Raw genomic sequence first — 121,896 nt, forward strand, 5'->3', positions numbered from 1 at the left:
ACAGCTCTCTAAACATTTAGTTGACACTCAGAGCTCTCTGTGTTGGCAGGTAAACTGAGAAAGTCATGAGTATAGGTTGCTTTTTGGTTGGTTGGTTGGTTGGTTAGTTGGTTGATTTGTTTTGTTTTGTTTTGTTTTGTTTTTGTTTTGTTTTGTTTTGTTTTTTTTTTACAATTCACCCATTTTCATTTGTGTGAGTGTTTTGCCTGCATGTATGTGTGATACTACATGTGTGCTTGGTGCCACTGAGGTCAGAACAGAACATCAGATCCTTTCGAACTGGAGACACGGAAAGTTGTGAGCCACCTGTAGGTGCTGGAAATCTAACCTGGATCCTCTGCAAGAGCAACAAATGCTGTTAACGACTGAGCCATCTTTCTAGCCCTGAACATAGATTCTTAATGAAGGCAGCAGGGGTGCAAATAACATTCATTTAAAAAGACGTGCTGGAGCATCATTTTCTGCCATAAGTGAATGGTGAAATGCTAGGGAGCTCTGAAATACCAGACAGCCTTTATAAATCCCTGCCTTCTGCACTGACCCATCACTTTCTGGTCACCCATCCCTCTTCACTGGGTTCTTACAAGGAACGTGTGACCGAGGAAACCCCCTGTTCACATTGGAAAGCTGGTGTACTATGTGAGGCATGATCACTAGTGTACAAGTGTGTGAGATCACAGGTAGAGCCCCACCCCATCCTGGTAAGGGAAATTTTCTGGTCTTTGTGTTCTACTGAGCTTCTTCCCTTCCATCAGGCCATATTTGCACAGGCCTCAACCAGCTTTGGATGAATACCACTTAGTCAAGAAGATGTGAAGAGAGAGGAAAGATGGCGGAGCTGGTGAAGGCAGGAGATATCAGGAGGGTGAGGCAGCTCAGCTGGACCAAGTCCATTATTCTATAGGTTCTCTCCTGAGCTGAAACGCCAGAAGATACAAGACTTCTTCCAAGATGTTCCAGTGCCACACACACACACACACACACACACACACACACACAAATTGTGGCTTTGCCACATCCTCATAAGACTGTAGTGTGACAGAGAAGACATAGACTCATATACCCTGTTTCTCTAGTGTCCCTTCCCTTCTGTGTAGGATGGTGTGATCATGTTTTCTGTGTGTGTGTGTGTGTGTGTGTGTGTGTGTAGACAGCAGAGGTTAATGTTCAGTGTCTTCAGACATTGTTTTCCATCCTTTATTTTCTTTTTTGAGACAAAGTCTCCCCTGAACCTGGAGCTCACTTGTTTTGCTAGACTGCCTATTCAGCAAATCCAGGGTTATCCTGTCTCTGCCTTCCCAGAACTGGCATTACAGATGTGTGCCATCAAGCCTGAATTGTTTTTACAAGAGTTCTGGTAATACAAAAAAAAAAAAAGGAAAATACTTCTGCAGTTACAGGTTTTTAGGTTGCAAGTCCAATCTATGCTTTTCCATGGTTGCTACTTTTCATTAAATTGCCATAAGCCTGAATTTCAGTATTGAGAATTTTTGCCCATTGTATCATGACTACTTTAGATTCCACTTGTATTCATATTTTCAATAACACTATTGATTTCAAATATAGGCTCGAATAAGAAAAAAAGATGGCGGAATAGAGCAGACTACATTGGTAGAAAGAAATGGAACTAAAGATTCAGTAGCCATTGTCAATAGGATAAAACGGCAACCAACAGCTTGGGAAAAGATCTTTACCAACCCTACATCCAATAGAGGGCTAATATCCAATAAATATAAAGAACTCAAGGAGTTAGAATCTAGAGAACCAAATAACACTATTAAAAATAGGCTTTGGAGCTAAACAAAGAATTCTCAACTGAAGAATACCCAATGGCAGAGGGGCACCTAAAGAAATGTTCAACATCCTCAGTCATCAGGGAAATACAAATCAAAACAACCCTGAAATTCCACATCAGACCAGTCAGAATGCCTAAGATCAAAAACTCAGGTGACAGCAGATGCTGGCAAGGATGTGGAGAAAGAGGAACACTCTTCCATTGCTGGTGGAATTGCAATCACTCTGGAAATCAGTCTAGTGGTTCCTCAGAAAATTGGACATAGTACTACCTGAGGACCCAGCTATACCACTCCTAGGCATATACCCAAAAGATGTTCCAACATATAACAAGGACACATGCTCCATTATGTTCATAGCAGCCTTATTTATAATAGCCAGAAGCTAGAAAGAACCCACATATCCTTCAACAGAGGAATTCATACAGAAAATGTGGTATATTTACACAATGGAGTACTACTTGGCTATTAAAAACAATGAATTCATGAAATTCTTAGGCAAATGGATGGAACTAGAAAATATCATCCTGAGCAAGGTAACACAGTCACAAAAGAACAACCATGGTATGCGCTCACTGACAAGTAGATATTAGCCTAAAAGCTCTGAATACCCAAGATACAACTCACAGACCACATGAAGTTCAAGAAGAAGGAAGACCACATTGTAGATGCTTCAGTCGGGAGGAAATACAGAGGCAAAGTGTGGAGCAGAGACTGAAGGAAAGGCCATCCAGAGACTCTTCCACCTGGGGATCCATCCCATTACAGACACCAAACCCAGACACTATTGTGGATGCTTGCTGAAAGGAGCCTGATACGGCTGTCTCCTGAGAGGCTCTGCCAGAACCTGGCAAATACAGAGGCTGATGCTTGCAACCAACCATTGAACTGAGGATCCTTAATGCAGGAGTTAAAAAAAAAAAAAAAAAAAAAAAAAAAAGGACTAAAGGAGCTGAAGGGGTTTGCAACCCATAGGAAGAAAAGTTCAACCAATCAGAACTCCCAGAGCTCCCAGGAACTAAACCACCAACCAAAGAGTACACATGGACGGACACATGTCTCCAGTCACATATGTGGCCAGAGACACCCAGAGGGTGGCCTTGTCGGGCATTAGTGAGAGGTAAGGCCCTTGGTCCTGAGAAAGCTTGATGCCCCAGCATAGGGGAATGCCAGGACAGGGAAGTGAGAGTGGGTGGGTTAATGAGCAGGGGGGGATGGGATGGATTGAGGGGAAATGAGGAAAGGGGAGAGAGCAATGCTGGTGTACTCATGTGTATTAAGCAGCTTCTTTTGCAGTGATAGCCATGACTACAGACTCATAACTGAGAAAGAGACACTGAGGGATTCTGTGCAATGCCCTCCCAATACTAAAAAGAAAAAAACAGTCCAGATATGAAGCTATTAATGAAAGTCTTTACATATTTTAATAATAATGCTGAAGTCTAGCTCTTCACAGTTGATGGTTTCTGGGATGGAGGGAGGAGGTTCAGTTATCTTTAAAGGGGGCTGGCCTCTGGGACCATGTTTGACCATGCTCCAATGAGTATATATGGATAATGCAAATTGGACTTGGTGGAGGACTGGGGAAGAGTGGCACCAGGGTGGGAAGGTAAACCTGGGAGAAATGGGAAGCAGTGTAACCATGCTACATTGAATGAAATTCCCAAATTTTTATTAAAATAGTTATGCTGGGGTGCAAAACAACAACAACAAAACTTCCAATAATATCAGCATAGTTTATTTCTTCATCAGATAGGTTGTTGTTTTAGGTTTTGGTTTCTTGTTTGGTTTGGTTTGGTTTTTATTTTAACAATGAGATTGATTTTCTATTTACATTAGTTTGCAAAAAATACATTATAAAATCTAGAAAAAAGTAGGCTCAGGCCTGGAAAGATGACTCAGCGGTTAAGAGCGCTTGTCGTTATTCCAGAGGACCCAGATTTGAGTCTCAGCACCCACATGTTGGCTCACAACCATTTATAACCCTATTTTTAAGGATCTGACACTCTTTTCTGACCTCCACAGGAACCAGGCACACATATACATGCAAGCATTCAAAGCACAAAAATAAAATAAATATAAACAAAGATGTAGATTCTTAAGGGGAAACAACTATTCTATAAGATATCTCTCTCTCTCTCTCTCTCTCTCTGTGTGTGTGTGTGTGTGTGTGTGTGTGTGCTGCTCCTAACCAGGTAGTCTTAGGTAGTATTAGAAAGGTAGCTGAAGGTACCATTGCTGAAGACAACACTTACACAACTCATCCAACATGGCGATGTAGAGCTGGTGCCTACACAGAGCCTTTGCCCCTGCTTTCCAGAATCATGGACTCATGAAGATACTCTGTACTCTTATCAAGGGAGACATGTAAACACCAAGCCAACCACAAACACTTTATCTACAGTAATGTAATGCCTATAAGATATGCTGGTGCAGCGGTGGCACAAAGCTTATGGGAGTAACCCACCAATAATGGATTTGACTTAGGACTCACTCCACAAGATGGAACCCATACTTGACACTGCTTGGGTGACCAAACACCTGAGACTAGATAGCCCAAGGACCTTAGGTAAACCCAAATAATATTGGTCTAAAAAAAAAGTCAAAAGCTATAGTAATGAAGTGACTCCTGATTACAATCTGTTATGCCCATAGACCAGTGCCCTGTTCAGCCATCATCACAGAAGCTTCCCCCTGAAGCTGATGGGAACAAATGCAGAAACCCATGGCCAGACATTATGTAGAGAGTGGGAGACCTTGGGACACTCAGCCTTACATGGGATGTCTGCAGGGAACTGTGGAAGAGGAAGCAGGAAGTCTAAGATCCAAGTGGGTAGAGAACACCAAGAAAGCAAGGCCCTCTGAATCAACATGAGCAAAGTTCACAGGACTCAGACTGAAGCTGCGTTCACAGGGCCTGCACAGGTCTGCACCAGCTCCTCTGCCTATATTATGGCTTCCAATTGTGTGTTTCTATGGGCTTCCTGGATGTGTGAACAAGTGGGTCTCTGATTCTTGTGCCTTCTCTTGGGCCCTTTTTCTTCTGTTGGCTTGTCTTGTCCATATCCCATGTGACAATTTTTGTTTTATCATATTTTATTTTGTTACATTTTTTAAGCGAATGAATGAATAAATGTAAACCTAGTCACTGGGGTAAAGATTAACAACTGAACTGTCACTCATATGGCCTGGGAGAGGGACAAACAATTTTCTCCAATAGAGAAACAGTGAGTGCATCCACCACTCCAGGTTAGACCTCATGTTCAGGGGTAGCTGACCAACATATAATGGACTCCACATAAAGAAAAATCTAAAAAGAAACTTTTGCTGTAGCAGATGAAGAACTGAAACCTCAAAACTCTCCTATACAATCCTACTTTTAATTAGACTAAGAATTGATGTTATAAATTTATTATTTTCAAGCATCATAAATTAAGATATTTTCTATACAAATCTTCAGAAAAACATTGTAAGAACTGCAATATTATATACTCCCCTTCTCTTGTATCACTCAAAAAATCAGGATATACTTTTCTGCCATGTCAGTGTGACACAGATCTTTTATATCAAGACAAACACCAAACTAAAAATCACCAACTTCTCTACGTTTTTGTCATATGCCCCAGAGCAAAGCACAACATGGGGTAAGTGAGATACCACTGGTAAAGACAGGTTGATATCAGGTGTGGCAGAGCTCCACACAGGGACAGACTGAAGGAATACTTAGAGCCTGGGAATGGTAATGGTTTAGACCTCTGATTGCTATGGTTTATTCTAACTCACAACAGACTTTGAGTGTGTCATGCTACACTTTCTTATCTACATATAAAGCAGCTTTTGAGGATATTCTGAGCAAGCATCTCTAGTTATCTTAATATTCCCAGAGAGAGGCTAGAGAGATGGTTCAGCAGTTAAGAGTACCAACTGCTCACCCAGAGGTTCTGAGTTCAAATCCCAGCAACCACATGGTGGCTCACAACCATGGGATCTGAATGCCCTCTTCTGGTGTGTCTGAAGACAGCAACAGTGTACTCACATACATAAAATAAATAAATAAATCTTTACTTTAGTAAAATAAATAAATGTTTACGTGCATTAGCAGAGTATAGAGGAAAGGCATGTGAGGGGCTGAGAGCCTGTTCAGCCCTTTTCCAGCAGGAGACTTGTAGAACCAGAACACCAAAGGCTCAGGAACTTATAGCTTTCTCACTCCCTCCTACTGGGCAACTTACCCATGTGGGCATAATGTTTTGTGCACACTGTAAAGTTTATCTTTGTGTATTCAAATGCTGATTTCTCTGTCCTCTATCTTGTTTCATTCTGGACTGGCTTTGTAATGCTTATGTCTAGAATCTCCTGTATTGTATAAATAACCCTTACCATTTATTCTCAGCTGTCACTGGTGATCACCCAATGGCTGGACAGAAGTGGGGGAGGGGAACTTCCACCAGCCATAGTGAAGAGAAAAAGAGAGGGGGATTCAGACTGATGCCTGGGAAGAGGACACTGTCTTAGTCAGGGTTTCTATTCCTGCACAAACATCATGACCAAGAAGCAAGTTGTGGAGGGAAAGGTTTATTCAGCTTACACTTCTGCATTGCTGTTCATCACAAAAGGAAGTCAGGACTGGAACTTAAGCAGGTTAGGAAGCAGGAGCTGATGCAGAGGCCATAGAGAGATGTTCCTTACTGGCTTTCTACCCCTGGCTTGCTCAGCCTGCTCTCTTATAGAACCCAAGAACACCAGCCCAGGGATGGCACCACCCACAAGGGGCCCTCCCCACTTGATCACTAATTGAGAAAATGCCCCACAGCTGGATCTCATAGAGGCACTTCCCCAACTGACGCTCCTTTCTCTGTGATAACTCCAGCCTGAGTCAAGTTGACACACAAAACCAGCCAGTACAATTGACCCCTTGTCAACTTGACATACAAACACATCACTAATAAGCCTCAACCCTTACTTTCTTATTCATCCCCAAGATCTAAATTACTTTAAAAGTCCCACAGTCTTTACATATTAAAAGTTCAATCACTTTAAAACGTCCAATATCTTTAAAATTCAAAGTCTTTTAAAAATTCAAACTCTCTTAACTGTGGGCTCCACTAAAATACTTTCTTCCTTCAAGAGGGAAACATATCAGGGCACAGTCACAATCAAAAGCAAAACTTAAACTCCAGTGGTTCAATGTCTGGGATCCAACTCACAATCTTCAGGGCTCCTCCAAGGGCTTGGGTCATTTCTTCAGTCCTGCCCTTTGTAGCACACAGCTTGTCTTCTAGGCTCCAGCTGCCTGTACTCCACTGCTGCTGCTGTTCTTGGTGGTCATCGCATGGTACTGGCATCTCCAAAACACTGCTATCTTCCACTGCAATTAGGCTTCACCAATAGCCTCTCATAGGCTCTCTTCATGGTGATAAGCCTCTGCTCCTATGCATGACCCCTTCAAGTCCTGGGCCATCCATCAATTGCAACTGAGGCTGCACCTTCACCAATGGCCTTCCGTGGCCTCTCACTGTGCCAAGAGCCTCAGCTGCTCTTCATGACCCCTTCATGCCTTCAAAACCAGTACCACCTGGGTGACTCCTACACAGTACTAAGTTCAGCCACAGCACAAAATACAACTGTGGCTATCTCTGGAACACAGCCTCTTGTGCTTTCAGAAAACACTTCCCAGAAGATTTCAACTCAGTGATGCTGGTTTCTTCTTAATCACCACTATTTTTTTTAGCTCCAGCTAACCAGCATCAAACCAGTAACACAAAGGTTTGCTTTAATGGTTCTGGTATCTTGTTAATCACAGCTGATTCTTCAGCCCCAGCTAACCAAAACCACAGAATCTTCACAATCGAAATATGGCCCTGATAAGAGTCTTTAATCTTCCCTCTGAAATTTCACAAGTCAGGCCTCCATCTTCTGCAATGTTCTCAACATTATCTTCCAAGCTCCTACAGAACATTCCACAGAGCTCTTTACACCGAATGGATCATCTAGCCCAAAGTTCCAAAGTCCTTCCACAGTCCTCCCCAAAACATGGTCAGGTTGTCACAGGAATACCCCACTACACTGGTACCAATTTGTCTTAGTCGGGGTTTCTATTCCTGCACAAACATCATGACCAAGAAGCAAGTTGGGGAGGAAAGGGTTTATTCAGCTTACACTTCTGCATTGCTGTTCATCACAAAAGGAAGTTAGGACTGGAACTCAAGCAAGTTAGGAAGCAGGAGCTGATGAAGAGACCATAGAGAGATGTTCCTTACTGGCTTGCTTCCCCTGGCTTGCTCAGCCTGCTCTCTTATAGAACCCAAGAAAACTAGCCCAGGGATGGCACCACCCACAAGGGGCCCTCCCCACTTGATCACTAATTGAGAAAATGCCCCACAGCTGGATCTCATAGAGGCACTTCCCCAACTGAAGCTCCTTTTTCTGTGATAACTTCAGCCTGTGTCAAGTTGACACACAAAACCAGTCAGTACAGACACCATGGGAACAAATCTCTAAAGCAGAGAGAGCTAGAACAATACTGAACTACAAGCATCGTGGGGATGAGGCTGGAAGGATTGTTACATCAATAACTGCCCAGATATTGAGATGCAGCTTGAAAAAAAGTCTTAGTTTCTCTTTGTGGTTGTTGGGGACTAGCAAAAGCAAAGAAATATAGCTGCAGGAGTAATTCACTGGTTTGTATTTATATTAAAAATAATTCATTTACAAACCCATTAGCCTTTTCAGATATACCACAGTCTTCTGGGAGTATTTTCTCAGAATCAGCACCAATGCACTGTGGTCCAGAAGGGAGCAAGGCTGCATCTCAAATGGCAGCTGAACTGGGTAAGAGTATCCCCTGTGTTACTGGTTTTGGTGGCAGACATATAATTAAAATAAAAAATGTTATATATATGAGAGAGCTATTTTTTATCTTTGAGTTAAGGAGTCCTATTTATTTTTATTCCATTTTTATAAACATGATTTTCTTTTTAAAAGCATTTCTCATCCTTTTTTCTCTTTCTGAAATAGCATTCTCTTTACATGCTTAATTTTTATAATAAAATTTTCTAAGAAATATATTTATATAAAATGTAGCTTTTAGGCAAAAAATTCCCAGTTTTGTACCTCTACCTCTGGTGAGGTTCTTTTGGTTATAGTATTTGATTAATTCTGATAACTCCATCATAAACGTTGTTGCTATTAGAAGTTAGTCATTTTCATACAATCTGTTTTAAAAAAGTCAATTCATGCAGATGCAAGAACTGAAATGATACAGTCCAAACTGAGAAAGGCCTGGTACCACAGAAGCTGAGACAGGCTCTTGGAGCATATTGTCTCCTCCAGAAGCCAACCTGGTGATAACTTGATTTCAGACTCTGGCCTCCAGAACTTCAAAGAAATAAGTATGGAGAGATGGGAGGGAGACGGGGAGTGTGAATAGGAAGAGAAGAGAAGAGGGGAGGGGAAGGGAGGGGAGGGGAAAGGAGGGGAGGGGAGGTCAAGATCTTTGGAGATCCTATGTTAATATTACCAGGAGTTGTCATGCTCAGCATTCAGAAGCTAGGAAAGTTTAGCACCAATAACACCAGCTTGGTAAAGTTTCTTACTAAACTTTGCATCTTAATAGGCTTGTGTACAGAGGACTAAACACATTTAAACAGAAGACGATGCAGAAGCCTTCTAAATAGGAAGTAAAGGGATTTGCTGCACCTATGTCCTATCCCCAGAACCCAGGTAAGGGGGGAAGAAAGAACCAACTCCACAAAACTATCCTCCAACCTTCATATGCACCCTTGTCACATGAGTGCACATGATGCCCACACGTGCACACACACCACCACCACCACTAAACTCAGCTTCTACTTTTTAAAATGTGTGTGTGTGTGTGTGTGTGTGTGTGTGTGAAGGTGTCCATAGATGACAGAAAAGGGCGTCCGACCCCCCAGACCTAGAATTAGACAGTTTTGAGTGTCCCAAAGTGGGTGCTGGGAACCAAAGTCGGGTCCTCTGGAAGAGCAGCAAACACTCTTAACCACTGAGCAACCTCTCCACTCCTCAGCTTCAATTTTGAACCTCTGGTTCAATAGGAATAGCTACCATAGAGACACAACAATAAGGGCACAGCAAATTACATAATACATTTGTACTTTGTTCTGTAAGAAGGAATCTATGTGTACACTCTGCTAATGGTTTGTTTGCTCTGCCTTAACCTTTCGTCTAAATGCCATCCAAATGCCTGGCTCAAGAGGAATTCAAGATTCAATGGCCTTGGTGTTTGTGAACCTTTCCCTGCTCCAGGAAGATGATAAGAAAAACATCAACACCACAGAGTCTCAGTGACAAGACTGACGACCTGACCACCTAAGGTGACCAAACAGTGGAATGATTGGTTGCTTCTGTTCCCCCTCTCTATAATGTCTGCTGACTAAGATGAGATGGGAGATCTGTGGGGCACTAACCCATTACCTTCTCAGATTCTTGGCTCTCTGGATAAAATGTTGCTTAAAGATTCCATTTCTGGTTTGTACGTGTGATGAGCAGAATGAGCTGCCACTTATAGGCCTACAGCACTGACAATCATGAGGTTAGATTTCTTACAAGTTCAAGGAATAGAACACGCAACCACAGATAGACTCATTTTCTGATATGCAAGCATATCGCACATATACAATATCAAAATATTTATTTTGTCAAGGAAAAATGATATAGATCATGGTTTTAAAGAGTGAGGCTGCATAAACAGCAGGTTTTCAGCTGAGGAGGATGGATTACAAAGAAGAAATGTCAAAAGAATTTCAACTGTCATTTTAGATGCTAACAGACAAGATACAATAAGTAAAACAGCATTTGTTGACCATTGTACATGTATTGATTACATGTCTTTAACTGTAAACTCTATAATACACAAAATTCAGGCAGACAACTACCCACCTTCCTAGTCATGAGTACATAGGGTATTGATTTTACTAAAATCACTCTAAATGCCTTCTTATAAAATTGTCATTTAAAAGATAGCATAAACTTAATAGAACTTTGACATTGCTGAAATAGAGTCATAAATAGCCAAAATCCCAGAAAAATGCCTAAAACATAAGCAATTATCTTAATAAGATGTAAAACCTAGATAATTTTAATGTACATAGCACCAAAATAGATATTAAAATATCATCCAAGTTCATCATTTATAACAAAATATATTTTCCATTAGAAATAAATTATTGTTCAGTGAAATTTTTATTTTTCCACTAGCATAATTATATCATCTCAACATTAATTTTATATATATATATATATATGTATGTATATAATTTTAGAGCAAAACCCAGAAATCATGTAACTATCTCTATACACAGGCTAAATGTAAAATCTTTATTGTTTATATTTTAAGCTAGCTTAGTAAAACAGTTTAGAAAATTTCAATATTTAACAAAAGTGTATTTTAATAATATAATTATTTTATAATGTAAGATATTAGTTATCTCTCTTGCAAATTCTGTAACAAGGTTTTTTTTCTCCACCTCAGCACACTGCCCCCTTTCTGTTTTTTTCATAGGCTCCCTTCCTACTGATAGTTTATATGTAGTAACTGAAGGAAAATCGAAAGGCGATTTGATTGGTTTCTTTTGGTATGCCCAATTACAATCAGTGGTGAGACGTCTTCTCTCCTTGTGTTGAGGCCATGGGAGTTTTCACCGTTGTTTTGCTATTTCAGACCTACATGTCTTAGACCACTTCTTCATGTGCACTTATGTCTCCTACTGGGCCCATGCTAACCTAACTATGCGTTTAGTCCAAAAGGAATAACCTTTGCTTAATGTGATAAGGTCAATGCATTTCCAAGATTCGATTAAGGAGGTATATCAGACCTCCATAGTGGGTTCTTTAGTTTTCGAGTCACTATTTTACAACCTCTATCTACTGGGTTCTAAGGGGGACTTATATTTTCCCCACCTATGTGTTTCCTGCATTAACCCTACACCAAGGGATCTAACACTCTGAGATGGCTCGACCTTAGAGACTCACACAAATTCAAGGGAGTACAGGGCCAAGTTGTAGGGAAGCACAGATTCCTATTGGGACCTGGGCAGCAAAGTTCTGGATGTTGAACAAGCGGTAACCAACAGGAAGGTGACAATAACAGGGACGAACAGGGAAGGGGAAAGCCTTTCATATATTTTGTCCCAGCTGAGCCCAGTATGAACTGAAATCAAGCAGATCTGTGAGCTTCTGTGTTGACATTCAAGATCCTTAGAAAACAACTTATTAAAATTAACTCTCAGTTAATTCTGAGGCCGGAGAGATAGCTCAGCAGTCAAGAACACTTAATGCTCTTACAGAAGACTCAGATTGGGTTCCCAAACCCACAAGGCAGTATATAACTGCCTGTAATGCAGATCTAGGGGATCTGTCATCCTCTTCTGACCTCTACAGGCTCCTCCATGCATGTCACACACACACACACACATACACACACACACACAAATAAAACATAATTAATTAATGATAAATAAAAAATGATTTGTTAGCCACATGGTAATGCACACCTTTAATCCCAGCACTCAGGAAGCAGAGGCAGGTGGATCTCTGCGTTCAAGGCCAGCCTGGTCTACATAATGAATTTCATGACAGTCAGGGCTACACAGAGCAACCCTCCCTTGAAAAACCAAACCAAAAAATAAATAAATAAATAAATAAATTTCCATAAAATATTTTTCAAGTAGTTAATCCTGGTTTAATACTTCAGCAGCCTACAGTGCTCCCACAGAGAAAAGCAACTGCCAAGGGCCCACGTGTTTTAAAGCAGTGCCAGGACCCTCCGCTTTATCCAGAGGCACAGAGGTCTAAGCATTCCTGGCCACTCTATTTGTTCTCCTTTCTTCTCCAAAACTTGATCAGAGGTCTCTCCGGCTGTGACAACATAGTGGTGAAAGAGACAAGAGGAAATCCTATGCTCAGATAGGGGGAGATTAAAGGCAGCACCATTCACCTCTTACCCCATGGCCATCTGCCTCAGACAGAGAAAAGCAATCCTTAAAAGAAAAGGCGTTACAGGCTGGATCCACATCGCTCCACATCCGGTCCTTAGCCTCACAGAAAGAGTTCCCCAGGGAGGAAGAAAGTGAAGACCTTTTGTACCAAACAAGGAACTTTCAGGCTGTGACAAGACAAAACGCTGTTTTCTGGACATGGTACAGCCATTAAACTCGTGAACTCACAACAGCTTTAATACCCATCCCATGAACAAGCAGTCAGTATCTCAAAATAGATGGCATAGGTGCTCATGAGGTCCCGCCCTTAGGTGAGGAGCTATTGACAGTCTGTGGCTGCCTGGGGAAGCCAATTTTCTTCAAGGATGTGGCTTCTGATATGTTACCCGTGTTTCATTCAATGGTCCCCACCACACCCATAAGCGTGTGAGTATTACTAACTGTAAAAGAGGAGGAGAGCAGGAGGAGGATGGGGGGGGAGGGGAGGGGAAGGGGAGGAGACGGAGGAGGATATGAAAGTGAAAGAGAGGTATGGGAAGACCTGGGGAAGAGGGAGGGGAGTAGATATATACTAAGATATATAACTAAGTGTATATAACTAAGATACACTATATACACATATGAAATTGTCAGTGAATAAAAATTTAAAGTTGTAATGACAAGACATAATATCATCATCATTTATAGTTTCATGAAAATTCACAGTATCTGCAGTATTTGCATCTGGGGTGAGATGGCTGATGGGAAGCTTCCTGCATGCACCTCGCTGATGAGAAGTCAGGGTAGATAATGAGGGTTCATAGTCCAAGGAAAGGAAGAAAAGGCCATTATCTGCTGCGGGTAATGGTGAACTTTTCTCCATTCTCTCATCATCTGGTAGTGTTTACTGACTTTGCACTCACCAGAAGAATAATCCACTGCGTTACATAAGCCATAGGCAACTGTGAGAGTGTCTGTTACTGTAAGTTAGCAGGGAGATCTGGTGCAATAGGAGCTCCACCCACACAGCAGGAGAGCACTGGAGGAGAAATCCACCAAAACACTTCTTATAGTTTAGAATCTATAGCCAGGTACAGCCTTCTGAAGGAGCCTATTGTTTAAGACGGAGTCTTGAAAACAAAACAAAAACAGAAGCCAGGAATCCTAAGGACACTGTGCCAATATGTGAGTGGGAGTTAGCCACAGGGGCAGTTATGAAGGGAGGAAGAATCAGATGTGGAATTTGAGCACGGGCAGTAAAGATCTGGCAATCTGTATGTCCGCCTCTGGGGGTTGGGGGCGGCTCCAAGCCAATGGCTGACACACTGCTCAGTTCTCAGAGCAGATGCCAGGCAGGATAGAAGCACAGAGCCACAGATTCAGCAAAACACACTCAGGGTCCAAAGTCTTTCTCCTCCACCTTCTCCTCAGCAAAGTAGTTACTGATTGATACAGACTGAATCAATCACCTAGACTGACAAGCAGAGTGCTCAGTTCTCCTGCTCAGATACAGAATTCAGTGTTCCGTCAGTTTCCCCCTCTTCCTCACACACATAGGAGATCCCTCTCAGCTTTGGGCTGTACACAAGCTAGAGATCATCTGGGGTGGTCAACAGCAGCCAGAAGAGGTTCATATTATACAACGAAGGAGGCGATTAAAACAAATGCAGCTCTGATGCTGACAACATAGTCTTGACCTACCCAGTTTTTATCCTCCACATAGCAACAATCTGTATAGTAGGAACAGAGAGAAACTATAACAGACAACAGCTATAACTCACTGCCCTCTCCAGACCTAGAAGACTCCAATATTAGAGAACCTTCTAGTTTTGCTAGTTTTGTGTGTTGGTTTTGGTTTGAGGGTGCTGTGTGTGTGTGTGTGTGTGTGTGTGTGTGTGTGTGTGTGTGTGTATGTGTGTCTGTGTCTGTGTCTCATGTGTGTGTGTCTGTGTGTGTCTCTGTGTGTCTGTGTCTCTGTCTCATGTGTGTATGTCTGTGTGTGTCTCTGTCTGTCTATGTCTCCTGTATGTTTGTGTCTGTGTCTCGTGTGTCTGTGTCTATGTCTCGTGTGTGTGTGTGTGTGTGTGTGTGTGTGTGTGTGTGTGTGGTATGTGTGTGTCTGTCTGTCTATGTCTTGTGTATACATGTGTATCTATTTGTGTGTCTGTGTCTGTGTCTGTCTGTGTCTCATGTATGTTTGTGTCTGTGTCTCATGTGTGTCTGTTGACTATGTCTCTTAACAGAAGAGTGTAGTTGAACTAATAGTTTCAGAGAGATAAGGTCCACTGTGGTGGGGCAGCATGGCCGCAAGCAGCAGGTATGGCAGCAGGAATAGAAAGCTGAGAACATGGAGCAGAGAAGGCAAATTAAAATTAAGGCAAGTATGTATATTCTCAAACACTGACCTCATGGCCTACTTCCTCCACTTAGACAACATCTTCTTAAACCCTCCCCCGCCCCCAAGCAGCATTAGGCCCCTGAACCAAGTGTTCAAACACATGAACATTTCTCATTCAGACCACCGCATAGGCTCATGGCCATGTCATAATGCAAATGCATGTCAAATGTATAGTGCATCTACACCTACTTCACAGATCTCTTAGTGTTTAGCATCTTAGCACTAGTTTTTAATAATCAAAACTTTTCTATAAAGGACTTGCAAATTAAAACACATTATGTAGCAAGATTAGCCAGACTCAAAGTCTATAAATCTCAGTGAATTTCTGTATGGTTAGAATATCCATTCTGGTGCTAAAGCTGTAGAGTGCCACATTAGAATTGACACTTTTGCTGTCAATTATATTTTATGCACTTACACCCACATACACATACCAAATAGAAAAAGGAAATATCACTGGGCGGTGGTGGCGCACGCCTGTCATCCCAGCACTTGGGAGGCAGAGGCAGGCAGATTTCTGAGTTCGAGGCCAGCCTGGTCTACAAAGTGAGTTCAGGACAGCCAGGGCTACACAGAGAAGCCCTGACTCGAAAAAAAACAAAAAGAAAAAAGAAAAAGAAAATATCAATAACAGAACTATAATTAAAAAGCAATTAGTTTATATCCTCTTTAATGACTGATGTTTCTATTTCATGAATTTCATCCCTTCTCATTAACTGATATTTATCCTTTACTCTCCTTTGTAAATATTGTACTACTCCCTCATACCCTCATATTTATTTTTTCATGTACACAATACACACACATGCATGCACACACATATTTACACAAATGCACATTGTGGTGGTTTGAAAGAAAATGTCCTCCACAGGCTCATAGAGAGTGGCACTATTAGGAGCCTTGTTGAGATAGATGTGGTGTCATTAGAGGAAGTGTGTCACTGGGAGCTGGCTTCGAGGTTTCAGACACTCAAGCTAGGCCCAGTGTGGCATTTGCTTCCTGCTGTCCATCAATATGGATATAGAGCTCCCAGCTCCTTCTCCACCACCGTGCCTGCCTGCACACTGCCATGCTTTCTGACATGACCATAATGGACTGAACCTCTGAAACTGTAAGCCAGCCCCAATTAAATGTCATCCTTTATAAGAGTTGGGGTAGTCATGGTGTCTCTGCACAGAAAAAGAAACATTAACACACACACACACACACAGACTCGGGGGGTGGGGGGAAAGAGATAGGAAATGTATATAACATAGGAGGAGAAGGAGAGGAGAAGAGAGGAGAGAAAAAGAGAGAGAGAGAGAAAGAGAGAGAGAGGTGACCTCATGACCTCAGCTTAACAGTATGTATTCTAAGTCCATTTATTTTCTTGCAAATTTTGTGATTTAATTTTTCTTTAGGTCTGAATAGTATTTCATTTTTAAATGCAGCAATAAACATGTGGATCCAAATATGTCTGTGACGGGGTATGAAGATCTCTGTGTATATGTCCTGAAGTAAAGTATTTGGGCCATATGGAAATTTGATTTTTAAATTATTAGGAAACTGAATTCCGTCATGGCTATATTAACTTACATCCCCACCAAGAAGGAATAAGGATTTCCCTTTCTCCACACCCTCTGTAACATTTGCTCTAAATCTTCTGTTTTGAAAAACCTAAAGTCCAGAGTCCCTCAGGCATTCTCTTAACAGTTGTACAGTCAAAATGGCAAATTATATACTTCAAATATGTAATGACACATAATATGTATTACTATCCCATTGGGAGGAATGGAGGTATAGTGAGGAAATACTGGTCCAAGGCATGACTAAAAGCCAGCAGGAAAACACTAAATAAATCCTGCAGCTCCATGGTGGTGTCAAAGGGCATAGATGATTCTGCCCCCTAACTCACTGCCTGCATCATTCCCCCCCCCTCCTTCCCTCCTTCCCTCCCTCTTTCCCTTCTTCCCTCCCTCCCACCCTCTAAAGGTTTGACTCCTCCTGTTAGTTTCTTGGCAGGTGTCTCATGCCTCCAGCATCTCACTTGCAGCCCAGGTTCCCCTCCCACAGACTGTGCAATGTGGTGTCTCTCAGACTCTTGCCTTTCATGTCCTTCATATAAGGATTTCCCTGCCACACATTGCCTTGCCTCATTTTGAATTTTATAGTTTGTTATATCACCATTTTCATTGTTATTAGTAGTGTGGTAGTTAGTTGTCTTTACTTTGTTTTCATTGTTTCTTTTTTTAGATATATTCTTTATTTACATTTCAAATGAGTTCCCCTTTCCTGGTTCCCCCCCCCCCAAAAAAATCCCATAAGCCATTTCCCCTCCCCCTGTTCCCCAATCAACCCTCTCCTGCTTCCCTGTCCTGGCATTCCCCTATACTGCTGCATCAAGCCTTTCCAGGACCAAAAGCCTCTCCTCCCTTTGATGTTCAACAAGGCCATCCTCTGCTGCCTATGCTTCTGAAGCAATGGGTCCCTCCATGTGTACTCTTTGGTTGATGTTTTTGTCTATGGGAGCTCTGGGAGTACTGGGTGGCTCATATCATTGTTCCTCCTATGGCGCTGCAAACCCCTTCAGCTCCTTGGGTCCTTTCTCTAGCTCCCTAACTGGGGACCCTGTGCTCAGTTCAATGGCTGGCTGAGAGTGTGTCCCTCTGTATTTGTCATGCACTAGCAGAGCCTTCCAAGTGACAGCTATATCCAGCTCTGGTCAGCAAGTTCTTGTGGACATCAATAATAGTGTCTGGGTTTTGTAACTGTATATGGGATGGATCACTAGGTAGGGTAGTCTCTGCATGGTCTTTCCCTCAGACTCTACTCCACACTTTGTTTCTGTATCTCCTCCTGTGGGTATTTTGTTCCCCCTTCTAAGAAGCACCAGAGTATCAATACTTTGTTCTTCCTTCTTCTTGGGCATCAATTGTTATGTGAATTATGTCACCTCACACCAATCAGAATGACTAAGATCAAAAACTCAGGAGACAGCAAGTACTGGCAAGGATATGGAGAAAGAGGAACTCTCCACTAGTGGTGGGACTGTAAGCTGGTATAACCACTCTGGAAATCAGTCTGGCGGTTCCTCAGAAAACTGGGCATGATACTACCAGAGGACCCTGTTATACCACTCCTGGTCATATACCCAGATTCTCCAGCATGTAATAAAGACACATGCTCCACTATGCTTATAGCAGCCTTATTTATAATAGCCAGAATCTGGAAAGAACACAGATGTCCCTCAACGGAGGAATGGATACAGAAAATTTGGTACATTTATACAATGGAATACTACTCAGCTGTTAAAAACAATGGATTCATGAAATTCTTAGGCAAATGGGTGGAACTGAAAAATATCATCCTAAGTGAGGTAACCCAATCACAAAAGAACACACATGGTATGTACTCACTGATAAGTGGATATTAGCCCAGAAGCTTAGAATACCCAAGTCTTCCTTGTTTCTATTACTAGTTTGTTTTGCTGCTATGGTAGTTTTCCACCTTTTAAGGGGTATTGGGATCTGAGCTCTGGGGAAAGGCTGATGATCACTAGGAAGAATCTATATAAAAGAGAAGAGGTATACATCCCAAGAGGTACACAGATTGCTGCACAGAAACAAGGAAGAATCCGGGCTGGTGGCATGTGCATGTGATGCCAGCATTTATGAAGTTAGCCTTTTTAAGTTCGACAAATCATGAGTTTGGGGCCAGTCTAAGCTATATTATAAAAGTATATCTCAAAACAAATAAGTAAAATATGTAAGGAATGTAAAAAAGCAAGGAGACATGGATTCTCCAAAAATTTATAACTTTCCAATAGCTAACTATAAAGACATCAAAATGATCGCCATGCCAGATAAAGAATTAACAAGTCTATGTTAAAATAATTAATAGTATCAAAGAGTATCCACATAAACATGTGAATTAAAAAAGTCAGGTGAAAGTTAGGATAAGAAACTTAACAACTTACAGGAGACATTAGGCAAAAGGATAGAGATTCTGAGAAAAAAAAAAAAAAACCTAAAATGTAGAAGTCTAAAAGGGAGTAGAGCTGCCATTAACTTCCTGGTCATTCATTGCTAATGTTCTGTAGCATGGAACTTAAATTGGCATATTGCATTGTTCCTTGAGATCAAATCAACCTCCTGCTATTTAAGCTTTGGGGATTAATTGAGTCACATTTATGAAAGATGCATTTACAAGAGCATTACCCCTCCAGAAGGAAAAGCCTCCATGCGCTCACTTGCTCATCTGCCCTTCAGCTCTACAGCCTCCACCACACCTCGCTTCTACAGGCTGACTCAGCTCTGAGCCTGCAGCCTGACTCTGAGAGGCAGCAGCAGCATCTCCACCATCAGCTCCATCCCACATAGGCTCTCCTTGCATTCCTATCAGTATCTTGAAAACTAAATATCCACGTGGTAGATGATCCTCGAATTCCTGGGGACTCTTGTAGCTCCTCCCTCTAATCCCTTCCAGCTCTCTCATTAGGAAAGCTGCCCAATGTGCCTGGCTGGAGCTTAGATTAAGAGTGCCACACTGGCCAACAGCTGGCTCTTGTAGTAGATAGATTCTGATCTTTCTGCGGAACTGCTATGCTGATTTCCATGGTGGCTGTACAAGACTGCACTCTCACCAACAATGGATGTGTTTTCCGCTTACTCCACATTCTCGTCAGCATGAGCTGTGACTTGTTTCAGATCTTAGCCATTCTGATGGGAATACGATTAAAATCTCAAAGTAGTTTTGATTTGCATTTATCTGATGACCGTGGATGTTGAACATGTCTTAAAGCATTTCTCAGACATTTGAGTTACCTCTTCTGAGAATTCTCTGTCTAGATTTATATCCCATTTTTAAATTGGATTATTAGTTTTCTTGACATCTAGTTTGTTGATATATATACTATATATGTATATATATGTAATATATGTAATCTATTATATACAGTGTAATATATAATATATTATATATAATAGATATTAGTCCTCTGTTGGATATATAATTGATAAAAAATATTTTCCCATTCTGTAGGCAGTTACTTTGTCTGAATGATGTTGTCCTGTGCTGTTCAGAAGGTTCTTAGCTTCATGAGGTCCCATTTATTGATTCTTCATTCTAATGCTTGTGCTAATGGTATTCTGTTCAGAAAGTTTTCTACCGTGTCAATGTGCTCAAGGCTATCCCTCACGTTCTCTTCTAAAAGGTTCTGTGTGTCTGGTCTTATGCTCATATTTTTGATCCATTTGGAGTTGAGTTTTGTGCAGGGTAATAAATGTGGATCTATTTAGATTCTTCTACATGTATTATTGTAGTGAGAATTTTAGTTTCTTTAAAAACCCAATTATGTTACGTGAATATGTTTTTGTTTTAATCCCAGGTGTGAAATGCAGGGCTGCTTCAATTTGTCCACAACTACTGTTATGGTCTTGTGCTTTATGAGTGTTTTTTGTTTTTTTGTTTTTTGTTTTGTTTTGTTTTGTTTTTTGCCAGCTGCAGACAGTTTGCATTTGGGACTCTGGGGAGGGTGTAAATGGGAGAACCCCAAGAGGGCCTGTGGCAGTTGCTGCTCTCCCTGCTGGCTACCCATGCTGCTGGGCTGTTTCCTGCTTCTGCTGCGTTTGCGTTTGCTAGATTGCTGGATTCCTAGATTCCTGAATATTATGATGGCAAATATTGGGCTTGCCCCAGGGAACTCAATGCCCCTAATCAGTAGTAAGTATCCTATAGAGATCTATACCCCATTTCCCCTCTAACTTTCTTTCTCTCCTACTTAGCACTGGGGGATTGAAAGGGATAAGAATGGAATAAGGGTTGGAAGGGTAGAAGATATAAGGACCCAATAAAGTAGCCAAAAAAGTACACCTACACAGTATTATGTAAAATCGAAAGGAAAATAAAACAGGAAATGTGTTAGCAAAAGGGGTAACCCATCTCTAATGAATTTTCATCTCAGGGATAAAAGCCAGAAAAACTAGTTGGTCTGAACATATCAAAATTGCAACACATCTGCACGAAATTGTAAACTCTGGAAAGCATTTCCACAGCACATGCCCTGTGGATTCTCACAAAATGGTGTTTGCTTCTTAAAACAGGAAACCTAGTCCTCATCTCCACAGACACAGGGGTGCAAAGAGATGACCACATGCAGAAACGTGACAATCCATGAGGGGTCGACTTGGTGTCACAAAGACAGCACATAATCTACCATTTCAACTCCATCCCAATAGGAATGGATCTCTATGAGTCAATCTCCAACCCTTATAGAAGAGTCAAGGACTAATTATAGCCAAAGAGTTTTGTTTTGTTTTGTTTTTAAAGAAAAATGGACTGGTTCCCATGGAGATATCAAGATTTATTTTAAAACTACAATAATGTATTAAAACCTAGTAAATGACAAATCATAACGGAAAACCACTGATGGCATTAAAGCTTCATAGCATTGTCAATAACTACATATAACTCAATATCTATTAATTGTCCACATAAAAACACTAGATCTCTGTCTCATTTATATACAAAACACAAATGGACTTTTACATCTTTAAAACTTGTAGAAGAATGTGATACCATGAAGAAAAAAATGGATATATTTGATCATATTAAGAATTGCTTAGCCCCTGGTTCTGGAAAGACTCAGTGCAACAGTATAGGGGAATACCAGAACAGGGAAGTGGGAAGGGGTAGATGGAGGAACAGGGGGAAGGAAGAGGGCTTATGGGACTTGCGGGGAGTAGGGACCCAGAAAAGGAGAAATCATTTGAAATGTAAATAAAAAATATATCAATAAAGAAAAAATTAAAAAAAAAAAAAAGAATTGCTTAGTCGGGCAGTGGTGGCGCACACCTTTAATCCCAGCACTTGGGAGGCGGATTTCTGAGTTGAGGCCAGCCTGGTCTACAGAGTGAGTTCCAGGACAGCCAGGGCTACACAGAAAAATCCTGTCTCAAAAAATAAAAAATAAATTAAAAAATTAAAAAAGAATTGCTTAGAAGCACTGAAGCATCCACACTTTGGTCTTCCTTCTTCTTGGGCTTCATATGGTCTATGAATTAAGCTTTGGGTATTCCAAACTTTTGGACTAATATCCACTTATCAGTGAGTGCATACAGTGTGTGTTCTATTAAAAAAAAGATTCATGTAGGTAAGTATGTATGTATGTATTTTATGTATATGAGTGCACTGTAGCTGTACAAATGGTTATGAGCCATCATGTGGTTGCTGGGAATTGAATTCAGGACCTCTGCTCACTCTGGTCCTGCTTGGATATATGTTTTGGATATATGCCCAGGAGTGGTATAGCTAGGTCCTCAGGTAGTACTATGTCTAATTTTCTGAGGAACAGCCAGACTGATTTCCAGAGTGGTTGTGCCAACTTGCAATCCTACCAGCAATGGAGGAGTGTTTCTCTTTCTCCACATCCTTGCTAGCATCTGTTGTCACCTGCGTTTTTTATTTTAGCCATTCTGACTGCTGTGAGATGGAATCTGCCCTCCATTTTGATTTACATTTCCTGATGACTAAGGATGATCTTGTCTTTAGGTGCTTCTCAGCCATTGGGTATTTCTCAGTTGAGAACTCTTTGTTTAGCCATGAATCCCATTTTTTAACAGGGTTATTTGGTTCTCTGGAGTCTACCTTCTTGAGTTCTTTGTATATGTTGGACTTTAGCCCTCTATCAGATGTAGGACTGGTAAAGATCTTTTCTCAAATCTGTTGGGATCTGCCATTTTGTCCTATTGACAGTGTCCTTTGCCTTACAAAGCTTTGCAATTTTATGAGGTCTCGTTTGTTGATTCTTTTGTTTGTTTGTTTGTTTGTTTTTTGGATTTGGGGTTTTTTGTTTTTTTGTTTGTTTGTTTGTTTGTTTGTTTGTTTTGGAGACAGGGTTTCTCTGTATAGCCCTGGCTGTCCTGGAGCTCACTCTGTAGACCAGGCTGGCCTCGAACTCAGAAATCCGCCTGCCTCTGCCTCCCAGGGTGCTGGGATTACAGGCGTGAGCCACCACCACCTGGCTTAATTTTTTTTTTAAAGGCAAGATCCCATGTCTGTTGATTCTTGATCTTAGAGCATAATCCATTGGTGTTCTGTTCACGAACTTTTCCCCTGTGCCCATGTGTTTGAGGCTTTTCCCCACTTTCTCTTCTATTAGATTCAGTGTATCTGGTTTTATGTGGAGACCCTTGATCCACTTGGACTTAGCTTTGTACAGGGAGATAAGAATGGATCAGTTGGCACTCTTCTACATGTTGACCACCAGTTTAACCAGCACCATTTGCCGAAAATGTTGTCTTTTTTTTTCACTGGATGATTTTAGCTCCTTTGTCAAAGGTCAAATGACCTTAGGTGTTTGGGTTCATTTCTAGGTCAGACCAAAGTGTGGATGCTTCAGTGCTTCTTAAAAGGGGGAACAAAATACTCACAGGAGGAAATATGGAGACAAAGTGTGGAACAGAGACTGAAAGAAAAACTATCCAGAGACTGCCCCACCTGGGGATCCATCCCATAAACAGGCACCAAACCCAGACACTATTGTGGACTCTAGGAAGTACTTGCTGACAGCCTGATATAGCTGTCTTCTGAGAGGCTCTGCCAGAGCCTGAAAAATACAGAGGCAAATGCTCGCAGCCAACCATTGGACTGAGCGCAGGATCCCCAGTGGAGGAGTTGGAGAAGGGACTGAAGGAGCTGAGGGAGTTTGTAGCCCCATGGGGAGAGCAACAGTGTCAACTTGCCAGACCCCCCCCCAGAGCTCCCAGGGCCTGGGCCACCAACCAAAGAGTACACAGGGATGGACCCATGGCTCCAAAGCATATGTGGCAGAGGATGGCCTTGTTGGACATCAGTAGAAGAGCAGCCCTTGGGCCTGAGGGTGTTCAGTGCCCGAGTGTAGGGGAATGCCAGGGAGGAAGCACAGGAGTGGGTGGGTGGGTGGGTGGGTGCAGGAGCACCCTCATAGAGGCAGGAAGAGAGGGGATGGGATGGGGAGTTTCCAAAGGGGAGACCTGGAAAGAGGAAAACAATTGAAATATAAATAAAGAAGATATCCAATTTAAAAAGAAAGAGAAAAAAAGAAAGAAAAAGAAAAAGAATTGCTTAGCAGGGCACAGTGATGTACACCTTTAATCCCAGCACTCAGGAGACAAGCCAGTGGATCTCTGTAAATTCAAGGCTTGCCTGGCATACATAGTGAGTTCCAGGACAGCCAGAGCTACATAGTGAGATTTTGCCTTTTTTTTTTTAATTAAAAAAAAAGTTCATTTCAGGTATATTACTAGTAAAACTCTTTCCCATGCTTTTGTTTCTTTGAGGTTCATACACTGACTCAGAAGAGTCCCCTCAACCTCAATATTAGTTCAAGAAACCTGGCAGTGGTGGCACACGCCTTTAATCCCAGCACTTGGGAGGCAGAGGCCGGTGGGTTTCTGAGTTCAAGGCCAGCCTTGTCTACAGAGTGAGTTCCAGGACAGCCAGAGCTACACAGAGAAACTCTGTCTTGAAAAACCAGAAAAAAAAATTAGCATGTAGTTAAGTATTGTGCTGGTTTAGTAAATCAGTAGTTGTGGTTTCTCCTTCAAGATCCATGACCTCATGAGTCCTGAATAGTTAGCTATGTTTCCAGTATCAGGCATAATTTCCCTCATGTGCAGTGGGCCCTAAAGCCAACTAGGGAGCTTTGGGGTTCTGCCAAGCCATGCATGCCAATACTGCACCCTTAAGGTTATCACGGCATCAATTGGTTATCCAATACCATTATCCCTGAAAGCATATATATGCAAATGTCATTATATAGGGTAAACATGGTATATTTATGTATTTAGGAACACACACATATACACACGTCACAACAATTAATGAAATAGAAGCCATAAATTTGACAGAGATCAGGGAGGGGCATAAAGGAGTGTTTGAAGGAAAGAAAGGGGGGGGAATGATGCAATCGTATTATAATCTCAAAATATAAAAAATAAATTGTCAATCTTGGAAAGCATAGTGTCAGTGGAGCACTTGATCCAAGTAGAGGATAAAAGATAAGTCAGATTATAGAAAACACCTTTAAGACCTGCAGATAAATAAAATGCTGAACTGTGGCGTAGAGGGGATGTGGTGTCAGGCAAGGGTGTTTAGGGACTTGGAAGAGACTTGGACAAGAGTATAGGCTGGAGAGAAGTTTTTTTTTAAAAAATGAAGGATAGAATGGACAACTTATGACACAATTTAAGAAATGGAGGAGAGATGGAGCCTATAACCCATGTGAAAAATGTGTCTCAAATAGGAGTGAGGACACCTTAATCTGAAACTGAGGGAAAATGCTTAGATGGATATAGACACTCACAGGCTGTAATAAAGGACTTTCAGAAGGCCCATACTAGTTATTAGGAAAAGGGAAACTGTTGGTTTTAACAATAAACTAAAAAAAAAAAAACAATAAACTAGAAGCAAAATACAAGAAAGGGAAACGAATTAAGGGTATTTTCAAAATTAATTTGAGGGCTAGGCAAGGAGCAAATGTGTCTCTATGAATTTCAGACCAGTTTGTTCCAGCCAGGTCTACAAAGGTAGACCCTGCCTCAAAATAAAAGTATTAACTAAAGCACCTGAGATTATGGTGTTCCCTGAGAGAGAAAGAGAAAACCAAAGTGAGGCAAGTTTGGTGGGGGGAGGCAAAAGATGCAAAAATGTAAGATCAGCATTAACTGCAATAAGCAATGAGTGCCCAGAGGCCATCCAAGTAGAGATGTAGAGATGTAGAGATTGCTCAAGTCTTAAACACAGAAGAGAGAGAGACTAGAGCAGTGCCATCAATCAAAACGTCAAGGTAGCGCTGGAAATCCAGGCAGTCTTAGTCATCCTCTTTACAACCCACTGCCAGGTAAATCATCTCAGAATTCAGGTTCCAAAGCATGCCCCTGACTAGTGGGACAGCCTGCACATAGCATGACTTCACCCAGGGAAGGTGAGCACATTGTGAATAACTTGCTTTTCATTGTACCAAGATTACATCCAGGCAGTGAAGGAAACAGATACCTAGAAAGCTGGGAGACAAGGAAGAAAAGAAACAGGGATGTCTCTTTCAAGGATCATCAGCCTGTGTAGGACTAAAGCCATGGAAATGGAGAGAACCTCTAGGATTACAAGTGGCAAAATAAATAAATAAATAAAAATAAAAGGGGGGGGGGCAAGGGAGAAGGAGGATTTCCCCAGTGACATCCCATATACTCCCAAGAGTCACGGCCATCAGAATTCTCTCAGTTGCAGTGCCAAAGGGGAATGACTCGGTGGTCTTTTCCTCCCCAACCCCCTCCAAGAGCTAAAGAGAACACTGAAATGCACAGCTGTAGCTTCTTCCTCATAAAATCTCATTTCCATCCATCATTTTGCAACTCAAAATATTCTTCTATGAAGTTCCTCCCCAGGCCAGGGAAGAAAATGATTTTGTCCATTTTCCAAAAGGCCAGATGCCTTTCTACTTCTGGCAACAAACGAGCATCCCAGGGGACACAGAGTTCCCTTTAGGCGCTCCCTCCCATTCCGGGATCGACCCGCACACCCGTGTATCCAATCTTCAGATCACTGAAACCACGTAGCTTAGTCCTCCATCACACTTAGGGAAGACGGCACATCAGCTTGAGGAAGGCATGTCCCTGACAGCCAGCACTTTTTGAAGGGATAAATTACCCAGTCTAGATCTCAAGAGAGGGGTAAGGAGATTCAGTGGGAGACAGAACGCCTTTGTTTCTTGGCCCTTGTCTGCTGTTATTCACCTCCTCTTTGATGCTCTCAGGTATTTCCCAAGATTAACAAATGAACTTGGAGTTTCCACACACCCAACACACCTTGCACCTCTCTGAGCTCAAGCAGGACCTACCGGGCAGCTAAACTGCTCTGTGTGCAATTACCTATGGGTCCTGACCCCGCCCTCTGGCTGCTGAGTGAATGAGCAATACTTAGGCTTAGCACAGTTTTCAAAACTTCAAGAGCTGTGTGAGTCCCTGTGTCTCCCTTGTTTCATCTATAGCCCTGTCCTAGGGAAAGCCACTAAGATCTAGTGAATCTTTTAAAAAGTAAAAGATGACAAACAAAATCTGGGGCTGGAGAGATGAACCAGCGGTATGGGCATTTGTCGTTCTTGCGGAGGACCTGGGTTTAGTTCCCAGCACCCACCTGGCAGCTCACAACCACCTGTAACTGCAACTTTAGGGACTCTGGAGCCTCTTTTGATCTCACCCTGGTGCACATATACACACACATAAATAAAATACAGATTTTAAATAATAATTGCAACAGCAATAGTAATAAGTAAAACCCTGGAAAGAGCAAGTTTTGCGGAGCAAAGTGGGGGATTAGACGAAAAGGACTGTAACATGTGAGCAACAGTGCAATACTGGCTATGTCTAAGTGAAGTAAGGGTGTGAGGGCTGAGCAGAGAGAAAAGCATGTTCTGAGGAGACCAGGGAGGACACCGGATACTTCTCTGAGAAGATGACAGGCTGTGGGAGGTGGGGAGGCTGTCCTGATGAGAGAAGTGGGAAAAGGTGGGCAGCCTTGAAGCGTGGATGACAGGAAGCAAAGAGGAGGTGAGACCGCAGTACTGAGCAGATAGAAGGCACCTGGGGAGAGGGAGCGGAGCCTCTGGGCTCTGCAGCAAGCCCTGGGGCCTTCATGCCCACAGTTCCACCCTGTCAGAGTCCCTGTCAGAGAGAGCGTCTACACCCTCTAAAGCCTGGCCTGGGAAGCCTTCTCAGTCCTCCCCTACCTCAAGCAGAAACACATCCCTCCATTTCTCTTTCTGACTGCAATCCATACCGTGACTTCTGGGCTTCTTCAGCTGTGTTATTTTCACTTAACCTTTATAAATACCTTCCACCATCTAGAATTACCGTCTTCATATGCCAAAGGTGAAACTGAAGCTCAGAGAGGTAGAGACAGCATCCGAAGGTGAGTCAACACCTTGGAGAGCACAAAACCTTCCGTTCCCCTTTGTTAGGACCATCTGTGTGTACATCAACCATCTATATATGAACGAGTGAGCCATTTTAGTGTGTATGCATTCCTTCTGGACTGCCTGCTCTGTATTCACAAGCAGTGTCAGCCTCAATTATATACCAGGCACAGCAGATCTAGCTGGGTACCCATGGAAAATCAAGGCTCAAAGGAGACGGGCAGCTTGCCTAGACCACACAGCAAATCAGGATTGGTGCTGGGTTACGATCCAGGTCATTTGACTCTGGGACAGAACCTAGGCCTTTAGAAACTAGAATGAAGCTTATGTCCCTCCCAGAGTCTACTCCTTCGCTTGTAACTGTCTAATTATATGCCTACTAATCCTATTACATTCTGCATGTCCTGAGCCTTCAATTGGAAATCCACTTCAGGGCCCAGGGACTGCCAGCTCCACCCACCTGCTCACAGCAAACAAACTAAGTTGCTACTCAGCCACCAGCCCTGACAGATTTGGTGTAGGGACTACACCTGCAATTCAAAGGTCACCCTGGGGACAGTAGAGAGGACACAAACATGCAGGGAAACACACTCACAAAAAAGAATGTTGTGGTTTACCTGTAGATGTGATTTGGGGAAAGAGCTACAGAGTCAAGACCTGCAAGACAGTGAGAGACAGCCTAGGGGGACAGGGAAAAGAAAGACCTTCCCTCTGACGACTAAAGGTCCAGAGGTGGAAGAGAGAAGGAACTGTTCAGAAGCCTGAAAGTTTGGGGTGATTGTGGTGGAGGCACAGAGCATACCCGAGTAGAGGGAGAGAGGACCGCGTGTTAACTGAGGAAAGCCAGGAGTCCATGCCACACAAAGAAGAAAAGTCGGCACTTCGACTCGACTCAGGGGAGAGGAGTGAGCGTCTTTTCTCACTCTACAAATCCTTCTCATCTGGAGAAGGCCCAGGACAGCCTGTCCCTAGAATGTTCTCCCAGCTAAGACAACAGCCCCATCGAGAAGCCTTCTGCAGCCAATGCTTGTAACCACTCTCTCTGTCGTCGCTAGTCTAACATTCCTAAGGGCTGGCGCACACCATAGCTCTGATTACACAGCTCGGTAAATACAAAACAGAATGAGGAAGAATGTTATTTCAATCTGCAATCCTTCCAATTGGCCTAGGAAGAGGACGGACTTGTTCCTAAGATGAGAACATTCTTTCAGTTGGAGAAAGAAATAAGAGGAAGAATTCCGAGATGAAATTACCCCGTCCGTAGATTAGCTGTGGACAGAGCAAACAATGGACTGTGACGTCTGCTTCCGTCTTCCCCACCACGTCTCTCCCCATCCGCTAGTCCTACATGTCTTTTTAATCAAAGTGAAGTTCTTGATTTGAGGATTCAAAAGCCTAAGCCTGAAGATTTGAAGCATAATCTCAAATATCAGATTTGGAGAAATACATGCTACCTCGGCGCCACTTTCCCACAGTTAAGATCAAAGCTGAACTTAATGCACAGCAGAGGAGAGAAGACAAGATGAAAACCAGTGTGTGTGTGTGTGTGTGTGTGTGTGTGTGTGTGTGTGTGTGTGTGTGTACAGCAATCCCAGGTCATAGACATATGTCAGTCAGATAGTGGCTGAGAATAGAGTTCCCTGGAAGGCTTGCTCATACACCACAGCACACACCTCCCTGAGGTACCTGACTTTTCTGTTTGAGCTAGCCTTCCTCATCACATGGCAGTTAGACTACAAAAACAAGCATCCAATGAGATAGAGCCTAACAGAGACCTACTTCCCTTCATGACAGCATAGTCTCAGAAGCAAGCAGCACCACCTGTGCCTCCTTGTGTTTGTTAGATGCAAGCCTCACAGAGCATCTCATACCAAAAGAGGGACGGGACTGAACTCAGCCTTGTTTAAGATTTATTTTGTGGTAAGAGTTTTGCCTTTGTGGATATGCCTAATATATGGATGCTCATTCACTGTGTGAACGCCTGGCACCCATGACAGTCAGAAGATGGTGTCAGATCCTCTGGAACTGAAGTTCCAGATGACTTGGGGCATGGTGTGAATGCTGGGAACTGAAGCCCGGTCCTCTGGAAGCTCAGCCAGTGTTCTGAACCTCTGAGCCATTGCTCTAGCCCAAACCACAACTCTTGGTAGGAAGAGGCCAAAAAAGACAGAGGAGAGGGGAGAGGGTAGTGCTGGTTTTCTCCAACCACACACTGAAACAGATCCCAGATGTTTGGCTTTGAGAACCAAAGGACACAGTGACCTCAGAGCAAGAAGACTTGAGGAAACCTTGCCAGGAATGTTGGTTTGCTTGACTGATGCCACTTAGACAATGACCTCCTGCCCTGGTGCCATGACTGACCATCCCAGAGCATCCAGCTCTGCAGCCTTTGGTTTCCACTGGTGCATACACATTTGCTTTAAATCTGCAAACAGGTACGATGCTCCAGAGTTCATCCCTGCAGGACGGACTTGCAGACTTGGGATGTTCTTTAGAACTAACTTAGAAAGTGGCTGAAGCTCTGCCAGACACACTCGGGGTGAGTAAGAGTTTCCCAGTGATCAAAATCCTAAGCTGAACATCTGTCAGAAACACATGGAAGTGGATAATGAAAAGCAAACTTTGCACTTTCTATAAGAATTGCACGGCACAGAAGAAGCTGCCAGTTTTGTGTGTGGCGAGTAACAGGGTTGTATGGTCTGAATCAATGGGAAGGACATGCAAGTGTTTCCCATGAAGCACAGGTGTCTTCATGCACAGCAGAGGGTGTCTGCTTATAGTAAAGAAAATTGTCACTGTAGAACAATGAGAGTTGGAGAAAGGATGCACAAGTCTATTGGTAGATGCCAAACTGAATGTTTTCAACTTGGGGTGTGTGTGTGTGTGTGTGTGTGTGTGTGTGTGTGTGTGTGTATGAAAGAACATTATATTCCATGGACTAGCAGATACTGCTGTATCTCAGCAGCTGGAGATAAGAGGAACTAGCAAAGTCCAAAATCTTTTCAATCTCTATAGAAGATGATGCCCAACAATATGTATTCAATAAGGCCTTAAATAAGAAAGATTTAAAAAAATAAAACCATAGACCAAAGCACCCAAGATTCAGAATATCCTTCAACACAAACACTGATGTGTTTCTCTAAAGAAATGTGCATTAAGAAGCCAGGTGGTAATGGTCCATACCTTTAACCCCAGTACTCAGGAGGCAGAGGCTAGCGGATCTCTTTGAGCTTCTAGGCCAGCTTGTTCTACAAAGTGAGTTCCAGGGTAGACAGGGCTATGCAACAAAATCCTTACAACAACAACAAAAATGAAAGAAAGAGAGAGACAGAGAGACACAGGGAGACAGAGAGACACAAAGAGAGACACACAGAGAGAGACAGAGAGAGATGCACTAAGACACACAAGGGGGAAACTTCAGAATACGTTAAACTCTTGCTCAAGAAAATGAAGGAAGCCAGAGAAAACTACAGGAATAGACTGTGAGGAGACGTAGGCTGTCCTCCTTGAGAGCTTCCACTTCTAAGTCTGATTCCTGTCAAGACTAAGTCTCTAAGAGTGACAGACTTTGGAGCACTCACGTAAACAGGATGTCTTCATCAAATGCTTCTTTAAGGGCTCAGTAGCCTATGCAGAAAAAGAGGTGGAAAGATGGTAAGACCCAGAGATAGGGGGTGACTGCAGGAAACAGCATCTTCCAGACATAGCACAATTGACACAGATGTGAACTCAGATGCCGTGGCAGCCGGCCCAGTGCCTGCCTGTAAAAGTTCAAGGCAAGCGGGGTCCCAGCACTGAGAGAGGGGAACAGATTAGGATCCCACACCTGATCCAGAAGATTATCTGCAACTGATACTTGATGACAAAGGGAAAAAATCAGTTTTCCCAGGTGGAGTCTCACTGGTTACAGTAACCACACTTCAGAGTAAGCCCTTTGCCCATAGTAGACAGCAACACTGAGCAAACTCAAAGTATCTTTGTAGACTTTTTGTCTCATTTTGCTTTGCTTGGATATTTTTTAACTTATTGGCCTATGGCTTGTGCATTTTGGTTTTCATTTCTATGTTTTTGTGGTGAGGGTGTAGGTTGTGTTTCTTGTTTTTCTTATTTTGGCATTGTTGGTTTTGTTTGTTTTAAAGAGAAAGAGGGGGGAGATGGGGAGGATCTGGGAGGAGTTAGAGGAAGAAAAAGTGTGATTGAAATATGTTGCATAAATTTTTTCAATAAAAATAACAAATGTTTAAAAGTAACAAATAAATTATAAGATCTAAAAGCAAAGACAAAACAAAATTCCTGAACTATGAGGTTATAAATCCGGTCAAAAGGCCTTGGCTGCAGAAGTCACATGACCTATCAGGACAGCAGCTGCTGCTGTTTTGCTAAACAGATCTGCTTCTCCATAACTACGTTGATGCCTGTGGAGGAATGCCGCTGTCAGCAGATAACAAGCTACTATTGAATGATATTATCCAGCCAAGAGTGAGACGTGGGTATCAATCCCACCCACCCAAGGAGCAATGCAGAAGGAAAATGTAATAAGGATCCACGCGGAATGCTGAGTTCTGCTCATGACCGGACAGCAGCTGTGGTTGCCTGCACATCTGCATAGGATCAGGTCCTTCGACCCCTTGCCATAGCAGGGAGAAGGGCTCATGGAGCACTCTTCCTCTCTGAGGAGACTCTGTAGTCTCTGTTGATGAGGGGGGAGATATTTTTCTTCAGTGTCGGATAAGGTAGCCATGCTCCTGTAAGCCATCCTTCAGCCATCGGCGCTGATGAAACTCACTGGGTCATGAAAAGTTTAGAAAGTAAAGATATGAAAGACTTACAATTTCTGATGTAAAGCAGTGAAGGCTGCCGGTCTCAGGCTTCAGACAGACGCTGTGCCACTAAGTCACTAACATTTGTTCTGAGACTACTATGAGGAGGCAATAATCCTCCCTCCGAGAACCAGAAAACATGGCTCAAAGTTCCAGGCAAACCATACACCAGCTCGAAGGCCACCAGCAACTGACAATCTCTGAAACTGGTTTCTTCTGGAAAATGGGGATGGGGACCCCTGTCAGGCAAAGATGTTCAAGGTTAAAGCAATACATGTAGTTATGACTTGGACACACTGTGTTCAGTAAATGTTGTTTAGTATCTGCCTAAAACTCTGCAGAAGTTCTGATCTCAAGAGGAACCGAAACTAAGCAAAGCTAGATGGTTTTACACTTCAGTGCCTCCCTCTGCTGGCCAAAGGGAGTAACTCCACTGTGGAGGAGAGAGAGAGAGAGAGAGAAAGAGAGAGAGAGAGAGAGAGAGAGAGAGAGAGAGAGAGAGAGAGAGAGAGAGAGGATGCTAAAGTCAGACATCCCTCTGCTGGCTACCAAATCCCCCACGGAGGCAGAAGTGGCGCAGCACCAACCATCCCAGCTTCCCAGCAGCAGTGTGAGGTACACGCAGAATGGAGTGACATTCCAGTCGCTGTGAATCCCAAATTACCGTGCCTTTGGGACACCTTCCTAAGCTAACCTGAAGTTTGATGTTCGGCATCCAAAAACCCAATGAGGACCTGAGACTTCAGTAATCCTCTCCAGTGGAAGAGGAAAAATCTTTGCCTGTGCCTTTATCTTGGAGTATTTGCCCTATTCCTTTAACTGTTCCATAGTTTGGGGACTGATATTAAGCCATTTTGAATTAATTTTGGAGCAAGGTGAGAGGCAGCGATGCTTCATTTTCTGTGATTGAGCAGTGGTTTGAATGAGAACTTTCACTCATAGGCTCTCATATTTGAAAACTTGGTCCCTGCTATTTGGGGTATGGAATCTCTGGGACACGGAACTTTGCTGTGGGAAGTCAGCCATTGGGGTGGGCTTTCCAAGCTATGGCATCACCTTACTTACAGTTCTGCTTCCTATATATGGATAGAGACGGATATGATCTCTCAGCTCTCTGCTTTGGCCATGGCTCCCCTCTCTCCCCTCCTCCCTCCCCTCCCTCTCCCTCCCCTGCCTCCCCTCCCTCCCCTGCCTCCCCTTCCTCCTCTACCTCCCCTCCACTCCCTCCCCTCACTCACCTTCCTTCCTCCCTCCCCTTCCTCTCCCTCCCCTCCCTCCCTCTCCTCCCTCCTTTCCTCTCTTTCCCCTTCCCCTCCCTCGCCCCTCTCCTCCCTCCCCTCTCTCCCCTTCCCTCCCTCCCCTCCCTCCCCCTCCCCTCTTTCCCCTGCCCTTCCCTACGCCCTACCACTCCCTCCCTTCCCTTCCCTCCCCTCCCTCCATTCCCCTCCATCCCGTCCCTCCCCCTCCCCTTCTTCCACTCCCTCCCCTCCCTCCCCTTTCTCCCCTCCCTTCCCTTCCTCCCCTCCCTCCCCTCCCTCCCTCCCCTTCCTCCTCTCCCTCCCCTGCCTCTCCTGACTCCCCTGACTCCCCTCCCTCCCCTCCTCTCCCTCACCTCCCTCCCCCCTCCCCCCTCCCCTTACTCCTCTCCCTCCCCTGACTTATCTCCCTCCCTCTCCCTCCTCCCTCCTCCTCCCTCCTCCCTCCCCCTCCCTCCCCCTCTCCTTCTTCCTCTCCCTCCCCTCCCTCCCCTTACTCCCCTCCCTCCCCTGACTTATCTCCCTCCCCTCCCTCCTCTGCCTCCCCTCCCTCCCCTCCCTTCCCTGCCTCCCCTGACTCCCCTTCCTCCCTTCCCTCCCCTCCCTCCCCTGCCTTCTCTCCTTCCCCTGACTTCCCTCTCCCCTCCCTCCCCTGATTTCCTTCCCTCCCCAGACTCCCCTCCGTCCCCCTCCCTCCCCTTCCCCCCTTCCCTCCCCTTCCTCCCTTCCCTCCCCTTCCTCCCTTCCCTCCCCTCCCTCCCTTGCCATTATCAACTCTTCCTCTGGAACCAGAAGCTGGAATAAATTCTTTCTCCTTTAAGTAACTTCCAACCAAGAGAATTTTATCACAGCAACAAAAGTAACTAAAACACTTTGAATATTACATTTTTTTCAGCATTCCCAATACATTGAAGACACTATCTTCTCTTCAGTGTATGTTTCTGATGCCTTCATCAAAATTACATGGCTACAAACATCCAGAATGATGGGGGCAGGGAGGTCTCCAGACCACATCCTTGCTGAGGAGCACTTGACACTTGCTATGTCTGGGGAGAGAGAATCACTTTCATTCTTTTCCTTGTTTAAAATGTGTGCCACTAGCAGATTTCCCTGTTCCAGTGGATAGTCCCACACCCCAGCATCCAAACACAATATGCACAGCAGTAACTTGGGCTTAGTGGATTATTTAAAAGAAAAAGGAGGTTGGAAGGCAAGTGTGTTGGGGGATTTGAGGGAAGCTGGAAGTTGAAGTTTTGGGGTTTTCTATTCTCTTCCATTGATCCTGTTTTTTAACTACTACATGCTGTTCTTATAACCATGGCTCTGTAATATAGTTTAGAATCAGTTATGGTGATGGCTCCGGCCAGTGTTGTTCTTTTTGCTCACAGTTACTTGGGCTATTCAGAGTCTTTTGTGATTTTATATGAATCTTAGGAATTTTGTAAACAATGTTATTGGAACTTTGCCGAGGATTAAAAATTAATATCTAAAATATATAAAGAACTAAAAAAGAAGGAAAAAAAAAACACCAAAGCTCAAACAATCAAGTTGAGCTTTGAAATGAACAGACAGTTCTCCAAAGGATGAAGTGCTAATGGCCAATAGACACGAAAAAGGGTGTTCAATATTTTTAGCAATCAGGGAAAGGCAAATTAAAATTACATTAAAGTTCTTTCCCACCTTGGTCAGAACTATAATAAACAAACACTGGCAAGAAACGTGGGGGGAAAGCCAGCCTTCAGTGTGGCCAACAACACTAATGAAAAGGTTGTAAGTGCTCCAACCACTCTGGAAATCAAAACCTGAAAACAGAACTATATGACCTAGCTACACCACTACTCGGTCTAGACCCAAAGAACTATAAGGCAGCGCACTACAGAGACCCACTGAGCTATGTTTCTTGCAGCACTGTTCACAATAGCTAAGATGTCCATCAGCAAATGAATAGGATAAATGCTTTATAAATGTACAGTGGCATTTTATTCAGCCATGAAGAAGAATGAAAATTATGTCATTTGCTAAAACATGGATACACCTGGAGATCACCGTATTAAGCAAATTAAGTCCAATACAAAACACAGATATGTCTTTCTTATTTGTAGCTCATATACATATGTATGTATGTATGTATGTATGTATGTATGTATATGAGGGAGACTAAAGATATATGAGGGAGACTTGGAAGACTAAAAGGAAAGAATGGGAGAGGGGTGAATATAGTCAAAGCACATTATATACTTGGAAGAAATTATCTATATGGAACTCAACACTGAGTACAATAAAAATGCACTTATAAAATATTTTTTTAATTTAAAGCAGGGAGAGAATCAGGGAACAGTATTTAAAGATTCCAGCTATAACAGCAAGACCATTACTGTCTCTCCCCAGCTCACAAAGAGCTTACATCTCAACCAATAAAACTTTCACAGCTTAAAAAGTTTAAAATGCACAGTACAACTAATCTACTAAGTGTCCTCAGTAGAGGTTTAGCAATAAAGCACACTACAGACTACTGGCTCTTAATGCTTGTGATCCTATAGCTGACAGTGGTTGGAACTTATTGTCACTACCTGCTATCAAAAGAAAATATCATACCATATAACACAATCCCTCCTATGATTCACACTGGATTTAAATCACTCTCCCATCACTGAAAACTCAAAATCATCATTTGAACTATCCTAACCTGGCACCTGTCTATATAAAATAAGTAGACATAAATATAAAACGAGCTTGTGAAAGATCTATACACAAGTAATTACACTGCAGTACTAAGAGAAACTTTCTTAGTTAGCCAAGTCATCAAGGCTAGCATCACCAATAATTAGAAAAATATATGTTCACCCTTAGATAACATGTCATTGATTTAACATTCCTGCCTAAAAAGCTTAGCCTGAATCTGTCATGAGGATATAAATAATTGTTGACAGGATAGTAAATAGCCTGAACATCTTAAATCCAAATTGAAAGACTTGTTTTAAAAAACAGCCTGTACTTTCAAAGATATCAGCGTGGACTGGAGAGATTGGTCAGTGGTTAAGCGCATTGGCTGCTCTTCTGGAGGACTTAAGTTTGATTCCCAGAACTCACTGTGGCTCAAAACTACCTGTAAATCCAGTTCCAAGGGATCTTGTGCCCTCTTTTGGTCTGTAGACACCAGGCACAGAGGTGGTACATAGACATATGTATAAGCAAAATATCCATACACATAAAGTAAAATAAAAATAAAAATTTTAAAAATATATCTTCAAAGCCAAACCTTATATAGATCAATAACAGGCTGAGAAAGTGTTCCAGGTTAAAGAAGAAAAATAGAGAAAGCAACTGAATACAATGTGAGATCTTTGATTGGATCCTAAAAGACATTAATGGGACTTGGACGACATATTAAAGGATTGTAATGAATCAATGTTAAATTTCCTGAATGTAATAATTATGTTATTGTCATTCAGAAGAATGCCCTTCTATGCCCTTTATGTGGAAACCTCATAATTTGAGAGTTAGTCTCAAATAGTTCAGAATAAAATATTGATATTTATATACAAATAAGAGGGCTAAATAAAATGTTGCAAGAGTGTGTGTGTATTGATTTTTACTCTTGTAGACAAGCTATGGGCTGACATTTTTCAACAATAGACAATTGGAGGGGGGACTATACTGATAAATATTAAAGAATGATTACATGAATGAAGACATTTATCTCAGGTTCATAAATACTAATATATGTAAAAAAAATTACTCATTCTGAACAATAGAGAAATGAAAGTCAAGGACTCCAAAAGAACTCTAGTTGTCTTTATTCAGCTAATAAAGATTGAGAAGACTGGCAAATCTCGGTGTTAGAGACACTAAGTTGACCATTCTGTTCTACTATATATTATGTTGTATACTGATATAAACAATTTACTTTCCTATAAAGTTGAATTAGCATTATCTAAATATTGCAGACACTGTGAAAATAAGTGTGGAAGTCCTTCAAAAAGGTATTAATAGATCCACCCTATGGTCCAGCTATATCACTCCTGGGAATATACCCAAAAGACTATATTCTACTACAGTGATGAGTGTTCGTCATTCTTTATCACTGTCCTATCAACAACAGCTAGGAAGTAGAAATAGCCTAAATGGCTATCAACTGATGAATGGATAATGGAAGTGTATTGCTTATACAGAATAGAATTTTATTCAGCAGGGAAAAAAAATGAAAAATTGAGATGAATAGAGGGAACTAGAAAAATTATACTTAGTAAGGCGATCTAGACCCAGATAAACAAACACCCCATGTTCTCACCAATATGAAAATCCTAGGGTCAAATCTTTAGGGATGTGTGTGGTGTGGTGTGGTGTGGTGTGGTGTGGTGTGGTGTGGTGTGGTATGGTGTGGTGTGGTGTGGTGTGTGTGTGTCTGTGTGTGTGTCTATGTCTGTGTCTGTGTCTGTGTCTGTGTCTGTGTCTGCATGTGTGTCTGTGTCTGTGTCTGTGTCTGCATGTGTGTCTGTGTCTGTGTCTGTGTCTGTGTCTGTGTCTGTGTCTGTGTCTATGTCTGTGTGTCTGTGTCTGTGTGTGCATGCGCACACATTTAACTAGAAAGGAGCCATAAGGGGGATATCTTTTTTCTTGTTAGGTTTTGCATCTTCAGATCTTTTTTTTTTTAATTTGGATATTTTATTTGTTTACATTTCAAATGTTATTCCCTTTCCCAGTTTCCCCTCTGCCAAACCCCTATCCCATCCCCCTTTCCCTGCTTCTGTGAGGGTGCTCCCCCACCCACCCACTCCCGACTCACTGCCCTAGCATTCCTCCACACTGGGGCATCAAGCCTTCACAGGACCAAAGGCCTCCCCTCCCACTGATGCCAGGTAAGTCCCCTTCAGCTCCTTCAGTCCTTCCCCTAACTCCTCCATTGGGGTCCCTGTGCTTAGTCCGATGGTTGGCTGTGTGCATCCACATTTGTATTGGTCAGGATCTGGCAGAGCCTCTCAGGAGGCAGCTATATCAGGATCCTGTCAGCAAGCACTTCTTGGCATCTGCAATAGTGTCTGGGTTTGGTGTCTGCATCTGGGATGGACCCCCAGGTGGGCCAGTGTCTGGATGGCCTTTCCTTCAATCTCTGTTTTGCTTTTTGTCCATGAGGGGATATCTTAAGGAAGATGAAATAGAAAATGATGGGGAGGGAGGTTTAAATGGAGACAGAGAGAGAGAGAGAGAGAGAGAGAGAGAGAGAGAGAGAGAGAGAGAAATAGGAGAGCAAAGAACAGAGTTGGGCAGAGAAGGGATAATCAACATTAACGATGCTTGAAAACACCATATGGAAATCTGGCATTTTATAAACTTCATACACAGAGGTTTTGTTTTGTTTTTTATGAGTTTAATTGAAGTTACCCTGCATATGAGAATGGTCTTCCCATAAGCCATAGATTAATAATTGAAAAAGCCCAATGCCGGGTATAGGATAAATGCCCTTGAATTATTGGCCATGAATATCCTAGAGACACCTCCCCCAGAAGAATATAGGCTCCTGCTGTTGCTCTCAATTGCCCACCAGAACTAGAATAAAAACCTATTCCTGAAAACACCACACACTTTGAGCACAGAACATGGAGAAATCAAAGTAGCCCTGGTCAGGAAGTTTTCCCACCACTGGCTGACTTTCACAGTACCAGAAGATGCGATACAGGCGGATGGGAGAGAAAAGTCACCAAGAATCTTTCCCAGCCGTAAACCCTGTGAGCTACAATAACAATTGGCCTGGCAAGATGTACACGTGAGTGCCATAGTGGCACAAATGTTGTAGAGTAACCAACTAAATATGTTTGGATTTAAGGCCCACTCCGCAAAAGGGAAAGAATGCCTGGTCTGTAACTATGACCAAGAACACGTGCCTTGGGAGCCCATAGACACCACCACCCCCCATGAACCTGCTACCGTTAATTTGCTAAATGGACATTGTTTCAAATGTCCTCTAATTTGTATCTCTATACCCATAGTTTACTGCAGTTCTCAGACATCATGAGAGAAGCTTCTGTAGTGGATTCTGATTAATATAGGAATGCAAAAAGTTAAAATAAAAGGAGAGAAATGAGTACCTGGGGCATGCTCAGCCACGAGTAGGACAACTGTGTCACACTCTCGTTGCCAAGGCTCAGGAAACATCATCAAAGGAGGGGTAGGGATGGCAAAGGTCAAGAATAGCTAGGATGAAGCAGTAGTTAGGGGCAAGACAGGACCAATCCTCTTATGAACTCAGAGCAATCGTGGTTGCCTGTGTAAGCCCTGTACAAAATCAAACCAGTCAGCAATCCAGCACGGAGGTAAGAGAACTCATGAGCCTTCTAAGGAACTGTGGGTAGTTGATGGCTGCTAGGTGATGGGAAGCCTGGTTGCTTTTTTTTTTTTTTAATGAATGTGCTCCCTGGTGGGTGCTCCCTGGTGGATGCTCCCTGGTGGGTGCTCCAGTGGGCAACTGCACAGCCATGTATAGAACATGGGTAGAGCAATTCTTTTTTTTTTTAAAGTCATGAAGTGGAAAGGCAGGTGGATGGTAGAGATGGATCTAGGAGGAATCAGAGGAAGGAACTTGAAGTGAATGTGATCAAAATACATTGTATGTATAAAATTCTCAAGGAATTCATAAAACAATATACTTTAAGAAATCTGTATACTAGGGAATATGGACAATCATACATTAATTAGCAGGACTACTTAAAATAGAAAAATAATGGCAATGACATGTCACTGTCCATTGACATGAAAATAGATAGTGATGTACTTTCACAAAAGAATATTTTCATATCAGAAATAGTGAATGAACTATAGCCCACACAACAACTTCATAAATCTTGGCAATACTTTGAACTAAAAATGCAAGTCACAGAATAGTGCATACAACAAGGTACTCTTTTAATAACTTCAATAGCATCTAAAAATAAAAAATGCTATATATTATATAGCATATAATACATAATTATGTCTTCTTATATGTTTTATAATATATTTTATAACTACATATAATTTATACATATTTCTATACATAATATATTTCTAATACATAATATATATGAATATATAATACAATTTATTATCTATTTTATAATGTAATGTGTATTATATAATATACTTTATAATTATATGATTAATTTATATAATTAAATATAATTTCACTATATAATACATATACATATAATTTTTTAATGAAGAAAATTACAAGTGCAAACTTCAGGATAGTGTTTGCCATGGGGAAAGGTGTTAAATTCTCAGACATAAAACATGGCTGATAGTAGTTGTTGGGTTGGATAGAAGTGAGATATGTGTGAGAGGAAGAAATCTATGTAAGGACTAGCGAAGACAACTTCAGGAGCTAAGATTACAGATCAGCTAGCTTTGTTTGTGGTGTCAAACAAAAGAAGAAAACAAACCTCACCAACTTTGGAGGATCCCAGGAAGTACATCAAAATGGGTGTACTAGGTTTAGTCATAAAAGAGCATAAAGAGGCTTTTCGGGAAAAACTAACATACAATGACAAAATGTCAGCCTGAGCCAATGGGCGGCCAAGGATAGCTACTGAGTCAAATGGAACCTAAGCATCACGTGACCAAGACGAGTAGTTAGGCCAGCCCTGCATCACCTCTGACAGACAGCGTAAGCCTCAGTGACAGGTGGAGCCTTGGAAAGTGACTGTCCTCTGGTTCCTGTTCTCAGTCTCTCTGACTAGCTGGATTCCATCAAAACAACTATGACCTTGGAATGTACCTAGAAGCAAAGCCACTACAGGTACCCCAAGTCTCCAAACCATTTTACCAGGTCCTAAAGTCTCTGAGCAATGCCGGATTTGTTGATTCCTTGCCAGTCCTGAGATCTGGATGGGATTCCAGATTTGCCCTCAAGAGGTGGCGTTGGAACTTCCGCGTCAGCACCATGGACAGATCCCTCTGGCCCTAGGGAAAGCTCTACAGCAGAAACCCTTTTACCCTTTCCTAACCTAGTATACACTTCCTTCTTCCTAGACCATACCGCCTGTGTGCAGGCTATCCCTACTCCACTCTCTACCACACTCTGTGTTGCCAGAGCAACCTTCCTAAATTGTCCATCTGACCACAATTCCATCGTTAGAAACGTCCACAATGCCCTAGCTTGGTAGCCAAGGCCCATTAAGACATCCCCTCACTTATTTCCAGCATTATGGATAGCCTCTATTCCTATAGAGTTTTGTTCAGGGCAAAGTTTTACATTCTGCTTTCCTCTCCCTTCTCCCTTCTCCCTTCTCCCTTCTCCCTTCTCCCCTCTTCTCTCTCCCTCCCACCCTGGTTCCCAAGCTAACAATTGGAGTATTTCTGGGACTCCATTCTTAATATTCTTGCCCTTCTATTTTCCCCCATCCCTCCAGTTATATCATCTACTCCTGTGGATTTAAATGTATCTTCAACCTATATCTCTGCCCTGAACATCAGACTTGATAGATCCAGTTGGATTATCTGGATCTATAATAATAGTGACCTCAACAGTAATGTATCAGTAATAAATTGGTTTGGTTTGGAGTTTGGTTTGGTTTGTCTTGTCTTGTGGTAGTGATTAGGAACTTAATACAGTTTTGAATGGAGCCATAAGAACAGATATCTTTGGCTTCTTCCTAGTCTAAAAGAAAGCATTATTTCAGCATTCAGCTGTAGGCTTTGGGTACGCACATCCTTTACCACACTGTGGGACTTCTCTTCATCAAAGTTATCAACTGCTTTTTAAATTTTTTCTTTCTTTCTTTCTTTTTTTTTATACATATTTTGGAATAGTTACATTGTTTCCTACATGCAATATAATAATGAGTTCTTTTGGTTTTCAAATCTTAAGTCCTTTTATTTCTATTATTAGCCTCGTTTGATCCTGATATGTTCTTTTATATATTGTTTTGTGTCCTTTTCATAGGCCTCTAATTTTCAACATGGCCTCTAATTTTCTTCTCTTGGAATGTTTTTCTATGATTTTAATATCAGGTTAATACTGGCCTCAAAAACTTTGGGCTGAGAATTTAGCCCAGTGGCTGAGTGTTTACCTAGCACGTGTGGATGTGCTAGTGTCCATTTCATCACTAAGCTGTCAGATTTACTAGCATTAAATTTCCCAAGAATGTTTTACTGCCCTTTGCCTTTCTGAAGCCTCGGTTATAAATACATTAGGATGCTGTTGCTGTCCTGTGGGCTCTGAATCTCTGTTCTGCTGCTGGTGGTGCTGCCAGTGTCTCGGTGCTACAGGTTAGGTATTTTCTATCACTGTTTTCCAGCTTGCTGATCTCTTCTTCTCGGTGTCTAATCTCGACTGGATCTTTATTCAAATGTTACCTCAAGATTTGCACTCTTCGCAGCAGAACTCACTGCCCTTCTTTTCTGCTTGGTTTTTCTAATTCTCATCATCGATAACTTACATATTCATCCATCTTATTTAGTAATCACTTCTCTTTGTTGGAATGTACGTACCTCATAGGCAAGAATCTTATGTGGTTCTTCTGTCTTGTAGCTCCAGAACAAAGATTATATTAAGCTCAGAATATATTTTTAATCAGATATTTCTTTATTTACACTTCAAATGTTATCACCTTTCCTGTTCCCCACCCCGGAAACCCCCGGAAACCCCCTATCCCATCCCCCCCCCCCGCTTCTATGAGGGTGCTCCCCCACCCACCCACTCCCGCCTCCACACCCTCACATTCCCTTACACTGGGCCATCGAGCCTTCACAGAACCAAGGGCCTCTTCTCCCACTGATGCCCGACAAGGCCATCCTCTGCTACATATGTGTCTGCATATGTGGCTGGAGCCACGGGCCCCTCTGTGTGTACTCCTTGGTTGGTGGTTTAGTCCCTGGGAGCTCTGTGGGATCTTGTTGGTTCATATTGTTGTTCGTCCTGTGGGATCACAAACCCCTTCAGCTCCTTCAGTCCTTTCTCTTACTCCTCCAATGGGGATCCTGTGCTCAGTCCAATGGTTGGCTTTGAAGCTCAGAATATATTAAATGATGAATAATTAAGAATCAATGTTACCATTTGAAAACTTCCCTGACACCATTCCTATCTTTTCTGTATTTTATATCATAGTGTTGATCACATTTTTACTGTTGGTGAATATCCATCCCTCCCTTTCCTCTTCTTCCTTCTTCGTTCTCTCTCTCTCTCTCTCTCTCTCTCTCTCTCTCTCTCTCTCTCTCTCTTTCTCCATCCCTCTTGGTTTTGGCTATGTTGTGGGTTTTCCTTTCTTTCACCTTTCTCCACCCCTTTTCTTCCACCCTTTCAACCCCCTAACACTAGATGAAGATACAAAGGGATTGAGGGGAAAGGAAAGAGATCCCTGAATAAAGTCAGGAGTTAGTAAGGAGGCGACATTATTGTTAGAGTGCTTCCTGCTGGACAGGAGCATTGAGGCCCTTGGGGCAAGTTTGATCCTCGTCATCGGATGTCTGAATTATTCTTGTTCTTTCTTCATTATGCACAACTACTTAAGCCATGGCCAACAACAAATAACAATTAACCAACTGCCCTGCCCCTCTGTAAATGCACCCTAGCATTTATATGCCCTCTGAAAAGTCCCCAGAATTCCAGATGTCACACAATTGTAGAAACTATCTGTAGCTGGAAAAATCATGCCCCTGCTAGAGCACAAGGCAAATCATAGTCTGCTCTGCTGCTATAGACAATCTGAAGCAGCACCTGAATGAAATGAAATGAAAACATATTTCTTTGTTTTTCAAAGAAACCAAAATTCCAAAATTGTCACTAACCCTCCCAGCCTGCCCCCCACCACACACACACACACTCACATTTGTCCCCTGTGGTGGACCCACTGGGAGAATTATCTTTATATGTGAAATGAAATTCTTTCAGAGGCATGCAGTTGCCCAGAAAAGCAGCAGAGGGGAGCAGAGGGCTGCCTTTTCTGCCTTCCTGGCGCCAGTCTCAGGTCAAGAGAAGACATTATTTATAACAAGGAGCTGGAGCTTAGACCCACAAAGCCAGAATAGTGGTTCCCTAATAAAAAAAACTTGGGGAGCCCAGGAGGTCCCCCCAACATGGCATTATCAATTCAGTGTCTCCCACCACTCACTGTCACCCACAAACATCATCCAGGCCGCTCACAAGCGTGCGTGCACGCGCGCGCGCGCACACACACACACACACCACATACATACCACACCACAGAGACACACACATACACACACACACACCACACTATACACACACATATACATACCACACCACACACACACACCACACTACACACACACACATACACACACCACACACATACCACACCACAGAGACACACACATACACACACACACCACACTATACACACACATATACATACCACACCACACAGACACACACACACATCACACTACACATACACACACCACACTACACATACACACACCACACACATACCACACCACACAGACACACATACACACACACACACCACACTATACACACACATATACATACCACACCACACAGACACACACACACATCACACTACACACACACACATACACACACCACACACATACCACACCACACAGACACACACACACACCACAACACTACACACACATACATACACACACACACACACACACACACACACACACACGCACACAGTGCCAAGCCCTTACTCAGTTAAAAGAGATGTCCATTTCTAACCTATTCCCCTTTTCTCTAGCCTGTGCCACGTTCCCTGGTTCAAATGAGATTCTCCAGAAGTCTGCTTCCCTCCTTCCCAGCTCACTCTGCAACTAGCAAACTCCTTGGGGACCTTTAATGCCTACCATGTCTATTAAATTCTTGCCACAGACACTACCAGGAGAGGAACATTTCTAGTTCCAACTCACGGAGCAGGAAACAGGCTCCAAGAGGAAAGAAGACTGTACCTAAGGTCACTGAGATTAATGACCGGCGCTGTTCACCATCTGTAGTCCCAAGTCTCATTAGATAAGGCAGCTGTAAAGGCCAGACAGGTTGGTTATTCTCACCCTAAAATAGGCTGTCTCTCTCTCTCTCTCTCTCTCTCTCTCTCTCTCTCTCTCTCTCTCTCTCTCTCTCTGTCTCTCTCTGTCTCTCTCTCTCTCTTTCTCCCCCCTTCCCCCCCCCTCGCCTACTGTGGCATGTACCCAGAGGTTGCAAGGCTGGGCTATACCTGCTTCCTGAGAGCACATGCAGGCACAGCACAGCACACGCGACCTTACAAACAAGGAACAGCTCACTGGGAACAATGCGTGGCTACACAGGTGGATGGGATCTTAGGATCAGCCACACCCGGGCACCCTTCAGCCTCACCCAGTCCAACTGCTCACTCCAGCCCCTCAGATTCTCCCCTGGACTCTACCCTAGATGCCAAAGTCTCAGTTAACAGGTGGGAAGACACAGTAGATGCTAAGCTCAGAGGTGCAGAAGCACACAGCAATTCAGAGAAGACTGCTACAACAGGAGTCTCCTGCCTGCCGGGGCAGTCTTCATCCCTGCCCACAACAACGCTGGGAACCTGGGAATGCTGCGGCCTCCACCCGCGGGGGTCCATGGGAGAAGCTTCGTGTTTGGTCACTTTTCTATCACTCAGTCCTTCCCCTTCCCAGTGTCCTCAAGCACATCATCTGGGTAGAGCAAAAAGATGGAAGGGGCTTGGGGAAGCCAAGAGGCAATCCTAGGAAAGTAAGAGGTTTCAGCTGCTGGTATCTTTCCAAATGAGCTACAGATAAAGGTGCCAGACAGCGATCTCTGTTGTACCAGGTGCAAAAAGCCAGGGTTCAGAGGCAGCCAACCACTGATTTGCTGTGTGTCCCCAGTAAAGTCTTTTTCCATCTCTGAGCATTAATTTGTGTCATAATTAAGTCAAAGATAACATGCTTATTCGATGAAGAGTCACTTACTGTAGTGAGGCTTGACACAGAAATGTCTTAATACCTAAGTGTTTAAACACATTCATCTTTCTGGCTTCCTCCCATTTCTACCAACAGCAAAGAATCAACAAAGACAATGCCAAACAGAGCCTTTTACATCAAATGAAAGTTGCTCTTTCTGTTAGATAAACAGAGATGTAGCCCTGCATTGGAAGTGTCATCAAAATCACGTTTAATGAATGGACAATATATTTAATAATTTATAATCACATTAATGGAGCAGCTGATGTTTGTGGACATCTATAATGTAGCGAACACACGGCAATGGCACAGCCACCCTGTGAGCTAGGTACAGTCAAGACCAGCTTGAGCAGTGTGTAACCGGTCACAGGTACACAGAAGACCTTATACTCAGGGCTCACTGTTTCGTGGTGGCCACTCGAAATTCAGAGTCATTGTATCTATAGTGTGTTTCGTGTGTGAAAATAATGGAGCATGCACAGGGGTATTCAAGGCCTCACTTCACAGAGAAACCTGCTACCTCTAAACTTCCACCTCTCTGAGAAGGAAGCCTGCCTGCTCCCTGCTCCCCAGCTGCTCCCATCTTCCTGATTCTGTGGGGCCCCACTACAGGGACAAGGAGAGAAAGGGAGGGTGTGTCTGCCCAGTCATAGGACAGGGTCCCATACAGATCCACCCTCTATGTGCATTTCATATCACCAGGACAACATTAAACAGAGAACACTAAATGGTTTGACAGCCTGAGAAAAGTCTAGTAAGGCGAAAGCTCATCTCCCCGTTTTTTAAAATTAAGGCCTGCCTGAAGTGACAATGTATTATTCCTCACAAATTATGTACCTAATCATGAGTTCTGTTAATTAAAAGCACTTGACAGGAATAGATACTGAAGTTCAGAGAGGCTCAGTGATTTGTCTAAGATCACACAGCTAACAAGCAGCAGCATTCAGACAACAACATTGGTACTGGGAAGAGGATACTAAAGTCTTAAAGAGCTTCAGGCCAGGAATTAGAAGCCCTGCCTCCAACTGCGTGACCAGAATCCTGGACATGATGCCCAATCTCATCTTTCTGGAGTGAAAGTTCTCCAGGGAGACCTCCAAGGTGGCATAGTTCTCAGGGATGACTTTACCTTGTACAGGCTGTGATTCTGACCACAATGATCTTGCCCCTCCACCCACACCCCTGAGAACTGCCAGAAGCTTGCAGCAGATAACAGTCACCCACCCTATGATACATCATGGCATTTAAAGAATTTTCATGCTACTCCCTCATCAAGACAGTGTTGAGATGAGCGAGGAATATTAGCATTGCTTTTTCCAGACAAGAACCCTGAAGCATCAGAACAGCCTTGACACGTCCCCAATACAGAAGCAGCCGTCACAGCAAAAGTCCGAGTGAAGCAGGGCAGCATGCCCCACCCCCAGGAGTCCTGGCCTTGATGGCGTTGGCTTGATCCCTGGACTCGAGGGTCCCGTCTCTGAGAAAATAGATCAGTTCGACAGCCAAGTGCTCCTGAGAAAAACAACTACCAGGTATACAGTATTTAGAGGGTGACTCAGCATCCTGGGGGGATGTTTGCCCAACACTGAGGTGTGGTCTCCAGAACAGAGATAGACAGAAGACCAAACAGGCAGAGAAACCAAAAGCAGACTCAGCAGAAAGACCAGCTCCACCAGCAGCGAGGGTGGAGCGTGGTGCATCCTTGGCCCTGTCCCACTGAACTGAGATCCTCAGCTACTGCCTCCTTGGTAAGGATGTAGCATCTACAATAGAAAGACCTCCCACCCTGGATAGGTACCTTGTTACCTGTAGATTATAGACAAGATATGTCTATGAAATGGTTCGTGAATTCTGTAACCTCATCCATCCATTTCCAGCCCACCAGGAAAGCACCAGGGCAGATCTAACCAATAAAACTGTTTATGATGATAGAATGATAAGAAACTGCTTTTCTATAGCCACTAGCCACGTGTGTCTACTGGGTAAGGAGCCAGTGGTGCCAAGAGAAAAAATGGAATAAAGCTAAATGGGACATTTACCTGTGTGTTTGGCATATGTGGTTTGTACCTTCTGGCCTTGGTCAGAGCAACTCTAGAAACAAGAGGAGACAATGAAAACGGAGCATCTGCACCACAACTGCAGGTTTCAAGAGCATCAAGACAGTCACTGTTTCCTGCGAAGTAGATGTTTATTTCAGGGACAGAGTTGGGAAACAACCCCAGGAAAGTCAAACAGCTCTCTCTGGACAGAGCTGGAATTGCAGGCAGGATTAACTCTCATGAGTCCAAAGCTCTCCCCTACCTCTGCTCTACACGGTTCACGTATGTGAACATGCCATCACGTATCTATCAGGTGGTTGTAATTAGGTGCTTACCTCTGGGTTCAACACTTACAGACAAATCAAGACACACACCTGGGCTTTACGTGGGCGTCCTCAGGCAAAGGCAGTGCAGCTGCCACCTTGAGAAGATAGGGATTTAAATCACTTTGGTGTTCTTCCGGGTAGCTCAAAACATCATATTATAAATGCCATTGACGTCTGCTGAGTTTCCAGTTTATATTTTAGGCCATAGTTCCTGCCCAGAATTCCCTATGGAAATACCAAGCAGCCTACCGGATTCCAAATTTGGATATCAAATCGACTTCTTGACCTTGTCCCCAAATCCCCCCCCTCCACAAATGACAAAGATCTTCTCACTGCACCATTCCAAATTTCTGGGGTCATCCATGGTTTCTTTTTCATTTTTGAAAACTTCTTTCACAGCCGGGTGGTGGTGGTGCATGCCTGTAATCCCAGCACTCTGGGAGGCAGAGGCAGGCAGATTTCTGAGTTCGAGGCCAGCCTGGTCTACAGAGTAAGTTCCAGGACAGCTAGGACTACACAGAGAACACCTGTCTTGAAAAAAACCAAAAAAAAAAGAAAGAGAGAAAGAAAGAAAGAGAGAGAGAGAGAGAGAGAGAGAGAGAGAGAGAGAAAGAAAAAGAAAAAGAAAAAGAAAAAAAGAAAAAAGAAAACTTCTTTCACCTAATCCACCAATAAATATCTTTAGCTCTGTCTGCAAGGAGCATACAGAACACTAGCACCCCCACTGCTGCCTCTCCCACCTGCCCTCTTTATCTATCCAGACTGAAGACATTCTTGGTCCCTCTCTTTTTGTTGTTTATTTTTCCAAACAGTAGTCAGAGTCATCTTTTTTTTTAAAAATTTATTTTTAATCTTATGTGCATTGGTGTTTTTCCTGTATGTATGTCTGTGTGCGGGCATTGGGTCCCCTGGAACTGGAGTTATATATAGACAGTTGTAAGCTGCCATGAGGGTGCTAGGAATTAAACCCAGGTCCTTTGTAAAAGGAGTCCGTGCTCTCTTAATCGCTGGACCATCTCTCCAGTCCCTAGAGTCATCTTTTATAAAACTCAGAGTATGTTCCTCACTGGTTTCTCAAACTCCTTCTACAAACCCTGCGAGGTCTACTTCCTCACGCTTCTGTGACTTCATTCCCTATCACTCTTTTTCGCCAAGCCAGGTCTTCCAGAGCACTCCTTCCTGATACCACTGTTTTGCTTGCTCCCTGGCTTCCCGAGGACCTCTGTCCAAAAATCCCTTCATCAAAGACAACAGGCACTCCTCACTCTGTCTGATTTCGGATTTCCTCATAGTCTCCATCCACTTCTAAAGTGTGATATGTGTGCCTATTGCTGCTCATGCTTTAAACACAGCTGGAGTAGATGAGCGGATAAAGTAGAGGAAGCCCAACTGAATTTAAATTTCTGATAAACAAGGAATTATTTTTCAATATGAAGTCATAAGCATTGGAGGATTCTTATAATTTAAAAAATAGCCGCTGGGTGGTGGTGGCGCACGCCTTTAGTCCCAGCACTTGGGAGGCAGAGGCAGGCAGGTTTCTGAGTTCGAGGCCAGCCTGGTCTACAAAGTGAGTTCCAGGACAGCCAGGGCTACACAGAGAAACCCTGTCTCGAAAAACAAAACAGAACAAACAACAAAAAAAAAAAAGCTAAACCAGGTGTGATGATGCACGCCTTTAATTCCAGAACTTGAAATCGAGGCAGGCAGATCTCTGAGAGTTCAAAACCAGCCTGGTCTATATAGCTAGTTCTAGGCCGACCAGGACTTCATAGAAAAAAAAACAAAAAACAAACAAACAAACAAAAACACTGTTTATCTGGTATTTGAACTTTAAACTTTACTAGTGGTCTGTATTTTATTTGCTAAATCTGGCAACTATATACAGTGAGGCAAACACATTGGTTATTGTGTTTAAGGCAGCATCCCCAGAGCTAGAACAGTCTTGAAATGTATTTATTGGATGGATGGGTGAGTGGGTGGATGGGTGGATAGATGGATGGAGGGAGGGATGAAGGGATGGAAGGATGGATGAAAAATTCAACTGGGTCATTAAGAGTCTAAGAGTAAGAAGAACAGGAGTCTTTGAAGAACTTTTCAGAAGGTGGAGCCTCGGATGCCAGTCCCCGCCCCTGCTTCTCTGCAGGCAAAACTCCGCCTCCGCTCTAGGTTGCTGCAGTCAGCCGCGGTCCTACAGGGGGCGGGGCCTACTAACTGGGGCTCCAGACCCAGCCCAGGTCAGAGCCGCGGCCCCTTTAACTCTCCACCTCCCCAACACCACTCTCGCCCTCCTGCGTGACGTCACCGTGGGGCGCCCAATGGGGGCGCGGCTTACTGGCAAGCACTGCCCTGGGCCCGCTGCCAAAGGGGAAGTGAGCTAAGGCTGGAGCTATGGCCTGGGTTTGGAGCCTGCGGCCGCCGCCGCCGCCGCCAGCGCGTCCGGTGAAGCCGCGGCCGGAGCAGGGGCCGGAGACGCGGCTGGACTGGCCGCGGCGCGTGTGAGTTGAGGAAGTCGCCGGTGGCGGAACTCTTGACACTCGGAGCACTTCAGGCTGGCAGAGCGGTGGTCACCCCTCATCACTGCGCCCCCTCCAGGCCCTAGCAGCAGGGCTGGGGTTGCTCAAGGCTTCCGCTCCTCTCGCACCGGTTTCTACAAACTCAGGACTGAAGCCACGGGAAGGTGATCATCCCTAATCCCAGAGGGCGTCCTGGCCTGGGCGTTTTCTTGGAGCCCAGGCAGTGTGGGTGCTCTCCTGTCTCCACCTCTCCAGTTAAGGATTAGAGAGTTCCCATTGCCTGCTCTGCAACGTCTCCTCTCCTCCCATTCAAAAACAAGTTTATTTTCCTTCTGCATTGGGAATCTTGTCCCAGGCATCAAAAGTACTTTAGTTTTGTGTTCTTTTCCCAGCTTCTGGAGCACTCCTAGAAATATTGGCTGCCTAGACGACTTAGAATTTCTTGCTGACTTAGCGGGTTGTTTTGTTTTTTTGTTTTTTCCTTTTGACAGGTAATAGAATTTATCCATTTGGATCGCCAGTTCCTAGGCCATCTCTATGTAACTTCCTCCCCCCACCCCCATCCTCCTGAGTCCAATTTCCTCTGGGTTCCATTCTCCAGCCCTCAGTAGATCTGGTCAGTCCCACCTCTGGGTGGGAGTGATCAGGGGGCTCTGGCCCAGGATTTCCAACCCTGGAAGGCAGCTCCAAGTCAGCGAGAGAGTTGGGTGTTGGCTACGAACCTGGCAGCTCAGGCGTGGGCCCGCCACTCACCCCCCACAAAAAGATGAAAAAGCGCAAAGAGCTCAATGCTTTGATCGGCCTGGCTGGGGACAGTCGGAGAAAGAAGACCAAGCAAGGCCCAAGCAGCCACCGCCTGCTTCGCACTGAGCCCCCTGACTCAGACTCAGAGTCCAGCTCAGAGGAAGAGGAATTTGGAGCAATTGGAAATCGCTCTCGTTTTCTCAAGTGAGTGTAGCAGTGGAGAGGGCTGAAATGGGCAAAAGACATCTTGCACTACTACCAGCCAGGCAAACAAATGAGAAGGAGAAAGGAGTCCTTAGGAAGAAAAAAGGAAGCAGGCCTTGGGAAGACGGGGGAAAAGAATGTTGGAAAGAGCAAGTTCTAACCCTAATGAAAAGTATGCAGTCAGTCTATGTCCAGTAAGTGCTCCAGATCTAAGCTGGAAGTGTGAACTTGGAGAACGGGCCGTCGCCCAAGAAGGAATTAAAAGGTTACTAATGGAGACCGAGGAGCAGAGAGGCTTTTGGGGCTAAGCATTTTTTAAAAGTAGGTCAAGGGACCTTAAGACCAATACTTGTTTTGTGTTTTCTTAATGAGCTTGGATATTGGTGATGGGAGAATATGGTGAAGGGCTTACTGTCAAAAGTATGAACCTTGCAAATAGATACAGGGTGAGGGTACGGGGAAGCAGTGGGGTTTTTGTTTGTTTGTTTTCTTTTTCCCCCAAACCAGTTTCAGGTAGAGCAACCACTAAACAGGTGAGGGTTGAAGACTGGGGGATTAAGAGGTCAGTGTGTGAGGCAGCTGAAGGAAACCGCAGACATTGGAACTGTCAGAGCAAACTGAAAGCAAAGGAAGTCTGCTGGGGTGTCAAGACCAGCGTTAGGCAGAGGGCTTGGATGCTAAAAGAGTTGTGATCTTTGGGGGTTCAGAATCTGTGTCTTTTTGTTAAGACTTTGGTTAGTTAAGGACCTCGCCAAATTTGTGTTGCGAAGGTCATCTGATGAAGTATGAGTCTCCAAAGTTGCCCTGCTGCCTTAGTTTAGAACTGAAAGCTAGGTAAAGTTTGGTGTGAAATCCAGTGTGTTTCTGTTTCCATCCTCCCAAGGCAGTTAAGTTAAAGAATATCAGATGTCCACGTAAGCCAGCAGATCTTGTTTCTCTCATTCCTTTTGCAGTAAAACTTGGTCAAGAATGTGTGAAGTTTCAAGAAATGAGGCAAGGTCTCCTGGGCTAAGTGAGCATATATGGGTTGCAGGGGACAGTAAATCACAATGCAGAGATAGAATTCCATAGAACCACTCGTTTTTACCCTGAGTTCAAGCTCCAAAGACCACCTTCCTGAATTGACAACAGGGATCTAGAGCCTGCAAGCTCTTCCTATAACCCATGAGAACTCCCTGTTTCCTGTGCAGTTTGAAACCTTTGTACCCAATAGAACTTTTCACAGGTCATATTCAGTAATTTTCAACCTCCTCCTATTAGACGTTAAGTGTTATCCTTGGTAAATTCATTGGTCTTTCATTAGAGAAGATAATCGCATAGCAACATACTATTGCTAACAAAGCTGTTCTCACAGCTACCTTCTCACTCATAGGTGAATGTGTTCTTCCAACAGGGGAGACTATGTCCGATGCTGCAAGATCTGCTACCCCCTCTGTGTCTTTGTCATCCTCGCAGCCTGCGTGGTGGCCTCTGTGGGCTTGGTGTGGATGCAAATGGCTCTCAAGGAGGATCTGGATGTCCTCAAGGAAAAATTTCGAACAAGTAAGTAGTCAGGTTTTTTCAAGTTTTGGGAAAAACTGGCCCATGCTGAATTAGGAATTTGCCCATTTTGGTAAGCAGTTATGCATCTTGTCTGCACACTACTGTCAGCTTAAAAAGTGGTAGTAACACTTGTTTTTCAACCCATAAACACACTCAGTGGTTCTGTACCATCGGACAAGTAGCATCTGAAATCAGACACTACAGTTTATCTCCATGTGAGGGGGAGCAACTGTAAACCAGAAGCCTGATTATAATCAACCTGCAGCCGAGCCCCAGGTACAAAGTGGCTGTTGAAGCACTACAGTTTCCTTCTACCTCACAGAGCCAGCAATTAAAATGTGGAAGTATCTGTCAGGTGACTTCCTCTTTCGAAATACTGTAGGAACCTAGGAGTGGACTGCATTCATTCCAAGAGTCTCCATTTACCAACTGTCTGCTTGTCCCAACTGACAAAACTGTTCCCCAAACAGTCCTCTAACATGGAGGGCATTATTTTTGCTCTTCCCAATCCCCTGTGTGTATGTTTGTGTGCGTGCACATGCCTGTGCAGTGGTAAAGATGAAAATTACTATTTATATTCTCAGAAGAAACTGGGTGGGCCAGATGGTTCAACAGATATAGACACTTGCTACCAAACCTGAGTTCAATCTCAGAGATCCACCTGTGCTGGACAGAGAGCACTCACCCTTGCAAGTTGTCCTCTGACCCGACTTCCACAGACACATTGTGGCATCTGCACTCATGCACTCACTCTCTCTCTCTCTCTCTCTCTCTCTCTCTCTCTCTCTCTCTCTCTCTCTCGCACACACACACACACACACACACACTAATAAACGAATAAATGAATGAATGTTAAAAAAAATCAAGCTTAGAAAAGTTAAGTAGGTTGTTTAGCAGGTAAGTGTATAGAGCTGAGATTTATACCTGTTCCTCTTGCCCTTTGTCCCAAGTCCGTATTTATAGCCACTGCTATACCACATTACTGTTTCAGTGCCTATAAAAGTTTCACTAATGACTACAGGTGCCCTCAGATTACCCTGTATCAGCTTGGATTAGTAGTCTGAAAAGTTTAGTAGCTGTTGGAAGAGCTGGTTTTCTGCTTTTCTGCATGTGTTTGTTTTGGTGTTCAAGCATAGAGCAAGAACTAACAGGTAGCCAGGAGGCTACTCTCCACAGGACAATTGTTTGCGCTGTCTGTTCCAAAGAGGAAAGCTTCAAATACCATGAACATCACCATCTTAAAAGTTTTAGGGAGCATTTGATCCTTTGAAGCACAGTGCACAGTGCTGAATAGGTGTACTGATAACAGTTTTGACCTTGAGCCCAGCACAAACAATGGACAGATTTGTCTCACGAAGGAGTTTTGTGCTTTAAGAGACTTTTTTTACTTACAAAATGTCATATATTCTAATTACAATTTTATTTACAATTCTAATTACAAGTTTTATACATCCAAACTACTTTTTTTTTTTTCTGAAAGGCATGCTTGTATAGTAGTTTCAACCAGGTTTAACTAACAAATTTTGTTCTTTTTTAACAACAGTGTAATTTTTGGTTCTAGATTTAAAGAATTAATTTTTTAATTAATTTCAGTTTCAGTTTAACCACAGACCTCAATGGTAATAGCACACCAGGAAATTGACCACGGGCTTCCCAAAATGGTGTCTCCAAAACTGGAATTTGAGCTTTTACTTTTCCTCTTAAACCTAGAAAATCACAGCCTCCTGAGGCAGGAGGATCAGTCAGGACAGCTACTCCTCAGAGTATGTCTCTAGTGACAGTGCTTTAACAGTCTTTTAATATTCACTTGGGTTTTCTTCTGACATTCTGGTCCAGGGATGGGATTGGACCACAGTTGTTCATCAGAATCATCCTGATGTGTATAGTTGAATCAGAATGTACATCTTTGGGTTTCTCCCTGTGTAATTCTTGTTTGTACAATACTGCAAATATTTTTAAGCCTGTATTTTTTGTGTGTAAATAATAATCATAACGTGAAAACAGTGTTGAACTATATGTAACACTGAGTACACCTTTCTTTCCTATGAATTCTCCATAATTAGTTGAGCTTCTTAGGCTTGTGACATACCTTGTTTTGATCACATACAGCAAGTATATGTGTACACATTTCATACATTGCTCGGTTCTACCCTGCAGAGACTCCTTTGTGCAGCCATGCTGGGCCTGTGTTTACAGGATACCAAGTTAGGACCTTAGCTGGGCTTGCCATGGATTTCTTTGTCTGGAAAATGTAAGACATGTGGTAGGCCTGGCAGACAGTCGATAAATACTCGTTAAACATTTGTTAATGCCAGTTCCTAAAAATAGTATATTCAGGAGATGCCGCTCTATCCATACACCTGGGCTGTGGGGGCCAGCTTGCTATTGAGGAAGATTTTCCTGTAGCCAGAATTGCATTTGTCAGCCATCTGAGTAAAGCAGGTTTGGAATTGTCAATCTGACTGTGTTGTTGGCTTTGCTTTGCCACGATAGAAATGTCAGTGGCCACTGAGGTCATTCAGAGGGCAAGGGCTCTTACCACCACGCCTGATGACCTGTCCAGCCTCTGGAGTCCATGTGGTGGAAGGAGAGCCACTCTTGTGAGTCATACTCTTACCTCAGTCCATGTCACGGCACACAAACACCACCAGCACAACACGCACACATAAGCACACGCAAGAAAGAGGAAGAAAGAAAACAAAGACAATCAGGGCCTTCATGAGGGAAGGAGACTGTGCCCTGGCCTGCTTAAGCTATACTACTGTGAACTGATTACTCACTAGTTTTGGTTTCCAAAAAAAGGGGAATGAACAGTTATCTTGACTAAGTGGAGTAATTTTACTACATTTAAATAATCATATTTAAAAAACTATGCTTGCACTTTAAATATATCTCAGTAAGTTAATTTTTATTTCTTCTTAATCTGATAAAACAGTGGAACCTATCAGCTCAGATAAGACCACCTGCCGGTTTGACTTGACTGCCTTTTGAGATATCAGAGCCTCTTGTTCCTAGTTTCAATAATTTTTCCAAGGAACCCCTGAAGGATAGGAGAGCTGGGGACACCCCTGAAGGGTAGGAGAGCTGGGGACACCCCTGAAGGATAGGAGAGCTGGGGACACCCCTGAAGGATAGGAATGCTGGGGATACCCCTGAAGGATAGGAGAGCTGGGGACACCCCTGAAGGGTAGGAGAGCTGGGGACACCCCTGAAGGATAGGAGAGCTGGGGTCACCCCTGAAGGATAGGAGAGCTGGGGACACCCCTGAAGGATAGGAGAGCTGGGGTCACCCCTGAAGGGTAGGAGAGCTGGGGACACCCCTGAAGGATAGGAGAGCTGGGGACACCCCTGAAGGATAGCAGAGCTGGGGATACCCCTGAAGGATAGGAGAGCTGGGGACACCCCTGAAGGGTAGGAGAGCTGGGGACACCCCTGAAGGATAGGAGAGCTGGGGACACCCCTGAAGGGTAGGAGAGCTGGGGACACCCCTGAAGGATAGGAGAGCTGGGGTCACCCCTGAAGGGTAGGAGAACTGGGGACACCCCTGAAGGATAGGAGAGCTGGGGACACCCCTGAAGGATAGGAGAGCTGGGGTCACCCCTGAAGGGTAGGAGAACTGGGGACACCCCTGAAGGATAGGAGAGCTGGGGACACCCCTGAAGGATAGGAGAGCTGGGGACACCCCTGAAGGGTAGGAGAGCTGGGGACACCCCTGAAGGATAGGAGAGCTGGGGACACCCCTGAAGGGTAGGAGAGCTGGGGACACCCCTGAAGGATAGGAGAGCTGGGGACATGCCTGAAGGATAGGAGAGCTGGGGATACCCCTGAAGGATAGGAGAGCTGGGGACACGCCTGAAGGATAGGCGTGCTGGGGTCACCCCTGAAGGGTAGGAGAGCTGGGGACACCCCTGAAGGATAGGCGTGCTGGGGTCACCCCTGAAGGGTAGGAGAGCTGGGGACACCCCTGAAGGATAGGCGTGCTGGGGTCACCCCTGAAGGGTAGGAGAGCTGGGGACACCCCTGAAGGATAGGCGTGCTGGGGTCACCCCTGAAGTGGGCAGCAAGGCTTATGGCTTACATTTCTTTGCAGTGAGAAGTGACTTGATCCTTGAATTCGAAGACTGGCTAGCCTTCAAAACACTTTTTATAAAAATGCATTGCTTGCATGTTTGTGTGTGTGTGAGAAGATTGGGTCCCCCTGGAGGTAGAGCTACAGACTCTTGTAAGCTGCCATGTGGGTACTGAGAATTGAACCTGAGACATCTTCACTACAAAGCCATTTCTTCAGTAACCACAGACTTGTGAGCTTGCATGGAGATGCTAGGAACTAAACCCAGGTCTTCTGGAAGAGCACTTCTGGAAGAGCACTCTTAACCACTGAGCCCCTGGCCTTAGAACTTAATTCCATTATCCAGAATCAGGTATTTTAAAAGACTTCCACAGTTCTCCAAAGCAAAACTCTATCTCCAGTGTTCCTCTGTCAGTGATGAAGCAATAGAGAAAAGGGAAGAATTTAGAAGAGAAGGCAGGTCTTAACCAGTCGGGCATCTCCTTTCCTGGTCATCCAGGGAAAGTAGTGGTTTGATATTTTGTACAAAATGTTAGATGTTGTATGACTATGATACAAAAATGTGTCATTGACATCTTAAGCATCCTAAAGAGTGTTGGTCCTGTGAGCTTAGTTTGCCTGTTTGCTCTCATTTCTCACTATAAAATTAGAACAATCACATAATTCTTTCTGAGCCTATATTTTCTTACCCACACATGACACATGAAGATGTATTTTTGCCTCAAAGGCACTTTGGTCATTACTCTTTTAGGTTATAGTAATCCTCCCTTCACTTCTAGTCAAAGAACTTTAGAATCTTTCCTATACAGAGGTGTCAGACCAGAGGACTGGCACACAGTGGAGGCTCAGTAATATGTCATTTGGTGATAATTACATCAAAGTTGATTACAAATTACGGGGGCATTATATGAATACAAGACATAACTATTGACATGGGTATGTTGTGTTTGAAGACTGTATGTAGAAATTTTCATTCCCTAGTCATAAAGATGGAAAAAAAATGAGAATTAGGTAAATTCTTTTGAGATTCAACATATTAAATTTTAAATGAATTACTTTCCCTGGTGAAAGAACATGAATAAGTAATTGTGAGTTGTTTGTTTGCCGTACTTCCATTTATGTAACAAAAGTGCCTCTTGACTAGTCTCTCCTAAGAACCCACATCAGATAATGGCTACGATCCCCTCTTGGCTCATACACTCCTCAGCATCCAGTGTCCTCAGGGCCTGCTAGCATCATGTATGTATTAGGTAATAGTTGTAACTCAGGTTATTTATGTGTCTTACTTCTTTTCCACTTCTAAATCCTGTTTATCACATGTAGATTTCAGGAAAGAGAGACCCTCCCTGTTGATGGTGTCTGACCACCTGAGTATGGAAGGCATTCACGGGACAGGCTTTTCTTTACAACCTAGCTGAAACTCTAAGCAATTCAGTGACACAGAGCTGCATTCGTTAGAATGAGTAATAAAATGTCCTTACTGATGTTTTCTGCAAACCATGTGTAAATCAAATACTACACTAAATGCACTCAGGAAAGTCTGTTATTTAGAATGCAATTCTATGGCAGCAACTTTTGAAAAATAAATGGAAATACGTAATTTCATTATTGTGAATTGTTCCGTGGTGGGCTTGCTAAGAGGAATGTTGCCACCACCTCCTGTCTTCGTGAGGCCTTGTTATTGTTAAGTGTGCTTGCTTGTCTCACAATTTTACTTCCTGAATTCTCTTTGTTGGATTGAAGAGGAGAGTGATGTACTGAGACATATGTTTGCGAGGTCGGCAAAGACCAGGTTTATTTAGGTAACAAGTATTTACCAAGTGCTTAAAATGATATTCTAAGTGCAGACCATACAGAAATAGACAAAACCAAGTCATGGAGTTCACATTTTAGTAAATTATTTTATATTGACCCTGTATGCCAGTTTGGGGGCTCAAAACTGTGTGTGTGTTTGTGTGTGTGTGTGTGTGTGTGTGTGTGTGTGTGTGTGAGAGAGAGAGAGAGAGAGAGAGAGAGAGAGAGAGAGAGAGAGACAGACAGACACACACAGAGAGAGAGAAGACAGACAGAGAGAGGGAGAGAGAGAGAACAGTAACTAATCAGGAAGTCTGTGACCTGAAGAAAAATGACGTAGGTTTCATTCTGGAGGAACAGCCATTATCAATATTTTATTTTCCATTAAGAAGGAAAAAAAATGCTTTTTAAAGGAGGAGGGGGAGAGCACAGCCTCCGCCTCGGCCTCGGCCTCAGGCTTCAGATCTCTTACCCATGCAGGAATTGTTTCCACAGAGTCTAAATGTCCCCCTGTGCCTCACCTGACACGTTTATCTTCTGTTTCTTCTTAGCTTTTGAATTGGTTAAGAAAACACTATTTGTGAAATAATCTTATTCCTCATATTAGTATTTGAATACCCCCCTCTCAGTCAGCCAACTTGAAGTAGAAGAAAATAAGCATTTAGAGGTAGTTTGTAACAGCACTTTGTGCATTCGTGGGATAGGAGTTGTAAGTCTAACTGACTAATCTGAATGCTGGTCAGACATTTATTTATCACTGACTGCATGCCTGGTTAAAAGTGGTAAAGCTGCACATTTACATCACAGGGCCGCCCTGCCCCCACATTCCTCTTTTTCAGTGTAATTAGGTAATTGTGAATTAAGTCATCATCATCCCAAAATTAATTCACTTATTATTCATTAATCTCTCTTCTTCCCTTCTGTCCTACCTTGTGATTGCTTCCCCCGCTCCTCACCCTCCATTTTGGGATCAGAGGGAATGTGATCTTTATTTACAATTGTTTTTATTTTGCTTTCAGTGGAGTCTAATCAGAAAAGCTCATTCCAGGAAATCCCCAAACTTAATGAGGAACTTCTCAGCAAACAAAAACAACTTGAGAAGATTGAGTCTGGGGAGCTGGGCTTAAGCAGAGTCTGGATCAACATCACAGAAATGAATAAGCAGGTACTGAAAGTGTGACTTTATTCCTGTGTAAGCTGTGGAAATGAATTACATTAGTTGGTGAGGAGCATTTAGTATGAATTTATAATTCAAGTTTTGTCTTTTTAAGTTGGAGTTTACTGGGATCACAACATGTTAAAATAGTAAAATAGCCAAAAACAAAAACAAAAAAAGTAACCTATCATTTGCCAAAATTTTAAATGCATTTACCAAGTATTTAAAATGTTAACCCTTTCTGCACATGCAGACTTCCACATTATAAATAACTGAGTCAGCTTTTTCTACAGACTAATATAGTATCAAATAAGAAGGAATACCATCTAATGCCTGTTGCTATTAGATGAGTTTGTTTTGTTTATGAGAGTTTACAAACTTAGAGGGTTATACTGGAGTACAGTGCTATAGTGGGAAGCCAGGTCTGGAACAGCCAAATGGCTAATGGTCAGGTAGAATAGTTCAGGAGCAGGCAGAGAGTCACCTGACTCTTTGGCCAGACAAGCAAGTCTAGAGAAACCTGTTCAGCCTCAGAGTTGTTCAGAGCTCAGTAGGCATTGCTTCCAAAAGGACTGTCAGAGGAGCCATGTTTATTCTAAGGGTTTCTGACCGAGATTCTCACACATGTAAAGAGCCACAGTTAGTACTGGGATGCAGAGCCTGTGGTCATCGGCCTTGGGTTTTGAGTTGGTTTTGTTGTTGCTGTTACTGTTTTAGTTTGGCTTTGTTGTTGTTGTTGTTGTTGTCAGTTTACTTAGAAAAGATATGGTCATTGAAAAGACAACTCAAGTACCAAATAAATAATACACATGGAAAATACTTAAAATTGGGCTTGTCATCTTAGTTGGGATTAAGAGAACAATGTCTTCAGGATGGAGTCCAGAATGAGCCAGTAAGAGGGAGCAGTGTTGGAAGAACAGGCTTGTTAATACTTACAAAGTCACACCTTTCAGCCACATTTTGGGAGTAGGAGAGTAGGATAGTTCAGTGTTTAAGGCTGAAATTCAGTGGTCTAGGAAAATAAAATGTCTGCCTGGAACCCACAGTAAAAATATCTATAAAAATATCCCAGTAAGCAGTGTGTGACACTGTGCAGTGGTGTGACTGTGTCCCCCAGTTCAAGTGTCAAGTGTATGTGGAAGGGCGGCCTTCCGTGGGTAATTAGCGTTTACCCCAAAATGGTTCACGGGGAGAAAGGGAAGCCATCTGGCAGCGTGCGTGTTCTTATCACACACGTGGGGTACCCTCCACTTTATGATAAGCCAAAAAGTCCTCTTTAGATTCTTACGTGAGCTAAACGAGCCTATTTATAAGTCACCCACTCTATGGTATTTAGCTCTGGCTGCAGGAAGTAGACTAAGACACCGAAAGTAGCTAAAATGAAATTTCTGAAAGCAGTGGCTCACCCAGAAAGTGTTTAGTGCCGTATAACATTCCTAGTCTTTCCTTTTGGGGGCTTTGTTTTATTTTGGTTTTGGTTTTGAGACAGTTTCATTACGTAGCCCATGCTGGCCTGAACACTAAGATGATATAAGCCACCACACCTAGCTCTGTTTTGTTTTGTTCTATTTTATTTTATTTTATGTCTCAGAGGAAACAAGTGACAGATGATACCAACTAGTATTTACTAGTTATCATTTATTCTTAGGTTCTCGGTAATTAAAGAAAAGCAGATATTCATTTCTTTTGTGCACAGAGAATAGAATTACCTGTGGCCCTACGTGCACACAGCAAAGGAGCAGTGTGGACAGAGATGACATCACAGAGATGACATCAGGTGGGAATAGCACAGCTCTGGAAGAATGAACGTTTCTCTTGGACAGTCTGTGGATCCCAGTTGGCAGAACAGGGTCAACCATTCTCAGGCAAGGTTAAGAACATCAACTGTCCGTCTCCATCTCCTCCTTACACACTGGCATTCTAGGACTGCTCAAAGAGAACACTGGCCCTTGGTGTGCTCTAAGACGTCCTCCGACCTTGTGCATGAATCTGGAGAAGGTCAGACTAAAACTCTTTGTAGATTAGTAGCAGCAAACCTTATGAGATGCTAGATTGACTTATTAAAGCCAACGTACTACAGAAGAGTTCTCTGCTAACATTGCCCGGATGGATGGGATGCAATGAGGTAGAGCTGAGTGTTGTTCCCAAAGGGAGCTTGGCAGTCTCTGGGCTTCTCCAGTCAGTGCTACACCTCACCTCAGGTCTCCGTTCAAGTCAGTGGCCAAAGTGAGCCAAAATAGAAGAAAAGTAAAAATAATGTTCACAGCGGGCATGGTGGCGCACGCCTGTAATCCCAGAACTTGGGAGGCAGAGGCAGGCGGATTTCTGAGTTCGAGGCCAGCCTTGTCTACAGCGTGAGTTCCAGGATAGCCAGGGCTATACAGAGAAACCCCGTCTTAAAAAAAAAACAAAATCCAAAAATCCAAAAATCAAAAAAAAAAAAAAAAAATTAGAGTGCAACACCATTGCCCGGCCTGCCTGTTCCCTCTTGACGGTTATAGGACACCTCCCTTTTTGTGGAGACAAATATTTACCAAGCTCCTTTTATGGAGCTAAAGCCTTTGATTGTGCCTCAGTCCATTCAGACTGCTCTAACAGAAAGCCTTAGACTAGGTAACTTAGGAGTATGGAATCTATTACTTGCAGTTCTGGAGGCCCAGGACTCCAGGACCAGAATGCCATCAGATTTGGTTTCTGGTTGAAGGTGCATTGTCTGCTCCATGCATGTCCCTTTTTGTTATAGCTTCATTAGCAGAAGGGGTGAAATGGCTTTACTGGACTATCGGTGAAAGTAGAGCCCTCTCTTATCATGCCTGAAGGACCCCACATTTTACTGCCACCATATTGGAGATTTTGAACATGAAACTTTTAGGGGAGCACCAACATTCAGACTATAGTAGGTTTAGAGCCAAAAAAGATGCAATTACTTATCCCAATGGTCTTATGGACAAACAGAAAATAGGAAAGTAAGCAGCTTCACATGAAATAGGCCCATGAGGCTCAAATGCTGAGGCCATATTTAAATGAATATGCAACCCACGTTAGGACCAGCTTTCCCAGAAGTGTTGTGCTAAGTCTGAAAGGGAGATGGACCAGGTGGGCCATGGAGAAAGAGACGGTTACTCTGTAGGACACAGTACAGTTAATCCTTGTAATTTTATCTACCTGCTAAAATTTATTGGTAACCTCAGAATCTGTGAGTATGAAGCTTTTTAATCATCCATTGATACATGCACAGCAACAGTAGCTTTGTGTCACCCTACAGACACTGAAAGCTGGAACACTCTCCCTTGTTCTGCTGTCATGCAGTAAACAAGTGGGGTTCTGTGCTGTATCTCATGTCCCTTTTTACATTTTTATCCACTGTGTCTGATTTTACTGCAGGGGAGGTATTGGGGGGGGGTCTGTCAGACATCACTTTTTCCTGCTGCGGCTGTGAGGTCAGTCTCAGCAGTGTTGTTAAATATGATTAACCAAGAACACATGTAAAACAGGGCTATATATTAAATTGAGGTGTTACTGAAAATGTGGCCAAAGGGCTCACAGGAACCTAGCCCTCACCCCTAGGAACAGTGTTTAGCATTCACTAATCCATTGTTTGCTGTAGCTTTTCAGAAGATAACTACCTAATAACAAGAATGGAGTACCTTTGTAAAACAATAGACAAGTGAAAAGACTTTGGATTGAGGAAATTTTAGTCTTTCCTTATAGCCCTCTTTGGGCCCCGAAGAAGCCAGAGATAAAGTAAATCAACAAGCACTGTTATCAAAGACCTTAGGTGCCCTTCTGTAGTCCCCCCCCTTCTGAGCACTCCAGTGACAGTCATTTGCATATACATCTACTTGCACCAGGAGACTGTACAAGTGCTGGGCCTCAAGCTGGTGGTGAAAACCTGGGTAGTGGTGATAGATAACTGTTATACACTAAATGTTTCCTTTGTGCACACCACTCTGTTAGCTGAACAGCATGTATGATCTTTCTCTGTGTCCTTAAGTTACCTGAAGTAGTGAGTGGTACACCCAATGCAGATAAGAAAATTGACATTTGCCTGGTGGTGGTGGTACATGCCTTTAATCCCAGCATTTGGGAGGCAGAGGCAGGCAGAGCTCTGTGAGTTCAAGGCCAGCCTGGTCTACAGATCAAGTTCCAGGACAGCAAGGGCTGTACAGAGAAACCCTGTTTCAAAAAGCAAAGCAAAGCAGATAGACAAAACAAAACAAACAAACAAAAAAGAAAAAAAAGAAGAAAAGAAAACTGAGACTCAGAGGTAAAAGAGCTTACGCTATTGCCGCTGGGTGTAAATCTAGCATTGAAGGATTTAAATCTTGGGAACCTGTTTTCCTTCCATTTTTATAGGAGTACGTAGGGCCAGTTGCACCTTTAATTGCAGCACTTTGGAGACAGAGGCAGGAGAATCTCTTGAGTTTAAGGCCAGCCTAGTCTACATAGCAAGTTCCAGGACAGTCAGGACTGTGTAGGAAACCCCTACTCATAATAATTCATCATTTGTGATTTCCGTAACTTTTTCCTCACTATTTAAAGAACATTAAGTTCAACCCTGAAGAAAAAATAGCACTTCTGCTTTTGAAGTATAAAATTTTATATTAAGCAAATAGTCTACAATGGCTGTTTCTACTTTTGCTGAATAAAAAAAAAAAATCATAGACTAACATAGAAGTTATAACTTATCTTTGGCTAAATGTGATTTTTTTTTCCTTAGTACTTTCTATTTGACTCAGTTTTTAGTATCTTCAGATTGTAAAATGTGACATTTGTTGATAAGTTCTGATGTAATACATGAATCCGGTCTCACATTCTGGAATCTCTGAGACCAGTGACAAGGGGAGGGCATCCCTTGTCTCTCCGGTCCAACTGTGCATGTATATAGAGTAACTATATAAACTATATATGTAAACTAGAGTTTCCCACACAGTTTGCTCTGCTGAAGAGGGTGTAGGAGCACATAACTGAGCTGGGACCAGTCTGTGATCCAGCTGACTCTCCAGAGTCTAGAGTCCAGACCCACAGTGCTTGTGGCATGGAGAGAAGGCCTAACCTGCTCCTCCTGAGTTGGTTTTTATTACTTCTCTAGTTTTAGGTGAAATGGCAGCTTCCAGCAGCCACACTGGCCTTTTCTGAGACCATAATGTTCCTAAGATACTTCTGACTAGCTCTGCTAGAGCCTCAAGATATTGGAGTACCTGAAAGAATAGTTTCTACCCAGACCACTCAGAGCACAGTGTGTTATTATCCCTTTAGGATCCATTACCGGTTGTCAGTGAAAGGAGTTTATTCACTAGTGTGTATCGTGTCACATAATAGGGCATGTAGAATAATCAGAAAACATCGCTGGGAGGAATCTCATATTCCCATATAGTTGTCTCTTGTCAGTGACACACTCTGCACTGCATAGTTTATACTATGTGGTTTAAAGCTACAATAGCTTTAATATTATCAGCTTATCTGTTACACCAAGTGTATATGTAAATAAATGGAGACATTCAGTAGATGGTGTCCTCCAGCGTCCTTTGTTTACTGAATATATCTATGTATCTAGTGATAGGCATCTAGATTATTCTAGTGTTTTGCTGGTACAAATAAGAAAGGCCTGTTGTGCATATTTCCTTGTGCCTGTGAGCAAGCAGTCTTCAAGATAGGTTTCTGTAAATGAAGTTGCTGAACAAAGGATATAAACATTTGAGGGCTATTCTTTCAAAACAATCCTTTTTCAGTTTACATCCCCATGAACAATACATGAGAACGCCTGTTTCCTTATGTTCTTTGAAGCCTCAATATTATCCAGAGCTTCTTAAAGGAATGGAAAAAACAAAAAACAACAAAAACCACAGCCTCCCTGATATAATTGCTGCTATAAGAGGTTTATAGCTATCTAAAAGTATTTTTCAGTGTGGGCTGAGTGTCTCACCTTTTTGTTTTCAGATAGAGCTAGAACTCTGGTGAGTGGTCTGCATGTTTGAGAACGCTTAGGGAGGATGGCATGTATAAGTGCTCACTAAATCTCACTCCTAAGGAACTGCCACTGATTAATCGGTTGTACTCAGCAATGTGCTAAGAGCTTGGTCACGGGCCCTTTAATTCTTGTAACATATTAATCATCTGTTGCTGGGTTACATTTACTCTCTAAACTTACTGGCTTTAATACAACAAACCTTCATTATCTCTCACTTTCTGTATGCCAGAAATTGTGAGGCAGCTTAGCAGAATGTTAAGGCTAAAACCCTAAGGTTGCCGTTAACTAAGGTGCACAGAGAAAATGCCAAATGCCAAGATTCTGCTGTCTCACATCCTCTCATGCCTGCCACAGCTTGACCTGTAGCAAGTGCCCAGAAAGTTGGGTGTTTGGGATGCCACTTGTTTCAACTATTGATTAGGCCTTTGTTCTCATCCTAAAATTTAGAATAAGAAAACAGTCTGGTACTCAGACTCTTTGAAGAGTGTTTTGAGTCGCATTGCAAGATTTGTTAGAATGTGAACTTGAAGCCCGAAATTGCATGTTACTCAGGCTCTCCCAGCCCCCATTCAAGACAGGAATCCAGCTACTTAGAATCCTACCCCTAAGTAGCAGAAAGGAAGCCACATTTTATTTTTATTCAATTTGTTTTAATACATTCATTGCATCCTTCAGTGAGTCAGTGGGTATTTATTGAGCTCCTTCAGGGTACAGAGTAATGCTGTGGTTGAGCTATTGAGTTTGAAATATTAATCACATTATTAAACCAAAACCAAGTCCCCAAGTAGCTGAAAGTGCTGTTCAGGTTGTCAGGATACCATTCATGAGGACTATATTTTGTGGTGATGGGCTTTTACTTTATAATGTATGTTCCCACTTGGACAGGAACAAAAGTTCAGTGAAATAACTAAGGTGTTCTATTTTACCAAAGTGAAGTTTTGAAGTGGTCCTTGATCATCAGTCTTTTCTGTTCAACTGTTGAAGGATTGTGTGGTAGTCACTGCATCTTTTGAGTAATTGAAGGGTTTTACACTGTGACACTGCTAGGACTAAGGTGAAGAATGACACTTGCAAGCCTCTGCCCTCTGGCACCAGTTCAGACTGGGCAGAGAACTCGGGATTGTTGGTGCTTCCTGCCTGCATCTCCGCTCCTCCCACAGGATTGCTTTTTCTCCACTCTGGTGAGCTGACAGGTACTGACAGTGTGAACTAAAGAGTTTGCGAAGGAAGGATATACTCTACAAATTCTGTGTTCATTGTTTATTAATCTTTTTCAGATTTCTCTGTTGAGTTCTGCAGTAAACCACCTAAAAGCCAGTGTCAAGTCGGCCGCAGACTTGCTCAGCCTGCCTCGCACTGTAGAGGGACTGCAGAAGGTGAGTGCTGCATTTGGGCACTGTGCTCACCCTAGTGCTCGAATTCTTGCACCTTGACAATTCCCTTCCAAAACCTGGTATTTGAAATCAGCTGCTTCAAAAGAGCAGTGTAGTATATGATTGTATTCTATGGAGTACAAACTTTGGTAGTTAGGCCCTTAGTTTTCAACAGGTTACTTTATGGTTCATACAGTTTTTCATTTGTCTGTGTGGGTTTCAGAATTGCTCTTCTGGTACCATTGTGTTAACAGGTGGTAGTTTACATTTTAGTTTATCATTACACTTCATGACCAGCTGTGGATGAGAATTACTTTAAAACTCTGCTTTTCTATGATTGGAAAGGAGTTGAGTTGTTTTGTTTTGCTGCTTAAAGATGATCTAAAATGGATGCTGAAGTTAAAAATTAGGGAGCAGGTTTTGACAAGGGTACTTTTAAACACTCTGGGGTATAAATTGAAAAAACTTACTTTGGAAACAGTTGGGTATTTTCTAAAAGCATTTGTATAGATCCTAAACAATTACTTGTGTGTGCACTATAGAATCCAGGGCTGTGTGCAAAGATCAGTGCATAGTTTCTGTTTATATGTAGACATAGCAGACAAGTCCTAGCCAGAAGGACAAGGACAGGAATGCCTAGAACTGAATAGGGAGTGAAAAGAGGTAGGAGGGGAACAGGTTTCTCATTGATCACGGGGACCATCCCTCACAACAAGAAATGAAAGAAAAGTTGTTAGAAATAAGAGCCCCTGGCGCAGTGAATTTTAAATCTAGGATTCATGGCTTTTAAAAATTAGTCTGTGATGTTTGTTTGATTCAATTATATTCCAGACTCTGTTTATAAATGTCTAAATTGTTATACAAAGTGAGAAATTTCTAAACCACAAACAACAATAAAACTTGTTGTTGTACAACCACAGCACTACGTGGTTTGCTACTTGTCCAGCATGATCATCTGCTCTCAGGGTTTACATTAAAAAGCTCAAAGCAACTTTAATGAGGCAGATTCATGCCATTACTCCCAAGAATCAAGTAGAAAAAGACAGGCCTCTGTAGCTTTACAGAGGCAAACCTAGGCAGTCTTGCATTAGAAAAGGAAACTGCCTTGTTCTCTTCTCTTTAATTCAATAAACACTTGTGGAGCTTTCTCCCGAGTGTACCAGGCACTTTGCAGTTGGTAGAAATACTAGTTTCAGACTTTCATTCTAGGATTTACATGATCTGTCAGCTGCTTTCCTAAAAACAACCCCTAAACAAGAGCTCACTATCATCCTGTGCCCTGCCGGGCTCAGCCAGCCAGCCAGTGAGGATTCTCAAACAGTAGGTGCCTTTGAGTGTCTGTGGCTTTTTGTAACAACAGGGCTTACATAGCATAGTAACTTAGAGACTACCCCAAATGTCCTCTCTTTGCCATCCTGCTAGGCACTGCTTTTACTGCAAATGATGATGCACTTTTGAAATGGTAATTCATCTCCAAAACTTAGCTAGCTTGTATTTATGTCACATAGTTTTCTAAATATTGAAAGTGTTATCATCTCCTGTTCTAAGGTCTTGTTTCAGTGTAATTTTAAGAACTTGGGTTGGAGGCTGGGGATGTAGTTTTGTTGGTGGAGTGCTTACCTAGGATCCACAAAACCCTAGGTTTGATTCCCAGCACACATCAAAGCAGTGGTGTTGATGTAGGCCTATAATCCCTGCACATGGAAGGTAGAGGCAGGAAGATCAGAAGTTCAAAATCATCCTTGGGTTGGCAAGCCTGACTGCATGAGACCTCCTCAAAACAGTAAAATAACTCTGACTAAAAATCTATGTATTGTCAAATAAATAAATAAAATTAATGTTACAGTATAATTTGTCAGTATATAAAGATATAAAACCCACCAAATAATATTCTTTTGGATTTTTTTTTTTAAGTAACTAATAGAGACTGAAGAGATAGATTGTTGGTTAAGAACATATACTGCTCTTTCCTGGACTGGAGTTTGGTTCCTATAACTTTAGCTCCATGGGATGCAGTGACCTCTTCTGGCCTCCACAAGCACTTGCATTCACATGTGTGCACGCGCACGCACACACACACACACACACACACACACACACACACACACACACACGCACCAGACACTCATGCATAATTTCTTAATTTTTAAAAGATGACTTCTGAGTCATACCTGCTGTATACTTTGGTTCTTTAGGACTAATAAGAGCAAAAAAAGTAGTTGCTCTTACCTAACTACACTCAATTGCTGACACAATTCTACTGCCAGTTGGGTTTCCTAGAGCCAAAAATTATATCCACCCAATTTTGCTCAAAAGTCATGACTTAATCTTCCTGACTGCTGGCAGTCAGCAGCATTGACTCTGGCTATCTGTTTGCCTGCAGAGTATTTAGCACAGAGTTTAAGGGTGGGTATATCATCTGTGAGTCCAGGACTTTATTATCTTTTACTTTATTTTTTTTAGTATTTGAGTATTATAAGCAATTATTTTAGGAAAACATCTTTTATTTAAGAAAGACTGTTGTTTTCCTTAATTGGGAAACTAGCTTATATTTATATATGGGAAAATGTTCATATAAAGAATAAATGTTTATGGTTTTTGTTAATTGTTTCAGTATAAGTTACATGGAATTCATAGTTTGAATATAGTTGAAATAATTAAAATATTTATTTATATTCAGTTAGTGTTTTAGTGTAAATTAAAATCACAGCATGCCACTATACTGCCATTAGAATGGACAAAATTTTTAAGTTAACAGCACCTGTAGTTAGAATGTATAGAGTAATATGAACTCTCTTAAACCCTGCAAATGGGTCTGTAAAATGACACAGAAAGTCATATGTAAGTTATATGTAAGCTTTTTTAGTAAGTTAGGCATAGATCTGCCATATAGTCAGCTGTTCATCTATGTATTGTGGTAATGAGAAGCTGAAGGAAGATGAGGGACAAGACCACATGAAGGCCGCCTCACGAAGGCTTGTAGCAGCTCTGTTCAGTATCAGATACTGAAAACAGCCTAATGTCTACTGACCATTGTTTTGCAAACAAGTTGACGAAGCCATACCAATGGTGTGTGGCATTCCGACCAGCTTAGATGGTAAGTCTCAGTTGTACTTGGTGAAAGAAGACATACTGAACAACATCTTAGAAAGTATGTGCTCCTTGTTCCCTTTATGTAAAGTGCTAGAAAATGCCAACTGACACAGAGATAGAAAATGAATAAATGGTTGTCTTGGGTCGGAAAGGAGAAATTACAGAGAGGCATGAAGAAACTAGGGGTGGAAGGTAGTGTCTGTTGCTTCTATTATAGAAATAGTTTCACAGGCTTATTATGCATTTTGAATACCTGCATAGATTACATGTCAGTTATGCTTAATAAAGCTCTTCAAAGGGCTAATATTCCTACATTGTTTCCATACAGAGTGTAGCTTCCATTGGCAATACTTTAAACAGTGTCCACCTTGCTGTAGAGGCGATACAGAAGACTGTGGATGAACACAAGACAACCTTGGAGTTACTACAGGACAGTATGGTAAGATCTGTAAGCATTACGGAAAGTCAGCATGATCCTGTTCACCATTTCCTGTGTTAGTCGTGACATTAATTTCCCACTGAGCTGAGCAGATGCTACTCTACCTGCTTTAAAAGAAAAAAAAAAAGCAATGTGGACTCATTGGTCTGCAGTCTGAAAGTCAGTTAAGGCAGATGGGATGGAAAGCAAGGTGTTTTGCAAACATAGTACTGGAGGAGATGCTCATAATACATTTTCCAAAGATGGAACAGAAGGAATAGAAAGAGATCAGAAAGGTATCTGAAAGAAGGAGACAGAAATAGAAAACTGACTCATTGATCACTGCAAAGTAAACTACTCCAGCAAGTCGTTGTTTCTCACTCGGAGCATCGGAGATGTGAGCAGCGTGTTACACCCCAGTGCGGAGAGACCACCTAGAGCATCTAGAGGAAGAACAGTCATATTAGGTGGGCCATCTCCCTCCAGGTGTTAGTGGGATGCAGCTATATATATATGACCTAAACCATGTGGAATCCATCCTGTACCAGTCCCCAAGATGAACTCAGGGAACCCACAGAATAGTAATAAGTAAGACATTTTTGTTGTTTCGACCCCAAAATTTGAGGATGGTTTGTTGTGTAACATCAAATAGCTTCTGTGGAAGCTAATGCTTGCCATTTCCAGCCTCCCCAGTCTCCTCATGCAGCTCCACACACAAGCCCCCACAGTCATCCAGGCAATAGCCACTTTGTAACAGCTCCCTGAAGGATTTATGAAGGTAAGGAAAAGGGGCACAGGCCTTGCTGTCCTGATGGAGAAACAAGTTGACTTGAGACTCTAAACTTGGCAGTTTGTACCAAGGAACCAGAACTGCATCAGAGTTCCAGAACGGGTTTTCATGTCTTCAGAACCAGTGCTCACTGTTGTTAGCAAGTCGCTGTTGTTACTAGTGGGGCTAACCCAAAAGGAGACGTTTCAATGTAGGTATCCAGACACGTCCCTTCTGAGTCCGTCTGTCACTGCAGACCTCTGTAACCCATCATAACAAAGACCTCTCCTCTGTCTTATAATAACTTACCACTCCTCTGTCTTATGTATGCTCTCAAGCAATGAGCCATTTCCTAAAGTACTGTCTCCTAGCTGAATATTTTATGCTTCCTAGGACCATTGGGTGTTACACTTTTTTTTTTTATCTTCAATTTATATGAAGGCAAGGTTGATAAATGATAAATGTGATTTCAGGCTTTAAGGAAAACTGTTTTCCAATTGTACTGTTGTAATTGAATCAGTATCTTTTAACCTTTCACAATTTCCGGTAATAATTCTTCCTACTAGAGCACACTGTACTAACCTATGGCTGTGGGCTCCAAAGGAATCAGCTATGCAGCTCTTCTCATAAAGGGTGAAAATGTATCAAAGCATGATATACTTAGGTATCTACAAAGAGAGAGTAGAGCAGTGGGTAGGAAAGGGAAGAGTCATCCTCCAGTGTAGATATCAACATACCTGCAAGGGAAACCAATCATATGTGTATTCGCTGTGAATTAGATTAGATTATGCAGGTTCTCTGCATTGTAGAGAACAAAGGAGAGGAGAGAGGAGTTTCTGGGGAATTCATTCCATTAAGAAACTGAAAAGCAAAGAAGGAGGAGATCAGATTCCTGGGGTAATCCGGGTGCTGCAATCCAGCGTCTGCTTCAGGCTGGGCACCCTCAAAAGTCCATGATACCTTTGACACCTTTCAGATGGGTCATACTGTAAGTTTTGGGGAACCACTGTAAGTTATTCTGTAGCTATATCCTGGAAAGGCAAGTGTGTTCCAGGACCATCCAGATGGTTAAGTAGCCTGGTAGCTAATTGTTGCTTGTCTGCTAACTTCCATTTGTGCTGACATTTCTTAAAGGAGACCAATGGACGCAACCAAATCACGCCATCGCCCTCACCTCCATCAGAATATGACAATAAAACCCACAGTCAAAGTACAAAACAGGTACTTTTTGCTTGGGACTGTGGTGGGTCATGGAGATCATCTGAGGCTGTGGGCTTCACACAGAATGCCCCAGCGGGTACCTCCAGAGGTACCTCCTTCATCACCCTGCCCGAGAGTGGAGCAGAAATGGGCACATGCTGGTGCTTGGGAATTCTTTCTCTTCTCCACACTCTGCTTCCTTCTGTCAACCAACAGAGTAAATTCCTTTTCATATCCTTGAAAGATATAAAATGACCAGATTATCCTGAAACTATGATAAGTAGCAGCCAGGGCAAGGGAAGGGTGGGTGCAGAATCTAGATAGACAGCTGTTTTGAACCATAAAAAACTCTGATAAGACTGATGGGAAACATATTCTTGAAACTTGGTGTTTTTAAAGTCTGAAGACAAAAGGCAGAAGGAGGACGGGAGGGATACTGGGATCAGAACGTCATTAAAGAGAGTAAAGGAAATCTTCTCTAAGAATTTCTGCCCTGAGTTTAATGCTCTTTAAAGCCTATAGTCATCATTCCTCTTTAAGTAGTAATCAGTACTAGGAGATGTCAATAAAAATAATTGAGTCTTATACTAAATAATGCACTACTTGCTGTGCTTTTGTTACATGAGCCAATTTAGTAATTGGTATTGTTCCTAAGGTAGTTTTGTTCTGACGAATTAGGCTAATGGGCCTTCAGTTAATAACCTACCAGCAAGTGAGGTAAATATCGGAAAAATAGTTCCCAAACTCACCACTTTGAGGGACCAGAGTGGGAGCTTGCAGAGAGTTCTCCACCCTCCTATCTAGCTGAAGCCAAACAACCCAAGAGAGGGCACAATGTGGACAGTTTAGAGTAGGAAGAACAAAGCAGATCTAGGCAGTTGGTGGTCATGGCCAGGAGAAAGAAGCCCCTTGCCTCCTGTCCTGCTTGTCTAGTTGCAGTGTTAGGTGGATCTACAGTTCAGTTTATTTCCAATCTAGGATATCCTGTACCTGCACAACTCCCTAGAGGAAGTCAACAGTACTGTAATAGGATACCAGAGACAGAATGACCTTAAACTCAAGGGGATGAGCGAGACCCTCAGTAACCTGACACAGAGGCTCAGCCTGATAGAAAGTGACGTGGTTGCACTGAGCAAGGCAGAACAGAGAACAAATGTGAGCTCCAGCATGGTAAGCTTTTCAGATCTCTGTGACATGTTCTTTGTTGGTGTGTGTTGTTGTGTAGATGATCTTCCCCATCCTCATGTGAACAGTAGTGTGCCACACTTGAGAGACTGCATGTTTGTTTTGTCCTTAACTTACTTCTCCTTTAAACCATACAACAGCTCTCTGAAGAGAGTAGCACAGGGTTTACAGTGTGTGTTGGGAAGGGTGATATCAAGGGTCAATTTAAACACATCATCTCACAACGGCTTATTGACAGAAATGACAAATCTTTCACAGTGTTGCCAGTGGTCCATCAGGTAGAGACACATGGGCACATATTTCCTTTTCTTTTTTCTTTTCTTTTCTCTTAAGATATTAGTAGTGGTGAGAGTGACAGATACAGAAATCTTGTGCCATTTTGTTTTTAACCCTGAACTTGGCTTACAGATTCATCCTGCTTCTGTCAGCATAGAGGAAACCTTTTGCATATAATGTTAGGAAATCCATTTAAACAGATGAAGTTGCTTCTATAAACAAAGCCAACCAATTAGATCACACAGAAAAAAATATGAAAGGAGAGAAGGAATCAGTTGGGAAGGAGATTAGCAGGAGTGGGAGGCACACAGGGTTGATGGGGAGTGGATTGAGGTGATTATGATATATTCTATACATGGACGAAAATATAATGAAACCCATCATTATGTATAATTAATATATGCTGATAAAAACATTTTTAAACAGATAAAGTCAGAGCAGCTCAGCTTCCAAGGTCAGTGAGTTGTTTTCTGCGTTAGAGAACTGAGCGACCCACTAAATCACTGATGCTCGCTGTTGGTGAGGGTTTCTGGTTTCCACGATCCCGTGAACCGTGCTTGCTTTAATCACATTTCCTCCGTACACCATGCTGGGATGCATGGGGATCGTTTCATTAACAATGATAGGTCTCACTTTCAAAGGTTTCATACAGCAAAGACACGTGTACATTTTTTGATGGAAATTATACTCTAAATTCAAGAAACAGCCAAAGCTGGGAGCTAACCCACTCATGAGATAGAGCCTGGCACAGGATACGAAACACTTGAGCTGGCTCTGCCACAGTGAACTTGGCAAGCTGCCTGAAAATGGCTTTGAAGGGTTGGGTAGAAAGACCTGTCCCCTTCGGCCTGGCCCTCCTGCTTTACAAGAGTGTGTAATTTACTACAAAGCTGTGAAGATTAAAGGAGTCCTAGTTTTTAAAGCCTTTTTGAACTCAGCTAAGCTAAGTAGGGGCTAAGAACTTTGGGTGATTTGATGAATAGTGTGCCTTGAAGGTTTTTCAAGGCTTATTGTGAAAACTTACCACACTATACCCCTTGCTGTCTCTGCCCTCCCCTTTTTATTTTTATCCAGCAAAGAAAATCAGTAATAGTATCCATCTGTCCTACTATTTCTTCCAACAGCGTCAGACCAAGCCTGGATCTGGGTAGAAGTTACGTTGCCTTTTATTCTGCAGTTTTAAAGTTTGTGAATAAAACATTTAGAAGCCTTTATTCCACTTTGTCTCCTTGGCCCTTCCCCATCCTCTTCTCTTCTCCCATTCCTTTGCCATTTGTGTTTAAAGTGGTTCAGATCCCTCAAATAAATGTGAGCAGTTTGTTTAAGAAGTATTAAGTGCCAGGGTTGGAGTGATGGCTCAGCTGGTAAAGTGGATGCCACACAAGCATGGAGACCCAAGTTCAGAACCCCAGCACCCACATAAAAGCCCGACACAGTGGCATGAATCTGAAACCTGTTTGTTCTGGGGTTGGGCGGAAACAGGCTGGCCAGCCAGCCTAAACAAAATGGCTACTTCCCTATTCAGTAAGAGACCCTGTCTCAAAACACACACACACATGCACACGTACACAAGTGTTTGATGTCATTTAAGTTTTAATGTCTACCCTTAACCTTTTCTTCTTTTTTTTTGCCCTCTAAGATGGGGAATAGGGCTGCCACTCTGAAAAGAGAGTTTTCGGTGACCAACAGAACTGATACTGTAAAGGCCCAAAGCATAAAGGTAAGGAACAGGAAGCTTCTGTAAAGTAAAAACAAACACATCACCGTCTCTATGATACCTACATCCAGCCATCCCCTCTAAAAGGGGCACTTTGATCTCCTGTAATAAACTCGAACAATTACAGAGCAATTAGTAGGTTCAGGTATTGGTGAATGAATGACTATCACATCAGGCACATACCCTATACTAAACACTTTACTAGGAGCTGGGATGGCCACAGAGAATGAGACAGACCCCTATGGTGGCACAGCTCAAGACTAAACTAAACAGACAGTCACAAATCTGATGAGTATTGCAGTGGGAAAGCGTCCGGTATGATACAGGCATTGAGGATCAGGGTGGCCTTCCCAAGGAAACTGAGGCAGTTAGTGTCCTGGTTTGCTTTTGTCACTGTGACAAACACCATGACCAAAAGCAACATGGGGAGGAAGTGTATTATAGCCTCTGGGTTTGAGTCCATTATCAAGGGAACTCAGCCCCTGTTCATTATTTATTTATTTATTTTGGTTTGGAGGGTGGTTGGTTTTTCGAGACAGGTTTTTTCTGTGTAGCCCTGGCTGTCCTGGAACTCACTCTGTAGACCAGGCTGGCCTCGAACTCAGAAATCTGCCTGCCTCTGCCTCCCAGGTGCTGGGATTACAGGTGTGCCCCACCACGCCCAGCATCTTTCCACGTTTAAATTGCATTCTTAACACTTTGATAGACCTGTTAAGTCCTGCTAAGATAAGGGAGAGCTGGGAAGATTGAGTTAGCACAGAGCCATCTGAAATGCACACAGTGTCTGAGTTCAGAGGATAGGGGGTCCTAGGCCAGGAACTTAGCCTAAACCGTATCAGAGAAGGTCTGGATGTAAAGCCTTCTATCTTTTCTTTTTGATCCTTAGTAAATTCATATTGTCTGGATAAAGTCATGTATATTTAAGATTCTGATGCATTATACAGTGGACTTTTATTGAGCTTTTAAACTGTTTCTATACTTTTCTTAAACATCATTTAGGTAATGACAAGAACATTTTTAAAAAACAGATTTAAATGTTGAACACAAAAAAGTTAACAGATGGTTAATATTAGAAAGTAGTAGTGATTTCAACAGTAATTCCTGTCTTAAATCAGAACACAGCAACCACACTTGTGCCTAAATCTCTGGCTTTACTTTTAGATCCCTGTGTGTTATAACTCATGCCAGTCAGTCAGTCTCTCCCCATGTCATCAAAGCATCCCAACCAGATGCAATTTCTGCTGTCAGTAAGCATTTACTTTCTAGGTTTGTTCATATTGGGTCTCCCTAAATAAACCCAGAAGCCACTGTACAGTAACTCTTAGGATATACATAAAGATAGGACTTTATGCTCACTGTAAAGTGAGGCATGACATGCACCGGTACTCCTAAACACGGGGCCAGGCCGTCATATAGTAAACAGATGCCAGCCACAGGAGAACTAGGCTGCTCTCTTTACAATTGAGTCTATTGTTTTATATACCATCCTAGATAAAGCTGAAAAGAAGGCCATGTGTGGATGGGAAAACTTTAGACTCAAGTAACAGTTTGAATTAGAAATATTACAGATCCTACTTTGTGTCTCTGACAGTTCTTGCCACCAGTTCAATCATTATAGTGGACGATTAGGTGAATCAGGGAAGTACTTGTGGTTTGACTGAGTTCTGCTGGTTTTTGTTTTGTTTGTTTTGTTTTGTTTTTTAATTTTCCTTCAGATGACATAGTCACAAAGTGATGAGATATCCAAGGCAGTTTTTCAATTAATGTAAAATAGCTCCAGAAAATCATGTCTCCCATCATTTAGGAAGCAGGTGCTACACAGGCACCTGAGTAAGGGTACATTTTCTTTTCTGCTCACACATGCATACCTTCCTCCATCAATGGAATGTTCACAGTGAAACAGATCGTAGAGAATGTAATGTCCTCGTGGCCCCCTTTAAGCCCAGCTGAACTCTTATCAGCACTGAGCCCCAAAGACAGCCCTAGTGTTTGTCCATCCCTTCTTTGACCTTAGAGGGGACTGGGTGAAGGTCAGCCTTATGTGCAGAATGTGTTTTGGGAATACAGCAGAAGCTCCAGTGAGGTGTTATCCCCACCTTAAGCTTTATCTGATCTTTGTTGTGGGCAGAAAGAAGATAATTCAAATTCTCAGGTATCTAAGCTTCGAGAAAAACTGCAACTGATCAGTGCTCTCACAAACCAACCTGAAAGCAACAGGCCTCCAGAGACCACAGATGAAGAAGGTAAGCAGCTAGCTGGCTTCTGAATTTTTCACGCAGGCTTGGGCAGCCTGTCTCCCACACAGGGAGTAGGGACGGTGTCCGCCAGCACTGATGGAACCGAGTGAGTGATGCCTGAGCGCACCGAGCTGAGGCTGATGCACCTCGCTTTCATTTAGCAAAAGCCCATTTTGTACTTGATTTGTACTCTAGTCTATTAGGGGGAGAACGGGTAATGTTTAGCTGGAAATAGACTTTTCCATGCTTCCTGCATCCAATTATAGGCAAAAATGTTGCTGTCATAGCTTACATTAAACTAGTCCTAAATGTTATGTTTCTGTTACTGTGAGTGCATAAAATTTACTTAAATATTATTAGTCCTCCTCAAAGTCGTTAACAGGTAATGATGGAATTCTTCAATTTGCAGGCCACTTGGCTTTAGGTAAGGACACACCATATGCATATTATTAGATGCATTAATTAACATCTACTGATTTAAGACTTGTGAGGCTATAACAAGATACTAGACAGTATTGGCTTTGACCTCCCTGGCTCAAGCATTCTTCAGCTTTAGAGCTTTAGAATAGCTTCCCTCAGATTCTCCTCTGTGAGAAACAGAACTATGTTGAAGGTCTTCTAACACTGGCTTCATCTTACTATATAGCCTTCTTATGGTGTCATGGCTAGTGGCTCATTCCCCAGACCAGACTTAATAGCCTGTTTCCCAAGAAGTCAAAAGACATATCCAACTCAGGTCTTAGCATCTGTCTTAGTCAGGGTTTTTATTCCTGCATAAAACATCATGGCCAAGAAACAAGTAAAGGAGGAAAGGGTTTATTTAGCTTACACTGCCACATTGCTGTTCATAACCAAAGGAACTCAGGACAAGAACTCACACAGGGTAGGAGGCAGGAGCTGATGCAGAGGCCATGGAGGAATTCTGCTTAATGGCTTGTTTCCCCTGGCTTGCTCAGTCTGCTTTCTTATAGAACCCAGGTCCACCAGCCCAGGATAGCACCACCCACCATGACTGGACCCTCTCCCCCTTGATCACTAATTGAAAAAATGCCTTACAGCTGGATCTCATGGAGGCATTTCCTCAAGGGAGGCTCCTCTCTGTGATAACTCCAGCTTGTGTCAAGTTAACACAAAACCAGCCAGTACAGCAGCATCTAAGCATAGATGACAGTAAGACAGGTAGGGCCTAAAGTATGATCAATTTAATTTGGAGTTCTTTTTTTTTGAAATATTTTCAAGTTATCATTGAGTTGGTATTTGAATCTAAATACAAAAATTCATTCATGTTTCATATATACATTGTCCATATACATATGGCCTAGTGTTAATTTTATTTGGTATTTTTAGGTCACCTTTATTTGACTATGACCCATCACATGAAGTCATACATGGAATTTTCCACCTGCATCTATCCTCTGAAAGCTTTTGATTTGGGGCATTTCACATTTTCAGATTAGGGCTATTCACCCTGTGCCAGGTTCTGCTTCAGTCCTTAATGTAGTCCTGATCCCTCTTCATTTGTCCACACACATCCTTCAGTCTGTACCTTAACTTCATAGTTACACTGCTACTTTATTCTCAGTGACTTCTCTTAAATTAAATATACCTCCTATAGTACTAGTAGGTGAACTTTGATACTAATTTAATTTGATTTTTGAATTGATTGTAATAAAGGTGTATGTGTTTGCTACAGAGCAAGTACAGAACTTCACATCATATCCTTCAGCACTGCCAGAATTTCCACAGCTTCTTAGAGAGCAAATTGAGACCCAACTAAAACCTATCTCCCTGCCTGGGATTTCTAGCATCAAAGGTAATGTTAATGGTGGAAATGTTCAGTTGCAGCTCTTAACTTCTTAATCGTTTGTTTGTTTAAAAAATAAAAGCATATATAGTGGACAGAAGAGATGATTCAGGTGGTTAAGACTTGAGTTCAGTCCCCAGAACCCATGTGACAAAAGCCAGGTGTGATGGCACACACTCCTATAATTCCAGCGCTGGGAATATGAAAACAGGTGGATTCTTGGGGCTCAGTGTCCAGCTAGCCTAACTCACTTGTTGAGTTGCAAGCTAGTGAGAAACATTTTCTCAAAAACAAAAAGGTGAGCAGAGACCAGAGAGATAGCTCAGTACCTAAGAGCACTTGCAGCCTAATGGCTTAAGGTCAGTTCCCAGAAATAACATAAAGACAAAAAGCAGAGAGTATGAAGTTATCATGTGGCCTCAACATGTGGCATGTGTATACCCACACTCTCACACATCATACACAGATGTAATAATAGTCTATTTTAAAAGGTAGTACCTGAAGAGTGACAACTGAGATTGCTCTCTGGTCTCCACATGCCTGCAAACACACAGAGACACAGACACACAATTTACAGCTAACATTGTTAAGCCAGATATAGAAAACTACCTAAGTCGAAACAGCAGATAATTGGTTGAGACAGAATTCAAGCTGAGGCTGACTCTAAAGCTTCCATACTTTTTTTCTCATAAATGTTGTTTAAGGTCTTCAGTCATTCACTAAGTGTCCTCCAGACCCCATGTCAAAGGATAGAATACACTCATTATAAGATACAGTATCAGCCAGCCATAGTGGATAGGCCTATAATCCCAGCTGAGGCACAGAGATAAAGAAATTGAGGCCAGCCTGTGCTATATATATTAAGATCATGTCTCCAAAAATGTCCCTTTCTTTCCATAAGGATAGATTGTCTAAAGCAGAGGACAGAAAAAGCAAATACAATTCTGTTAGATTAGCAAATCAAGTCAAAGTTGACTGTTTGCCTGACAGGCCCTCTGGGATTCTGACAATGAGCAGAATAAATATTCATACAAAGGCTATATGTCATGGAGTGATGTTTGCCTGTTCCCAGTAGTGTCTTCTACTCTTCATTGTGATGTTGAGGCTTCCTGGTTGTCTCTTGCTCTCTGGAAAGTCACCCGGTTCTGACCACAAACCTTCTGCTGGTTCTTCACTCGGGTTCAGATGCCACTGTACACGATCTCCCAAGTCTGGAGCAGGTGCTTCCTGTACATTACAACAAGTTTTGTTTGTTCCTATTTAGCATATGCCAGTCTATTGTAATTCCCTAGGAAGAAACAGTTTAGCTTCCATGAGTAAAGTCTCCATCCTGTTCACTCCCTAGCCTGCAGCACAGAACCTGATAGGCGTGATTGTATATTGCTTATTCATCTTGCAATTAATGCTTAACTACCACTGCTTTTCTTCTTGTCTATGATGGCTTTCCTTTGTTTTCTAGGGGGAAGGAGAGTCATTGTATTTACTCTCTATTAAAAAGAATTTCCAAAAAAAAAAAAAAAAAAAGCTGGGTGGTGGTGGCGCATGCCTGTAATCCCCAGCACTCTGGGAGGCAGAGGCAGGCGGATTTCTGAGTTCAAGGCCAGCCTGGTCTACTGAGTGAGTTCCAGGACAGCCAGGGCTATATGGAGAAACCCTGTCTCAAAAAAAAACCAAATCAAAAAACAAACAAACAAACAAACAAACAAAAAACAAAAAAAAAAAAATTCCATCTAGCCATTTGGTGTTGGGAAGAAGTATCCCATCTGCTTTTCTGGCTCAGGGCACTTCTGAGGTCTCACCAGCTGCACTGCCAAGTCCGTGACAGGAGTGAGGAGGGCCTATCAGGAATTTATAAGAATTCCTCAGTGGAGTGGATCTTGCACATAAATGGTTTTTCCTCACTTCAGCACATTCATTCTTCCCAAGTACCAAACAGCAAGAGGTGTGTGGAGTCAAAGCATGATCTTGAATAAATGAAGAAAAATAATCAGGAAAGCTTTTAAAGAAACACAAACTAGTGACCTTTGTTTCTTCAGTATTATAAATCTTTTCAGTGAGCATAAGAACTCAATCAAGTCCTTTTTGTTTTTTATTTCTTCTATAATTCTTAATTGTGTGTGCACTCTCAAAGGCCAGAAGCATGAGCTCCTCCTGGAGCTGGAGCTGGAGCTGCAGCAGTTGTGAGCTACCTGACAAGGATGCTGGGAACGGAACTCTGGCCCTCTGGGAGAGTAGCACAAACTCCTGACCACTGATCATCTCTCTGAAACCCCCTGTAGGTTTTTTTTTTTTCTTTTGATTGTTTTAAGACAGCCTCAGATAGCCAGGTTGGCCTCAGTACTCTATCAATACTCTATATATCTGAGACTGGTCTTGAACTCTGGATTACAGGCATACACCACCACCCCTGGATCAAATACTTTTTAAATGTTAAAGACTTTTGTTGGAAATTTTCTAATGCCATTTCCTAAAATAGTATCTTAGTTATTTTTTAATACAGATTAACTGGTAGCATCGACCACCAAAAAATAAATACACAGACACAGAGAGTCCTATGATTCTTTTTTAATGGAGATAAAATTTATATTCCATGTCACCCTTTTAAACTGTATAATTGCATGGGACTTAGTATATCCTCAAGATTATGTAGCCATTGCCTTGACTTGATTCCAGAGCATTTTCATGACCCCCCGAGCGAAGCTTCCTGCTCCTTTAACAGCTTCCCCTGAGGCTGGCCAATGCCTCAGTGCTTGCCACGAAGCCTGTCACCCTGAGCAGGAGCCACAAGGTAGAGGAAGAAAGCCCACGCCCACGAGTTCTCTGCTCTCCACATGCACCTTGCTGTGTACACATGCACACACACATACACAATAAGTAAATAATAAAGAATAAGTAAATAAGTTGCACCCCAGTTACCCCTACTGTCACAGTAAACTTATGTATCTGGGATGTTTCATTCAATGGATCATGTAATCTGTGGCCTTGCATATACTTCTTTTTTTTAAAAAAAACATAAATATAATAAATTCATGTACAGATTATTATATGGCATATTACAACATTTTGAATATCATAAGCAAATCAACAGTGCTTTTTGTGCAGGTGGCTCCAAGATATCAGCAGATATGAACCCTCAATTTTTTTTTTTTTTAGCTGCAAAAGGGTTGATTGACTTTATTCTTTTTTTCATTCGATATATTTTTATTTACATTTCAAATGATTTCCCCTTTTCTGGCTCCCCACTTTCCAAAAGTCCCATAAGCCCCCTTCCCTTCCCCTGTTCTCCCATCCACCCCTTCCCACTTCCCTGTTCTGGTTTTGCCCTATACTGCTGCACTGAGTCTTTCCAGAACCAGGGGCCACTCCTCCATTCCGTTCTTCTTGGACATCATTGATATGTGGATTATGTTTTGTGTATTCCAATTTTGGCCTTGCATATACTTATCATAGTGCTTTTTTCACATGTGACATGAAACAGTACTTCATTTCTGTGGCTGAGTAATAGTCCATTGTATGCTATATTCACACTTGGTTTGTCCATCAGTTGATGCATATTTGGGTTGTTTCCAATTTTTTACAAATAATAATGCTGCTGTGAACATGAGAGCATAGATTTTTATAAACATGTTTTTTTCTTGACCTAGTGCCTAGGAATAAAATCGCCAGGTCATACATAAAGTTCCTGAATGGCCAAACCGTTGCTCAGAATGGGACTTCCAGTTAACATCCTCATTAGCCCTGTAAGGACTCATTGCTTTCCCCACGTCATCACTGCTCCTGGTGGTGGCCATCCTAGTGATCATAAAGTAATCTGTAATCCTGACTATTTTTCTTTATTTAATTTTAAGATTATATTATTACATCAACTCTCCCTTCCCTTTCTTTTCTCCAAACCCTCCCATATACATCTCCTTGCTCTTTCAACTCCATGGTCTCTTTTTCATTAATTGTTGTTGCGCGCGCGCGCGCACACACACACACACACACACACACACATATATTCCTAACTATAACCTGCTCAATCTGTATAATGTTTCAGGACTGACCGTTTGGTATTAGATAACCAATTAATGTGCTCTTCCCTGGAGAAACTATTTTCCTACTTTCAGCATCTTATGGTTGCCTAAATATAGTTTTTTGTGTAGGGTTGAAGCCTCATGGGGTTTAGCTCGTCTACTTTGGTGTGTCTATTGTGGTCGTCCTTGTTCAGTTCATATTTAGACAGTCATGTAGGTGAGGCTTTATCTTCTGACATTCCTAAGAGACAAAGTCTCAGGGTAGACTCCCCGATCCTCTGGCTCTCACAGTCTGTCCACCCTATCTTCTGCAGTGTCCCCTGAGCCATAGGTGTAAGAGCTGTTTTATAGGTGTGCCCATTGGAACTGGGCTCCATAGCTCTGCATTTTGGTTGGTTGTCATTTTCTGTAATGGTTTCCATCTGTTGCACGTATCCATGGTTGCAAGGACAAATATTTAAAATGTTGTTAGGAATTATTCTGGTGGGTTCTCCTCCAGGATCCATGACTTCACTAGGCCTGGATAGTTGACTAAATTTCCAGTCCTAGACACAATTTCCCTGTTAATTTAAGCAGGTCTTAAGTCCAGTGAGAGAGCCGATGTCTCTGCCAACAAATGCTGGCCACTGCTGCACCCTGGGGTTGTCATGCCATGCTGCCCATCACTGGGTTTCATAAGCACCATGTCTGCGTGGCACTCCTGGTTGCTTCCCTCCTTTGGAAGCTTGGTTGGCACCTCTGGTACCAAAAACCTAGTCCTTCGAGCAGAGGCATCCAGGTCAGTTCCAGCTCAGGGGCCTCTGACTCTGTCTGAAGTGCATGGCGTCTTCAGCAGTAGGAACTTAACCTTCCACTCTGGGAGGCAGCCAGTGGCAGTTTTGGAGAGTCTCTTGAGCAAACCTGACCAACAACAAAAAGAAGACTTCTTATGCCTAATGTTGAGGTTTTCTTAGGTGGTTTCTTGGAGGGAGCACTGTCAGCCTAGACAGCCTAGGAAATTTCATTTAAACTATATATGTATATTTACACACAGACTTAGTATATTATAGGTGGGTTTTTTTTTTTTAGGCCAATAGTTAATAATTTGATTCCTCTGACTTTTTCAGACATCCTTTATTTTACCTTCCTCTTTCCTTCTGTGTTTATCTCCCTCCCAATTTCTGATTCTTCAACTACTTAATTTTCTAGATCTAGAAAGACAATGCTACATAGTAGAAAGATCACTATGCTAGGTATTTGATACACTTCAGTGCTTTTCAAAGGTGGTTGAGCCTGGCGGTGGTGGTGGTGCACGCCTGTAATCCCAGCACTCTGGGAGGCAAAGGCAGGCAGATTTCTGAGTTCAAGGCCAGCCTGATCTACAAAGTGAGTTCCAGGACAGCTAGGGCTACACAGAGAAACCCTGTCTCAAAAAAAACCAAAATCCAAAACAAAAACAAAAAAAAAAGTTGGTTGATTACAAAAACACAGAAATATTATAAGAATATGTTTTTGTTTTAATTCCAGGTGTGGAATATGGGGCTGCTTCAAACTGTCCACAGCAGCTGACAGTGACTTGCCTCATGCTCTAACAGAGGTGTAGTTTTGCCAGCTACAGATAGTTTCTGTGATTATGTGACATTTGGGATTCTGGGGTCTCTTCAGAGGGTATATAATGCTAGACCCCCAGGGTACAGGCTGGGTTGGTGGTGGCTGGTGGCTGCAGTTGGGCTCCATTTGTTAATTAGCCAGACTCAAAGAAGAAAAAAGGAAAAAAATAGGTATCTTGACTGCAAAGATCAAACTTTTCCCAAAGAACTCTACACCCCTAATCAACAGGAAGTAGTCTATGGATAATGTTGCCCCCTCCCTCTCCCCTCTGTCCTTTTTTTCTCCCTGTCTAGTGTTAGGGGGTTGAAAGGGTAGAAGAAAAAAAGTAGCCACAAAGTAGCCAAATACTGGCTACAGTTGATTTGTATTTTATAATTGTCAGAACTGAGAAGCCATCTCACATATATATGTAGTACAAAATAGCAAAAGTACCTTTAGAACCATTTCAGAAATCGAATTCAACAACTCAAATAGCAGTTTTAAAAGTTAAATATTCTAACATTACAACCAAAAGATGCACTGGTTTGATACCTGCTAAAGAACAACGGCAAGAAAATATTTTAAGTCTTTGTTTTCTACAAACCATTTTGTTTCTGTAAGAAAACTTGGTATATATAATAAAAACACTGTAGCTCACAGCATAAGGCAGACTGAACTCCAAAGTCAAGTGCTTCCGGCAGCGTTTTGGTGTGGCAGTGTGGCACTGCCAAGTCTATGTTGTGTGTCAGCACACTGTGTACTGCAGCACAGGCTAACATCTTCCAGATGCTTCCAGAAACATCTCAGACTTGTTAAGAATATGATTCTTACTTAATGTTTGGCCACTAAATACTAAGAAATCTTTTACTGTTGCCAAATATGACCCCAGCATTGCAGGTATGTAACTCCCATATGGGTTTTCATCTCGCAGTGTTAAGAAACTATGCAATATAGTATTCCTCTCCTCCTTAAAGTATCAAAATTCATCCTTGTTTTTTCCTTATTTCATATCTGTATGTGTGTGTGTATTGCATGTATGTGTCTATGCATGTTTACATGTATGGGTTTTGTGCATGCACATCTTTACATGTGTATGTACTTGTAAACATGTATATGTGTGCACATATATTTGGCAGTCCCACACTGATGTGTCAGGAGTCATCCCCATTGCTAGTCCTGCCTCACCAAGTCAGTTTTCCAGGCAAGCCCAGAGCTTTCTGGTAGGGCTCATCTCAATAGCCAGCTTGCTTTAGGGATCCTGCCACCACTTTTTGAGGTTGGAATTACAGAAAGGCCATCATGCCCTCCTGGCATTCGCATGTATTATGGGGATCCAAACCCTGGTCCTCACTCGTACATAATCACAAGCACTTTAACCACTGGGCCATGGGGGGCAGGGAGGTGGGTTCGTGGAGGCTACAAGAGGAAATCTGATTTCCTGGACCTGAAGTTACAAGCGGCTGGGAACCAAACCCAAACTGCTAGAAGAGCAACAAGCTCTCTTAACCACTGAGCCATCTCTACCCCTTCCAGCAGGTTGGGAGAGTTGTTTTGTTTTGCAGGGGAAGGGTTTGAGATAAGGTCTCACCTTGGAGCCCTGAGTGGCCTGGAACTTAACTGTACAGATAAGGCTACTCTCAAATCTACAGAGATCTGCCTCACCCAATCCCAAATGCTGAGATTAAAGACACTCACCATTACTCCTGGCCAAGTAGCCTTTCTTTTAATGCTGGGAAGTCAGTTGAAGCTACTTTTAACCATATGCATAAACATACTGTCTCTTTTGCAATTCCCATTTAACAGATCTTCAGGATTTATTCCACAAGACTGGTCAAGATGAGGATGGGCTGCTGACCTACCAGGATCTCTGGAATTCCCTAGGTTCTGCCACGCCGAGACCAGAGAGCTTGAGAGCATTTGACTTGAATGGAGACGGGAGATACTCTTTCCTGGAGCTAAGAGCAGCTTTAGGGATCTAGTCTCATCAGGCATATTTGAAATGGATGTGTAGCCTGGACTACCTAAAATCTACTTACCTAAAAAGACAAAAAAAAAAAAAAAAAACACACTCTTGACTAACTCATCAGCCCTCCAGCCCTTCATACTACTGTAGCAAACACATTGTCACCTTTTAACTTGTTTGAAAACACTATTTAAAAAATTATTTTTTTAAAAAAAATTACTTAAAATATGATGTTTAGAAATCTATGATTTCATGAAGCCAGTGAGATCTTGTAACTTAAAGTTGCCAGGAAAAAAATAATAAAGCCCTCTTCTCTCTTTCCTGTTTTTGAGGGGAAGAGAATTTACCTTTTAAAGCTGGAAAGTGTGTGTATATAGAGATAAGTCACTGTTTATATTTCTTATGAATTTGCCTTAAATTAGCTGCACTTTATAGAGCCTCAGAATATGTCTTTTCTTTGAAAGATGAGTCTCTTCTGTTTGTAAATATATAAAATGAAAGATTGTGCATAATGTGTAGAAAGTCAGAAGATTGGCCTTGAACAGAATGAATGAATGACTTGTTAGGAGTAATTAACAGTCTGCTCTGGGTGGCAGCTGAAACTCTTCACATCTCCTTAGGGCCACCCTCAAATGCTTGTGCACCACCATAGGGTTTGAAGCTGGGGCATCAGTTCAGGTATGGATGCTGTGCAGGAAGTGCCAGCAGCTCCACGTGCAGGAAGGTCAGAATCTGGGCCATTGCTCCTGTTCCTAACCCAAGAACCAGAGAACTCTTACTGGGATTTTCCTCATTTTTAATTATCTTTCAAGGATTATGAGGATAGAAGTTACTCAGTGGGAAATTATGTTTCCCCCTCAAGTAAGCAAGATTGTCTTCCCTACCCACCCACTCCAGACTACCTTAAGGTTGTAACTGCCTACCATGTCCAATCTGGAATGGGAAGGCTCATGTCCTTGGTTGCTATCCCAAACTAGTTGCTCAGAGCACTAGAACAAAGCTATGAGTACCCTTTGGGATTTACCGTTAGGATAACCAAGAACTTGCTCTATTTCTTGCCAGGATGCCTAAAGCCAAAATGTGGTCAGATGAAACATGAAATCATATTCTTTCTTCATAATTGTTCACTCAGAGGGAGCTATGGGTTTTCTGTCCAGAGGATGCCACCTAGAGCAGGCCTGCTTGGAGTGGGAGCCTTCTGGCGATGGGGACCTATCCCAGGTCGAGAGAGCAGGTGTGGTGCTTCCCCTTTATGTGCTTTGTGGGCAAGTCAGGAAAATCACCGTTCACCAACACTTCCGTCATGAACATACCCAGTGTTCTTAGGAGTCTCTGGGCCACTCCAGTAGAAGAGCCAGTCAGGGAAACACTGGAGGAGCTGTTGTGATAGCAAGGCTTCTGTAATAAAGATCATTGCTATTTAATTTTGTTCAAGTTGCCCTGTCCGCTATAGGTACAGTCTGGTACCTTTAACCTTTAAAGACATTTGGTTTTTGCTTTGCTTTGTTTTGCTTTGCTTTGCCTTGCTTTTTGTATTTTGTTTCTTTTATATGACAGTGTAGTATTGGCTTTTTTTTTTTTTCCTAAACATTAAAACTCAGTGAAGGCAAGATAAGATTTTCCTTTGCATGAGTCTTTTTAGCTCATGTTTCTCTCTCTTTAAATATTTTGCCTTAATGTTTGCCTTGCTCATCTATGCTGTCACCTTCTTGGAAAGGTTAAAAATACAGTTCCAACATTATCCTGGCTCTTTAGGTAACTCTTGTTCTTCTGGATGCCTTCCATACTCTACTCCCCCTTTTTAATATATATATATATATATATATATACCCTTACAGATTTTGTAACAACCAAATAAAGTTCTAGCAATAAATTGAATTATTCTGCTATATTTGTATATATTGTACCATAAATAGTATGTCTGTACCTGGAAGGTATTTTTTTGAGAACTGATTTATATGAAATATACTGAGGGTAATGTAGCTTGTCCTTTTTAGTTTCAAGTTCTTATTTGTAGGAAGATACTTTGAAGACACCTTAACTCTTTGTGGTATATGCTTTTCAGTGAGGAAGCAGGATTTGTTTCTTGGTCTCTTCTGGTTTTTCCATATCAAGCTTGTCTGCCAGCGTCACCTCTGAGCTGTGTGATGTCTCCTACCAAACTGGCCAGAGGTAGCCATAACTGTCCTCTGACCTATACATACCCTTCTCTCCCTGCCTGTGGCATTCCCAGGTCTTCTGAGCAGAGGTTGGTATCTTATTCTCCTTTGCTAAAAATTGGACAGACTCACTGGCTGAGGAGCCCCAATAACCTATCAATCAGTGAAGACTGGGTCTTCCTTTGTTATTGTCTTAACTTGTGCATCCAGTGCCTTGTGTTAGTCAAGCTTCAGGAGCCACAGATCACCTCGAGGAGAACTCAGTGTAGTGGTGGTGAGTTTGGCTTTGGATTTCAGTCCTTTGGCCTTATCAGTCAGTAGCTCAGAGTACTTCCCACCTTAGTTTCTTAAAGTGTTACTCTCTGGTCCTTTGCTTTATTGCCATGTACTATCTACCATAATATTTACTGAAAGACCATCCACAAGCCAATCATGGTAGCATATACCTATAATCCCAGTCCTTGGGGGACTGAGGCAGGATAATGAATTCTAGTCCAGTCTGGGCTACATAGTGAGATCTTGTCTCCAAAAAGTACCTGGCTTAAATAGGACTGCAGTGACATTCAAGGGGGAGCAGAGCAATGGATGCTTGGCACTTAGGAACGGGTCTAATGCAGAAGAGCTGAGGTGGACAATCTCACTTGAGGACCAGCTCTTTTCCCTTCCATTGCAGTTTGCTCTTTACCGTTGCTGGACACAGCCCCATCAGCCCCCTCCCTGGTCCCAGTGTCACAGCTGAAGATTTTGACTATGATGTGCTCACACTCATAATGGCCTATTGAGTTGTTTTTAGTGACAGCTTTTGTTTGCTGCACACCTCATTGGCTTGCTTACCAACCATCTAGATGTGGTCCCTTTTCTCATATTCAAGCCAGAACACATTTGGGTATTCCTGAGACTTTAGAGAGCATGTATTGTTTGTTATATAAACCTAACCTACCTTGTTGTTTTCTCATATTAAGAACTGTAAATCTACTTTATATTAATGGAACTATTTTGATAATATAAAAGCAATTTTGGTTCTGTTTAGAGAGTGGATTCAAGGTTCCATGACTTCACTTGAGCTTTACTTATTTATCAATATAGCCATTTTAATTTATCTAAATAAAACATTTCCTTTCTCTCACTGTGTCTGACTAGACTCTTCCCTGCTCCCCTGATAAAGGGGCAAACCTGCTTTAATCTTTATTTTTGTGGACTGCTTGATACTTCCTCTTGAGAAGGGCTTTTAGTTGGTACAAAATATCAAGAATCTGCTTTAGGATTTTGCCAAGGAGGCTCTTAGACAACAACAACAAAAAGCAAGAATTGTCTCTGCTGCTGGTTGCCCACCAGACCCCTCTTGTAAGATCTTTGCTGAAGACACCTCATTCCTCTGTTCACCGGACAGAAATAAGCTGGAACTAGGCAGGGAGTTTCCTTCCTGATGGATAGCTATCATAATGCATGAAGGTACTCTGCAGGCCCCTCAGGGAGCCATCGACAGTCACCTGTGGACCCTGTGTGCAGTGCTACTGACCAGCCAGGCAAGATGTGCCCACTGGTACAATAGTAGCAGCTCCTACAGAAATAGCCAGCCAGTTTCTGTTTGAAGCCTACTCCACAACATGGAATTCATGACTAATATCATAATCCCGATCAAAAGCCTGTGGCTAGGAAGATCCTAGGCCACACTACAGAGATCCAGAATCAGTCAAAGTGAGGCTGAATGTCCATCCATAAGTGAGGCATTTACATCCCCCTTTCCCCCTCCCCCCCCTTCCCCCCCCCCCCCATTCTGGGAGCATCGTAGAAGAAAGGCAGGCAATAAAGGAGCTGCAGGAAGTCGGGGAGTGGTATACAAGTCTCACTTTGAGCTGGTGTGGCTCTTGAATTCTCAAACCCACTGTAGCTGTAAGTGCCAACCAATATTGTCGTTTTGTAGCCACCCGAAAGCAATCCTAATAAAATTCATTGTTTGAAAGCATTTCAATGTTTGCCCCGAAGCAAAGCCTGCAGGGCTCCGGCTTTAGGCTTATCAAAATGAGAGGAAGCAGCAGGAAAGGCTGAAGAATGAGCCTGCTCTGGTGTCCTCAGAAGCTCCATCTGGGCCCATTTCATGTTCAGATGGTTCAGTGGTTAAGAACACTGGCTGCTTTGCCAGGGGACTCAGGTTCAAATCCCAACACTCACATAGAAGGTCACAGTTGTCTAACTCCAGTTCCAAGGGATCTGATACCCTCTCCTGACGTCCACAAGCACAGACATAAATGAAACTAAAACATCCATACACATAAAATTAAAGAGAAAATTTAAAGATATAAGTAATAAAGCCAAGTATGGGGACACAAACCTGTAATACCAGCACTCAGAAGACTGAGGCATAGCTGGGTGGTGGTGGTGCATGCCTTTAATCCCTTTAATCCCAGCACTTGGAAGGCAGAGGCAGGCAGACTTCTGAGTTCGAGGCCAGCCTGGTCTACAGAGTGAGTTTCAGGACAACCCGGGCTACACAGAAACCCTGTCTCAAAAAAACAAAACAAAAGAAGACTGAGGCAGGAGGATCAGGAGTTTAAGGACAGCCTGATATAAGTTCCAAGCCAGCCTGAACTAAAATAGTGAACCCTCATCTCAAAAGAGAAGATGAGAGAAAAGGGATTAAGATACAAACTATAGGTATAATTCTAGAGATGCTCTTACCCATTTGCCAGTTAATGGCAACACTCACACACCAGTGCCAAACTGTTCTAACAAAACGATGCTAAACAAAGGGGGTATGGTAGAAATACTAAAAATAAGACACCAGGAAAATGTGAACTGGAGAGCTAGCTGTGGAACAACCAGGGTGTATGCCCTGGAAACCCAAGTCTGCATCCCAAGGGGGCGGGGGGGTGCGTCAGATCTGCCATAGCATTGTTCTTGGGAACACTAGAAATAAAGGACAAAGACAGCCAGCTAAGAAGCAATGCATGGCAAGCAGCAGTCCAGCTATACCATACTGGCATTTGTTAGGCCCGTGACACAGCCAGTGTGAGCCACTATCGCTGTCAACAACTGTCCTCTTGGGGCATCTGTGCTTCCCTCCTACTGAACAGCAGTGCCTGGAGACCTAGGTCAGAGCCTGGCGCTCATTCAGGCTAAATATTGGATGGAGGGATACTGAGTCCAGCCACAGGTCCCAAATGCTAACCTCAGGTTCCCATATGCAGTGGTGAAACTCATAACCAGCTTGATTTACAAAGCACCACGGTCACATTGGCTGTGACAAAAGGCATTGCCCTTCTAGGAGCAAATGAGACAGAGGAGAAACTTGGACTTTATTTTTTTTTAAGTCTGTGGCTTTAAACCTCTCACCAGGTGGCTCTGACCTCCTTGTCAATATCAACTCCTTGTGGTTATCTGTTTCCTACTGAAGGGAGCCTTTGGTGCTTGCAGCTCCCACTCTCAATAAGAGGAAACTACAGCTCGGAAGCAAAAGGCTTGGCATTAAAGCAGTTTGTTCCGTGAGCCAGTGTTGGGAGGGAACAGAAATGAACATTCCTTTCAGGGCTGTTGGGCAAAGGGTAGGAGACAGAGTGGTTTAACATGGGAGGCAGGTGACAGAGGGATAGGGCAAAAGGCACCTCCTGAAAGATGGGAAGTGGGAATGGGGAATCAGTCCGAGGCTGTGGCATTGCTGAAGACAGGGGCTGCTTTGGAATCCCCAAAACATGTTGCAAGAGATCAGAAGCTTCACCTCTGGGGCTGCTGTCTTGCACAACATAGTTCCTGCCTTCAGAGAGATCCAACTCCCACAGAGAATCTGGATTTTGAACTTCCGGCTCAGTCTTGGTGACCGCAGGGGGTGGGCCTGTGTTAATGGCTACATGCATGCCATGGTAACGCTGCTTGTTTATCCAGTACAGGAGTGGGCTGTAGGTGAATGTGGCAGCTCTCATCACTTCCACCCACTGCTGGGCACGCTCTTCTCTTTGCAAGTTCTTCTTCCAGTGCAGAAAGAGTATACAGCTTCCTATTAGCACAGAACACAGCCCCAGGAATCCAATGCACAAGGAGATCCACACTAAGGCAGCGAGAGAGAGAAAGGCTGGCTGGCTGACATGCCTCCTGTACAGCTGGTTTTCACTCCCCGCCTTGACCACCTCACTAGTCACTCTTCCTGTTCTCTCAACTCCTCTCCTCCCTCCTCATTCTCCAGCTCAACACTAGACTTCCAGGTTCCTTAAGGGATCTTTTTAACTATTTACAGACGAGAGACACAAGGTCTAAAAGGGGGTAAGGACTCAGCCTCCAGGAGTCCTTAGTTTCTAGAAAAGATAATATAGTTACTTAGCACTTCAAGGAGCCAGCACTCCTTCATCCATGCAAAAGATTTCCCCTAACTGTCCCCACGCCCAACACAACATGGGCAAGGGCACAACGTGTGGGGCAAGGACTAGAGGTGCTACACTTACCGCCAGAGAGGCTTGGGTCCTTTTGTGAATCCATAAAGGTTAGTCTTGGCCTCCAGCCTATCACTCTGGGGAGGAAATTCACACCACTCCACCAATAGGAGTCCTCAGAAGGCCTGGGCCTCATTGTTCTCTAAAGGAAAGGTCATCAGGTTCTGTCCAACTGGCATTCCAGGGACAATGTTTGTGGAGCCCATCCAGTGACATCTAGTAAACAATATCTACTGCTTCTACCAAAGACTGAGGCACCAGGAGAGTTGTCTGCCCAGTTCCTTACAGTGAACCCATAGAGCAGCCTCAGGACAGGGCCTGGGCATTCTCAGGGGCTAGATGTGTAGTTGGTGAGTAAGGAAACCCCATGGGTACCTTCCCTGGTGCCGACTGGGCTAGAGCACATAAAGCATTGGGCATGTCTGTCCCTAACAAACTTTGTCAGCTCGAGAGAACCAAGTGGTCAGTGCCTGCTTTGGCTCCTACGATCTCTTTTATTTCTGCTTTCCTTCCTTCAGCAGACACTGGCAAGTGATCTTGGGCCCTGTGGGAGCTCTCCTCTAACTGGTCCTGCATCCCTTTCTGGGCTAACTTACTTTCCTTTATCCCGCACAATCCATTCACACACTCCATTCCCTTCTGGCCAGGCAATCGGAATCCCCACCCCGCGCACGCAGACACACACATACACACACACCTCAGCCCTGCTGTGTAACAGTCGTTTCAGTTCTCCTCCCAGGAGAGACTTGAGTTATCTAGTCCAACTCCCTTCAGATGTCTGAGGTCTGTTGGGGCAGGACTCACTGGCAACAGATCACCAGGATTTATTGGCACCAGGGTCTGCTTGCTCATTACTTAAGGCAGCTTGATCCACTTATGGGCAGCTCAGTTAGAAAGCCTTTGCATGTTATGTCTCAGTCAGCTCTCAGGGAGACATACCAACCAGTCAGAACTTGAAATCTTACACTTTAGTTTTTTTCCTTTTTATATCACATTGTGACTCAGGACACTCTTGGCTACTTTTGTATCTCTGTGAGCCATCTACCAGACAGAAGTAATGTCAAGAGGAAAGGTTTGAGTTAGCTCCTGTTTCAGAGGGTTCGGAGTCGCTCTGTCCCATGTGAGTGGGCAGGCCATCATGGCTGTGGTGGAACATGTGGTAGAAGACAGTCATTCACATCACAGCAAACAGGAAGCAAGGATCAGGGCCAAAGTCAAGGTCTGAGCTATAGCCTTCACAGTCCTACCCCGTGTGACCTTCTTCTACCCAATCTCTTCAGTTTCCACAGCCTCCCAAAACAGTGCCACTAGCTGGGGACCAAGTGTTCAACACATGAGCTCACAGAATATTTCAGATTCAAACCAGAGCAGGCATTATTTACAGAGATCTTCCCAGAATGCCTTCCCCACCCCCCACCTTACTGCCCCCTGCTTTTCCTCTTCTTTATCTGGAAGCTAAAGATAGTGGAAGCACTATCTCCTGGTCTCTAAGTCTTGGCATGCTCCAGGGCTCCACCTTTTTTTTTTTTTTTTAAGATTTATTTATTATTACATGTAAGTACACTGTGGCTGTTTTCAGACACTCAAGAAGAGGGCATTAGATCCCATTACAGATGGTTGTGAGCCACCATATGGTTGCTGGGGTTTGAACTCAGGACCTTGGGAAGAGTAGTTGGTGCTCTTCACCACTGAGCCATCTCTTCAGCCCCAGAGTTCAGTCTTTAGCATTCTATCTATGTTCCCTTCTCAGTGGACTTATCCATACTTACAACATTAAAGAACACAAAAACACTGATGGTTCATAACTCTATACCTCCAGCCTAGAACATACCTCAGAACTTCAGATTCACATACCCAACAGTCTGGCTGCCATCCTTCCATGCCTATCTATTAAGTTATACTTAACCTTGGGCTTTAAGGTGGGACAAATTACTCACCCTTAGAGGTTTCCATATTTGCTCCACATACTCTGAGTTCCAGCAGTCAGAATGATCCTTTGAAGAGCAGACCATGTTACTTCTCTGCTTGAACATCCCATCTCAGATCAAAAGCCAGTTTTTAACAGTGACCTTCAAAGCCCTGAGCAATTTAGCCACTCAACTCTGTGACATCTCTACCTCTGTGCCCTCAGCCATGGGGATAATCTCTTGCTATTTACAACACTATAATCATGTTTTTGCATTTGATGTTCCCCCTTAGCTAGGCTGTCCCTGCAAGTATCAGTTCTAACCTGCTCTGCCAATACCCTATTTGTGTCTCTCTCATTTCTCTTTGCATTTCTACGTACAAGCATTTATCTGGCTCCACTATAATGTAAATCCCACGGGTTTGTGTAAACATGGTGCTTACATAAATTCTATGGGTTTATGTAAACTTTGCTGTTGCTGTGATAAAAATACCAGGAGTAAAGCAATTTGTAGACTAAGGCCTTGTTTTGTTTTGGTGGTGGTGGTGGTGGTATTTTTGTTTGTCTGTCTGATGGTTCCAGAAAAGGGGGAGGGGGTGTCCATAATGACAAAGGAGGGAGGCATGACAGCAGGTGGCTGGGGCAGGAAGCTGGGAGTTCACATCCTTATCCACTGCATAAAGCAAAAGTGTGCAAGCCTACAGCTCTCAAAGCCACGCAATACTTCCGCCTGCAAGGCTCCTACAGGTTCACACCCTCCCCAACAGGGAGTCTATGGGAGGCATTTCTACCTCGGACCACCACAGAGCTAGTTTTGGATAGTTGTATCTTCTATAAAAAAAATAGAGTGGGAAGGGGATTTAGCTTAGTAGAATGCTTGCACAAGACCCTGGGTTCAGTCCTCAGCTCCAGAAAAAAAGAAGAAAAGGGAGTAAAAATAGACTATAAAGGGGATGGGGGAGAGATGATGACTCAGCAGGTTAAAAGCACTTGCCATGTGAGCCTGTTGACCTGAGTTAGATCCCTGGAAAATGGAAAGGAAGAACTGCCTTCTGCCTTCTGCCTTCCACATGTGCCTCACCATGCTCCAACACAATAGTTATTTTTAAGGATGGGGAGGTTCCTCGAGAGATCTCTCTGAGGGGCTGAGAGAACTGAGTTGCAGATGAGGAGGAGGCAAAGCATGCCTGTTTGAGCAGAAGAACCAGCACGGGGAAGAATCCGGAGCCAGGTACAGGCCAGCAAAGTCAGACTTCCATACTCTCCCACTGCATTGTCCCAGCATGGAGAGTCTAATGTCTGAGCGCAGGCTGTATTGAACAGTTTGGAGTCTGTTCCTACCTCGAGAGGGGTTCCTATCAACTAAGGGTAGAGAAGGACTTCCACGTGACTGCTCTCACCTAAGGTCTGCTTTTTGCTACTAGCAGGTGAGATACCATTGTTCCTAAGCTCGAATTTGGTTCAGCAAGTGAAGAAGATGGTGACATTTTGGTTGAGAGGGAGAGAGCGGGAATAAAGACTTGTCAAGGACAATTCCTTGTGTCTCTGAGGAAAGTAGTTCAATTAAATGCCAGGAGGAACCCAGACTTCAGAGGCACTGCATTTTTAAAAAGCTTAGCTCTTAGGTGGAACTTATGACTTTAATGGTTCACAGCCGGTTTAGCTTCTCCATCTGTATGTAAAATGAGGTTAATATCTACCTCATAGGGTATAAGGCCAATGGAACCTTCTGCAAATAGAAACCGATAAAGAGAAGCGTCAGCTATGATGTTCAAACATCCTTTGCAGCAGAAGAAACTGTTACAGCTAGTGCCAAGTAAATTTAGAAAAGGGGCAAGCCCGGTGAGAACCCGAAGATGCAAGCCAGCTTTCCAGACGGAGCCTGGCGCGCAGAGGCTGCTGGTCGGGGGCAGGGGGGTGGGGTGAATCCCGGCAGACTCCCGGGAGGAGACGCGCCACTACACACACAGAGCGGGTGGGCAGAACCGAGAGCAGCCAGCCCGAACCGTCGCCGCCGTCCCTTCTCCACTCCAGCACCCGGAACCTTGAGCGCGCGGAACCTCGGTGGCGGAACACGGGCCTCGCGGACCTCGAGGGCGATGGAGCAGGCGCGCGGGCCGGGGGCCGAGGCTGACGCGCCAGAGGAGGAGGAGGGGGAGTCGCAGGCGGCCATGGCGGCCGTCGTATCCGCTGCGGGTGGAGCGTGCCCCGCAGTCCTCCAGGTGGCCGGCCTCTACCGAGGCCTGTGTGCAGTGCGCAGCCGCGCCCTGGGGCTGGGGCTCGTGTCACCGGCACAGTTGCGCGTGTTCCCGGTGTGCCGGGGCTCGGGCCTGCCCTCCGGGGGAGCAGACGGCCGCGGGGTCGGCGAGCTGGAAGCTAACCCCTTCTACGACCGCTACCGGGACAAGATCCAGCAGCTGCGCAGGTGCGGTCCTGGCCGGGTGGGGGTGGGGACGCGCGGACAGAGCTTCCGGCTTGCGCTGTTATCCCGCACGGTGGGCTGGTGCTGTCCCAACTATACCAATAGTTTGTTTCCAAGTTTAGAGAGGTCAGGTCACTTGTCTAAGGTCACATCTCTGCAGATCTTTCCATAGTCTTCTTTGTGCTTAGTTCTCAGTGTAAAGTCCTGTGAGAAAGACAGCTCTGAGAAAGTTATCCCCTATGTAGAGAGATGAAAATGAAGCCCTTCAGCGAAGACATTTGATTTGCCCAAGGTCACATGTTGAGTCAGCAGATACCTGCCCGAGAGATCAGGTTCCCAGGCTCCCAGCTTAGGGCCCTGACTGCAGGGAAAGGAGACCGGGAGTGCCGCAAAGACTGATAGTGTGATGTTTGAACCCTTTCATTAAGGCAATGTAAGGATCTAGAGAGAGGTAAAGGCTTGCCAGGAGTCACACAGTTGGTTAGGCTTTATCTGACCGAATCCAGGGTTCCTAAGGCTTCAGCTTCCAGGAGGCAAAACGGAGGATGGAAGGGGTGTAGCTTAGTGGAAGAGAACTTGCTAGGTATGTACTGGGCCTTGAGTTCCATCCCCAGCGCTGAGGAGAAAAAGGGCCGAAGGGTTAGGCTGTTGTGAGGTACAGTGGGTGTCTAGTTCCAAGTAGGAGGATGAAGGTAAAATGGAAAGGTGGTCTGAGAGAGTTTGGTGCTGTAGGAAAGCAGTTCTGAAAGGAAGCCAGACGTTACAGGCTCACGTTCTCTGCATTTTGTCTCATTTTAATTCCACTCCCTTAAGTTCTTCCTCGCCCTCACGTGGGCAGCAGTTCCTCTGACTAGCGTTTACCACTTCTAGCCTTGGAACCCTCCAACTCTCACTTTACCAGGAATATAGTGATCGTCCATGCTCTTTAAAGCAATGATGGAATAAATGAGTACTTGTACTCTCCTTCAAACATTAGATATTCTCAAATCTTTGTCATTTTAAAATAGTGCTTGATCTGCAGACCTCTCCACCCATCTCTCTCTGATCCCCTTTACACACAAGCGTCTCCGAAGAGGTGTCGCCTCTCACCTAGTACTTAGTGGTTCTTCTATTCATACTTACTCAGGAGCCAATAATGGTCTCTTTCCTTCCTTCCTAGCTCATTCCCATCAACATTTATGCATACTGATATTTCAGTGTCCAGACTGCTTAGTGCTCCACATAAAACCTTCACATACTAGTCCCTGCCCCTCTCTAGATCAATCTAGTGCCAAAACTTCTTCAAATAGTGTGGTCTAGGTCTAGCTCTAAAATCATTGGAGGACTGTGTTCCAAATATGGAAAATAATAACACAATCAAAAGTACAGTCATGAAACCACCTCAGTCATTCAAGGATGTTTGAACACATTTGTGTTGTGGTCATAATTATCAGCAGTGTTTGTGTACATACTTACGTATCTTTCTCTGCAACTAGATAGTAGTAAATTTCTTCAGGTAGAGACAGTGTGTTAGCTATTTTCTATGACCCTAGAGCACAGCAAGAACTCTGCTGCCCAGGGTGCCCCTGTTTCCAATGCACTCACCATAGTAAGCTCAGGTACACCCGTGCTTTCTAGCTAGGTTGACCCAGTCCTTCCAGATGGAAAGAAAAGATCAGCCCATCTATGTAGTAATGAAAAGAGTGACATCCAGACAGTTTTATGGAATAGGCTATGCCCTATAATGTCTTGACTCTGAAGGTCTACCAAAGGGTTAAACAATATCCTTGGCTCCTCACCCACCGTGTTGTGTGTCTCCCAGCCAGGCAGCTAGAGTTCATGGATGAGGTTTTTATCTCCGAATACAAAGCCAAGCATCCCGTGGTCTGCTACACATACTGAAGTATTCTTAGTGACAATGGCCGCCTCAGCCTAGCCTTCAAGCCTGGAGAGCATCCCTGTTTTAAGATAAAAGATGAATTCTGATGATCTGTCTGATAGGAGGTCAGGGAGATACTCAGGTACTAAGTCTTCTTCCAAAGCATCCACTTGGAGCACAGGATCTGAGGGTGGGTATGGAGGGAGATGTCAAAATTAAGATACATTCAGGTAGAACCTTAGCACCTAGTAGGCATCCTGCAGGATTCCTGCCTGCAGAGGTGACCCAGCAATATGACTTCAGAGTGTTCTTTCAATCTTGAGTGGCTTAGGAACCTGAGAAGGCAAGCCATGCCACCTGAGGGAATAGCCTGCAAAAGGAAAGAGGAAACCAACAGCCTTGCGCTGCGGGTCCATCCCATGAGGCTGAGCTGGAGTTGAGTCACTGGCCTTGCCTTCCACTGTCTTGACTTACACCCAGTTCCTAACAGCTGAACACAAACTCTTTAGACTCATGGTGCCCATGTCCCTTCTCTGAGGAGGGAGGTGTAATGGAGTACTTCCTTACTGCAGAACCCAGGAAGGCCTGGGTGCTTCACATGAACTTTGTGTACCTTTCGTCAGGTCTGACCCAGCTGCCTTTGAGTCCCGCCTGGAGAAGCGCAGTGAGTTCAGAAAGCAACCAGTGGGGCACTCCAGACAAAGTGATTTTATCAAGTGTGTGGAGCAGAAGGTAAGGCCCTCCTGGGCCTTGGGAGCTGGTTTGGTTTAGTGTGGTGTGGTGTGGTTTGGTTAGGTTATATAAGTTTACTAGCCCTTACCCTTGAAGTGGTCCCCAGTGACCAGAACATCTCATCTTTACTCATTCTCAGTCAATAAATGTGTGTCCAGTTCTTGCTGGACAAGATCCTGTAGTCATGATGGAATGTAGAGGCATGAAAGGAGGGTCCCCCGCTCGTAAGAAATGTAGTCTAGTGATCAAGGTGCACATGGCACTGAACTGTAGGAAACAGGGAAATATTTTCAATGGAGGTCCAGGGTTGGCTTTTTTTTTTTTTTCAAATACAGGGTCTCACAGTCTATCTCTGGCTGGCCTGGAACTTGCTATGTAGACCAGGCTGGCTTTGGACTCGTAGATTCTCTTGTCTCTGTCCTGAGAGCTGGGATTAAAGATGTGCACCACCAGACCCCACGAGACTCATTTTTTATTTTTATTATTTTTTGTTATGTATAGGTGTATATGTCTGCATACACATGTTATGAGTATATATACATTGTTATATGTAGGTATGTATGTCTGCATGTATGTACACATGTTATGTGTAGGTGTGTATGTCTGCATGTGAGTATGTATACATGGCTGCAGAGGTAATTGAGTTTAAAAGGTAGAGGTAGGGTAACTTGCCTGAGGAGAAGACAAGCTCTGGAACCACATGCCAGGGACTGAATCATTGTTTTCAGCTGCCAGCTAGGTAGTTATGGGCAAATTATGTAACTTCTCTGTGCCTCAGTTTTGCCTATTTGTGAATTAGAAAAAATAATACAGAATCGTGGTAAAGATTGAATGAACTATTATTGTGCACTCTTCAGCACCATCCCTGGCACATAAAAAGAACTTAATGTATCATTAGTCTTTGTGATCCTTGAGCACCGGTGCTGGGGAAAGCATGTGAAAAGCTAGCTATGAAGATCTAGGGCAGTGCTTTCCAGACTCACAGTAGGAGTCAGACATTCACATTGCTACTTAGAATACATGTATATGTTATAACAAACAAAACTTTTATGCAGCAGCGCTCTCATTACATGTAATGTATTCTTTTTCTATGTTTGTCTGGTTCTCACTCTGTAAACCAGGCTCATCTGGAACTTAGTAGGTAACCCTCTTGAGCTCTCAGTAACCCTCCTGCCTCAGCCTCCCATGTGCTCAGATTGCAGGTGTGAGCCATCGTGCCTGGGTAGTTCATTCTTTCTTTTCATCTCCTAAAAAATTCTGATGACAATCCACTAAAGTGATTTTACAACCTAGAATGTGAAAACTTGTAATCTGGGAGGTCCTAGGAACAAATAGAGAGGAAGTGTATTTGTTGTTAGCACTTTTCTGTGACAGAAACAACCTTAACGAGGAAAGATTGGGTGTTGCATGTTGTTTCAGATTTGTCAGTACTTCATGTCAAAGAGCGTGTGGACTCAGGAAGCAGAAAAGGGGGATCTAAAAAGAGACCAGAATATGCTAGAGCCCCTAAGAACACGCCCTAATGACAGACTTCCTCCAGATAGGCCCACAGCCTACATCATTTCTCAATATTATAATACTATGAATCCAACAAAGGATTAATCCAACAGAACCCTTATGACCAAGACATCTCTGGAAGTGACATCACAGACTTATCCAGAGGTGTATTACAAATCCCCTAGGCACCTCTCAGTCCAGTCAGTGTAACAAAGGATTTTAACCATCACAAGAAGTCTAATTAATAGAGAATCTGAGAAAACAACAGGACTCTAGCATGCTGAAGATACCTACCACTAGAAATGCTATCAGAAATAATCAATTTTAGAAAACACATCTCTCCATTTCTTACCTAATCAGTGTCTGGTATGGAATAGGTCAGAGGGCCAAGTACAGAAGGAATCCTTCATGGACTTCCACAGTTCTTTATAGCGGCAGGTATAGTGTAAACTCCTGTACTGGGAGTCAGTGTCCACTAACACACCCATTCTCATCTCTCTATCTCAGACTCTTCGCAGAAGGAAAGCTGTCCCATCAACAGTAACTCTTAGAGTAGTATGTACAGTGTTATAAAAGAGCAGATATGAGTGCGTTCAGAAGTAATTAATGAGATTGCCTACCTCAGTGGCTTGATTTATTTTCTTTCTTTCTTCCTGCCTTTCTTTTTCTTTTTTTCTATGAGGAAAGTATAGTTTAATAGTCTGTCTCATCATGTATTTCAGACAGATGCCTTGGGGAAACTGCCAGCAAGCAAAGGATTCACTAAGGACAAGGTAGGTTTCTAATTAAATATAGAAATCTAAGTCCGAAGTCATATGGGACATCTATAATAAGAGGCTGAAAATTTAAACATATTTGTTGCGCTCAGGGACTTTTGTATAAGGCAATTTTTCCCAACAGTAGAGATGAGAAATATTTGTCTGGATTATTGTGTCCTTGACATGACTTTTAGCTTAAGTATGGATCTAAGGATGCCACAAGAAATTTGAAGGAAATGGAATGTAGAACAGCAGCCAGCATTTCTCCTTTTTTACCAGCTGCAAAGTGCTGCAGGACTCGCTGGTGAGATGGAAACTTCTGGGGAGTGCTGGATGACCTAATAGATGCTCCCCAGAATAGAGTTGTGAAGGGCTGTGTGGGAGTGGAGACTTGTTCTCTGCCGAGTGAGTGGTTTTTGTTCCTACTGAGGGTCTGCTTCACTGTGCTGACAGTCTTCTCCACAGGCTTTAGACAGAACTAAGCTGGGGTTGTTGTTACCATTAATTGTAGATGTTAATTGCTATTTCTTTTTTCAAGACTCTCAGTTCAGTCTTCAACGTGGAGATGGTGAAAGACAAAACTGCGGAGGAAATAAAACAGGTAATGGATGAAAATGCATAGGCATGCTCCCTGAGACTGTTTGCTCTGTGAACCAAGTCTGAGAACAGAAAAGGTCATTTTTTTACAACAAGTGATTAGTCACATAAATAACAGTGACATAAAAAAGTGTCTGTCTTTGTCTTGCTTTTATGTGTCTAATGACTTAGGATTACCCTTTCTCTTTCATTTTAAATCGTCAGAATTCTCTGCCTGGCTTTGTACTACCTTTTCAAATAGGCTCCCCTGTGAGCGGGTGGGACAGTGGTGAGCACAGCTGCCCTCCACATAGCGTTCTCTTTCCCTTATCTTAGTGAGTTTATGGTGCTCCTTGCCCTACAGAGAAGGTACTGTGCTGGTTAAAGCAGAGACTGTAGAGCTGATGGGCGTGGTGATGCACACCTTTAATCCCAGCACTCAGGAGGCAGAGGCAGACAGATCTCTGAGTTCGAGGCCAGCCTGGTCTACAGAGTGAGTTCCAGGACAGCCTGGGCTATATAGAGAAATACTGTATCAAAAAAGCAAGCAAGCAAGCAAACAGACTTTAGAAATGAGCTGCCATTTTTAAGCCCTAGCTCTACCACCTTTCTGACAAGTTTCCCCCACTGTAAAGTGGTAGCAACTGTACGCCTACTTCTCAAACTATTTGAGAATTAAATGAGTTAACATTTGTGAAGCACTTAGAATGAATCCTAACACAGAGTGCTATAGCTATATTTTAAAATAAATGAAAAAATACTGTGTTGGGAACATGTTTCCAAATATCCAGTGACAGCCCATTTCCTTGGCATTTCCTAACCATCTCTCAAAAGCATCCATGATCTGCCCTGCCTGTTTTGTCATTCCGTGTGCCTTGAATTACATTGCCCATTCCTGTTTACGACTGTAATTCTTTTCTGTTTAGCCTGTATGAAACTATGTGAGGATTCTTTATACTGCTATTATATTTTAGGTTTATGTGCTCATGAACAATATAGTAATTAAAGGAATAATAAAAACAGGCAGGCGTTGTGTTTGTTGCTTCATAGGTATTTCCTCATTAAATTCTAATGTCCACCCTTAGAAGTAGATGCTGTTATTCCCAACTTAAAGGCACAGGGTTAAAAAAATAAATATTTAGGCAAAACAATGTTCTAAACATTGGCAGTTAAATTTTTTTTAAAAAATCAATCACCTCTGTAATTGAGGTGATTGATTATTGAGGTGAATTGAGTATTGAAGATTATTTATATATATTTTTGTTTGTTTGTTTTGGTTTTGGTTTTGGTTTTTTTGGTTTTTTTCAAGACAGGGTTTCTCTGTATAACTCTGGCTGTCCTGGAACTCACTCTGTAGACCAGGCTGGCCTCGAACTCAGAAATCCACCTGCCTCTGCCTTCCAAGTGCTGGGATTACAGGTGTGTGCCACCACCGCCTGGCCGATTATTTATATCTTACAATATCGAATTTCAGTCAAGATTTATTTTAAAAATAAGCACATACCTCTTAATAGTATATAAGTTCTTTTTTGTCTTTAATAAATGATAAAATATATGTATGTGAAAGAATTATTTTGACATATTTTTATAATTTAATATCAGGAAATACTTGTTTTGTATGCCTATTTTGTATTACATAGACCCATAATCAAATTTCTTGGGCAAAAGGAAGTCACAAGTGGAAAAACTTTAAGAAGTTCTAGTATAAGCCAAATTCCCTCCCTTTGCCTGCCCCTCACACAACCAAGCAGTACTGGGAATTGAACCAAGACCTCATGCATGCTAAGCAGCCGCTCTGCCGCTGAGCTATATCCTTAGCATCATGACCATCTGATACTGTTGGATTGCAGGACATCGGTGATGGCGTAGACTGATATCCTGCCTACACAGAGCCTGTAACTAGTGAAGGAGATGCTAGATTCATATGCTAAGGACCATATTTAAATTAACATCTGTTTCAGTTAGTTTTTTATTACTGCAATAAGACACCATGACCAAAAGCAACTTGGGAAGGAAAGTGTTTGTTTCGGCTTACAGTTTGTGGTCTGTCTAGGGAGGTGAGGGGCGTATAGAAGCAGGAGCTGGTGCGCCAACCCCATGGAGAAGTTCTCCTACAGGCCTGCTCAGCTGCTCTTTATGTCTCAGGGCCACCTGCTGAGGGATGGCATCATCCACCGTAGGCTGGGCCCTTCCACATCAATCACTAATTACAAACACGCTGCAGGATTGGCTCGGTGGTTAAGAGAGAGCTAGTCACTCTTGCAGAGCACTGAGGTTAGGTTCCCTGCATCCACACGGTGGCTCACAGCCATCTGTAATATCAGTTCCAAGAGATCAAAAACTCTTCTGACTTCTTGGGGACATAAATGTGGTATACATACATATGTACGTGCAAACCATATACTCATGCACATAAAATAATAAACAAATTTAAATGTATTTTTTAAATAAAAAATGCACCGTATTCTGGTCCACAGGCCAGTCTACTAAGAACATTTCTTCAACTGAGGCTCCTTCTTCTTAAATGACTGTCTTCTGTCAAACTGACATAAAACTAGCCAGCTCAATCTCTAGAGAGAGATGCAGTAGACAATCATAGGAAAACTTCTGACTGAAATGATAAAGGAAAACTACTTGTGGGTAAAAGTGTAAACTTAGCTTTGAGTTAAGGAAGAATTGGTGGGGAAGGCAGGAAAAGAAACTCCAATAAAAACACAAAATGTGAAAAGCCACAGAGGACAAAAAAATAATAGAAGTAAAAAGTATGAGCATACAACATACATATGTGCTGAGAAATAATACTGCACAGTGCTGTATATAATATACTGTAAAAAAAAAGATATTCCTAAAAAAAAACAAAATAAGTCTTTGAGTGTAATAAAACTATGGGGTTTTTTTCCTTTTTCCTGTTTTCTAATATTATACTTTGTAAACCTACTCACTACTTTTGGGTATTTACATCATGAAATTCAACTATACTCTGTGTTCTTTGCTGCCAGGCAGAGAGATTGTGACTGCTCTGTGTCCCAGTCAGACAGCAGGGTCTCTCTGCTCCCTATATGTAGGACTTTAGTGTCTACTCTGCCAGTCTCAGTTCTGTCATTTCAGTCAGTCTTCATTCAGTCCTATGAGGTTGGTGTCACTGCTGTTTTATCAGTGTTGTCTAGGAAGTTTCAGTGTTTTGCTCAAGGTAGAATAGCTAGTAAATAGTCAGGGCTATTTGCATCCCAGGCCATTGACTCCAGACCCTAAACTCTGAGTGGTGTGTATTCTTCCTCTCTGAGAAGGCCCACAGTTGGCTGGGGAGGTATGGTGTGGGGAAGATAAAACCTGTGGAAACCTATCACAAACAAGATAAACCCTGAGAATAATTACTTCAGAGCTCATAGAAACTATTTCTTTGACAGTTTATTTTGTAAAGATTATTTTCTTATTATATGTGTATGGATGTTTTGCCTGCATACATATCTATGTATCACATGTGTGCAGTACCTGTGGAGGCCAAGAGTGAGTGTCAGATTCCCTGGAACTAGAGTTCCAAATGGTATAAGCAGCCATCTGGGCAGCAGGAACTCCAGCCAGCGCTCTTCACTGCTCAGCCATCTCTCCATCCTCTTTTATTATTACCAGTTGTCTATCTGTAAGGGGTACGCTTACCTGAGTGCAGGAGCCTGCAGAGATCAAAGGTATTGGATCCTCCTGGTCTCTTGGCACTGGAGTTAGAGATAACCATGAGCTCCCCAATGTGGATGCTAAGAACCAAACTAGGGTCTTTTTCAAGAGCAGTACATGTTATTAACCACTGCTGTTAGCCATTTCTCCAGCTCCCAGAGTTGATTGTTAAGAAATAAATAGTTTAGAGCTTGGAGATATGACTTAGGAGTGAAGAGCACTTTCTGCTTTTCTAGAGGGTCTGTGTTCAGTTTCCAGCACCCACATCAGGGGGCGCATAACTGCCTTTACCTCCAGCTTTAGGGGATCCAACACCCCTTTTGGCCTCCAAAGGCATCTACACACATAGTACACAGAGACATAGATATATACATTAAAAATGAATCTTAGAAAGAAGTTCTTAAAGAGTTACAGTTTAATCATTTAGAAGAGCATATGGTATTAAAATTTTTAATCATACTAGTTGTAAGAACATTACAATGACTTTTCCTCTCTATTATCAGATAGAATAATACTCTGAAGATGAAAGCTATCACTGCATTTTGGTATACATTGAGAAGATTATCCACATTGTCACAGATCATTCATTTGTTGTTTATTGCAGATTTGGCAGCAGTATTTTTCAGCAAAAGACACAGTCTACGCGGTTATTCCTGTGAGTGATTTGGTGGGGAGGTGGAAGTGTTTCAGCATGAGGTCAGCGCTCCTACCCTCTCAGGCAGTTGCCTTTACTTTTCTTCTGTTTATGGCATCCCAGGAACTTACACTTTATGACTCTGAGAGTTTTATTATGCCATAAGCAGCAGAGATTGGAAGCTCCATATGGTGTATTTATGACTTTTGCTTTCCCTCTTTCTGGTTTAGAAATGTTTCCAAGTCTCTGACCAGGGAGGCTACTGTAAGTTCATGTTTCTGAGTGATTTCCAGATACATTTTATTTCATTTCCACTTTCCAACCAAACTGGGGAGTCAAGACACTGCCACAGCACAGCTTTCTTCCCTTCCTGTGTGTGGCAAATGCTGAGCTGACCTGGAGCTCTCTCTAGGTCTCTCTTCAGCTTTTCCCCTTAGCAAGTGGCATTTTCTTGGCTTTGCCTTCTTGGAATTGTTTTAGAGGTGATTACTGGCCATTGCTTTGCTATAACTAAGAAAGGCTATGGCTATCTTCTCTAGTTAAGACTGTCTAACTTGGGCGGGCGGTGGTGGCGCATGCCTTTAATCCCAGCACTTGGGAGGCAGAGGCAGGCAGATTTCTGAGTTCCAGGCCAGCCTGGTCTACAAAGTGAGTTCCAGGACAGCCAGAGCTACACAGAATCCCTGTATCGAAAAAAACCACAAAAAAACCCAAAACAAAACAAAGAAAGACTGTCTTACTCTAGACCAGACGCGGTGGTGCACACCTTTAATCCCAGTGCTCGAGAGGTAGAAACAGGCAGACACATCTCATGAGTTAGAGGTCAGCCTTGTCTATATAGCAAATAAAAAAAGAAAGAGAGCTTATCTCTTACCTTAAAGCACACTGAAGAACATGGCTGTGTTCTGCAGGGCTTGCATAAGTATAAGATTGAAGAGGAAAATGCATACAGAAAGAAAAGCCAGGCCTTTGGCTAGGAGGAAATCTCTATCCTTTGTTTTTTTAACTTCTTATACATATATGTTCCTACCTACCTTCCTGAACTCCACAATCTAAGCAGTCTGCATTTGTTATGTTTTAGATCTTCCATATCAGCTTATTGAACAGGCCTTCTCAAGTCTCCCTTGAGTACCTGGTTCCTTGGGGACTTTGAGGCATTGGCGCACTTAATCCTCACACACACTCTGTAGCATGAGCAGCAAAGCATACGCCAGGTTTCCTGTCGTTTTATTATAAGAAGGATTTGTAAGTGATGGAATTTAAAAACCTGTTCCAGCCATAATATAGTTCTTGAATTCAGTCTTGGGAAAAATCTAGTGTGATTGTGACTTTTCATGTTTTCCTATTTGTGAGTTAATTTTATCCTTTTCTAACGTACAGAAAGAGAAGTTTGATTTGATCTGGAACCGGGCTCAGTCCTGCCCAACAGTAAGTCTGTACTGACTGAGAATTGCTTATAAGTGCTACCAAATAGACAATTTCAGACCAGTTCTTCCCATGATATAATGCTCTATTAACAATGGTGCTTATATGCTAATTATATTGATAAGTGATATTTTCATTCTTATAAATGGCTTTTTAGCACTGTACTACATATTAGGCCTTTCTGATATAGGTCTTAATCTGTCAGTATATGTACATATGAAAAGGCACCATAGAACCCAGTGTAGTGTTACATGCCTTCAACCCTGTTCAGCCTAGTCTGCATAGCAAGTTCCAGACCACCCAGGGCTACATAGAGAGGCCCTGCGTCAATAAATAATGAAGGAAGGAAGGATACGAGACAGCACCTAAGACCTTAATCTTCACAATCTCCTTCAGGTTCCAGTGTTAGAGTTTTCTTTACAGTTTTGTTCATGCTATTCTGATATATGTGCCAGAAATAAATTAATATTTGATGCTGAAGTAGTGATCCACCATACAGTTCCTGGGAAAGGGAATTGATAGCCAGTGTGAGAGCTGGCTTGTCAGTAATGATTGCTAGGGTTTTTCTCAAACATTGCTTGCAGGAAATAAAGAATACCTTAGCAATCAGAGATATGTATCATACTGGTGGGCTGGATAGTAATATTGCTAAATGTCAGCTCTCAAATTTCATGTATGATACATTCCTTCTTAGATGGGTTGAGAAATGTGCATGTGTTTGTTATACTATCACATAATTAATTTCATAATTTCATCCCATAAAGCCAAACATTATGGGATGGGGATATAACTCAGTTGGTAGGTTACTTTACCTAGCATTGAAACCCCAGGTTCAATTCCCAGTACCCCATAGACTGGGTATGGTGGCACATGCTTATTCTAAGTACTTGAGGAAGAGGCAGGAGAATCAGGAGTCAGGTCATGCTTCGCTGTATATAAGTTTGAGGCCAGCCTGGGATACATTGAAGAAATAGAGTGCTACTAGTGGTTATACATTGAAGAAATACTTCATTTATTCACCTGTCTGCTTATTTTTTTGTTTCCCACAGTTTCTTTGTGCACTACCAAGAAGGGATGGTTATGAGTTCTTTGTAGGACAATGGACAGGTACAGAACTCCACTTCACTGCACTTATAAATATTCAGGTAGGTGACCTATGCTCTACAAAACACAGGGTAGAAAAAAGAAGTGTATCCTTTGGTAATACTAGAAGCCTTCCTGGGGTTGGGTCCAGAACACTGGCTGACTCCAACAGTACCTGCTGTACTGCTGATGGATTGTCATACACTGAATATTAGGCTGGTTTTCTAGGCCTCAGTACCCAATATTTGAGGTCAGAATGCCTTTTTCTAGCTTTACTGTCTTTCTTTTGTCTCCTTCCACAACCTCTATGACATCTGTTGCATGTGTCTCAACACAAATGGATTGTTTTAACCCAAGCTGTAAGCCCATTGAGGAAGGCTTCCATATCTTACTTGGGTTTTATTAACCAAAATAGCCTTTTCCAAAATGCTAGATGAATAGTTTTCATATCATAAATATTAGTTTATTTGTTTTCTTTTTTTCTTTGTTTTATTTACAAATATTAGAGTAAAAATATAGCTCAAAGTACATTTGAAAGTTTAAAAAAGTCCGTTTTAATTCATTGGTGTTCTGTATTTGGAGCACACCTAGTTTAAAAAAACAAAAAACCATGTATTGTTTTGGCTTTAAAGTTGAGGCGGTTGGCACAGAATAAAATGAAGGAGCAAGCTTTTACATTGTGGTTTTATAATTTGTTGAGTATTTGCTGTACTATAATTTGTTTTATAATTGGTTGAGTGTTAGCATTAGACAGATACTATGCAGTGGGTGTCTTATACTTGTCATTTAATTTCCTCATATTTGTCATGAGTGGCTACTGTTACTATTTCTATTTATAGAGAAGAAGGTGAGCTTAGGGAAGTATATTTGTATTACTAAGTAATAAACTATTTTGAGTCCCGGTTGTCTTACTCCAAAGTCTATAAACTTAAACATTGACCATTGTCTTGAGAACCCTGCTAGGTCCTATGGGAAAAGATCTGCACCAAAGGAGTTCATAGCTAAAATATAAAAGCACAGAGGACTTGACAGATGCCAAATACAGAGTAGATGTTGCCTCTAGAATGGGATTGGAAAGAAGTACAGAGGACTCCTCATACTGTATGTCTGTCCTTGTTGGCTTTCTATTGCTGTGATAAACACCATTCTAGAAGAGCTTACAGTTCCAGAGCGGGACTCCGTAATGTCTGAGGAGACATGATAACAAGTAGCCAGAGCAGAAAGCTGAGAGATCACTCTTCAACAAGCATACAGTGGATAATACACTGAAGTGGGCGAAGATATAAACTCTCATGGCCGCCTCTGCCCCCAAGATGTACTTCCTCCGGCGAGGCTTTACCTCCTAAAAGTTCTATAACTTTTCCCAAATAGCACCACCACTGGGGAGCAAGCATTCAGATAACCTGAGTTTTGGGGGACATTTTCCATTCTAGCCACCATGGTGTCTAATGTTTTCTTTCTTATATGGGTTGAGAGGTATATGTCTGTTTGTAATATTCTCATGTATGACTTTCATAACGAACCCTCAGAAAGTCCTTCAGAAACGTAATGATCAAAATAATTAGTATGTATTAGGATTATGACCTGAATGATCACTATGTTAAGCGTGTGGTGCGGGAACTGTTAAGAGCGCTGTAGCAATAGTTCTGTACTATACTTCCGGGGTGCCTGCTGGAGCTCTAAAGCTGGAGCCCACAGATCTGTGTTTTACTGTGGTTGTTTTCTTCCATGCTGTGTACAGGCATTGCTTTAAATTCAGCTTCTCTTCCTAGTCTAGACTTGAGGTCTGGTGACCTTGCTGATCATTCTTCACAAAGTTACACATTTGTCATTTTTCTCTCCTTTCTGCCCCAACTAGATAATATTTTAAAGCCACACAATAGAAATCTGGCTTGTGCACAAACTCTCCAGTGCTAGCTATAGCTTAAAAGAGCTCAGACGTTAGAGCCGCCCCAGGGAGTAGATGAAATGCACTAGTCTGTAGAAGTAGCTATTACACCAGCACATCATGTTCTTTAGACCTTAGCTTGGTAGCTGCCTGTACCATTTTGTTTTTAAATGTATGACTGCAATGAAGGATTCACTGCCTTCGTAAACATTTCTGGGAAAAAAGCCAAATCTTTTCCAATTGAAGACACAAATAACACCATGAAAACTGTCAGTTCACCGTGCCTTTGCAGGCCTGACCTTGCCCCTGCATACCAGTCCTCTAACTCACCAGCACCCAAGGGCCTGTTAAGAGCTAGAATTTGCTTCAGACTCTGTTGCTTTGAAATTGCAGTTTGTTGTGGTGGTTCCTTATTGAGCTTTGATAAGTGTTCCTCCGTACAGACCCAAGGGGATGCAGCAGCCAGCCAGCTGGTTTTATATCACTATCCCGAGCTTAAGGAAGACAAGGGCATAGTGCTGATGACAGCAGAAATGGATTCCACCTTCCTGGTAAGACTCTGCTTTTGTCTCTTTGGGTTTACCTAGTAGACCTGTAGGTATTTAACTATTAATCTTTTTGATGCCTCAGGTCTAGATTAAGGAAAGATGTCTGTATGTAGTTTGTTTCTTGTGGTTGAAAACAATTTTGTCTTGCGTACAGTATCCAAGTTGAAATACAGTTATACACAGATAAATACATGTTTTTGTTGTTGCTGGTATTTTGTTTCATTTTACAATTTTTAAGTGCACACACACACACACACACACACACACACACTGGGAACGGGCCACATGGCAAGATGCATGTGTAAAAAGTCAGAAGACAACCTCTGGAGGTCCATTCTCTTCCTCCCACCATCTAGCTTCCAGGGGTCAAACTCAGGTCATCTTGCAGCAAGCAGCTTAACCTACTAAGCCACCTCACTGGCCTTGAAAATAGGTCATTTTATTTCAGACTGGGACTTACTATGTAGCCCTAGCTTGCCTAGAACTTGCTAAGTAGACCAGGTTGGCCTCAAACTCATAGAGAACCACCTGCCTCTGTCCAAGTGCTGGGATGGAAGGTGTGTGCCACTGTGGCTAATGCTGAAAACCGTTTCATTCTCATTTGATCACAACAGCTTACCTGCCTTAAACTCTTTTGGAGCTAAATTTTCATTTAAACTGAGATGAGGTCATTTATAGTCATGACACTCATTTGATACAAAATATTACACATTTTTAAGGAAATATTAATGTGTTTGATTATGGGTCATAATGCAGAGTTACATATTATCTTTACCTATACCTTTATAAAATCCAGTTATACTAAAACCAAGACACATCTGGCCCTGGAGATTTCAAGTAAAATTACAGATGGGTAACTTATGAAGTATGGGATGAGCTCACGGTCTAGAGTAATAGCTGTGTTTCTGTCTTCCTCTCCACTGTTGATGGGTGTATGGCATCCACCATGTGCCTTCCTTTCCCCCTTTTCTAGTTGAATCACTAGGACAGAACATCAGCTCCATGCCAAAACTGATGGTGCCCACTGTTTTCCCATGTGTCCAGGCACCAGAGACAGTTTGAGGTCTGTCTAAGACTTGCTTATTTCAGTTCCATCTGACCGACAGCGATTGTGTGGGATACCCTCAGAAAACTGGGCACTTTAAAGGCTCTTCCCCAATTATAACACCCACTTACTTATGTTTGCTCTTTGTCTTTTACCAGCTGCATAGAGAGAAAGAAATGGTTTCAGTAGGCTACTGTCTCACAGTAACAGTAGACTCTGGACTGGAACACAGTGGGGACTCTACTTCCTTGCCCAGTCTTATTTCTCTAGATTTTTCCTTCCTCCTAAACTATGTGACATTCAACTAGAAGACAGTGATCCAGAATCCTGTTTATAATATGCATTTGCCATTAACTGAGATAAAGGCTGTAGAAAGAGTAGTTTTGGGTAGAAAATCAAGACCTCACTTTTAGACTATTAAATCTGAGATGTCTATTAGCTGTTCATATAATGTAGTTAGGGAGATGCATGAGCCTAGTAGTCAGAAAAGCTGTAGTTCATAGGTTGTATTTAAAGCCATGGATTGAAAGAAATACCAAGAAAATAAATGAGGGTGCAGAAGAGAAAAGATGTAAGAACTAAGTCCTTAAGAGATGAAGAAACATAGGCAAAGAAAAGTAAGAAAAAACATTGTGATATTGGGTGGGGCCAGGGAGTTCAGCTGATAGTGCCTGGAAATGAAGATGAGATGTTCTAAGCTACAGGAAGTGGTTAGTGGCCAACTCTAACTTGCTTATAAGACAAATGAAATTTAAAAAAAGACTGAAATTTTATAAGATTTACAGACATGGGAGTATTTGAGGGCCTTTATAAGAACAGTTTCAGAGGAATGTTATGATTATAAGCATGATTAAATGTAAGAAAGATGGGGAGAGAAAATAGAAAGGGCAAACATTAATTCTTTCAAGGGAAGGAAAGTAGGGTATTGGACGGAGGAAAGAAGTGGGAACAAGGTTGTCTTTTATTTTAAATATCGAATAAATAGCCGGGCGGTGGTGGCTCACGCCTGTAATCCCAGCGCTCTGGGAGGCAGAGGCAGGCGGATTTCTGAGTTTGAGGCCAGCCTGGTCTACAAAGTGAGTTCCAGGACAGCCAGGGCTATACAGAGAAACCCTGTCTCCAAAAAAACCAAATCCAAAAAAAACCAAAGGGAAAAAAAAAAAAAAAGAACACTGACTGCTCTTCCAGAGATCCTGAGTTCAATTCCCAGCAACTACACGGTGGCTCACAACTATCTGTAATGGGATCCAATGCCCTCTTCTGGCGTGTCTAAAGAGAGCAAGTGTTCTCACATGCATAAAATAAATAAATCTTCAAAAAGAAAGAAAGAAAACATTAAAAAAAATATCAAATAAATAATATGGACATATATGGTAGGGAGAAGAATATTAGCCATATAAGAGAAAGAAAAGGAATATTATTCTGGGTGAGCAAGTCTGAAAATGAGGGCTTAATCTTTTCCAGTAGTTTAATAACTGAGAAGAGTCAGGAAGTGAGGACATGGGTGTAGTGTTGTTAGATGAATAGAGTTAGTGGCAGCTTGTAGACTTTTTTGCCAGTTTTTGTTTTGTTTTGTTTTTTTTTTTTTTTAATGAAAAGCTATCGGCTCAGAGTAAACATGAAAACATGGGGTTAGATATTTGAGTCAAAAAGAGATAGTATGCCAGGCATGGTAGTATACACCTTTAATCCCAGCACTTGGGAGGAAGAGACAGGTGGATCTAAAAATCAAGACCCAGGATATCCAAGGACTACACAGAGAAACACCGTCTCAAAAAAGAAAAAAAAAAAAAGAAAGTATGAGATTGTTATCTGCAGCCACAGCCTATAGGCTGGATTTAACCCACATCTCGTAAGATCCATGAATTATAAATGATTAAGAGGAAAAGAACCACGAAAAATAGTATTTCATGGGATGTGAAAAGTATTAAATTCAAATTTCAGGGTCTGTAAATTAAGATTTATTTACATATTACTTATGACTGCTTTAGTTCTATAATAGAGTTGAGTAGTTTGAGACTCTATGGCCCCCAGAGCCTCAGATGTTTGCTGTTTATAGAAAGTGTTTGCACAGCACAGTCTAAGGAAGTGGAAAGGAGAATGTTGTGTAGATATAAGCACAGACTTAACTGTAGTCAACCATGTGGTATAATGATATAACTGGGGGGCCAAGACCAGAGGATGAAGCTGGGTAAAGAGGGAAGCGAAAAGATAAGACTCTATGAACAGTGAACTTCAGCTGCAGACTGTGAGAGTTCAGGGTGAACTAGGAAGGTAAAACCATGGACACAGTGCAGATATCCTAGATGAGACTGGGAAAGGATGTCAGTATAGATGGCAAAGTCTGTTCTCTGTGTCACATGGAAATATGACATAGAGACTGTGTCTTAAATGAGCCCTAGGGTAGGTCACGGGAAACTTTTTCTTGGTTTGTTCTGTTTCACCACTTTGATAATCTCAGACTGATGCAGTATTGTTAAGGTTTTGGAGGGGTGGTGATGGGGGATGGGGTTTTTGTTGTTGTTTTGGCTTTGTAATATTTGATGACATACCAGACAATTAATTTGCCTCGTATAAACCACATTGACTCTGAGATCCCAGTATACATGGCTCAGCAGATAAAGGTACCCATCACCAAGCCTAATGACCTGAGTTCTGTCCCCAACCCACATGATAAGAGAAAAGAACTCTTGGAACTTGTTCTCTGACCTCCATTGGATGAGCCATGGCACACCTGCTAACATGCATACACACATAATAAATTCTAAGTAAAAATGTAATTTTAAAAGATTTGCTTTAGCCGAGCGGTGGTGGCGCACGCCTTTAGTCCCAGCACTTAGGAGGCAGAGGCAGGCGGATTTCTGAGTTCAAGGACAGCCTGGTCTACAAAGTGAGTTCCAGGACAGCCAGGGCTACACAGAGAAACCCTGTCTCGGAAAAAAAAAATTTTTAAAAACTAAAAGATTTGCTTTATTATTTTTAATATTATATATTTGCCTGACTGTGAATATGTGCATGTGAGTGCAGGTGTTCTCAGTGGGCAGAGGCATTGGATATCCCAAAAGCTGGAGTTACATGTGGTTTGAGCCACTCGACCCGGATGCTGGAAATTGAACTCAGGCCCTCTTGCAAAAGTAATACATGCTCTTAACCACTGAGCCCACCTCTCCAGCCCCAATTTAAAAAAATAAAAGGTTTAAATGAGTGCTCTGTAGAAAGAAGTACAGCATACAAAGACAAGAAGCACAGCCCATGGGTTTATAAACTTTTTTTTTCTTCCAATGCTAAGAATTCAACTTAGGCCTTGCATTTGTTAAGGCAAGTCCTTTACCACAGTTAGAGTTACCAGAATTAAATCCTGGCCCATATAACATATTTTGGGCAGTCATTTTTTAAGTGATTTTTCCCCTATATTTGGGTGGGTGCTTTTGTCTAATAATAATAAATAAATAATAATAATATCGGTAATAATAAATAAATATTTCTGGCCAACCAGAACTATGTAAAAAACAATAGTTACTCAGTTAAGTGTTTTTTCTTTAATTTCATTTACTATTATTATATGTGTGTATGCATATAATGGGGAGGAATTGAAACCAGAACACATGTGTATGGAGACCAGAGGACAACTTTGTGGAGTCAGTCCTCTCCATCCATCTGTATTCGAGCTCCAGGGATCAAGCTCAGACCGAAGGCCAGTGCCTTTACCAACTAAGCCCTCACCGGCCCGCTGTTAATTCTTCCATTAGGTTCTGAGGATATTGCCTGTGCAGTCCCCTCCTGTCATGCTGTTCACCATTTCCTTGCAAAGCACTTTCTGAACCTTGGAAATGATTATAAATGATTGCATAACAGGTTGTTCTGCATTGTAGTGGATTACAATGACAAGCATTACTTCACAGTCTGTGTGGAAGAGGAATTCAAGAGCAGCTTAGCTGGGTGGTTCTGGCTCCAGTCTCATGATGTTGCTGTCAAAATGTCACTAGGACTACAGTCATCTGAAGACTGACTGGGTTTAAGGGTCACTTCTTTCCTGAACACATTGACTCTTCTTTAGGACTGCCTAAATGTCCTTATGATATCCAGATTTCCCAGAACAAATGATTCAAGATATATTCTTTTATGTTCCAATAACAAGAGCCCTTCCCAATCATTTCACCATAGTCTAATTGCTAGAAGCTACTCATTAAGTACAGCCTCACACTAGGAATGGAGAATGAACTCTACCAAAGGAAGAAGGACCATGATAATTGTAGACATTTTATAATCATCACAACTGGCTTTGCCACTGTTTTCCTAGCTGGGGTGCTATTAATAACAAGATAACAGGTTGTATTCAAGTATGTCTAATTAGTCAAGAACTTAATATTTGCAAACTTATTCTTAGAGCTAAGTAACTCTTGCCCCTCTTCCTGGGATGTATGTAATGGTTATTTAGTAACTAAATAGAGAAATTATGAATATTTGAACTAACTTACTCAACAAACATTATATCACTATGTATTAGAACATAAAACAAGTCATAATGTCTGTATCTTTGAGGGTTTTATGTTAAAGAATCCAAACCAAAAAAAAAAAAAATAATAACAAATATAAAAGAAGGTCCTCACACTGGTAAACAAGATGCCTTGCTTATGCAGAAGGAACATCTAACCAAGATGTGAGAGGTCAGGGAGTCAGGGAACCTTTCCAGAAAGTGACTCCACCACAGGACTCAGGCGCAGAACTTCAGGGCTGTGCAGGAAGTGCCTCACTGCTCTCATTGCCTTGCAGAATGTTGCAGAGGCACAGTGCATCGCCAATCAGGTTCAGCTCTTCTACGCCACTGACCGGAAGGAGATCTATGGGCTAGTAGAGACCTTTAACTTCAGACCAAATGAGTTCAAATATATGTCTGTCATCGCTGAATTGGAGCAAAGTGGACTTGGAGCAAAACTGAAGTGTGCCCAGAACCAAGATAAGACTTAGAGGTGTCTGGATTGGCCCTTCACAGTGTTGGCTCAGTCCTGGATGGCCTGAAGCCCACCCACACCCTTGAATTCCAGAACTCAGCATCTGCGACAGCAGTCTGTAAAGAGTAACTGTGTACGCTTATTGCAAGAAGTGATTGTGGACATGAGCCCTAATACTTGATATTCAGGAACAAAGATATACAAACATTCTGATAATTACCTCTCAGTGTGAGGGTTCCTTTTCAGTGTTTCTGGCCTTTGGAACAAAGAATATTCAGGGATCCACAACACTATTGGCTGGGTTTTATTTAGTGTAATAGTGCAGTCACATTCTGGCCATTTTGACCTCATATCTCCCACTTCTATGTCTTCATAAACTGTAGCAATAAGCTTGAAGAAATGTTAGCTTTATGTACTCTTTCCGTGCACCAGTGAGCTGGCTAAAAACATAACCCAAAACTCCCGCCAGACTCTAATACAACCAGCTATTCTCATCAGAATAAAGATCTGTGGATGCCCCTCCAGAGTTGCCCAGTGTAACTCAGTGAATGACGGGTATACTTAGCTAAACAGGTACAATGCCTGCATACTGTTAAACTCACTTATGGCTCTGCTCCCTGAACTCTGCCTGTGAGAAGCTGATGAATCACTAGTGTAAATAAAACCTTTTTCTAAAGAGAGGAATCTAGATTTGCATGATTTAAAAGAAATAAGCATTATACGAAAGTGTGAGTGGGAACAAAGCTTCCCAGATTGAGTGTAGGGAACGTAGCAATAAAATAAGTCTGGGTTTCAGTCTCTGTTACACAGCTTAGTGGAAACTAAGCTTTGTGCTGTTGGTGGCATCAGTGCCGTGGGTTCAGTTTATCAGAGCTCATCTTGGGGCTCAGTGATTTCTTTTTTTTCTTCTTTTTTTTTTATTTATTCAATATATTTACATTTCAAATGATTTCCCCTTTTCTGGGTCCCCACTCCGAAAGTCCCATAAGCCCTCTTCCCTTCCCCAATTCCCCCATCCACCCCTTCCCACTTCCCTGTTCTGGAATCCCTCTATACTGCTGCACTGAGTCTTTCCAGAACCAGGGGCCACTCCTCTGTTCTTCTTGGACATCATTTGATGTGTGGATTATACCTTGGGTATTCCGAGTTTCTAGGCTAATATCCACTTATCAGTGAGTGCATACTATTATTGATCTTTTGAGACTGGGTTGCCTCACTTAGTATGATGTTCTCCAGCTTCATCCATTTGTCTGAGAATTTTATGAATTCATTGTTTCTAATGGCTGAATAGTACT

General features: G+C 42.7%; 3 protein-coding genes across 5 annotated transcripts; 2 read left to right on the forward strand and 1 right to left on the reverse strand.

Annotated features, from left to right (window-relative positions):
* Positions 1-51,757: 51,757 nt before the first annotated feature.
* Efcab14 (EF-hand calcium binding domain 14) lies at positions 51,758-92,310 on the forward strand. Of its 2 annotated transcripts, XM_052177033.1 has the most exons (12): positions 51,758-52,089; positions 52,417-52,873; positions 54,267-54,415; positions 61,298-61,443; positions 68,683-68,781; positions 72,200-72,310; positions 74,193-74,279; positions 75,237-75,428; positions 77,359-77,439; positions 79,565-79,674; positions 81,365-81,486; positions 88,866-92,310. In XM_052177033.1, exons 2-12 carry the CDS (start codon positions 52,692-52,694, stop codon positions 89,039-89,041), a joined length of 1,455 nt encoding a protein of 484 aa, XP_052032993.1. In that variant the 5' UTR covers positions 51,758-52,089; positions 52,417-52,691; the 3' UTR covers positions 89,042-92,310. The 2 variants fall into 2 exon arrangements, with proteins under 2 accessions (XP_052032993.1, XP_052032994.1); XM_052177034.1 differs by lacking the exon at positions 52,417-52,873 and having other exon boundaries at positions 51,759-52,089.
* Positions 92,311-94,325: 2,015 nt separating this feature from the next.
* Tex38 (testis expressed 38) lies at positions 94,326-95,350 on the reverse strand. Its single transcript, XM_052177047.1, has one exon. The coding sequence runs from the start codon at positions 95,099-95,101 to the stop codon at positions 94,622-94,624; it is 480 nt and encodes a 159-aa protein (XP_052033007.1). The 5' UTR covers positions 95,102-95,350; the 3' UTR covers positions 94,326-94,621.
* Positions 95,351-99,426: 4,076 nt separating this feature from the next.
* On the forward strand, positions 99,427-121,608 carry Atpaf1 (ATP synthase mitochondrial F1 complex assembly factor 1). Of its 2 annotated transcripts, XM_052177035.1 has the most exons (9): positions 99,427-99,936; positions 102,415-102,523; positions 104,743-104,793; positions 105,317-105,379; positions 109,631-109,681; positions 111,041-111,088; positions 112,135-112,230; positions 114,500-114,607; positions 120,423-121,608. In XM_052177035.1, exons 1-9 carry the CDS (start codon positions 99,611-99,613, stop codon positions 120,615-120,617), a joined length of 1,047 nt encoding a protein of 348 aa, XP_052032995.1. In that variant the 5' UTR covers positions 99,427-99,610; the 3' UTR covers positions 120,618-121,608. The 2 variants fall into 2 exon arrangements, with proteins under 2 accessions (XP_052032995.1, XP_052032996.1); XM_052177036.1 differs by lacking the exon at positions 102,415-102,523 and having other exon boundaries at positions 99,852-99,936.
* Positions 121,609-121,896: the final 288 nt, after the last annotated feature.

The sequence above is a fragment of the Apodemus sylvaticus genome, chromosome 3, assembly GCF_947179515.1.
Source record: "Apodemus sylvaticus chromosome 3, mApoSyl1.1, whole genome shotgun sequence".
NCBI lineage: Eukaryota > Metazoa > Chordata > Mammalia > Rodentia > Muridae > Apodemus > Apodemus sylvaticus.

Coding starts and splice junctions, on each gene's coding strand:
- Efcab14 (XM_052177033.1), top strand. CDS start 52,692: ATGAAAAAGCGCAAAGAGCTCAATGCTTTGATCGGCCTGGCTGGGGAC. Junction 77,440..79,564: donor TAAAGGCCCAAAGCATAAAG/GTAAGGAACAGG, acceptor TGTTGTGGGCAG/AAAGAAGATAATTCAAATTC. Junction 81,487..88,865: donor TGGGATTTCTAGCATCAAAG/GTAATGTTAATG, acceptor CCCATTTAACAG/ATCTTCAGGATTTATTCCAC.
- Tex38 (XM_052177047.1), bottom strand. CDS start 95,101: ATGAGAGCTGCCACATTCACCTACAGCCCACTCCTGTACTGGATAAAC.
- Atpaf1 (XM_052177035.1), top strand. CDS start 99,611: ATGGAGCAGGCGCGCGGGCCGGGGGCCGAGGCTGACGCGCCAGAGGAG. Junction 102,524..104,742: donor TCAAGTGTGTGGAGCAGAAG/GTAAGGCCCTCC, acceptor CATGTATTTCAG/ACAGATGCCTTGGGGAAACT. Junction 111,089..112,134: donor GGGCTCAGTCCTGCCCAACA/GTAAGTCTGTAC, acceptor TGTTTCCCACAG/TTTCTTTGTGCACTACCAAG.